Consider the following 144179-nt stretch of genomic DNA (forward strand, 5'->3'; position numbering starts at 1 on the left):
CATGGTTCGAGCAGTCAATAGAGCGTTTTAGTCTGCCGGCATTAAAAAAGGCGTCGCGTAAAACCAAATAAAGTGTCCCCAAGGTGGCACTAGATTAAGTGGCGGCACCTATGGAGGATTAGAAACAACTAACAAAAGCGCAATCTATGTCCTGCGAGCATTCGGAAGCGCCCATTTCGACTCGTTAACCCTACAGCATCGATTATTTGACTATGGCTCTCAAAAACGGCGCCGAATCGGGACGAATACATTGCTGTCGAAGCTTAAGGACATGAATCTAAAGCAAATGGAAGCATCCGTTCGGAGCTTACATGCTACAGAGCGCACGGCGGCCACTTGATAGATTCGAAGTGGACGACAACCGCTTTTGGCAGTGCGGCCATGTTTTTCGGAGGCGCGAATGCCTCGCCGGAGAAGCTTGCCGTGCACGTTGGACAGCTCTTGCGCGTGTGGCGACGGCCGATGTTCCGCGGCACCACGCCGTTGCGGCGGGCTTGCCACTAGCGTGAGCGGGCCATAACATCTGCCAAATGGCACGAGGAGCGAACAGCGGAAGGGAGCACAACCAGAAATGGCAGGTAGCACAAACGCGCAAGCGCAAGGGCACAACCAGCAACCAGCCAACACAAACTCGTGACGTAGGTTTGTTTACATATCCGCCGCGTTGATGTCGGCGTCGCGAGGTGCTCGCATCTCGCTCAGTTGCCCGGCATGCACTTTAAAATTGATTTTAAATATGTTCTAGGCTATATTGGCCCTTGATATTTCGTAGAGGTTGTGTATGGCTCCACATACATCTATTTCAATCATTATCTTGCCTTCGAAATTTTGTGTCAGTGCTCCTTTAAGCCAGCAGGAATTACGCACGTCATACGTTTTCGAAGTTGCGACGCACCCACTATAAGAAAATATGCGCAGTAATGTGTGTGCCTTTTGTAATGGGTGGTCGGCTTTAAGCCACCAACTCGTTATGATGTTCACATGGTGTGACGCCCGATGGCAATATATGCTTGTACCCCGTTTTACTGCGATATTACATCGCGTACTGTGACACCTGTACACAGGACGCTTATGTTTTTGAAGCATTGAAGTTCATTTCAGTGCAGTTCCAAACAATGTAGTGGCTCTGTGCTAGAACACTTGCTTGCCACGCAGACGGCCTGGTTTCGATTCTCACTCGAACCTAAGATTTTTGGAAATCTTATTACTTATATAAAGCAAGATGATGATTTTGCGCTCACAACGAACGACGCCGACGCCGACAACGGAATTTCTGCGGAACGAGCTCTTTAACGCTGTCACGTTATAATCACTGAGTGAACATGTGTGTGTAGAAGGCTGCGCGTTGTTGCGTAACAGGTGTCTCAGCTTGCGACTGCTTCTGCGTAGAGCTGATAGACGAAGCGATCAAGGCGACGGTGAGTTAAGACAAATTAATATACATAAAAACAGAGGCGTTACATATTCGGCACTGGGGCCGACAGCCTATTGGGCTCGCACAGCGGTGCGACGACGACCCGGGATTTCTTCGTTCTCTGTCTCTCTCTCTCCACGCATCTTGGTTCTCTTACAGCCCTAGGCGATCGCTTGCATCAGCCAGGAGTTCGAAGCCTCCAATCAGGAACCGCCGTTGGTCACTGGCTCGAACCGGATCCGTAGAGGAGAGGGCTTGCCGCACGTTGCGTGAGAAATTTCTGTCGGTTGCGTCAGACGCATCGCCGAAGATGCCGGGGATTGCGTAAGACTCCGGTGTCGTTGCATGAGCTGGTGTTGACGCTGGTTGAATCAGAGAGTGTATCGATGTTGACGCTGGTTGCATCAGACGTTCTGGCATCTTGAATGTGTTGTCGAAGCAAGGAAGTTTGGGTTGGGAGCCGTGGCATAACATGTCAAAAATGACGTGCGGGAAAGTGCCCAATAACCATACAGTAGGGCTGTGCGAATATCCGAGTTTCGAATTCGAATCGCATAATACCTAATCGAATAATTCGATTCCACTTTTAAATAGCTATTATTCGAAGTTTCGAATAATTCGATATGATGAATATCTAAGACGCGACAAAGGCCAACGGTGCAACTTCGTGAGGGTGACGTGGCTAAAGCTAACGCTAACTCCTGTGCAGTAAGTACGCCCTTCTTCAAAACTTTCACCGATATCCTGGTTCAAAGCGAGCACATGTTTATCCTAAAGGAGATTACGCCATTTCTGTAAGCAAAAAGAACACACGAGAGAACTATCAAGACCTTCACAACATCGCTTACGAAACGAAGGCACGTACTTCTTGCGTAGTTCGGTCGCGTATGCCGCAAGCGCCGTGAAACGTCTTGAATTTGGCCCTTCATACCTTCGGTGATTGGCTTGACATGTGAAAGTTTGTTCACGCTGTGCAGTTGTCATTGCCGCAATGTACCACTCGTTCAGAAACTCCAATCGTACCGGCGAGCACTTAAAACGCTGCTGTGAACGGGCGGCCGAAGATTTTTGGGCCTGGAGCACTTAATACGATGAAGCACCGCATTACCGTTCTTCTTTCTTTCAATTTTCAATAAAATCCCTTGTACATTTTTGGCCACTATTCGATTCGAGAGGAAATTTCTCTATTCGCACACCCCTACCATAGAGCGAAGATGTGTGTGATGAAGGTGGCACACATATATCGACGAGTAAAACAAAACACGTACGAACTGTGTTTGAAAAAATGGTTCACGATTTAGAACACTAAATAGGTCCTCTACTATGGAGAACAGTGGGCCGACCCGGAGGAGCACTGAGAGTTTTTATCAAACAAAAAGGGACGCGAGATTACGCTACTAATACTAAATAGGTCCTCTCCTAAGAACAGTGGGCCGACGGGAGGAGCACTGATAGTTTTTATCAAACGAAAAGGGACGCGAGATTACGCTACTAATACTAAATAGGTCCTCTACTATGGAGAACAGTGGGCCGACCCGGAGGAGCACTGAGAGTTTTAGGGGCGAAGCTCCTTAAGGCGGCACCCGTTCGTCCCTCGTAGTCGTAGTCGTAGTCCGTAACCAGTCTTACGCTTTGACCTCCAAGGTGGTGCCAGTGGGAGATTTTTCCTGTGCGTTGTTGAACAATAAAAAATTCGCAGTGGTAGCTAAAAGCCGACTTCTTCTGTCTCTCATTCCCATTAGCAGCCATTCTTTACCTCCAAGGTAGTGCCTGGTGAGATTTCTCCTGTGCGTGATTAAACAATAAAAATTTTGTTCAAAACGCCGTTTACTGATGAAATAAACCAACGAAAGACGCCAGATGTTTTGTAAAAGCAAAACGGAAGAACGCCAGATGTTTCTAAAGCAAAAGGAAAAGACGCCAGCTGCTTAACGAAACACGCCAGATGTTTTCTAAAGCAATGGTTTTCTAAACAATGAAAATTCGCAGCGTACATGTAAAATTAAAGTGAGCTGCAAGTCGTCATAACTCATCGAACCTTTAGTATAAACGCGCCCTATCTCACGTCGGTGATGATGTACTGGGCAGAATTCACGGAAGATTCACGGTTTACCGATGAACCTCCGCAGCTTCGCCCACTCATCATCATTCACTCCGTGGATATGCTGTGATTTTTTTTATCAAACGAAAAGGGACGCGAGATTACGCTACTAATACTAAATTGGTCCTCTACTATGGAGAACAGTGTGCCGACCCGGAGGAGCACTGAGAGTTTTTATGAAACGAAAAGGGACGCGAGATTATGTTACTGCCCACGGAGACAGCCCTACGAGTATTCACAGATAGAGCTCCTTCTTTTCGGGAGTGGGACGGGCACAGGTTTCCTTTGATACATCCTTTTTAATATACATTCTAAAGTTCACCTATACGTGATTTTGCGAAGCACTAAGACAAAACCAGTGTGTAAGCACTGAACTGTATAACCAGAACGTTAATATAGGATGAGAATGACTACTTTTAGCGCAATTATGACGCTTGAAAGCTCCGCTCATGATCCTTTTATCCCTTACAAAACACCGTGACATACACATCGTTTCCGTGATCGACGAATATGCATTCTACTGGGGAGTTTGAGACGCTGTCTAACACTCCAAAGATGGTGAAGGACGACGTATGGATGCCGCCCGACACTAATATTCCTGGCAAAGCTGCAACCGTAGTGTTTCCTACAATAATTCTTATCATTTGCGCATCGCTTAGACAATTCCCGAAGGAGACTCTTTGTGGTTGTTTTTTATTGCGATAGATAACATATACCCACCCACTATGGTAGGCTTCCGATCCCACCTCTCCACACAAGACGTCATGCTTCAGCTCTACCATCAGATCATCAACGACCCAACTAGTGGCACCCGAGCCATCCTCGGCATGGACCTGGAAAAGGCGTTCGACAATGTAGCACATGAAGCAATCTTGCGCCGAATTAACAAACTCAACCTGGGCGAGCGAAGCTACAACTACATCAGAGACTTCCTGTCGCGCCGCACAGTCACCCTCACAGTTGACACCATGACATCCGACGAACATACTCTAGGAAGCGCCGGCACTCCTCAAGGGTCGGTAATATGCCCGCTCCTTTTCAACCTCGTGATGATGGGTCTCCCGTTCGCCTTGGCGAGATTGACGGCCTCCATGACGCCGTGTATGCAGACGACATCACCCTGTGGGTCGACAATGGAAGTGACGGGCAGATAGAATGTACCTTACAAGCAGCAGTCTCTGCAGTAGAGGCCTACCTCCGAGACACGGGCCTCCGAATATCGCCACTCAAATCGGAGCTGCTAATCTACCGCCCGCGCCGCCGGTCCACGCCTACCGGTGATCCGCGCCAATGTGAATTAATACAGTTGTATACGCAGGACGGCTTCTGCATTCCCCAAGTTCCGAAGACACGGATCCTCGGCATGCATATAGCAGCCAACGGGTCAAACGGCGAAACTATCCGCAGGATTGAAGGCAAGGTTACAGCGGCTACCCGCTTTATCAAACGAATTACAAACAAGCACACGGGGATGAAGGAGGACAGCGTCATGCGCCTCATACAGTCATTCGTAATCAGTCATGTTACGTATGTGGCTGCCTTCCACAACTGGACTGTCACCGAAAGGGAGAAACTCAATACCTTATACGCAGGATATACAAGATCGCCCTCGGCCTGCCGGAGTCCACGAGTACCACTCGTCTGCTACAGCTAGGGGTGTACAACGCGCTTGAGGAAATAGCGGATGCGCAAAGAGTCTCGCAACTCAAACGCATGTCCCTGACAGCCACGGGTAGGCACATCCTGCAGAAGCTCGGTCTGAATTACCACGTCCAACACGGTCAGAAACAATCCATTCCACACGACATCGGCGACACGCTAATATTTGCCCCTCTTCGAGCCTAGCGCGTGAGAAGAAGACGCCCGCAAGAACGACAGCGGCTGTGGTTGTACATCGGAGAGCAAGCAGAAATAAAATATGTGGGAAAGTGAACGCCTCACGTCATCCCACAATGTTAACTCCCGGCTTACGCACTTGTGTAGTGTCAGCGCGAAATATCCAGACACAGCGAAAGAGGTTGCGGTTGCGCTTGCGCTTGCCAACCCCATCTGCGAAGCTGTTCTTAGCGACTCACAAACGGCAGTCCGTAACTACGCGCGGGGGCGCATTTCCCCAGAAGCTCTCCAGGTCCTAAGGAAGGCTGGTCGACAGCAGTTCAATAGAACCGCTATCCTATGGTTCCCAGCACACGTCAAACATCCCCACCGACGAGGGCCCCCCTAATTCGAACAAGGTGGCACACCGCTATGCGCGAGAAATGACCCGCCGCGCAGAGTCTGATGCCGCCCCGTCGAGTTCGGACCTCCTGCTTCAATACACGCGAGAACGCTTGGTCAGGTACCACGACATCACCAAGCACTACCAGTTAGGCAGGCGAATATTGCCCCCACCTCACACTGTCGAACATCTGTCGAACAGATTGTGCATGCATTTCGAGTTATAAGCGTGTGATGCACGAGAGCGAAATCGAAGACTTATTAAAATAATAACTGTTTACTGTATATTTCAAGGCAATTGTCGCATGATCATTTGCCGCTGCGCAAAACTGAAGCGTGGAACTCTGTTGATAAACTTGGTATAAGGCAATGTTATTAAGCGTATTTTATTTTTTTCAAAAAAGTTGCTAATTTTTCAAAATGTTGCTAATGCTGCATGCGCCGAGCGTACCCTTACAATACTGTTTAGTGGGTGAGAAATGGTCACAGCAAAAACAAAAAGTCACAGTTTAGCCACAAGGGCGAAGCAATGAATGCGATAGCAAGAAACTAATGCTATACGAAGGGACGTGCACCTAAATTCAAGTAGACGGGCCTCAAACATTTTTGTCTGCATCGAAAATGCAGCCGCCGTGGCCGGCGGCTGTCGAGTGCCATACCAGCAGTCGAGCAGTGCCATACCAGCAGTCGAGAGTGCCATAACCCCTCGACCACAGTGGCGGGACTCTGTGTTAAATAGTTTTAGCGAGATGAAACAAATGTATGAGAAAAAGAATGACACAATGGGAAAATAAGGCATAGAGAACTCGAGGAAAGTCTAGTGAAAATGAAATAATAATAAGTGATGGGGTTTAACGTCCCGAAACCACGATATGAGCATGAGAGACGCCGTAGTGGAGGGCTCCGTAAATATTGACCACGTGGGGCTCTTTAACGCGCACCTAAATCTAAGTACACGAGCTTCGAGCATTTTCGCGTCCATCGAAAATGCATCCGCCGCGGCCGGGATTCGATCCCGCTACCCGCGATTCAGTAGTCGAGCACCATAACGACTAGGCCACCGAGGCAGTTATTGTGAAAATCAAGTAACACTACAGTATTGTCGTGAGAAAATTTCACGAACATCTTGCAATAATTTCTTTGTTGTAAGCAGCGTACACTGAAGGTAGCTGGTATCGGATCATTTATTTTTCATTGTTAGTACGATATCGCATTACTGCCCAGTGTTCCTGATTACATGTGTCATATGCGACTAATTTGATCCTTTGATTAGCAATATTTTTCAGTGCGCTGTCTCGCTTTTAAGCGACTGTTTAATAGAACAGAAATCTCAGCGACACGCACTAAAAAAACACCGCAACCGAGCGCAAAGAAGTTTATTAGTGTGGTTTTCTGGGCCAGTAGGTACATGATGACGAAGTGAGACAATGTGAAAGGTTCCTACACGTTACGACTCAAGCACAAGAAGCATTGTCCAGTGCGTCTGTCTTGTGCTTGCGTCGTAACGTGCTGGAACGCTTCACTTTGAGCGCAAAGAGATGCGTCCTTTATCCGGTTCGCTTTCCGGGGAAGTGAGAGCCTAAAGAGGAGACAGAAAACAGATAGATAGATAGATAGATAGATAGATAGATAGATAGATAGATAGATAGATAGATAGATAGATAGATAGATAGATAGATAGATAGATAGATAGATAGATAGATTTAAAAAGCCTTTAGCTTGCCAAGATGTGCCTAGTGCTTCATAAATGGAAAACAAATTAGAGCACAGCAAAATCTTTCATTTTCAGTAACAGCCTCCTATTTGATTTGCTTGATGGATACGTAAATTTAGTACTTATTTTACATATGAGTAGCGTAAAAGCCACAATTTTCGTCATCGCGACTTTGTTCACATTGTGACCGCGGCTCGAGAACAAGGATTAAGCCAAAAGGTGGTCTGAACGCATCCTTTATTGTGCACCGCCAACAGAAACACAATCACGTGCACGTGACAATAATTTTTTCGCCAGAAAAGCGGACGAAAACTGATGGTTCGTCCATCACAATGTAGGAAGAGAGTTTTTTTGCCAGGATGAGGACGGCGGCGGAAGTTCTTCACCCTCAACAGCTTCCACCATGTTTGACTTTTGTGACATTGCACGAGCATCAACCGAAGTCATGACGAAGCTAGTGAGTGCCGCATTCGCTATGGACGATACCGTGGTCGCTATAGACACGATCATAGCGTCCACGCAGTACTGAGGGCATGCGGACAGCCTACGTCCTCTGTCGCAACGTACCTTTTGAGCACCGCTTCTGCTGCTAAATAAACTTGGCTCGCTAGCGCACATTCGTGGATGGCGACCACGCAGTTCTGCAGGCACGCGGTCAAACCGAAACTACTGCTTGTTGCAACTTTGAGCCAGTCGCTATCGACACGATCATAGACAGCACCCACGCAGTTCGCGTTCGCCGAATAAAATTGAAAACAAATCAAGTTTGCCGCTGCCACTGAACCCTTGGTCGCCAACAACGAGATTTTGGTAAGATTGTGGATGGCGACCACGCCTTTCTGAAGGCCTGTGGCCGTTTCGGTTGTTCGCTCGCCGTTTTTTCTCATTTGCATCGCACATTTGTGGCGCTTAGTGGTTGGCGCGCTTGGAGAATCTTCCGAATTAACCGAGATTTACATTCCAGTTAACAGAGCTTGACGCCCTTGAACAATACATATTGTGACCGGGACCATAGAAGAAGAAGAACAAAAGTTTATTTGCGCAAGACTTCGTTGCCTCTAAAACAAGGCAACGCTGTGTGGTCGGGCCCCTATTCGAAGGCACCGCTGGCCCTCGCCATCCTTTAGGCCCTGCGGACCAGCCTGTGTTGGTAGAACACGTCAGAATTATGCGATTTTATGAATTAACGGGGGTCGAATTAACGAGTCTTTACTGTACTATGCAATCTAATACGGGAAAGGGATATGCTCCCCGAAATGAATTATAGCCAGCTGTCCATGAAAGGTTGGGTGAGTCAAGGAAAAAAAATATGTAAAGGATTTTGTGCTCCGAAATGGGACATTTTTATGCCACGGTGCCCAAATGATAGCCAAACATGGCAGAAATCTTGAAAAAATATGTTTAGAAAAAACTCTGAAGCTTTAAAGTGCGACGTACTGTTTATAAAAGGTTAATTTACAGAATGTACGAAATTCACATAGTGAACATATGTGTGTTCAAGACTACACGTACGTATGGACATTGGAGTACGATAAAATGTACAAGAGAGAGAGAGAAGGAATATAAGAAAGCTAGGTAGGTTAACTAGACTACATCGAGTTTGCTCGACTTAGTCTAGTAGAGGGGGATAAGGAAGTAATATAGGGAGAAAGACGTCTCACAGCACGCACAAAGTTCACATAGTGAACACATATGTGCGTTGAGGAATGTGCATAGATATGAACAATGATGTGTGGAAAAGTGCTTAAGAATCATACAGCGAAGATCGGTGGGGTAAGGCTGTGTGCACGCATATATCAAACACGGAGTGCGACGAGCATAATAAAACGCCTAGATATCCTAGCGGTTTCCAGTCCACTGCGCATGAAGCCAATACTAGGAAGACTTTCAAGTAAAGCTCTTTTTTTCAGGGACAGTATCAACACAAGGTTTCTCAATTACGTCTTTTTAAGCTGTCAGTCTAAACTTCACCTAGGCATTGTTTTACGAAATACTGAGACGACATCTCTAAAGAAGCACTGAACTTCATTGCGAGAAGTCGAACATGAGCTCAGAAAGACTGCTTTCACCCTAATTATGACGTCTGAAAGCTTCACGCATGTCGTTGACCTCATTCAGAAGACCATCACGTGCCCGCGTTACGGTGATATGGGAATGCTCTTTCGAGTGGGGAGTTGCAGACACTGGCGAACATTCATAAGATGGGGAAGTGCGACGTAGCCATGCTGCCATCAGGTGCAACGTTGTGGAACCTATGCAAGAAGTTCGGTCAGCAAAATTTAAGACCGCGCCTCTCGCGCTTGAATTTCGTCGTTGTAAACGTCGCCTCCGTGATTGGCTCCGGTAGAGCACTGCCGCAGCTGATCGCGGAGGCCACAATACGAAAGAAAGGAGGGACGCGAAGTGACTCAGAGCAACCTATTGACAACCGCATAAATGACGAGGTTTGTTAAGCTCTAAGACACAAAGTATCGTCATTTGTTACTCAGTCTGATTACAGTTTGTTACTCAGTCATCATTTGTTACTCAGTCTCATATTACGGGTGGTAAAATCATTGAACTATTACTTGGTGCGAGCGCATCTACAGCAAGAAGTGTTGCTAGTTTCCAGAGCGTTGATCCTGATGCATGAAACGAAGTATAATGTCACAGGGAAGGGTGCAAGCGTGGAGTTCCTACAATAAGAGTGTACGTTTATTGATCCCTTAGAGAACGCCCGAAAGAGATTACTGGAGATTAGTCATATATCGCTTCAACGGAAGCGATATATGACTGGTATTGCACGCACCAGCGCACACAGCATTCTGCTGATTGTGGACAACGGCTGCATTCTGTGAAGCACAAAAAAAAATCACAGCATATCCACGGGGTGAATGATGATGAGTGGGGCGAAGCTACGGAGGGAATCATCTGTAAACCGTGAAACTCTTCCTTGAAATGCGCCCAGTACATAATATAAAGAGTGTGAAACATCGTGTATATATTAAACATCAAACTTTTAATGTACTGTTGGTTTACGTGGTCCCTTCATTATCACTTGTGATCGGTGAAATGCAAGGAAAAAGTCCGCTCCCGAGCGAAAGAGCGCCAAGAGCGAGCGCATTCCCCGCTCGCCCTGTGCGAATTAAAGGCAAGGCTAGAGGGAAGACAGGACGCGCGTTCCACGACGCGAGGTCGGTAGCATGCCCAACGAAAGCCAACGGAACGCGATCGTGCAAGTGCTCCGGCTTCGCTTCGCCTCATGGTTCCATTTAGCGTCCCAAAACCAAACATATTGCTCAAGGTGTGCCTTGCGTTTTTCGTAGAAATAATTTCTTTATCATGTACATTAAGACGAAAAGTTGAAAGCTCACTAGAGTGTATCGCCCGCAAAGTATGTCTTTTAGTGTGATTTAACTCTCGTACGGCAGGGTCCTCGCGCCGTTGCCGGTCCACCTCGCCCGTTGACGATCGGGCGAGGTGGCTACATGCAACTACTACTACTACACTTTAAGAAAAACATCTGGCGTTCTTTCGTTCTGCTTTTACAAAACATCTGGCGTCTTTCGTTGGTTTATTTCATCAATCAACGGCGTTTTGAACAAAATTTTTATTGTTTAATCACGCACAGGAGAAATCTCACCAGGCACTACCTTGGAGGTAAACAATGGCTGCTAATGGCAATGAGAGACAGAAGAAGTCGGCTTTTAGCTAACACTTACACCTCTACTTCTACTAACGTTTCCTACTGGAACATGCCAATGGCTGCTAATGGGGAATGAGAGACAGAAGAATTCGGCTTTTAGTTAACGCGCACGCTGCGAATTTTTTATTGTTCAACAACGCACAGGAGAAATCTCCCACCGGCACCACCTTGGAGGTCAAAGCGTAAGACTTGTTACTCACTACTACGACCACGACGACTACGAGGGACGAACGGGTGCCGCCTTAAGGAGCTTCGCCCCTAATATTACAAATAGTCACACTGACAAAGAGGACGAAGACGCGCGCACATGGCAACTACGTGCAATTTAAATTAAAAAAAAAGATTACACCATCTCCCGCTAAAGGGGGCCATGAGGCGATGCGAAGCCGGAGCACCTGCACGATCGCGTTCCGTTGGCGTTCGCTGGGCATGCTACCGACCTCGCGTCGTGGAACGCGAAGAGGAACACTACGCGCGTCGTGTCTTCCCTCTCGCCTAGGCGTTAATTCGCACAGGGCGTGCGGGGAACGCGGTCGACAGGCGCGCGAGAGAGAGGCAGTGTAGGAGAGGAGAGGGAGGAGGAGGGGACGCGCATGCGCTGGTGCTCATCGCGGCGCTGCGCAGGAGAGAATTTCGGCATGCCGAGCCCCCATTTCAGAGGAGCCATCCGAGGCAAGCGCTGGACTGAACGCGCGCAGCGCTCTACTATTTGAAGGAGAGGAGACTAGAGGAAGAGAGTAGCGTATGCGCCGTGAGAGCAGAAAAGAGAATGCAGGAGAAGCGCAAGCAGGTGCTGGTAGAGAAGTGGAGAGAGTAACGTGCAGCTGTTGGAGAGAGGGAAGGAGGAGACTCACGCATGCGTTGTGTGAGTGCGGACAACGCTGCGTGCGGATTACCATGCCGCCTTACATACCCCCGAGCAAGAGATACTTCGCATCGAAAATTGTAGTGGTTTAGCTCGGCTATGCCAGGATATACGTCGCGTTAGCAAAGGTTCAGCTGATTATTCTTAGCTTTCCAGATTGTCTGGGATTAGCTTGATTGTCATGCTTACTGCTGCTCCAATAACACACACACGGTATACGTATTATGTGGCACATGCATATTTATTTTACAGCGAAAGCTGTTATGAGATCATTTCACCGGCCGTTTTTGGCGCCGTAGTTGTCCGCCGCCGCCGCCGCCGCCGGTGTCCGTAACCAGTATCGCTCGAAATAAGAAAAAATCACAGCACATCCACGGAGTGAATGATGATGAGTGGGCGAAGCTGCGGAGGTTCATCGGTAAACCGTGAATCTTCCGTGAATTCTGCCCAGTACATCGTCACCGACGTGAGATCGGGCGCGTTTATACTAAAGGTTCGATGAGTTATGACGACTTGCAGCTCACTTTAATTTTACATGTACGCTGTGAATTTTCATTGTTTAGAAAACCATTGCTTTAGAAAACACCTGGCGTCTTTCGTTAAGCAGCTGGCGTCTTTTCGTTTTGCTTTAGGAACATCTGGCGTTCTTTCGTTTTGCTTTTAGAAAACATCTGGCGTCTTTCGTTGGTTTATTTCATCAATCAACGGCGTTTTGAACAAAATTTTTATTGTTTAATCACGCACAGGAGAAATCTCACCAGGCACTACCTTGGAGGTAAACAATGGCTGCTAATGGGAATGAGAGACAGAAGAAGTCGGCTTTTAGCTAACACTTACACTTCTACTTCTACTAACGTTTCCTACTGGAACATGCCAATGGCTGCTAATGGGGAATGAGAGACAGAAGAATTCGGCTTTTAGTTAACGCGCACGCTGCGAATTTTTTATTGTTCAACAACGCACAGGAAAAATCTCCCACCGGCACCACCTTGGAGGTCAAAGCTTAAGACTGGTTACGCACTACAACTACGACTACGAGGGACGAACGGGTGCCGCCTTAAGGAGCTTCGCCCCTAAAAAAGGAAATAAGAAAACATTTCCAGGATGGAACGAGCTTCGAACCTGGGCCCTCTGCGTGGGAGCCCAGTATTCAACCTCTGAGCCATGCCGGCGCTTGAAACTGCTTTGCAAAAAGGTCCTATACAGGCTTCATGTCGGGAAGGAACCACACTAGCATATGCAATATTACGTGGTTGAATAGTAAAATAAGCACCAAGCGTCGCACAACGTGAATTCTGTAACCAGGCGTCACACAATGCGAATTGCGCAACGAGTAGGTTGTTGAATGCTTCCAACCCATTACAAAGGGCTCTGCCATAATTCTTCATCGTCATCAGGCACAGCATCAACAAAGTGCGCATAATGCCTTACATGCGTTTAGCAGGTACCAATGCTCTCCGTAGAATGACGAAAAATGGCACAGTGCCTGCTGCCCTATTTCTCAAAAATTACAATGATTTATAGCGTAGTGGGTTCCTCGCAAGTGCACTTGTATTGGTTGCCAAGGAAGCCCATAAGCGCATGATCCACTTCCTCGGGGTCTCAGTAAAATTACAATGATTTATAGCGTAGTGGGTTCCTCGCAAGTGAACTTGTATTGGTTGCCAACATGGAGGGTTGCGAAGGAAGCCCATAAGCGCATGATCCATTTCCTCGGGGTCTCAGTGAAGTTCTTCGCCCCCCCCCCCGTCTCTCTCCCACGTCAACGTGTGGTATACGGCATGACGGGTGAAGGAAATAGTGACCGGGCGTCACCCAATGCAAATTACATAACTGGTGGGCCGTTTAAAGCTTCCAACCCATTACAAAGGGCTGAGCCATAATTCTTCATCGTCATCAGTCGTCGCGTCAACAAAGTGCACATAATGCCTTACAGACGTGTAGCTGGTGCCTCGCTTCTCCGCAGAATGACGAATAATGGCTTAGTAGGTGCTTCCCAACTTGTGATTTATGGCGTAGTGGGTACCTTTCTAGTGTACTTGTATTGTCGCCCGAAGAGAGCTTAAAACGGGCTCTAGAAACGCCGCTCTTCCAGCTTTCGCTGTGACTGTGCTGCGGTTTCAGCGCAGGCATGGCGTTTTTTGCTAAACGTCAGGTTGCCTCTCTATTGCCACAAAGACGGCTCGGTGGTCAGTGAAGTAACACGGTGCCGTCTCTATGGCCCCAACACAGTAACCGCTAACTGCCAGGCCACTACTTCGGGATCCGATGAGATATGCTTCTCGGCTCTTCTGCGCCGTCGAGCAGCATTTGAGCTCTCCTTCTCTATGGCGTTGCCACCTGCAAACGCCAATCAGAGGCGCTATCAAGCGGCGCGGCGCAGTGTCAGACGGCAACTACACAGCGACGGCGAATAGCTGCGCGCGCGCTGGCGCCACTGTGTCTACGACGTCACTCCTCTCGAATGCGGCGCAGACCAGCAGCGGCGGTGTCGGAGAGCGCGTGAGATGCCAGCTCCGGTGACCCAGCTGTGTGACATCACTGATTCTCGCGCATGCGCAGCACGGCTCATGACGCTCCACGCGAAATCAGCTCCGGCTAGGCAAGGGTAGCTAACGCTACAAAACACACTGCTAAATTATGCCATGCATAAAGATTGCACATAATGGCATACATCTTCAAAGAGGCATTTCGAACCAGATGGTGCAACAGCGCAATCGCGGCCGAGGCAACCATCACGCCGAGGCGCCGCCAACCACCGTGCCGCGAAAAGGCAAGTTTTCTGCGAGCGGCGTCGTACAGCCCGAGCAGGCCAGTCAGCCACCGCTGCCGTCAGCGAACTCGAGCAGAAGAGCGGGCGAACGCGGGGCCGCCGCCACGAACGATGCCGAGCTGCTTGCTAGCAAGCGTCGCGGAAGCCGACGGTAATGGCGACCAATTTCCACAGAGTTCCTTTAGTGAGCAGCAGTACAGCGAGCGAACGCGGGGCTGCCGCTACGAACGGCGCCGGACTGCTTGCGATCGAGCATCGAGGATGCCGACGGTAATGGCGACCGATTTCCACATAGTTCCGAAGCGCAGCTAAAGTCGGCTAGATAAAGCACCCGCCAAACAATGCCGGTGCATTTCAAGCACGCGACATACAATCGAGCTCGTCGCCGGTGATCGCAATGCGTTTTGGACGAGTCGCAGAACAGCGGCGAGGCCTCTGCCCAACATCGCGAGCTCGCAGCTATCACCACGGCGAATCCTTGGTGAGCGAGCGTCCGGGCGTCGGACGACAGTGGCGGCCAGTATCACAAACCACAGGCCTAAAGCACGGTCACAAAGCACAGGCGAGCTGACGCCCAAGCCTGCCTTCGTGGCACATCTCGTGCGCGCAATATCCAACACGATCGAGTCCGTTACCGGCAATCGCGATCAATTTCGCGCACGCGATACCTACGGCAGAATAAATAGCGATCACTTGTGAAAGAATCCAGCGTCGATTTGTGTCCAGAGGCAGATTGAAACCATGGCTCGGATAGGCCTACTGTCTTCACGGCCGCCATTCCCAGCCGGTGGCTGCCGTGACTACACCGGAGATATGCAGCGTGGCTTCGCGATGTGTCGAGACGAGCTCCAGACTTCATGGGTGGGGCAAAACGTAAAAGCAATACCACACGCTCATCCGCGCATGCGTGTATATTGTCACGTGGTCGTGACGCCGACGAAGGCAGCAGTCGGCGTGTACAAAATGAAACTATTTATTTGGCCGAACTTGTGGCCGTGAAACGGAAAGTAAACCTACAGAAATACATACTGTGCACTGATAGCGGCGAACAGAGCGCTGACCGTCGATAAAACTGATCATGGCTGGGACGTCATGCATTGAACTTTTATACGTCATGCATTGAACTTTCCAGCCTTATAACAGGTGGTTGCGCAAGCTCTGGAATAATCTTGACTATTCGCGTCGTGTGCGCAATCTTGACAAAATGATCTACTACAATCTGGAATGTTCCCAGACATTCTGGCGCGGCCTGCGCAACACAGCGATCACACGTGCAACAGACCACTTGCAAAAATTACACCATCTCCCGCTAAAGGGGACCATGAGGCGATGCGACGCCGGTGCAATTGCACGATCGCGTTCCGTTGGAGTTCGCTGGGCATGCTACCGACCTCGCGTCGTGGAACGCGAAGAGGAACACTACGCGCGTCTTGTATTCGCTCTAGCCTGGCCGTTAATTCTCACAGGGCGTGCGGGGAACGTCGACAGGCGCGCGAGAGAGAGGCAGCTTAGGAGATGAGAGAGAGGGGGAGGGGACGCGCATGCGCTGGCCCACATCGCGGCGCTGCGCAGGAGAGAATTTCGGCATGTCGAGCACGCATTTAAGAGGAGCCAACCGAGTCGAGCGCTGGACTGAACGCGCGCAGCGCTCTGCTATTCGAATAAGAGGAGACTAGAGGAGGAGACTAGCGTATGCACCGTGAGAGCAGAAGCGAGAACGCAGGAGAAGCGTAAGCAGGTGCTGGTAGAGAAGTGAAGAGAGTAACGCGCAGCTGTTGGAGAGAGGGAAGGAGGAGAGTCGCGCATGCGTAGTGTGAGTGCGGACCACAACGCTGCGTGCGGATGACCACGCCGCCGTACATACCCCCGAGCAAGAGATACTTCGCATCTAAATCATAGCAAAAGAAGCGCGCGTCGCATTATCAAAGGCACCGCTGCGTAGTTCCTAGATTGTCGAACTTTCCGAGCTCGACACAACCGCCGACACACCACCACGAAAACAAGTGGGAAGACTGACCCAAGTGCTAGGGGGACGATTAATTCTCTTCACAACGGTTTGGACACGGAACGTATCTCTGCGCACGGCCTGCATCTCCCGCGCGGTTGAACTCTTTGCAGACTAACTGGTTTGCATACGGCACGTATCCTTCTGCGGTTGCTCCTCAAAGGTATATCCGTTTATAGCGCACGCCTTTTGGTCTCCGTTCGTCTATCGGGTAATTTTGCCTTAGGTGTAGTTCAAACGTTATTTACATGCTCCAGTGTTCAATTTGTCACAAGAAATACATTTGAGAAACAAGACAACCAAATAATGTGAATCGTGAGGACGCGGCGAAAAATGTACCGAAAGCAGTGACACAACAATTTAAAGTGCAGGTCACAACAAGGATCGTCTCAAGCTTGACATATTTCAGCTAAACTTTCAGTCCCCGACAGAGAAAAAAATACAGTAATATCTTATTACCAAAGTTTAATACACTACAGCCTATAGGCACAAGCGTTTCAAAGGGCTCTCTTGAATCTATACAATATTGTAGGTGCCCAACGACAACTTATAATTAAGCTTCCTATCGAAGCATTTTAGCCGTACTGCTCATAGGCGCGTGCCAGGTCCTCCATTAGGGCTTCACCACAGCCCCTTTACACCCGCCCCTCACTACTCAGTGGATGAATCCAACAGAAAACTAGCTCCGGATTGGATGTAAAGATACGAATGAAGCAGTGACGCGCTGCTTAAAACGGCCTGCCTTTGCTCACCGGCTTTAGGATGCTAAAGTAGAGAAGTAAGCCGTTCTTCGAATGCGACATCAGAAGCCCTCGGCCACAATTAGCATCAGAAACTTGCAGCGCCATAACCCTGCACATTAAACAATGACAGGACAGTCCGACTGAGTAAACTAGAGATAAGAGGTACACTTGGCGGCACCCTTTCATCATTAGCCCCTCCACCCCCGCCCCTCCTTTCCTGTGTGCACGCCTATGGTACTGAACATGCAGTTTTCATGTTGGGTTGTACACGTGTGATGAATGTTTTTGCGAAATACAGTGACGGAAGTTTTTTCACCCCCAGCTAAAAAATGACTCAGAGCAAAGCGCACCCCTCCATCCTACGCCCATGAGAACAAAACCGGTACCTCTCTCTCGCCTCGCCTTCGTCTCTTCTTTATTTTCTTTTATTTAGGATTAGCCGTCACTCTCCCGAACTGACGTGCCTGGCTGTCTGAATGGCCCTCTACTGTACTTTATTTCACTCCCCCTTTTTCCGCACTTTTCTTTTCCTCTCCCCTTCTGTGGTGGAGGGATCAAGGAGTAACCATACACGATGCTAAGGAAATAGGCGCTGCCTTCACGAAAATTAGTTCACTCATCGAAACGTTGGCTTCTGCGACATTCCCTGTTTAGCAATCGGTCATCGCTCCCATTAACTTTAGAATTATGTGAACGTACTTAGAGTTTTCTGTAACTGTCAGCCCTTGTACTCCACTAAAATAACCATCACTTGCACGCCTTTGTTTTCACCCTTTTCGTCAATAAGTTGCGAACATTCTCACCAAGAAAATATCCTTCATCACTAATAATGGGAAACTGTCACTACAAACTAATTATTTGTATGCTGCTCTTATCTATCGAGAGTCATAATTACATACGCCGAAACATTATCTTTATGTGCAATACATATCGTTCCATGCACAGAGCTTCGACCTGGTGTTCGTGTATACCTATCAACAGGAGTGCCATGCTCCATAACCTCCTAGTTCGATGTCGACGTATGGACGGTAACTTCACGGTACAGATGTTTATTAAGCCACCGTGGTGCATGTTTCTTTCGCTATCCTCGCCCGTGTTTCGTAAGTGCGCACTATTTACCACACATTTTAGCGGTGAAGCTGTTAAGCACGGCACGACAACGGCTGTTCCCCGCAAGAAACCTCGCCGCGCCGTCGCTTAGCATCCACCGACGCCACAGCTGCGCACCACCTGGGTTTTACCTCTCCTAGCTGCGCATGCGCCGAGAGCAGCCGCCGCCAAGCCACGGCCACCGACGGAGACAGTCCACGCAGCCGCCACGACGGTTTGGCCGACGTGGCGCGAGCCGAGTACGAGCGACGATAGGCCCGCGCTTCTACCGGGGGTGCCACAGCCAGGTTTGCACGTTAGCTTCTGACGCTGGAGTTTGGACATTCTTGCAAGGTTTGTTACAGGCTGTGGTTCGACTCTACTCTGTGTACGCCAAGGAAAGACCTAGCATCAGCCAAGAAGGCCACCTTAAGCCCCTAAGAACGACCAGCTTCGACGTTTCTTAAGCTTTAAACAGGTGGTGTAAGCATCATTTTATAGTGCTTACCTTTATCTTAGCTGATGAATGTATCCGCTGTTGTAAGACGTCATTGCCTTGGTTATAAAAAAATGACTCCCATTCAGACCTAAATATGTCAGTGACAATTCGTTTATTTCCTCTTGAAGTCATTACATGAAGACATGAAGGGGACGCAGTTACATATGATAGTAAGGATTGCGAAGACGCAGAAAAAGGCTGCGATTAAACGTGGAATAATAGCGTGATACAGACAGTGTGTGGCAGCTGCAACTAACGTAGCAATGACATAATGTGCTCTGGACATGTATCGCGAAGAGATAACACGGAATGCAGGAACAATAAGAATACTCAAGTAAACGAACGAGACAATCGTGACGTGGCGTTTTTAAAATGACACATTCATATCTAAACTATGAAAAGAAAGGCCTTGCCTGTATTGACAGTAATTAAAAATATGTTTGTAAGGTGGTAAGGTGTAGAACAACCATTCGGCGAAATTTTACGATGTCTTTACAGGTTCCAATATTTCCGGTTGAACTACTCCAAATGTATATCGCATGTTGAAAACATGAGCTTCGCATATCGGGAGTGCGGCTTCCCATAGACTATTTCACGGATGGGTTTCGATGCCACCATATTGGGCTGTTAACCTTGCCGATTCTTTACCTTGAGCAACTAAAAGAACAGCGCTACGTTAGGCGTTGGGAAAACGGTTGGGTTGGTGCATTCGGCGTTTCCTGACGTTATCAGTTCACGTCACGAGGTACAAAAATAAGAAAACGTTCGTTCAACAGCCCACGGTGGCGGCGCCCATATGTCTTAAGTAAAATAGTCTATAGGAGTTGTAGCATTACTGTGCCTTACATGAGATGTCATCGATGGTTCTAATGACGGGCGCCGCGAGAAAGTGTTAAAATAGAACGCGTGCACGAGGCCGTGCACGCGTTCATGGATTATGGGGCTTGAACCGAGGGCAGGGATTTCAAGTGACAGATTTAATAATATTATACGGGTATTCTTCGCATAGTTTAATGATAACTAACATGGTGCGCAGTTGTGAATCGTTTCTGTGTGAGTATTTAGATAAGATTGCCATGGGTGCCAGAAAAATGATGCCTATTCTGATTTCAGTCGACTGAATATCCACATAAATAATGAAGATCTGGCAAAAAAAAGGAAAAGCGCATATGGGATATATGTTACGCGCTTGTAGCCTTTATAACAAAATGTGATGAATGGTCGTAAAGAGATTTCTACAACATCCCACATTGCTTACAGAAACCAATTGAGATTAATCCTATTGGCAACCGGTGTGCCAAGACGTCAGGTATGCCTGTAGATACGGAAATCTGCGACGCTAATACCGATGCGTCTTAATGAACTAGACGCCGAGATCTCGTCAGAAAAACGTGGATTGGCCTTGTTTAGCCATAACCAATGAAATGCCGTGGTATACATATCGACGGCCCAAAGAACCTTATGTCGGGGCGCACACAATCCAATGCTTAATCGCCAATCACGTCCACCTACTGCAGTCCTCACATGGCCTGCCAAAGAAGCGCCGGACGAAAATTTCTTACCCGTTCAAGTTGCTTGGAGGAAAAACCTGAGGGACATCACTACATTCATTTATGTGCAACTATACAAGGCGGTCTTTGTCAGGTATTTCTTGGGTGTTTTTCTCGAAAGCACTCATTCCCAAGCGCTTAGAGCTAATCTTGGATTGCTGCGATGGTCGTCAGCAGACGAAACCATAGCCATGGCGAGTGACTACCCATTCGTGATTCCTTTTTTTTTGGAGTCGTGAGAGAACACCAGGTACCTTGCTGGTGCCCCTGCCTGTCATCTCGCCTCACCGCCGGAAGACCAACCACGGGCCTCTTTTTTTCAGGAAATTATGTCCTATGGTGCCTGAGGTTATGCGCATTCAGTGAGTTCCGATTCAGCTATGGTGCTTGGCTCAGCGACAAGTTCACTGACGGTATCAGAAAGACGGGCAAAATCACAACTATCGTCTCCAGCACTCAAGCAAGTTGCCTTGCTCATGCTGCACAAGACCTAGGGCGGGCATAACCACCTGATGCTTGAGAGACTGTGAACGGGTCTGCATTGTCGGTGATATTTCTTGAAAAAAAAACACCACCGTAGGGATCAGGCTATTCCCTCATACGACATCGACAGACAGCAAACTTGCTCACCTTTGAAGGGTACATCGCGTAATTTGTGGTGAACCACTAAGAAATGAAGTACGCTCGGTAACTGAAAGGCAGCTCCTCAATCTTTGATTCCTGCCTTACTCCCTGTACCCCACAATAAACGTATCGTAGAAATTAACTGCTTTATCACAACTTCGAGCAAGGACACTAGAGCATGTTTCAGTGGAATCCAAACCACTTCATAATGGGAATGAACATTCCGATGCAGTTGCTCGGTCTGTACAAGAAGATGACGTGCAAGAATTCATGACACTCTCAGGAGCAGATACAGCAGTTAAAATGTATGAAATTGCAAATTAAACTATAAGATTCTTAAAGAACACGCCAGGAACGCAGCGCACACGTCTACACCAACTGGAATTGCCCGCCACCTGGACTCTATCGACCCGAGACAACTGTACTTCGCTTACTGTGGCTTGGCGCCTCATACATAAAATGCTTTGGCTTCCCAGTGAATATGAATGATAGTACTGCCTGCAATCACTGTGTCAGCGAGGAAGATGTCAAAGATGTGCTTTGTCGGTGTTCTTGTTACAGATCCCTCAAGCTGTCGCTAGAGGTCGTGTTCACTCGCCTCGAGGACAGGCTGCTTTCGGAGCATGTTTAGAATGCCGGCCTAAGCTCTCGTCATACAGGAAGTCGACCAAGCCGCTATGAAGTTTGTCACGTATCAGTGACGATATAGAGAAACTCAAATTGTGCCATTCGTGCTATTCTTTCGATGTCAGCCTTTTGTCTTTGTTCTGTTTTCCTTCCTTCATTTTGCTCTCCCTTTCCTAGAGCATATGCAAATAAAACCAAAGTTTATATTCGCGCTAACCTCCCTGGCTTCTCCTCGTGTGTATCTGTCTCGCTTTTGAAGATAAATGTTTAAATTAGTGATGAATTGCTATACATACCACAAACACGCCTCGAAAACCGAATTGGTGTCTTCTCTAACGGCTGCTGCTGAGAAAATGTCTTGTTATGCCACCTAAGTTCGGAAATTTTACTTTATCGTTATATTGAAACTTTGCAAGAAGGTCTTTGTCAATAATATTGTATATCGGTATGTTTTGGGAGCATGCAATAAAAGTCTGTCACAGATCAACGGAGACAAGGTCCGTTTCTTTTGTTGGACTACGAATGCCAGCTTCTACGGCCATGTTGTAGAAGGCAGATGATGTGTCGGAGAGTAGCTTGGTCACTGAGTCGAATTCTTTGACGCTTCCTTGTTCCAACACAAGTATCCTGCGAAAAGAAAAAGAAGTATGTTATGCAGTTTGAAAAAAAAAAACATTAATAAAGAAAAAAAACATACAACACGCTTGAGCTTCGCCTTCAAAATTAGAACGCGATAGCGCAATCGGGCCCCATACACATCGCCTTCTCAATTGCTATCCTGACTTCGCTTCTCGGTGAACACCTCATTCATGCCGCGTAGAAACGCACGCCTGTGCGCGTAGCATTAACCGTTTCAAACTATCCTAGACTGTCTACTGCAAGTGGCGTTTCGAAGTAGTCACTACGCCATAATTCTTGCTTTTGTGAATTGGCGAAGTACCCGCTACGGTTCTGTAAAGCAACACGCGCACCTTCGTAGGTGCAACCTTTGTTAATGCTCTTGCTGCTGCTGATGATTAATGTGCTTGGGCGCTTTGAAACGGGTGGGCCTTGAAACCATTCAGTCGTTGCGCAATTCACATGTTTTGACGCCTGGTGCGACTCAACGCTTCTGCCGCACAATATTAGATGCGTTAAGGACACTCCTCCCGTTACGTGAAATTCGTATGGTTTTTTTTAAACAGTTTCAAGCACTGGCGTAGCTCTGTTTTGGAACACCTACTTGCCACGCACAAGGTCTGGGTTCCATTCCAACTGGAATCTAATATTTTGATTATTTACTTTGCATATAATTCGATTTCGCGTTCATGGACAACAGCGACTTTTCGCTCACAACCAGCACCGACACCGGTTTCTGGAAAAAGAGCTCCCTAACGCTATCGCTTTACAAAATGCAGCAGATTCATTATGCTCAGTTCGAATTTACATCAACGCCTCTCTGTCTTTCACTCACTGCAACGGTATCCATGTCATACCGTGCCTTCCTGAAGGTTTTCCTTTCCTATACTCTACACGATGCCGATCATTTTTGATCGAACTTGTCTCAGAGGACTTCCTTAACAATGTTACCACCAGAGCTGCAGTGAATTTGGAGTTGCAACCGGAGTTCAGTCATGAGATGGGAGTTGAGACCGGAAAAGTGTTAATAAATCGAAATTAGAAATCGGAAGTAACTTAGCAACGTCAGCAAAACTCAGATAGGTTCAAAAAGAAAGGTTCGTTTTAGGTTATATTCAGATATATTGCCCTGTGGCATCAAGTTATACGCCCAGCGAACCAGAAGAACCAAACAATGCTTTCTTGATACGAGACACGCATGGGGCTTCGGCAACCAACGCACTACGCTACCATCAGCCCAGACAGTGCAGAAATCCACATTGCAAAGCCGTCACTGAGCAGAGGATCTAAACTTCTGAACTCCATCAAACTCTGGCCAGGGCACATGAGCAAGTTGGCGTTGGAGATACAATCATGCCTGTGTTCAGACAGTCATTCATTTACTTAAAAAACGATGCATTTCAAGCTGTACACTTGTGGCAGCGATGCCATTTAGTTGCGTTTCAACCTACATGACCGCCTGTAAGGGGCCGAGACTCAAAAAACTTACCCTGCACAATTCCAGTCTATTCTTGACGAAAGCCAGCAAAAGAACGGGACACGAGAAAATGCAGACACACACACCGCTGGAACTAACAACTGTGACTTTATTTAAGAAAAACATTCAACCAAGGAAGCTCACAACGCATGTGCAGCACGTCTGTATCACCTACAACGTAACCCGGTGAAAGATTACGCAATCATCTTTCTTGACATCGTTGCAACACACTAAATTCCTTGTCAATGAGGCAAATTGACGGTGTGCTTATACATCTATCTCCGCTTTTCCTAATGTAGTATGCCTCCACAATTTCCCTTTCTTCTTTGCCCTTTCCTCTTCCCAGATAAGTGACATTACTGAAAAGCGGGTAGCAACCGAATTCCCTACAGTGACGTGCAAGATTCGCCCCATCATACGAACTCAAAGAAGCGTGATGCTCACGCAACCTAGTATTAATATATCAGCCGGTTTGGCCGATGTATACCTTATTATAGGTCAACGGAATGTTATACACAACACGTGTGGCACATTTCGTGAAATGTGTCACACGTGGTCACCACGGAACCACGCAAATGTATTTTCGGCCTCTTTACAGAGTGGTTGATTTCTAACCATGAGCAAGCAGTGGAGCTAACTCTAAAGCCGACACGTCGATGCCCTGGGCATGGCATGCGCGCTTTGTATTGTTGTGGATTGACTCCCGAAGAGTCGTCCTCAGTTCGTTTGTTCACTGGCCAGCGCCAACCTCCACAGCAATTAGCGCTGTGCGCTACTCAATCTCCGAAGCAGCGAACTCATGTTAGTTTCGGATCTTACGCTGCACTCTGATGACGGAAGCTGGTAGCCATGGCCGACTTACCATTAATGGCACCGCATCATAGCCATGTCGTCGCCGAGGGCAGATAAGGAGGCGTCTCCGACTTATCCATCTCCACAAGAAGACAACCCATGGGTTATCAGGTAGTATTCACAGTGCCTACATAACTCGGCTCGCGCAGCATAAGCACCCTCTCTCGACCAGTCCTGGCACACTACCAGCCTCATGGCGAATCAGGCCTGTAGTGCGGTAGTAGCTGCTAACTTCCTCTCACCACCGCATCTCATAGACACTACAAGGTAATCGGCCAACTCCGGTCTTGTACATTCCTCTAAGCCCCAATCCGTTGCGCCCGATTACACTTGCAAAGGGGACCTGGGCGGATCAAGGCGCCACCTCAACAGATCTGGTAGACCACCTTGTAACCTGTCGACATAGAATCGCCTAGGCGCGAATGGTGGGGGAAATACGTAGCGCCATGAATGGTCTCACTGCACGTCGAGTGCAACGGTATCTCCGGTATACTATTGTAACGCACAATTCAGGCAGGCTGAGAATAACTATTTATTAAGGGCTAACTTGTGCCCGAAAAGTAAACGAGAGATGTTAGTAGAGTTCCTTGCCAGAGACCAAGAAGAACAAATCTGAGAAAAGTCCTCGAGCGGGGCGTCACTTCTTCTTTACCGCATCTCGCGCTGAGAAGGCGCGTGCTGTCAAGCCCTTTTCTTGTTTTACCATCGGGCCGTTGTTCTCTTGGAGGGTGCACGAACCTGCGCGCCTAGTTTGAACGTGGTGTCTGTCTTGCGTCATTATCCCTCCTCCCAAAACGCATCGTCCCGATGCATACAGCGGCAATGTTGTTGAGAATGTGGCGAAGCAATTGGTACTGTTTAACGGTTGCGCTCTCCAGCGGCTCCTAGTGGGTCGTCCTCTTCTAAACGCCGCTCGCGCTCGAAGCCCGTGCCTTTGCCTTGACGGTCGCCATAGCTCATTGTCGCCGAGTGCTGTCCAATAAACAGCTTAACAAATTGGTGGAGAGTGCTGTGCTCCCATTCGATGCCCCTGGAGCTTCGTTCCCGTACTCTGCCGTCTACCATGCCTCAAGACGCCGCTCAGCAAACGCCGCCTTCCACACCGACTACATGTCCCGGTGTCCCACGCATCCGCGATCCACCTATCTTCACTGGTGCCGATGGCACCGACGTGGAGGACTGGCTCGCAATTTACGAGCGCGTGAGCGTTCCCAACATATGGGACGAAGCAGGCAAGTTGAGCAACTTAGTCTTCTACCTCGCGGGAGTAGCCAGCTTGTGGTACAACAACCACGCGTCCGATTTTGCGACTTGGTCGGATTTCAAGACCGCCGTCATCAACGTTTTTGGCCGCCCTGCAGTTCGTAAGCTGCAAGCAGAACAGCGCTTACGCGAACGAGCTCAGCAGGCCGGTGAATCTTTCACCAGTTACATCGAAGACGTCCTGGACTTGTGTAAGAAAGCCAACGGCACCATGTCCGAGTCTGACAAGATCCGGAACGGCCGTGGCCGAATTTCCCAAACCCACGTCCGTCAAGGAACTGCGCAGTTTCGTCGGACTGTGCTCATATTTTCGACGTTTCATACGCAACTTTGCCACCATCATATCGCCGCTGACGAAGCTCCTTGGGAGTAACGGGCCCCTACATTCGTGGTCGTCCGAATGCGACGACGCGTTCGCCAAGCTCCGTCGTTTGTTGACGTCTCCTCCCATACTACGTCACTACGACCCTACGACCCCAACGGAGGTACACACGGACGCGAGCGGTGTAGGCCTCGGCGCTGTTCTTGCACAGCGCAAACCAGGGTTCCCCGAATATGTTGTAGCATACGCAAGTCGTACGCTTACTAGAGCCGAGACCAATTACACCGTCACGGAAAAAGTGCCTGGCGATCATCTGGGCTCTTACAAAATTCTGACCTTATTTGTACGGTCGCCCATTTGATGTGGTCACCGATCGTCATGCACTATGCTGGCTGTCGTCATTGAAGGACCCCTCGGGCCGTCTCGCCCGCTGGGCACTTCGCCTGCAAGACTACGACATCCGCGTGCTTACCGCAACGGACGCCAGCATGCTGACGCAGACGCCCTCTCGCGCTCCCCCTTGCCTGACGCAATGCCTCCTGCTCAGTATCTCACAGTATTGCTGTTTCTTCTATCGATGTTCACACCATCGCTACCGAGCAGCGCAAGGATAAGTGGATCGCCTCGCTGATAGACTTGCTCACTGATCCGTCGGCAACACCAACCACTCGCGCGGTGCGTCGTCAAGCCCACCATTTCGCCATTCGTGACGACCTACTGCACCGACGCAATTACAACGCCGACGTCCGCCAGTGGCTACTTGTGATACCTCGAAGTCTGCGTGCTGAAATATGCGAGGCCTTCCACTCTGACCCGCAATGCGCGCACTCTGGGGTATCCAAAACTTACCAGCGCATTCGACAACGATACTTCTGGCGAGGGATGTACCGCTACGTGCAGAAATTCGTCCGCTCCTGCATCGATTGCCAACGCCGAAAGCCTTCAACGCACGTGTCACCAGTCGGTCTACAACCATTACCTTGCCCTAACCGCCCGTTTGGGCGCGTGGGCATCGATTTATATGGACCACTTCCTCTGACGTCGGCTGGTAACCGTTGGGCCATCGTCGCCGTCGACCATCTAACGCGATACGCCGAAACCGCTGCCCTCCCAGCGGCTACAGCGCGCGATGTTGCCTCCTTCCTGCTACACCGATTCATGCTGCGTCACGGTCCACCCCAGGAGCTCCTCAGCGATCGAGGCCGTGTCTTCTTGTCGGAGGTCGTCGAAGCCATTCTCAAAGAGTGCCATGCTGTTCACCGCAAAACTACTGCTTACCACCCGCAGACGAATGGCCTAACCGAACGCTTTAACCGCACGCTCGGCGACATGCTCTCAATGTACGTCGCCACCGATCACACAAATTGGGATGCCATTCTGCCCTTCGTAACCTACGCCTATAATACCGCCCCTCAAAGCACTACTGGTTTTTCACCCTTTTTCCTGTTGTACGGAAGGCACCCGTCGCACACCATTGACACGATACTACCCTACAAGCCGGATCCATCTGATTGTGCTCCTATTTCTGACACAGCCAGGCTTGCTGAAGAGTGTCGCGAGCTTGCAAAGTCATTTACAACGCACGAACAAGAGCGGCAGAAGAGCCTTCGCGGTGGCACCACCACTTCTGAGTCCATGTTCCTCCCCGGAGCGCTCGTATGGCTCTCGGTCCCTACCACTGCAACCGGTCTCTCGTGAAAACTACTGCCGAAATACGAAGGCCCCTACCGGGTCGTCGAGCTTACATCCCCGGTCAACTACCTGATCGAACCCATCGAACCAGCTTCGGACATGCGCCGTCGAGGGCGCGACATAGTCAAGGTGGAGCGCCTCAAGGCCTACTATGACCCACTCATAGTGAAGAGCTGTTAGGTCGCCGGACGGCTCCCTTTTCGTACCCGGGGTAATTGTGGCGAAGCAATTGGTACTGTTTAACGGTTGCGCTCTCCAGCGGCTCCTAGTGGGTCGTCCTCTTCTAAACGCCGCTCGCGCTCGGAGCCCGTGCCTTTGCCTTGACGGTCGCCATAGCTCATTGTCGCCGAGTGCTGTCCAATAAACAGCTTAACAAATAGGTCTGATGCGTGATCTCCATTGGGGAAAGTAGTATTTGTACTGATTGGAGGTGTATAGTACAATGTTCATTGCCTGTCATAGTATGGCTTCATCCTGACCACATGCACAGTTTCTGTGCGACGTCGGCATCTTGACGAGCTCACTTGTCCTTCCGGTGTAACCTCGTAGTTTAAGGGGCCAATTCGACGTAGGACTCGGTAAGGGCCGAAATAACGACGCAGAAGCTTATCGGATAGGCCAGGCGTCCGTATGGGAGTCCATATCCAAACTCTGTCGCCTGGTGCGTAGTCGACTTCTCTCCGCCGCAGGTTGTATCGGTTTGCATCAATGCGTTGTTGTTGTTTAATGCGATGTCGTGCCAACTGCCGTGCTTCTTCGGCTCTCTGAGTGAACTCGCTGATGTCAGGTTTGTGCTCTTCATTGTCACTTACAGGCAGCATTGCATCTAAGGGCGTGGTAACTATTCGACCATACACAAGCTGGAATGGCGTCACCTTAGTAGTCTCCTGCAATGCAGTATTGTAAGCGAATGTGGCATACGGCAGTATCTTGTCCCATGTACGGTGCTCCAGGTCGACGTAAATGGACAACATATCAGTCAGCGTTCTGTTGAGTCGCTCGGTTAGCCCATTCGTTTGAGGGTGATAAGCACTTGTTTTCCGATGACATGTGTGGGTAAGTTTCATAATGGACTGCGTCAAATCGGCTGTGAATGCAGTTCCTCGATCCGTGATAACAACCTTGGGGGCACCATGTCGTAGTACTATGTTAGTAACGAAGAATTCAGCTACTTCTATGGCTGTTCCCCTGATGAGAGAGGCTGTCTCGGCATATCGGGTTAAATAATCCGTCGCTACTACTATCCATCGTTTGCCTAATGACGACGTCGGAAATGGGCCAAGCAGATCCATTCCTACTTGTTCAAATGGGGCTTCTGGAGGTTCTATTGGTTGAAGGTGGCCTGCGGGTTTTAATGGAGGCGTTTTGCGTCTCTGGCAATCCCGGCATGTCCTCACATAATGCTGTACAGCATCCAACAACTTTGGCCAGTAATACTTGGCACGAATGCGAGCGAGTGTTCTACTCACTCCGAGGTGTCCTGCTGATGGGTCATCGTGGCAGGCTTCCAGGATTTCAGATCGCAAGGCCGAAGGGACGACGAGTAGGAATTTCTCTCTGCTGTGCTCGAAGTTTCTCTTGTACAGGACGTTGTTTCTCATCAGGTAAGACGACAATCCCCGGGCGAAAACTCGTGGAACACACACGGGTTGTCCTTCCAGGTGCCTGATGAGTGAAAGCAACTCGGCGTCAGATCGTTGATATTTAGCCATGTCTGTTGTAGTGACGGCTCCAAGAAACGGATAGTCCTCTCCATGTTCCACAGGTGCAGATTCGACCGGTGCGCGTGACAGACAATCGGCATCGCTGTGTTTGCGGCCAGACTTATATACAACTGTTACGTCGTATTCTTGCAACCTGAGGCTCCATCTAGCAAGTCGCCCAGAAGGGTCCTTTAGGCTTGCGAGCCAGCACAACGAGTGGTGGTCGCTCACTGCTCGGAACGGTCTACCATATAGGTACGGTCGGAATTTTCCTATGGCCCATATTACCGCCAGGCGTTCTTTTTCCGTCGCCGAGTAGTTCGTTTCAGCCCTCGAAAGAGTGCGGCTAGCATATGCGACTACTCGTTCCTCTCCGTTTTGCCACTGAACGAGCACGGCACCGAGTCCCGAATTGCTTGCATCCGTGTGAATGTCTGTGTCCGCTTCGTCGTCGAAGTGTGCAAGAACTGGATGGTTTTGGAGTCGCCGTCGTAGCTCATTGAAAGCATCTTCTTGTTCGCTTATCCAGACGAAAGGCGCATCTTCTTTTGTCAGTCGCGTGAGTGGTTCCGCAATCTTCGAAAAATTCTTGACGAAGCGTCTGTAATAGGCGCAAAGCCCTAAGAATCGTCTCACAGCCTTTTTATCTGTTGGTCTAGGAAACTTTTCTACGGCTGCAGTCTTCTCAGGGCCAGGGCGAATGCCTTCAGAGCTAATGATATGACCGAGGAAAAGCAGTTCATGAAAACCGAAATGACACTTCTGTGGCTTGATCGTCAGCCCTGCTGAACTGATAGCTTTGAGCACGGTGCGTAGTCGTTCCACGTGCTGATCGAAGGTAGCCGAAAAAACCACGACATCATCGAGATAGACAAGACAGGACTGCCATTTTAACCCGGACAGGACAGTGTCCATCATCCGCTGAAACGTGGCGGGTGCGGAACACAGGCCGAAAGGGAGCACCTTGAACTCGTATAGCCCATCTGGGGTGACGAAGGCTGTTTTCTCCCGATCTCGTTCGTCCACCTCTATCGGCCAGTATCCGCTCTTGAGGTCCAGAGAGGAAAAGGACTTCGCATCCCGTAGTCTGTCAAGGGTGTCATCGATCCTTGGAAGTGGATAGACATCTCGCTTTGTGACAACGTTCAACTTTCGGTAGTCAACGCAAAAGCGCAAAGTCTGGTCCTTTTTCTTTACCAGCACCACAGGCGAAGCCCACGGACTGGCTGACGGTTGGATTACGTCGTCCCTAAGCATTTCTTCAACTTGGTTTCTGATGACCTCTCTCTCTTTTGGTGACACTCGGTAGGGGTGCTGGCAAATAGGCCTCACAGATTCATCGACTATGATGCGGTGTTTGGCGATCGATGTTCTCTGGACTTTCGATGACGTGGAGAAACACGAGGCGAATTCTCGTACAAGGCCCTCGATTTGCTGCTTCTGGTTCTATGATAGCGCTGCTTCGATGTGGATGGATGCGAGTATGGAGTCTATGGTGTCAGAGTTGAGTGATGCAGTCTCGAAAGGACTCAAATCTGTAATCGGAACGTAATCGTGCAGGCGGCCAATGACAATTCCCTTCGCAAGATGTTGCACCTCATTTCCGAAATTTGTCAGGAAAACATTCGCGCACCCATCACGCAGCCGAACAATACCTCTTGCCGCACATATCCCTTTTTCAAGCAAGAGTCCAGTGTTGCTTTCTGCCATTCCTTCATAATCGGTGAATACGTTGCTTCTTACTGCAACAGCGATGCTGGATCTTGGAGGTACAGTTACGTCGTCGTCCACAATCTGTAGCGCATCGAATCGTTCTTCACACTGAAACTTCGCGATGGCGTGCTTCGTTGAGAACGACACACACGTTTCCTGCAAGTTTATTACTGCACCATTCGCCTGCAAAAAGTCCATTCCAATAATTATATCTCTTGAACACTCTGATAGAACAATGAAAGTGGCGACATAGGTGAAGCCACGTATTCCGATTCTAGAGGTGCACCTGCCTGCCGGGTCAATAAGATGTCCTCCTGCGGTTCGTACTTGAGGTCCTGACCAAGGAGTCAGCACTTTCTTTAATTTTCTTGCAAGTTCTCTGCTCATGACTGAATGGTCTGCGCCAGTATCTACCAAAGCAGTAGTTTCGTAGCCGTCTATAATTACACACAGATCTGAAGCGACGTTACTGTTTCCGCCCATACTCTCGTGTTCATCGTCATATTTCGGAATCGGCACTGGAGGTTCTTTTCTTGCGTTGGCAGCGGCCTTACCTCCACAGGTCGCCGATTCTAGTTTTCCCGAAGCGGGCTTTGGGAACGTCGCCTTGGAGAGTTTGAGGATGGACGCGGACTCGGTGATCGATACCTCAGTGGCGCCGTTGACCGAGGTTGATGCTGCTGCGAGGAGTGAGGACCTTGGCGCGTTGACAAGTACTCCTCGATTTCAAAAGGGCGTTCACCGTTCCGTGGGCAAGGAGCGTTTACAGGAAAGCCCCGAAGTCCCTCTCGGCGATATTCGCACATCCGGTAAAGATGGCCAGCTTCGCCGCAGTGATAACAAAGCGGGATTCGATCAGGAGTGCGCCATATGTCAGCCTTCCGGAACCTCGTCTCAGGTGGGTGCGGAGAGAACCGAGGTTTGGGCAAATGGGTGGTTGCTGCGGCGAAAGTACGTCCAGGGGCGCCTCTGAGTACCTCGGCGTACGAGATCGCTGGTTGCACCGGAAACGACGCTTGAGGCTGTGCTTGTGGCTGCTGTTCCCGGACTACTTGTCTCACTTCCTCACGAACCACTTCCGCCAACGACGAGATCTGTGTCGGGCTGCTTTTGAGCCTCTGGAGCTCTTCTCGAACAGACCGAACGAGCTCTCGTAGTACGTCGATGCTATCCCCAAAGACTGGTGACACCGCGCCTACAGATGCGACGTTCACATCCCGGTTGTAGTGCCTTGCTCGCTGTTGCAGTGTCTTTTCCACCGCTGTCGCCTCGGAGCGAAATTCGGCGACGGTTCGTGGAGGGCATCGAACCAAACCGGCAAAAATCTCCTGTTCGACACCGCGCATCAGATGCCGAAGCTTCTTCTCCTCGCTCATATTTGGATCGGACCGGCGAAATAAGCGGGACATGTCTTCGACATACATTGCCACGCTTTCGTTGTTTCGCTGGTTTCTTGCTTGCAAAGCGGCTTCAGTTCTTTCCCTGCGGTCCGTGCTCGGGTATGTGGCCAGTAGCTCCCGTCGGAAATCATCCCATGAGCGAAGGGCACCTTCGTGGTTTTCGAACCACGTTCGTGCACTGTCCTGCAGAGCGAAATAAACGCGGCGGAGCTTCCGGTCTTCGGTCCATCCGTTGCAGTCAGCGACACGCTCAAAACCCTCCAGCCAGTCTTCCGCGTCTTCATAGGGGTCGCCATGGAAAGGCTCGGGCGTCCGCGGCTGATCAACAACGACGGGTGTTGCGGCAGTCTGGGACGTCATTTCGGTACTCACCGCAGACAGCTGGTGCTACTCTAGGCTCTGGCAGAAGGGGAAATTCGGGTGGCTCACCACGTAGACGACGGCTTGCGCGCTGGTGGACAGGCGTGAGCTCGTTGGTTTCGAGTCGTCGTGGCTCTGGGCTGCTTCCTCTAACTTGATGAGGGCTTGGGATCATTACCCCGCACCTCCACCAGAATTGTAACGCACAATTCAGGCAGGTTGAGAATAACTATTTATTAAGGGCTAACTTGTGCCCGAAAAGTAAACGAGAGATGTTAGTAGAGTTCCTTGCCAGGGACCAAGAAGAACAAATCTGAGAAAAGTCCTCGAGCGGGGCGTCACTTCTTCTTTACCGCATCTCGCGCTGAGAAGGCGCGTGCTGTCAAGCCCTTTTCTTGTTTTACCATCGGGCCGTTGTTCTCTTGGAGGGCGCACGAACCTGCGCCCGAAGTTTGAACGTGTTGTCTGTCTTGCGTCACTATGTTGTGTAGTATCACTGCTCTATTCACCGGCCCATAGAGCAGGTGCGCAAAGCCTGCTCGCTGACTCCCAAACGCAGATATGTGAGACACCAAAAATACCCAGTTATCAACCCAACACTGGAACACGATTGCAAGTTACAATGTCGATCGGGTGGCGAAGACCATCCCATCACCGACGCCTACTGTCCAACGCTCATGACGCCTGCTTGGAACAAGGACTGGGTACGCCCACTGGCGAGACGCAGTCGATCAGCACCGACATACATGAGCAGATACCCATGGAACTTTTATAAGAAAACCAAGCACACTATGCTTTCCATATCGACTTTTCTGTTCAGACCGCACTTTTCTCAAATGGGCTGGGACGCAATGCTAGTAGTTGCTGCAAAAACGACGCTTTCTTGTTCTATTTTTTCCACATATGTCTTGAAGAGCTGGGAAAACAATAGAACGTTTCTCATATAAGCGGGCACAAAAAAAAATGGCCGCCATCCCACCGTGCACACGTGAACGTCCAGAGCAGCCTTATCAAACACCACGCGCGCTGATGAGGTGGAGCAGTATGTTTTATTCTTACTTTAGAGTAATGTTACTGATAATCGCTTTGTGGTCGCTGTGGTAGACAGTGACTGGTTCTGCTACTATTTTCAGCAAGATGAATTTGTTCCTTTCGTCGAGCATTGCATTCACGCTGTTCTTCTGGTGTCTTTATATTTCCGTGGTGTACCCATAGTAATCTTAGAATGAACTGAATGAGTTGCGAGACGGCACTCCCTTTTATATACGAAAGCGGGAAAGACACGCGGGGAAAAAGAAGGGCCGTTTGACGTTATTACGAGCGCTCGTGTAACGTGCAAAGCAGCTTCAACCTAATATCTACCGGGAACGCGTGGGAGGGTGTTCCCATTGTTTACAGCCGCCTTATCACCCATCATGCGCTTTTCAGGCTTGTTTTATGGTTTTGTTCATTGAAACAACTGCTGAGCTTAGTGCTGTATGCCTGATTGCAAGGAAAGATATTCCGTTTCCATTGAATTCTTAAGGGGCCCCTAAATCACCCACAGGTCGAAATTTAGTTGTGCAGTTGTGCACGAGTCTACAGCGAACGCGTTCGTCGGCTCGTCGGTCCATCTCTCTGAATGCCCTTCCTCAGCGTCCGAGGTGGAAAAGCAAGGAGCGCGCGCATCTGCTAGCATTGGAGCACGCCAGCGTCTGTTGGTGGTTTAGGGGCCCTTTCACCTGCATTTTATTTTACGCCACTAAATCTTTAGTGGACCATTGTGGTGAGTAGTGGGATTCGCCCAATTTCTGTGGCACATATGCGCTGTAGGAGTTTTGTGCTGACGCCACGAAATTTTCCGAACAACGAGATGTATACAGATTCGCTGTAAAACGCAGTTCTGTTGGAAGCATGAACAAAAGACAAGGAGTTTGATGTATGCACAGAGAATAACAGACGTGGGTGTCCGCATTTCGAATTGTATCGTGCGGGTGATTGCTTACACCTTAACTCACCTGTCGTAATCCAGGACAGTGTGAATACGATGCGCAATTGTAAAGAGTGTGCAGTTGGCGAAGGCGTCCCTCAGTGTCGCCTGGATCAGGCGGTCAGTGTCACCGTCCATCTGTGACGTCGCCTCGTCCAGCAGGAGGATCTTGGATTGACGCAGAAGAGCCCGCGCCAGGCACACCAGCTGCCGCTGCCCCACGCTGTGAAAGACACGATATGTGCCACGCTCATTAGTTGGTGCTCGCGTATGCGTGACCGTCTTGTGGATTTAAAAGTGACGCCAAACACGGAGAACACGTAATTTCTTCTAATGCCATCGGCACGAGCATGACCAGGCAAGCCAAGCGAAAGTGACTGACATTCGTAGTGCGTATGGAGGGTTTGCGCATTGGGCTCAGCCTACTCTCCTAGAGGTCTATATGGGACTTTCTATGCAGAGACCTCTCGTCAGCTAGGTGTAAGGGCCCATAGAGCACCTCTATGGGTCCCTATTCCTAGAAATCAACGACTTAGAACTTTTGATGCCTAGATCTTTCTTTGGTGCCTGGTGCATCAACCTCTTCAGTCAGAAAAAGCGTGCTTTTGTTCCAAACGCTTTTTTGTATGCGTATATATTATATTCACCATCGTCCAGTTTCTGCTGTCGGATTTCACGGAGTGGAAGGACAGCTTAAGTAGACCTATGCACCTTTTATTATATTCTCAAATGAGCAAGGCTACGTACTCGTTATTTATGACTAGTACTTTTGCAAAAATCAGGGTGCCCTGCAAACTTCGTTGTGGTCTAGTAAGAAACAAAGTGGTAATGTGAAGAAAGCACTATGAGGTATTAAAAATGTATATTAAAACATCCCCCCCCCTGAATACAAGAACATGGTTCACAACAAAAATATCTTACTTGTAATGCTAAAGCAACAAGTCTAAACACCATTTCCTACACATCGCTAAAAAAAGGACGAAGAGAGGACACAGACAATCTTCATTCTGTATTTGAGCGCTGTTTTTTCAGTGATAATCATGAATCAACTAGCCCGAATGCGTAAGCAGTTTCGCCAGACAATCCTGCCACATCGTAACAAGACCTAAAGATTTCCCTTCCTCAATCAGCCTACGGCCTACCTGCTTTTTCAAAACAAAGCCGCTTTCCCAGTGCCTTACTCACCTGAGATTTGTGCCGCCGTCAGTAGTTTCCAAAAGGAGCCCTCTGGCGTCAGACGACACGACCTTAGACAGATGCGAACGTTCCAATGCTTGCCAGATGTCCTCGTCAGAGTGGCTGTTTGTAGGATCCAGGTTTGCTCGCAGAGTCCCTCTCACGAGGCTTGGGTCCTGCGATGTCATTCACCCCTTCATGAGACATAATTTAGCGTCATTTCAAGCAGCGCGCCCTTAACTTCTGACATAAAGTTGGGTGATTCCTTGGCGAAATTCATTCACTGGTTAGCACCGAATCGTCATTGATGATAACGTCACTGCAGCACCGCAACGAGACATATTCATGTTTATGATCGACAAAATTTTCGCAGTAACCTAAATACTATTATTACGACAGCAATTATGTAGATGCGCCAAAAGAATATTTACCGTCGGTGTGTTGGTTAATATAAAGTCGAAGTGCCTATCACATGATCCTGCACCTTTTGACTAAACAAGGCTGGCATGCGATGACTTCACCATGTGATATCACGTTATGTGACATCACAGTGGCGTCATGGCGACGTCATGATGATGTCACTGGCTTTGACGATCTGTGACATCATGATGACGTCTTATGGTGACGTCATCACATGATGATGATGTTTTGCATCACTTGTGTTGACGCCGCCGACGGGAGACGCGGACGCGGGACGCTCGTCATTTTTTGCGTTTGATGAGGCATCTAAGACGTTCGCCTCAGTGAATGACGAAGGTGAGTTAGGGAGGTGACTTTATACAGTCCCTTCAAGTCGGCTCAAGGCTATAGCCGCGCATCCTGCCCAGCGAATGGCCGCTCCTACACCCTTCTCCCCCCCCACCCCCCAGTTACACTGCTCGCGTCACACGAAGAAGCCAACACAACCTCATCATTTGATGGACTTCGACTATGAAACCACCGTTTAGAGCTATGTAGCTGGGCCTTTGTTTGTCTCCCAAGTGTCTGTTGACGATCGCGATCGGTGTCAAAAATCACAAAAACGTCTTACGCTGAAATTGGATGGTCTGCCAATGGTAACAAGGACTTACGAAGGAAGAACTGTGCGAATTCAGTCCCAGCTCCCTACGCTAACATTCGGCCGACGGAAGCGGGTGCGAACACTGGTAGCCTATCGGGTGCAGTGAAAACTACTGGCCCTTCCTACCGGCGACTCCTCCACGCACGATCCACCTCCATTCTCTCCGGAACTCAATTATGGCTACGCCATGCGCAATTCAGGGTCTTTCTGTTTTTTTGTGGGCGTGCAGTGGATTTTCCACAATCGCAAAGAACATGTGAAGATACGTGTGGAGTTGAAAGGGAGCGGGGCTATAGAAACGTTGCAGCTGCGTCGTCCACACCCAGCACGCCGTAACAGCCCTAGCATGAAACATTTTGATGAGACGGTTATGAAGGCTAGAGATCGTGACAGGCTAGGAACATGACTTCCTACATGTTTCAGGAGTATCCGTAATCGATTGGGATTTGCAAGAATATGGAAGCGCCTGGCTTAGCCTTCCAAGTAAATTAGGTTGACATTAGAAACGGATAAATGCTCTTTTTTTCGTGTGGTTACCTGCGGGATGACTGTAATGCTCCTGCGCAGCTTCCGAAGAGGCACGTAGGCGATGTCTACGCCATCGATGATTATCCGCCCTTCGGATGGCCTGAGCATGCGCAAAAGGGCGAGAACCAGCGAAGATTTGCCAGCACCGGTGCGTCCAACCACTCCCACCTGGAAGATTTGTTTAAAAATTTCCTCCTTGCTGTTCATCTTCGAAGCAGCCGCGGTGCATCACTCTTACTTTAATGCGTGTGTTGGACGGGGGGTAATTGAAGCCAGTGTTGCTTGATTCACGGATACGTTGTGCAGACCACATTTCAGCTTTTTATTGTATTAAACAAAACGCCTATCTAATCGTACTGGTTCACTGATAGTAGCATTCAACTTTACTTTGGTCAAATCAATTCGTTAGGGTGACTGAAGACTAAAGTAAGTTAAACGCAATGATACTTAAAGGTACCAATGCCCTAGCACTTTATGAAGATAACGTTCGTGTTAAATATTCATGCATGTCAGCTGTTTACTCGACACTTTTTTATGCTTCCTAATTGTTTTATTGCCTACTGCCTTTCATTAGTTCCTTGTTATGTATACTGCTTCTCTATACAGCATATGACACAGGCCGTTTATCTTTGTAGGCATTTAGCACATTCTTTCAGTGCTAAACGCATTTCGCCCCTAATGCGTATATTCACCACGTAAGTGCCGGGAATAGTGTTGCAGTACTGAAGATTAGTCGTGCAATGTTGGACGCTAGGCCAGACGAAATTCCATGCCAAGAGCACGTCGTCGCGTTGTTCTCGGTGGTGCAGTGGTTACGATGTTCGGCTGCCGACTCAAAGGTTGCAGAATTAAGTCCCGGCCGTGACGGTCGCATTTCAATGGAGGCAAAATGCTGGAGGGCTGTGTACTGTGCTATGTCAGTACACCTTAAAGAACACCACTTGGTGGAAATTTTCATCGCCCTCAACCACGGCGTGCATTATTCATATAGTTATTTTGGCACATAGCCAGATATTATTAATATTAATAATAATAATAATAACAATAATATTATCAATATTATTATTCTTATTATTATTATTTATATTATTATTATTATTATTATTATTATTACGGCAGGTGGCGCCTTTCAATCAGTGAACATTAAATAACATTCACAGACTTAACCGCAGTGTCGGAAGACAAAGAAATGGTCAAGAAGAAGGGAAAGAGTTGATTACGCTGATAGAAGAGAAGGAGCAAACTATTTAGGCGTAATTGTTTCCGCTTAATGCAGTTAAGGCCACTGTAAGTAAATTTCAAGCGTAGCCCCATAGCGATTGTCAGGAGAACTACTTTGGTTGGTAACAACTTTATTGGTGGTCCGGCAGAGCTTTCGCTACTTCTACCCAATAATTTCACGGAAACGCGAGTCTTCCTATTGTAAACAACGTGTGATAAAATGATCGAGAAATTTTCGCAGGCATGCTCGACGTATAGACGTTGATATAGTACGCACCTTCTCCATGGGTTTTACGACGAATGTGACATCCTTCAGTACGTCGGGGAGCACACCAGGACGATAAGAAGCCGAGTAATTTTGGAACTCGATCATTCCGGAGCTAGGCCACTCAGCTGGTAATTCGATTGGCGGCACATCGCTCCCTTCGTTACTTTCTGGGACGTCGATCTAGAGGAAAACATAAAGAAGTGACATTTTCTTTCAAGGGAATTGGCTGAATTCAACTAGAGATTCCCGTAAGCTCGAAATGATCAAATACGAATGGAGACTTGCGAAGCATTACATGATCCTACCACTCCACTTCAAAATCGATAATGCGGTATTTCTGAAGACGTTACTTACTGAAGATCGAAAGCAAGGGAATTTTAAGGGCTCGTGTTTTCTTTGATAGACACAAGATTAATTAGAACTAACAGACAACAAAGCCAACCAAAGTATAGGGTACGTTATTTGTAGTCATTATAATGCAAATGTGAAGAAAGTATAAGGAGAACAGCCATACGTATTTTTTTAGAATACGGCCTTCATGACCCTACAACTGAACTTCTACATTCTAATAGATTTCACACACTTCAAATATGGCGAAAAATGTTACGACTGCTTGTACTGATCAATAAATTTTTTAATTTTTATAGATTACAGACCACGCATAACCTTTTCTGAAACCAGGACAACCCGTCATTCCCATCCCTTCAATATCTCCCCTTATGCTGCCAAGACCAACAATTTAAAATTTTCTTTTCTTTCACGAACTACTGAGAAAAGCAAATTCATACCTACACGCCTGGGTCGATTCAGGAATGCGCTCAATATTTCCTGGGTAACATGTTAACTTTTTGCCATTTGTTTATTACCTTCCTTCGTTTTATAATTTTCAAGTGGGGCTCGAACGTGTACTAATTATGTTATACGTTGCCCCCCCCCCCCAGCTTCGCCTGCCGTATGACGTAAATAAATACATTTTCTATGTTTAAAATTTCTCTTTCACATTTCATATGTTGAGATAAGAGCAATCTACTCGCACACACATTTTGCCATCTCTGAATATCTTCGACTCACCATAAGCAGGAGCTATGCAACATTAGCCGAAAGCCCATAACAATGAAGCTACACAAGCATACGCTTCTAAACAACCGCTATAAAGAAAGGAAGTTCCGTAGTAATTTGTCCTACCATATGTAAAAAACCTTACACAGTCACGGTTTACAGGAAGCTCCTATTAAATGGTGCACATATGTATTACGCATGAGCCGGGTGTTATTACAATTCTTTTTACAATTTCCCGTAGTTTACTTGAAGAAAAGGAACAAACGCCGACCACAATAAAAACACTCTAAAACAAGCATCTTTCGGCTTCCGTCCTTTGTTTGTTCTAAAGTGTTTTAATATTTGTAGGCGTTTACTCCTTTTTTACAATGCCTCCTCCAGACCAGACGGGATTCCGCCAAACCCTGCATTTCAATAGTTTACTTAAATTTTTCTGTCTGTCAATTTTCTTTTGAATTATTTCAGCCTGCTTTAGAGGGCTAACTTTATTGATACGAGATTTTATATAAATTAAGCGCAAAAAGTAATGAAGTTGTTCTCCTCCTGCATTGATTGAAAATATGTTTATGTGTTCACTTAATGCGATTTTTCATAAGTTCACAAGTTCTTTATCGCATAAAGGATTATACATAGTATATGTAAAGGTGCCGAAATTATGCTACACTCCGATGAGATATGGTATCATATAACATATTATGAAACGTAATTATGAAATATAATATGAAATGATTTGTGTTTCTGTGGTCAATGTTACTACGCTGGCTTTAGTGGACACGGGAGCGAATGTCTCCGTTATCAGCATGGACTTCAAAACCCAGTTAGGCCGTAAGGTGATGTTTCGGTGGGATAGCGATAACACATTTCGTGCTGTGAGCGGAGAATTGCTCCGACCCCTTGGTGTGTGCACCGCGAACGTTCATTTCTCTGATAACGCGTATCAAGCCGAATTCGCAGTGCTCGCTAAATCCATGCATAATGTCATTCTTGGACTAGATTTCCTACAACAGTGCGGTGCCACTCTTGACTGCGGTACTGGCGAGCTCTTCCTCTCTCCTCTTGCCGACCAACCTGCTACCTGTTCGCGCATCCTCGCCGTCCTCGAAGATTCCGTCTTACCGGCACGTTCTTTGTCCAGCGTCCAAGTTACTCTTGGTGGTGTCGACACCGAAGCATTTGATGCTATTGTTGAGCCCGTGCCTTCGCTCATTGCGAAGAAAGGTGTGCTTGTACCTCGTTGTATTATCTCTGTGGACTGTGGAACAAGTGCGTTGTGGGTGTCACATTTATCAAACCAGTCTGTTGTGCCACCCAGCGGTATGCGACTTGCCTCGTTTGAAGCGGATACCAGCCTCAGCATAGACGCCTTAAGTAATGACGCCTCGCTCGAAGGCCGAGCGCATCAAACTGGCCCTGGTGTCCCTGAAGACTCGTCACCGTTTCTGAATATGATCAACAAGGCACTGCCCTCTGAGAAGCGTCAAGCCCTGGTCAGCGTCCTTAGCAAGCATGCTTCATTGTTTCAGTTCACCCAGGACGCTACCAAAGTTCGTGTTCCAATACGCGGGCTCGCCACAGGATCGACACGGGGTCCGTGCATCCCATAAGGCAGAAACCATACCGCCTGTCCGCATTTGAACGCAAGGTGATCGCTGAACAGGTGGACGACATGCTGGCCAAGGGCGTCATCCAAGATTCTGCCAGCCCACGGGCTGCGCCGGTCATCCTCGTGAAAAAGAAAGACGGGTCCTGGAGGTTTTGCGTAGACTACCGGCGCCTCAATTCTGTGACGAAAAAGGATGTCTATCCATTTCCCCGTATAGACGACATTATCGACTGTCTTCATTCCGCATCCTACTTCTCATCTGTGGACCTCCGATCGGGTTATTGGCAGATACCCATGCATTCCGTCGACAAAGAGAAAACCGCTTTCGTCACACAGATGGCTTGTTGGAATTCAATGTCATGCCGTTTGGTTTGTGCAACGCTCCTGCGACATTTGAAAGGTTTATGGACACGGTACTACGCGGCCTGAAATGGGAGATTTGTTTATGTTACCTTGACGACATCGTCATTTTTGGTTGCACTTTTGCCGAACACAATAATCGACTTGACGTTGTTTTGACGTGCCTTGAACAAGCTGCCCTTACCCTGAACTCGAAGAAATGTCACTTCGGCCAAAGAGAAGCGCTTGTACTTGGACATCTCGTGGACAAGCATGGTGTGCGTCCAGACCCTCAGATGGTTGCTGCAGTTAGCAGTTTTCAACAACCGCAATCACAACGCGAACTAAGAAGTTTCTTGGGTCTTTGCTCCTACTTTCGACGGTTTCTGCCCAAGTTCGCTGATACTGCCTACCGTTTGACTTCATTGCTGTGCAAGAATAAGCCTTTCATATGGACAGCGTATTGTGATTCTTCGTTCCTTCTATTTTCTGGGCCCATACTGCGCCATTTTGACCCTTCTGCCGCAACAGAAGTGCACACCGACGCAAGTGGAATAGGTCTTGGCGCTGTACTCATCCAGCGCTTCGATGCATGTCGTTGCCTACACCAGTCGTTCATTGAGCAAGGCCGAGAAGAACTATACCGTGACTGAACAAGAGTGCCTCGCTATGGTTTTCGCTGTCCATAAGTTCCGACCATATCACTACGGGCGGCACTTTTCGATCACTGCTGTCCACCATTCCCTATGTTGTTTGGTTGGTCTCCGTGACCCGTCTGGCCGCCTTGCACGATGGGCGCTACGTTTGCAGGAATTTGACTTTGAAATCCGTTACAAGAGTGGCCGCCATCATGCTGACGCCGATAGTCTCTCGAGGCTCCCTGTACCAACAACAGCATGTGACGCTGACAACCTTGACGATTTTCTAGCTGCCATCGACGATACTGCTTTTCCTGGTCTCGCCACCTTCCGGAAGGAACAGCGCAACGACCGCACCTTGAATGCCGTCTTCGATTCAGCCGCTCCGCCGATAGGTAAAAACGGCTTTGTTATCCAAGATGGCGTGCTCTACAAAAAGAATTACACACCTGATGGTGCCCGCCTTCTTTTAGTGAAGAATTTGAGAACGCACGTACTTCATGCTATGCACGATGACGCATCTGCTGGGCACATGGGTTTCGCCAAAACGTACCACCGCATACTTTGTCGATTCTACTGGCCGACGCAATACATGCGACGCAATACAGAAAAGTATGTGGCCAGTTGTGATAAGTGTCAACGATTCAAGCGACCAAATACTGCTCCGGTTGGTCTCCTTCACCCTGTGACACCGCCCTCATTGTCTTTCGAAATGGTTGGAGTGGATCTTCTCCGCCCATTTCCACGTTCATCAAACAACAACCATTGGGTTATAGTCTGCGTTGACCATCTGACACGTTATGCGGAAACCAAAGCGATGCCAACGGCCACGGCTATCGATGTATCGAGTTTCCTCCTGTCTTCGGTTATACTGCGTCATGGACCACCTCGTATTATTGTGAGCGACCGTGGTCACCAGTTCGCGGTCGATGTAGTAGAAGAGCTCTTGCGTCTCTGTGCTTGCCAGTTTCGCCACGCGGCCCCGTATCACCCGCAGACAAACGGTCTCGTCGAGCGCACCAACAGGACATTGACCAACATGCTTTCGATGTACGTCGATTCCAGGCACAAAAAGTGGGATGACATCTTACCCTTTATCACCCTACGCCTACAACACGGCAAAGCATGAAACCTCTGGCTACAGTCCAATCTATCTTCTTTATGTTAGAACACCCCGCAGCTTCCTTGACACCACTCTTCCTTTAAACGCTCATGCGGACTCTTCTATTGCCCAGACTCTCTGCCGCGCAGAAGAAGCACGTCGCATAGCTCAGCTCCGTACGTTGGCGTGTCAGGACCACTCCAAGTTCGCCTACGATTCGCGACACAAGGACGTGTCGTACGAAAAAGGGGACAAGGTGTCGCTTTGGACACCACTTCGCAAGCGCGGTCTGTGCCAAAAGTTTCTGGCTCGTTACACCGGCCCTTTCGTCATCGTCGATCGCTTAAGTGACGTGACGCATTCGATCGCTCGCCTCGTAGCTCACGGCTACCGTTCTAGGAAGATGCAGATAGCTCACGTCGCCCGCCTAAAGCGCTGTAATCCCCGTGACTCTTAGCGCACGTCATTTATACTCGCCCAGAGGGCTTCGTCTGGGAAAGGAGGAGTGTTACGCTGAAGCGACAACGGGGTCAAAGGAAGAAGAGAACGAAGTGCGTCTGTCTTTGAAGCAACTCGGTGTCGGCGCGGCAACACTTCGTCCCTTTCATCTATTCATTCCTAAATAAGCACATCCCATCGTAACAATGTTATGAAATGTAATCGAGCCTAACTATCATTATTATAATAATCTTTATGCAGTTTCTTTAGCCAGCGTAATGCTTACGCAAAAGACCATGAACTCCTTGCCTACTATTTCTTTCAGTAGCTTTGGCATTGGTCCTTGGCAATTTTGTCTGCTAGTTCTCATTAATACTGGGTCTAACAAAAAAAAAACCAGCCCTTAAAAGCCGTCTTTCTTTCAGTAGCTTTGTATTAGAAGATGCGTCAAACTGACATACACGTAAATGTGAAGCTCATAAATATACATAAGATTCTTAGGAAAGAATACAATGGTCCTAGGTAAATGAACAATAATATGACTACATGTGATGTCACATGTTATGAAAAATCTAGTGCTGGAATGCTTCTCACGGTGAAATAGATCAGGCAGGGCAAAATTCAGCGGCTTTGATTTCCTTGCATTGCCAGTGTAATGGTATATGATTTATATGGGAGGGGCATAATATTTGACTTCTGCGACAAATGCAGCGGATTGCGTCCTGTGGATGCGCATGTTCTGCGAATGAAAATGCAAATTTTTAAAGTAAAATTGTTAGTTATGGTAAGGAATAGCTAACTTTCTTTCCCAATCAATCTTGCTCTCGGTCAAGATTTGTTGTTCTGTGCTCTAGATGTTTACCTTTGAAGAAAAGGTTGGATTTATTTTAAGCGAGAGGTAACACGGAGTTTTGTAGATTTCCTGTTAGAATAACGGCTGGTCTGAAAACGCTACACCGGTACACGCACTGACACAACGAGTAATAAATGCCCATAGAAGTGTCTCACGTCTCGCTTTACTTACTTCAGGAGGAAGCTCAGCGTACTCCACACAGCGTTCGAACGATACAATCATTTGAAGAACGTTGAACAACATGACGCACAGCGACATCAGTGACAGAGGAATCTGTTAGGGATTGAAAGTGCAGAGTTTCGGTCAGCACAGTAGCCGAATGAAACCCTATTAGACTTCTCGTTCTCGAGTAATTCACATTATTAGCAACCCCGGAGCCGATAACGGCGGCTCTCCTTCGCCAGTGCTGCGTAGCGGAGGCACGCCTTCGCATAGCGATAGCGATTTATTACAAGACTCAGTTACACGTGAAGCCTTATTCGGAAGCACGTCTACTCTACACGAAAAATCAGTATACATGAAAAATAGACGCTGATATAGAAGAGGAATATCGGGCGTATAAAGAGGCTCACTTCATCGATTTACCTTCATGAACCAACTGTCGCTTGTTATCGCACGTTCGTACCCCAATGGCAGCATGAGCACATCACATCATTCTGCATTCGCCCGCAATCTGCATTTTAGAACGCGTTTTTAATATTGTGCAGCCCTCAATCGAACGACTGGTGTTTCAAGGGGACCTTGAAAACATATATTATAGTAAAGCTTGTATGAAACACTACGCCCCTTTCTTCGCGTATTCAACGTAACAAGATGACTGCGCACATACTTTCCATTCGTCTTCGCTATGGTCGTGCGTTAACTGTTGACGTACCGTTAAGGTCAGAAATAGGAAACTGCAATAGAAGGTAGTCTATGTGCGCGAAAATTATCGACGGGGATCTTATGTCAAGTACTCATGTATATAAAACTACGAGAACTTCAATTTTCAGTATGCTTAAGCCGAATCACCAGACAGGTAATTGTGTCTCGTCTTGACTACGTACAGAGTGAGCAGACGCCATAGGCGTGCGCACAGGGGGGGCACGGGGGGGGGCGGCTGCCCCCCCCTAATCACTTAAGAGGGGGGCGCAGAATCTGCCCCATACATTGACTTAATAGGGTGGGCGGGCGCTAAGATGAACCTTCGCCCCCCTGATGGGGAACCCTGCGCACACCTATGGCAGACGCGGCGCAGCGAGGGCGTAAATGTAACCCCTTACGCTATGTGAGAACGCCTGCACGTTTTATGGGAAATCGCTACGAGGCGTTGCAACTGCACATTTTCCTCTTTGTTAGGCCTAATGAAACTTTAGATACAGATAAAACAATATAAATTCTCGCTTCCAACTGACGTCTATGCACGTGAGCGCCTGTTTTTGGAAACTTTACAAAGTATTTCCCACCTTGAAATTCTTGCGATTTCGCTAAAGACCTGTTCATATGACTGAATTATTGTGCTGCGTTTCATATATTTTTGTCTCCTCTGCGTGCAATTCGGTAGAGAAGAGCTTTTGTGTTTTGAACAGCAAAACTTGTAGTTCGCTTCCGAAGGGGCTACGGCGTATGCAGAAATTCAACACTCACGCACCGAGCACGCGGCACTGAGTGCGAGGCCCAAGCTGGCCGGGTCGGGTCCTCCGGGCCCGGCAAAGACGACGGTCATCAGAAGGGTGCACACGACCACGACGAATCCGGCCACCGAAGTCAGCGTGCGCACTAAGCCGTAAGTGGCGCCGAAGCAAATATAGCCGCGCATCACCGCGTCCGTCAGCCGGTAGAAGTGGCGTGCGAAGCGGTCCACCACGCCGTACGTTCGCACGCTGCTCAGCGCATCCACGGTCTCGGTCACGTGCTGCAGCAAACGGGACAGGGCCAGGCTCTCGAAGTATCGACAGCGGTGAGATGCTTTTACAGCAGCAAACTGTGTACGCGTGCAAAAGAAAGAATGCAAGGACGAGGTTAATTAAACGCTGGGATACTGTACAATTACTTCACAGTGTTCGGAAGCGTAGGTATTACGTATACCTAAATCATCACCGCGGCATTGAAATCCTTATCACGTGGGCCCCTTGAATACAGATTGCATCCCCGCGTCCATCTTTTTGTAATCACATGCTTCAAGGGATAAACAGTTTACTTTGTCTTCAAGATAACCGACGTAACCGTCCGTTATACTGCTTTTCGTCTTTTTCCCCATCGCCTATTCCTTATTTCCACTTCCCCAAGTGTAGTTAGCAAACGGAGCACGTGCCTGGTTAACTCACTCTTTCTCTCCCCCCCCCCTTCTTTCTCTCCACCTGACCAACGGAGCAGATGAGCCAAACCACAGAAAAGCAAGAATACTCAGAATACCTTGCTTCAGTATTTATAGCACGTGCATTATCTTGCTCGAGTTGTTTGCATGTTTAATTATGTAGCGAGCACAGCCGACCAGCGGTACGTCTCACGTGAATCAGTAAAACGGGAGCTACACACCCAAGCCATAGCTCTTCATGCGGAGGAATGTTCTCAAGCCGTCTCTCGACGGCTTCTATCTCACACTGCTCCATCGCTCATTAAAAATATGGATTAATTAATTAATTAATTAATTAATTAATTAATTAATTAATTAATTAATTAATTAATTAATTAATTCAGCCAGCCAGCCAGCCAGCCCTGTCTTATATGTGGATTATTCGGAGGGCGTGCAGCAGCAGCCACGGTTCAAAAATTCCGGAAGGGCATTACTAAACTGCACTTATTGATGCAAATTACCCGTAGCCCTTCGAAATACATTATTGCAAAGGCGTACCACAGCAAAATAGGTCGCAAATAAATTGCATACACATTCATACAGTCGATACCATAATACTCATTGAGAAAAGCCCACATAATATCCAATCAGTGCTGTCACACTATATGGAGAATTATGGGAGGTTCAACAGAAACGAGCTGAACGCTTCCTCTCAAATGGTGATCATCATGACTTTCAGTCTATTTATGTACACGGCAAGACGGAAGTGTCCTCCAGTGATCTCAAGTATATACTTCGTCTTGTGCGATATACTTCCATTTTATCCCTGGAAACTTAATACCGTCACTCCTTCTAACTCATCGTTTTCCTCGACAGCGTTTCGCATCACTTGGTCGCCATAGTGTTGCCCTAAGTGATCACCGGTTGTTTGTCCTACGCAGTACGTGGCCGGCCTAGGCCCATTCCTTTCACACCTTCTTTTTCCTTTTCCGCCGTTGTGCGCCTTTTCAGTTGTTAGTCGGCGCTTGTGGTGTCTTGACTCCTCTCTAGACCCACCACGGTGGTCTAGTGATCAAGGTGCTCGAGTGCTGAACTGCAGGTCGCGGAATCGAATTTAATCTTGGTTAGTAGGGTCTCCTTTTAACGCGACAGCGTTAAACAGCTCATTTCGCAGAAATTCCGGTGTCGGTGGCGGTGGCGTCTTTGGTTGTGAGCGAAAAATCAGCGTTGTCGTTGAGCGACAATTCGAGGTAGATGCAAATAAAGATAGAAGCCGGAGGTCGTCCACACTGTGGCTTTCCTAGCGGAACTGTTTAGGTCTCCACCGAGAAGAGAAGGCAGGCTGGCGATTGGGAAGGCGATACGAACACGGTCCGATTAGGCTATTGCGTTCTACTACAAAGGCGCAAGATTATCAGAAAAGAAGGCAAAAACAGTTAGCGGTAGTGTAGCAAATGGTAGAGAACTTAGCGCGTATAAACGCAAAAGATAAAGAAAAAAGTGCTTGCATGAAGTTACACAGGGGCACATGAAAAGCATGGCTGATCCCTTCGTCATAAGAATCGGTATAACACGATAGTGACACGTGTCTTAATAATATTAGCTGGGGTTTAACGTCCCAAAACAAAGGTATGATTATGAGAGACGCCGTAGTGGAGGGCTTCGGAAATTTCGACCACCTGGGGTTCTTTAACGTGCACCTAAATCTAAGTACACGGGCCTAGAACATTTCCGCCTCCATCGAAAATGCAGTCGCCGCGGCCGGGATTCGATCCCGCGGCTTCGGGTCAGCAGTCGAGCGCCATAACAACTAGACCACCGTGGCGGGGCAGTGAAACGTGTCTTAAAGGGACACTAAAGAGCAAAACGATTTTTCTCGCATTAGTAAAGTAGTCTTCCACGATACCAAACACACCACGCTTGCTGCGAGAAAACTCTCAATAAGCGAGAAAACGCGCAAAAAGAAAATACAGGTGGTGACGCCACCTTGGAATTCCCGCACCATTTGCCGTGACGTCACATATTTTTGACGGCGCCTGCTTGGGCCTACGTAGTTCCTAATCGGTTAAATCGAAGTACATTGTACTCTGATGGGGCCAGAGACTTGACATAACGAGTTTGTGGAAATTTCGTCGAGAGCCAGTGGCGCCAAAATACGTTAAATGCTCTTTGAAATCTTTTACGTCACGAATTACTAAGTTCGGCGCGAAATGTAAAAATGAAACTTTGAACGTTGTTTTCTCCTCTAATAATACACATATGGTTGTGAAATAAACTACACAATAGTTCTCTGAGCACACTTTATCAATCTAAACAAATTCATTGTTTCTCTTTAGTGTCCCTTTAACAGAAGTAGTGCTTATTGTGTAGTGATATGGGAGAGCTCGAACAATATCCATTGGTGTCTGGCAGCTATAGAGCAGTATGACGTGGATGTACCCACGTTGGCGCCGAGTGGCATATCTCCATCGCGACGACTGACGCCCATGATCACGAGGTAACGATTTTGGCTGCTGAAGTTTCTAACATATACCTGGACAATGCGCATGGGGGTGAATCCCGCGGAACGATGATATCAACAAGCAGATACTATACACTCGTACTCGACATTTAATTATTCATAGCGTCGACAAATAAGGACGGAAACAACAGCACGGTCTGCGCTCCCGAGTAATGCGGTAACCTACGCCTGCGCTTATGCATACACTACCACACTGTACTTCAGCAATGCAGGATGCAGAGGTTCGTATTTCAGAAAAACTACTTGTTGCTCGAGTTGGTGCATGTCTATGGCGGGAATCATTGCGCATACAATCGGACGAACACAGGAAGAACACAAAATAGACGGAAAGTGCGCAAACTATCAACGAGCTTTATTCATTTGGTCGCTGCATATATATGCATTTTTCACACCTTCCAAAGGAATATAAAGAGGAGGAGAGAAATAGAAAAGAGGGCGGTAATCTTGACACACGTCAAGATTACCTCGCATCAACAAAAGTGGCGCATATAATTGCGCAGAGAACTGAGAATAGCGTGGCAGAAAAGTAAAATAATAACCAGGCGTCACGCAATAGTAATTGCGCAAGGAGTGTGTGCTTTAATGCTTCCCACCCACTACAAAGTGCTCAGCAGTAATTCTTCATCGCCATCAGGCACATGCAGCATCAACAAGGTGCACGTAATGCATCTCAGATGTGTAGCGGGTGCCTCGCGTATCCGCAGAAAGACCAAGAGGGGCTTAGTGGTTGCTTCCCTACTTCACAAAAATTATGTTCCAAGGCGTAGTGGATATATTGAATGTGTAAATCTAATATATGCCCAAATAGAGTTTGGAGCGGGCTCTCCAAAGGCCATTTTTGAGCTTTTGCTGTGACTGTGCTGTGCGCTGCGCGCAGGCCTGTCGTTTTTTCTTTGTTTGTTTCGCGTAGAGCAATGCTCCGTCCTCACTTTTCCGTCCTCCCTGCCGAGAATGGGACCTTCACGCACGTGCTTTGCAGTGCAACGCTTCTTCTGCTACAGGCAACAAAGACGGTTATGCGTAAAACAATAAAATGCAAAAATTAAATGTGAATACGTGAAATTAGAAGTGACCTCAACAAGATATCACATTACCATATCAAAAATAGCTGATCGCCGAGAAGCCCGCGATCGAGAGAGCATCACTCATTTTAAAACGGCGCATAAAAATATATATGTGACCGGCGAACATGCGAGGGCTACATTTGTGTGCACCCGCATTTCCGTCCACTCGCCGACACCGGGTTTTACGCGAACTATGCCGCTACCGTCAGCAAGATCTGTAAGTCATGAAAGTTTCGCTTAATAATGATGTCTGGGGTTTTACGTGTCAAAATCACGAGAAGATTGAGAGGTACGCCGTAGTGGAGGGCTCCGATAATGTTGGCCATCTGGTGTTATTTAACGTTCGATGTCATCACACAGTACACGAGACTCTAACATTTCGCCTCCATCGAAATGCGATCGCCGCGGCCGGGATCGAATCTGTGACATTCGGCTCAGCAACAGAGCGCTGCAACCACTGCAACCACTATGCCACCACGGTGGACAAAAAAAAAAAGAAAGAAAGAAAGAAAGAAAGAAAGAAAGAAAGAAAGAAAGAAAGAAAGAAAGAAAGAAAGAAAGAAAGAAAGAAAGAAAGTGAAATTGAGATTTGCCTTCCTTTGTTGTCACGGCTCTCTTATGTTCGCGATGGGCAGTTTCTCCAGACACGCAAGCCACTGAACGCTACATAGACGTTTAGCGTGGCCTTGCAGCTGCTCTAAAGATGCTTCATTGAAGTTCTAGGCTAGGAACGGGAAATGGACAACCACCCGTTTGTAGCATAAAGCCACAAAGTTGTCTCTTTTCGGCGGAACTAATTTGCAATGTCGATGTGCTTCGAGTTGTCGATAAATTCGCCCTCGCGCAGCCAACTGCTACCTTCTGGTTATCTCATTTGGTAGAGCGATCGCCCCGGGAAGGCGTTGGTCCACGGTTTGATCCCCGGACCGGGACGAATTTTTCGGCAACTAAGAAGCTTTCTTTCTGAGAAACCCGTATCGTTTTCCTTGTGGCTTCAGGCTACAAACGTGTGGTTGTCTATATCCCTTCCGCCACCTTGCGGGATTCAGCAGAACTGTTTCTCAATAAAGTTCTAGGCTCACCAATCCGTAGCACACTAGCAGGGCCATCACAAGCGTGACGCCAATCACGAGTGGCGCCTGCGTGCCGACGACGGCGATCTTGGCGAAGGTGAGGAGCGTGTTCTGGACGCTCTGCTTGCCGCTGAGGAAAGAGCGCGAGTCGGCGTAGTCGATGTCGCTCGAGAAGCGGTTCAGGATGCGGCCCCGTGGCGACTCGTCGAAGAAGGTGACGGGACTTTGCAGCACGTGACTCAGCATGTCGTTGCGCAGGGACCGCGAAAGACGCTGCGCTGACATGGCCAACAGCACACTTCCAGCAGCCCGGAAGGCCACTGCAAAAGCAAAGCTCACACTCATGTGTCTGTCGGCATAACAAATGCATTAGGAGCACTTAAATGAGCCTCACGAGACAATGGCGCGCAGAACTTGGCTAACAGGTCAGATCCGAGGATGTTGGCGGGTGCAACGGCGTATTAAATACCTTAAAGACAGAACAAAGCGAAGTAGAGCATTGCTTTGTTTGTCGAGTCCTTTATGCTCTGTTTAATTGATCACTTTTTATTACTTCGCTGCCCGCTGATGACATTACACTTCCGTGTCTTTATGCAACTTTACCAGCATTGTGGTTTGATCGCCTAATCACATGCAGAACTGTTGGCAATTAGATAGAGGAGCAGCTCAACTTCGTCAGGAAAGAAATCTACGCAGACGCCAAGCCTGCTGAGAAGCCACGTTAAGAAGTGAGATATTTGGCAGTTTTGGAATAGGGTACGTAGAGATAGCGTACGTTGGGTACGAAACGTTATTTCCGTCACTTAACATCGGTACCAAAGAGCATAGCGTACGATGCATGTGCAGTGGCGACAAACGCTAGCGTACAGCTTTGCGTACCTTATTCTGAAACTGCCTATTGTGTGGCGGAAACGCACAATCGCACCATGAGGAACGCTATATGAATAACGCTACAGTGGGTGGTTTAAAACTGCCCGCCAAATGGTTCAGCCACACTTCTACATTATATTCAGCAACAACATCAATAGAGTGTGCAAATACGCAGGTGCAATCATGTCCTTACAGCCACGTACTGGGCAACTCGCTACATCGTAACATCACGGGAGATGATGACGTAGTCATTGCTTCGCAACTTTACTTGCACTAGCTGTCTTAACAGTGTGTGCAAAGGGCTCTGGGGGCGCTCCTTCAGCTTAGGCCGTCACTCCACTTCGTTCTATACGTATACAGCGCAAACTTTAGTTCCGCGCAGACCTACCTGAAAGTCAACATGAAGCACTGACGCTTTGTTGCATTGCTTTTGTGAGTTAATTTATTACACGCCGCTCATTGTGTCAATTAAAACGATCGTCTATACCGCTACTTTGGGATGTCAGTTTATGGTTCTTCATGGGCTTCAATTTTCATGCGTGTTCTGAGCAGCAGTGAAGTGCGCTTGAGCGCGAAATATTCTGTTATGAAATTCTAGGGGTGCGCCCCGGACTATGTTGAAGGAGAGTGTCTTTGTGGCATACTAGCACACAAACAAGAGGTCATGAAAGAATAAAGATGCGCGAAAGCCGTAACGCTGAAGGTAGAGTCTACAAGCCATAGATGAGTCGCGTGCGTTACGTACGGACTCTTTAAAATTGTCTCGGCAATATGGATCATAGTATTATGTACGCACCATCTGTCAAGCACAGCGCCACAAGGATTTCCACCCAGCTTAGCTGCTCAGTGGGAAGGCTGGTAGTGGCGCCGCCTGTCGTTGATTCCGTTCCCTGCTTGATCCACACCTGCTGTGTGCCAAAAGCACAGGCTGCTGCTAGGAACATGATGACTCCTGCCACTGCCGGCCACCGAGTAAGGAATAAGAGTTTGCAGAGCAACTGCCATCCTGTCTGGCCAGAAAAAAGAACAGGTTAAAAGCGAAATTTTTTGCAGTTATTATTGCTATTCCGACAATATGTATTACTACCACGTTGGATAGAAATATTGCTATATTGCTTTGATGTGCACCATAGCTCCGTTTCTTCTGCAATAATCTGGACACTGTGCTTTTACAATTCATGAGGCTTGATTGATTCCTTTAAGTAGATGTGAAATAATATTTTCTTAGCATTCAAATAAACGCGCGCATTAGTTGAGAATTCCGTCACGATGAACAGCGCCAAACGCGGCAGTGTTACGCGCCACAGGCGCTCCACATGATAAATAGACAATTCGGTGCTCTTCGCCGGGGCTTTCGAATCCCAGGGTTGATTGTGACGTCACCACGCGAGTATCATAATGTCAGCAGCAGCAATAACCTGTTTGTCTGTGTGCAGGTACGCGCGCGGCCTGTCTTTCCTCCTCGCATGGCGAAGAGGAACGGTCGGCAAGGAGGAGATATGAGCCAACGAACGAAGCGTAGCGAAGGAAAGAGCGAAACTAGCGATAACCACATTTCGATCAGCAAACGCGTGTAACTACGCTATTACGGCACCATTATGAAAAATTCTCGCGGCTAAGTATTGGTTGTATACACTCGCACGCAAGTGCAACACCACAACTAAATTTCGACCTCTTGGTGGTTTAGGGGCCCTTTAAGTGATAGCGCCCGACAGTGGCAGCACTGTTGCCGGTCTTGTACACGTGAGTAGTGAGGCTACACGCAAACCAACATAGCCTAAACGGTATGTTCAACGATTACTGCAGTTTCCGTGGGAACAATACCACTGTCTTATGAAACACCAACATAAGGTAGCTTCGTCAAGCTACGAAGAAGGGACTCATAGGGGGCTCAGCGTTCTCTCTAGTTCTGTTTGTTGCCTACAGGCCACATATTGACAAGCGCGTGCGGCTGTTATCTTCAACGACACATTTGATGTGTCGCGATCAAATATACGAGAGGTAGCATAACCTGGCGAAAAGTTTTGTCGAGCAAGGTAGTTCGTAACACTGAAGGGAAAAAAACAGTAGCGCAAGAGAAACGACGCTAGAGAAACTGGTTAACTTTCAACCGTTGTTTATTGAGAAAATATGAAATTCGTACACATCACGAGGCCATCATCGTGTATGCTGGAAGCGTTTTGAAACGTCATTGGTGAAAGCAATCGCAGTTGAGAGGGAAGAAGGCACAGTTAAAATTTTTAAGCCGACAGACTTGCACAATAGGCTGTCGAATAGTTCTGTTTATGCCAATCGACGAGTGATGCCGTATGCTGCACAAAAGTAAATGACTTTGAGATTGCACATGCGCTCCCTGTGCCTGTCTCCTTACATCCTTTACATTCAAACTCATCCATCTCGTTTCCAGATGGGGTGTAGCATACCAGTAATTCTGAACTGATCAACCTGCCTACATTGCCTCCGTCTCCTACTTCTTACCTTGGTATTAAAGTACCTGATTGGACTAGTCGTTACTCACAATGAAGATAAAACAGTAAAGCAAGAATAAAGCAAAGAGTTCATGATGATGGAGCGCTAGAATGAACAGAGTGTTTTCAAGAACATAGGACAAGGCGCTACTAGCAACTGAAAGTTTTATTTAGAAACAATGCCCCCGTATACATAAAATGAATGTGCATCATCGTCAAAAGCAGAATTAACCATGAACAGATACAACACGTCCGACTGGCAGTCATTCTAATAGTAGTCTTTCAGAACTCATCAGAACACATTATATTTACTGTGAGCATTCCTAAGCTAGGTCGGCCCAATAAATTTTGTTAACTATTCATAGAACTTTCGATATTGCAAATCAGTTCTGCGGAATCCCGCAAGGTGGCGGAAGGGTTAAGAAAGGGAAAATAGACAAGCACCCGTTTGTAGCACGAGGCCACAAGGAAATCCATGCGAATTTCTCAGAAATAAAGCCTCTTAGTTGCCGAAAAATTCGTCCTGGTCCGGGGTTCGAACCCGTGACCAACGCCTTTCCGGAGCGGTCGCTCTACCAATTGAGCTAACCAGGAAGCTAGCAATTGGCAGCGCGAGGGCGAATTTATCGACAACTCGAAGCAGCTGGACACATAATGCAAATCAGTTCTGCGGAATCCCGCAAGGTGGCGGAAGGGTTAAGAAGCGGAAGGGCGGAAGCGGAAGGGTGTAGCTTCGTGCTACAAACGGCTGGTTGTCTATTTTCTCTTTCTTAACCCTTCCGCCACCTTGCGGGATTCCGCAGAACTGATTTGCAATATGTGCAGCTGCTTCGAGTTGTCGGAATTCGCCCTCGCGCTGCCAATTGCTAGCTTCCTGGTTAGCTCAATTGGTAGAGCGACCGCCCCGAAAGGCGTTGGTCCCGGGTTCGATCCCCGGACCAGGACGAATTTTTAGGCAACTAAGAGGCTTTATTTCTGAGAAATCCGTATGGATTTCCTTGTGGCTGCGTGCTACAAACGGGTGGTTGTCTATTTTCCCTTTCCTAACCCTTCCGCCACCTTGCGGGATTCCGCAGAACTGATTTGCAATATGTGTCCAGCTGCTTCGAGTTGTCGATGAATTCGCCCTCGCGCTGCCAATTGCTAGCTTCCTGGTTAGCTCAATTGGTAGAGCGACCGCCCCGGAAAGGCGTTGGTCCCGGGTTCGATCCCCGGACCAGGACGAATTTTTAGGCAACTAAGAGGCTTTATTTCTGAGAAATCCGTATGGATTTCCTTGTGGCTGCGTGCTACAAACGGGTGGTTGTCTATTTTCCCTTTCCTAACCCTTCCGCCACCTTGCGGGATTCCGCAGAACTGATTTGCAATATGTGTCCAGCTGCTTCGAGTTGTCGATGAATTCGCCCTCGCGCTGCCAATTGCTAGCTTCCTGGTTAGCTCAATTGGTAGAGCGACCGCCCCGGAAAGGCGTTGGTCCCGGGTTCGATCCCCGGACCAGGACGAATTTTTAGGCAACTAAGAGGCTTTATTTCTGAGAAATCCGTATGGATTTCCTTGTGGCTGCGTGCTACAAACGGGTGGTTGTCTATTTTCCCTTTCCTAACCCTTCCGCCACCTTGCGGGATTCCGCAGAACTGATTTGCAATATGTGTCCAGCTGCTTCGAGTTGTCGATGAATTCGCCCTCGCGCTGCCAATTGCTAGCTTCCTGGTTAGCTCAATTGGTAGAGCGACCGCCCCGGAAAGGCGTTGGTCCCGGTTTCGATCCCCGGACCAGGACGAATTTTTCGGCAACTAAGAGGCTTTATTTCTGAGAAATCCGTATGGATTTCCTTGTGGCTGCGTGCTACAAACGGGTGGTTGTCTATTTTCCCTTTCCTAACCCTTCCGCCACCTTGCGGGATTCCGCAGAACTGATTTGCAATATGTGTCCAGCTGCTTCGAGTTGTCGATGAATTCGCCCTCGCGCTGCCAATTGCTAGCTTCCTGGTTAGCTCAATTGGTAGAGCGACCGCCCCGGAAAGGCGTTGGTCCCGGGTTCGATCCCCGGACCAGGACGAATTTTTCGGCAACTAAGAGGCTTTATTTCTGAGAAATCCGTATGGATTTCCTTGTGGCTTCGTGCTACAAACGGGTGGTTGTCTATTTTCCCTTTCCTAACCCTTCCGCCACCTTGCGGGATTCCGCAGAACTGATTTGCAATTGTGTCCAGCTGCTTCGAGTTGTCGATGAATTCGCCCTCGCGCTGCCAATTGCTAGCTTCCTGGTTAGCTCAATTGGTAGAGCGACCGCCCCGGAAAGGCGTTGGTCCCGGGTTCGATCCCCGGACCAGGACGAATTTTTCGGCAACTAAGAGGCTTTATTTCTGAGAAATCCGTATGGATTTCCTTGTGGCTTCGTGCTACAAACGGGTGGTTGTCTATTTTCCCTTTCCTAACCCTTCCGCCACCTTGCGGGATTCCGCAGAACTGATTTGCAATGTGTCCAGCTGCTTCGAGTTGTCGATGAATTCGCCCTCGCGCTGCCAATTGCTAGCTTCCTGGTTAGCTCAATTGGTAGAGCGACCGCCCCGGAAAGGCGTTGGTCCCGGGTTCGATCCCCGGACCAGGACGAATTTTTAGGCAACTAAGAGGCTTTATTTCTGAGAAATCCGTATGGATTTCCTTGTGGCTGCGTGCTACAAACGGGTGGTTGTCTATTTTCCCTTTCCTAACCCTTCCGCCACCTTGCGGGATTCCGCAGAACTGATTTGCAATATGTGTCCAGCTGCTTCGAGTTGTCGATGAATTCGCCCTCGCGCTGCCAATTGCTAGCTTCCTGGTTAGCTCAATTGGTAGAGCGACCGCCCCGGAAAGGCGTTGGTCCCGGTTCGATCCCCGGACCAGGACGAATTTTTAGGCAACTAAGAGGCTTTATTTCTGAGAAATCCGTATGGATTTCCTTGTGGCTTCGTGCTACAAACGGGTGGTTGTCTATTTTCCCTTTCCTAACCCTTCCGCCACCTTGCGGGATTCCGCAGAACTGATTTGCAATGTGTCCAGCTGCTTCGAGTTGTCGATGAATTCGCCCTCGCGCTGCCAATTGCTAGCTTCCTGGTTAGCTCAATTGGTAGAGCGACCGCCCCGGAAAGGCGTTGGTCCCGGGTTCGATCCCCGGACCAGGACGAATTTTTCGGCAACTAAGAGGCTTTATTTCTGAGAAATCCGTATGGATTTCCTTGTGGCTGTCGTGCTACAAACGGGTGGTTGTCTATTTTCCCTTTCCTAACCCTTCCGCCACCTTGCGGGATTCCGCAGAACTGATTTGCAATATGTGTCCAGCTGCTTCGAGTTGTCGATGAATTCGCCCTCGCGCTGCCAATTGCTAGCTTCCTGGTTAGCTCAATTGGTAGAGCGACCGCCCCGGAAAGGCGTTGGTCCCGGGTTCGATCCCCGGACCAGGGCGAATTTTTAGGCAACTAAGAGGCTTTATTTCTGAGAAATCCGTATGGATTTCCTTGTGGCTGCGTGCTACAAACGGGTGGTTGTCTATTTTCCCTTTCCTAACCCATCCGCCACCTTGCGGGATTCCGCAGAACTGATTTGCAATATGTGTCCAGCTGCTTCGAGTTGTCGATGAATTCGCCCTCGCACTGCCAATTGCTAGCTTCCTGGTTAGCTCAATTGGTAGAGCGACCGCCCCGGAAAGGTGTTGGTCCCGGGTTCGATCCCCGGACCAGGACGAATTTTTAGGCAACTAAGAGGCTTTATTTCTGAGAAATCCGTATGGATTTCCTTGTGGCTTCGTGCTACAAACGGGTGGTTGTCTATTTTCCCTTTCAGAACTTTCGATAACAGCAACTGAGGTATATAAAAGAATGGGAATGGGCAATACAGAAATTTCAAATATTTGAAAGTACGTATTACCACACAACAGCGCGTGCCACAATTTCTCACCTTATTAGACTGTCCCAACTCTTCCTGAGTTATCCTTCCAGCTACTTCGTTGCCCTCAATTTGGTCACCGCAAGTCCTGAAAAATTTGTAAAATACCAGTGTTTCACGCGAAATGCGAGGCATTAATATAAGTTGCAAATTATGGTACATCTACTGCAGGGGTCTCTAACACGCGGCCCGTGGCACGCACATGACTGTCTGGGGGCACCAGGCTTTTAGGAGGAGTTTTTTGAGGATATCTTGTCTACAGTCAAGCTACCTTTTTATTTTACCTTGTCCTTAAAGTGTGCCCAACAGGGATGGTCCTGCCAGCAGGAGTACTACAGTTGCCGTAGTGTCTAGGAGCTGCACGCAGGCCATTCCTATGTTTACACACAGATATATCGGCAAATGTGTCCTACGCGTCATGTCGTTGGTGGTGACGAGGTGCTGTAGTAGACAGGCCCTGGGCTATAGAAAGAGTACCTTCGTCGGCTTCCTCGGCTCCCTCGTATGGTTTGGCCTGCACTAATGTAGCACTAGCAGCTCTCAACAATTTTCGTTTTCAGACTCCACCCCAAGCCTGAAACAATAGTGGTATGCACAGGTATGCAGACCAAGAGTTTTCGAGTAGCTCCCTGTTTCATTTGGGGATTTCTTCAGACATGACGTAGGTAGTTCGATTACCAAGCCATTCCATCACCGTACCACCAATAGCATATTGTAGCGGGACAATCAAAACACACCGACAGGTAATATTTCACGAACACTCAAACGGACGCCATCCAACAAAACAGTCTCCCTTTGTCCCCTTCCCCCGCTCATAGCCGACCTTCATCTTCTTTATTCTGTGACATTTCTTGCCACTGTTACAATTCTATCAACATGTCACTACAGCAGGTGCATCGCTTGCCCAAAATCTATGCTGTAAGAAAGTTATTAAAAGAAGCATTGCGATATTCTGTAATTACAGCATCAACAAAATTGAGAAAGTGAGGCACGAACATGAACTCTACGGTGCGCGTGTTGCAGACTCCAGCGAACAACCCGAACTAACGGTGTATGATTTACTACGACGAATATACCCTGTACTTACCTTGGCATTATTATGAGGTCGCTCTCATTATATATATATATATATATATATATATATATATATATATATATATTATATATATATATATATATATATATATATATATATATATATATATATAATGCACAATCCACAACCATAATCCACAATTATGGTGGATTATGGTGCTGGAAGATGGTGGCACGTGGTGTATGCTGGATGCTGGAGAATGACGGAGCGTAAAACGGCTCTACAGCGTCGGCACCATCGTGCCTAGCCGTCACACATAAATAATTGTATAGAAGGCGATGTAGAAAGCACTAGTACAAAAAAGAAAAAAAGACGTATGCAAAAAAAAAAAAACATTTCCGCCACCAGGAGTCGAACATCCGACCTGCGGATCCCGAGCTGAGTACTTTACCACTACGCCACGCTGCCACTTTCCTAACGACTTGCAAAATGACTAGTCAACATACTTATACACCGTTCGGCTTCAGCTTTGTATGTCTTACACTGGAGACAGACGCGATCTTCACATCCTACTAAAATCTGCGTTGTTAATAAATGCAAACAAACTCCTGCCGGTAACGAATGGCACGTCGATAATGGCAACAGCGCTAACTTTCTTTTAGAATTCACAACGTAACTCCAAAGAAATATGCCAAGTGGAGCGAGGAGTGCGAGTATAGTCAACCGGGTGTTACTGTGAAGTTTTAATAGCCGATTCGCGCTTTTTCCAAAGTGCGACATGTGCAGAGGCTTTCTGTCGACTCTAATCTCGTTCGATAAATACGCGCGTACAATTGATTGAGTATTGTGAAGTTTTTTTTTTCGCGCGACGTACAGCGCAGCCGTGGCAGCGCACTGATCTGACGCTGTATCATTAGCTACAACTGCATAACAGCTGGGCCAAAACATGTGCAGCGCGCGGGAAAAATATGCCATCATATTGGTTCAGTAAGGCGTACGAATTGACAACTCTATGTTCTCGCATACGTGTCAGAGAAGCGCCGGCCAGTGCGACCGGCGGCGATTGGTGATCGGAGGCGTTCGCTGGAAGCGCGTCGTATCTATGCTCATCGCTTCTTGGGCGGACACCGTACACAAGAAAAAAAAATGCTTCATTTAGGTTAGCCCATGCCACAGGTGTGCTGTAAAGTAATTCGTACTCACCGGAATCGTGTATACTGAAACCAGAAGCGCCGATAACACGTAGACGGACTCGGTCGCTACGCTATGCCTAACCTTTGGTGGCAATCATGGTGGTAGAATGTGATGGTGGTAGTCATACTTGGTGGGGCTTATCTCGACGCAGGCCGAAGGTAAACGCTTGTGCATTTTAGCTTTGTATGCATTTTCACTCTTACCTTAAAGTGCCGCTGAGGTGAGTGAGTGTGAAATAATTGCCAGAGTTGCGTTTCAAGCGTGGCGGTATCAAGCGAAGGCTGTTTTCTGGTCTCCCCGCTGGAAGGACTCATTTACTTCTCGGCAAATGCGCGGCGATGCAACACAGTTATTGTCGCTGTTCACACCGACACTTCTAGACTTGTAAACATCAAAATGCAGAAGCACATCGCGGATGTAAACCTGATAAGTACGTGCGTAAAATGTAAACATTGACGGCTGCTGTGCTCCAGAAAACTTGTGGCGGTTATTGGCGCCGCATGAATAAAAGAAATAGTGCTGGAAGGCTTAATGATCGGTGGTGGCTTCTTTGAACTGCATATATTTGTGCACATTCAAGAGGAAAACATTAGAACTGACAAGGACTTCACATAATGTCACGTTCACTTCCATCATGCCAACGTCATCCACCATGCTTCCATACTGCCACCTCCATCCAGCTTGTTCACCAAGTCATCCACCAAAACATGTTTTGCTCGCCACCATCAGCCAGCATTTTCCACTTAAACCAAAAGAAGCTCGCCCCCACCACCACCATCTGCCACCATTTTTTCCACTCTCGCCATCATCAGCCATTATGACCACCACAGCTTCCACCACATCCACTATTCTTTTCACCTTGTCCACTATTGTTTCCACCATGTCCACCAAGATTTCCAGCATCCACCAACCCACGATTTTCAATAGGTCAGCTGTGTAAAATAATTTACAATGTTTACTTACTCATTTTTTGTGGGGGGTCGTGTTGTTTGATCTTGAAGAACTTCGCGGAAGTTCTGTGGTGACATGGGATCATTTATTAGGTCTTCCAGTTTCTCGTACACCTTAATCCGCCTTTTGTCCACCAAGACTAGCTTGTCCATGTGGTGCAAGTACTTTGCTTGATTGCACACCATGATTCGCGTCTGAACGAAAGGCATGGCAAAGGCGCCGTTGTTACATGAATGGTCATGAAATAGCGGCAAAAAAAAAAGAAAACACTTGGCGTGAACTTTAGCACGTACAAAAGCTAACGCAGTGGCCCAATTTATAAGGTACCGGATCATTAATACTTCGACTTACAAATTCGTGCTCGTTAAAAACAAGCGCGACCAAGCACGCACACGTAATCTCTCTCTCTCTCTCTCTGTTTCTGCATTTATATATTTCTCTTAGGCTTGTCAGATTTATATTATGCATCCTATTCAAGCATATGACGCTTCATCATCACAACAGGTGTTCATTCACGTTAAGCCGTTGTATTTGCATTTATCTTCATTGCTTGTGTTAAACGGCATGGATACTTTGACAAGGAAGAAGTTTCTTGTTTTGTTTACAAGAATTATTAACTCGGCAAAAGCATTTCTCAAGCCAGATGTCGATTTATATCCGACAGCGTTTTCGTGCATCTTGTCATGCGATTTGGGTGTTTCCACTCCATGCAGGACACAAGTCCACTCGCACGGATCGAACGTTTTCAACGGAACGTATCTAAAAACTTACAGTTCCTTTATAACGCTACTGAGATCACAGACAACAGCTTATGCGCAGCAGCTTTCGCCTATGCTTTCTTCAGACACTCAATAAAAAACTTATATTTGGTAAAATTATCGTTCACGCCGCCGACACCGTTGCGGGACATTTTTACCCATGATCCAACAAGCCTTTCGCCTCAAAAATTCACAGAAAGCAGGCGCGTGCTGTTGGATGTGACTTGCCTTATGCCTGAGTAGGCCGTTTTTCCCAATAACATCCCGGAAGACGTGGCCAGCCACGATCGGGTCGAGAGCGCTGAGTGGGTCGTCAAGAAGGTACACGTCGCTGTCGCTGTACACTGCTCTGGCGATGGAAATTCGCTGCTTTTGGCCACCACTGAGATTGGTTCCCTGCGATGCACGACGAATCAGAATAATAATTTCATTAATCCAGAAGTTTTCGCGATAGACCATATACAGAAGGAGGCGCGTAGCCGTTTACCCTTTAGGGCCTCCTGACAAAATTTAATGAGCAGTGAAGGTTGCCATCACCTGTCCAAAACAGAAAATCATTTTTGAGGTTGCATTGTTCGAAAATAGTGTGACATGACGTATGTTCGACTATATTTGTAGGCGGTTGATGTGCGTGTGAAATTATCGTATCACATATATGCGCATGGCGGAATTGCTTGTGTTCTCTGTTACGCCTTACAATGCCTACCAGAAATGTTGCTGTCTACATTGCAGTAATTGAAGAATAAAGCCTTATTTTTCTAGGCATCACCAACCAATCTAATATACTCCCGCCGTTGGCGAATGTGGTTTTCACTTCCTATCCTTGTCATAGTAGAGTTGGATATGGCGCGAAGTATAAACTCATCACTGCGCGCTTACATTTTTCCGAATTTCGCCTAATTGGCTCTCTGTCTACCTTTCCGCCTCTCTTAGTGGTACGTAACCTCCGTAACGCAACTTGGGTAGCAGTGGGGAGCACATGGTCACTAGGTAGCCCATGGGTCAGGGGGCCTATACCGTACCACGAAATACAGAATTCCGAGTTAGTCCGCCGGGAGTGGCCATTTCGAAATATGTCAGGACATCCCACGCGTGCGGCGGCGCGAAGCGTGACGACACTGTGCAGACGGAATGGTACGTTATAAACCACCAGAACAGCGTAACATTGGCTGGGTGAATGAAGCGAACTCGAAACAGCCAGGCTAAGTTTGGTCGCTCGATGTGTGAAACTTAGCACGTTCACCTCTACATTAAAGCTCTATTTATCGTCACTGCGTGTCCAATAGATCAGTGCATTTCTTCGATGGATTGTTTTGATGCCAATTTGTGTCACTGGGTATGTATCATTACTCTTAAATGCAAATACTTCACAACAAGAGGAAATCGATGGAGAGAGGAGGCCGGCTGCAGTGCACTCTAAAAAAATAAAAGAGTATGAGTATTGATTTAACACGTTGCATGACTCCGTTTATAAGAGGCACGTTAACTCTCATTCGGGCGCCACGGCTCACCAACGAGAGTATATTGTTATCCCCAGAACGTTCGCGCGTCGCCTTAAAGAGGCTCATATACGTGACAAGTTAGAACTGTAGAAAAGAGTCAAACGACTGTTTTTTTTACAGGCGAAGCTTCTATTACCTGACCTGTATAACTGCTGGTGTTCCAAAAAACCGTCCTCAGCCAGAGCTACCGAATAAATAATAAATAAAACAAATTAACTTTTCTTTCTTGCTCTGAACATGGATCCCCGCGGTATGATAGCGAGTGCCTTGAACACTAGGCCACGCGTAGATGCTTGCCCAATGTGGAACTGAACTTAATTAAACACATAAATGTGTTCGACTGACGATGCGAAAAAACAATAGGGAAGCAGCACACTAGCTCAAGGGTGTTCATTACAATATTTTGTGTTTGCGAAATCAAAGCAAGCTGCTGAACAGCGCGTAAGGTCAATATCAGGAATAGCACATGCCAGGAAAATCTCGTCTTTGAGAAAATTAAATTGCTTGAACGCGTTTCCTGGCCCGCATGATGGTCCTTTCGTTGGGTCCTTCCACAGGCTGACCAGCGCTGGAAAGAGCATGAAAGACGCCACGCCGATTCCGCCCGAAAAAAGCGTTTCGGGGACCGCCGATACCGAAAGAAACAAAGAAATAAGAAACAAAACATAAGCAGAACGTCAGGCACGCCCACGGCATGCTTCGCTTGCCCCCATTAACACGACTGGCGATGGCTCCTAGTCTTTTTTTTAGAGTGTACGTGTGTCATGAATCGTGCGCTTTCACGGAGGCAATATGGCACCACAATGTTAATCGTCCCAACATCGAGAGTCATTTTCAGATGTTCTTGTACAAGGAAGAGTATTACAAAAAGCGCGCTATGAATATTTCAGATGCGAACTGAAGCTTGCATATGTTCAGAACTTTTTAGAATTCTGCTTTTTGGGACACTTTTGAATAAGACCGTTGACCGTGGGTACTCAAGCTGAGACTCGTTAAAATTTTAAATTATCGGTGTCCGTAAGGAGCAGTGTTCAGAATTGTCATACGTAGAAGTCATAGTTATAATTATTATAAGGTCATGAATGCTTCAGGAGCTTTTACTTTTCTCCTTTCTAAAATCGGCGTTTAGAATGCTTCTGAACTGAGCTTTGCAATCTTTATGGGATTGTTCTGCGTCTTTTAAGCACATGTATGTACATGTAATACCGCACATTGACCAGATGATTCTTTTGAAGCATATGCGCGATCTTGGAAATAGGATTATGCGAAGAGGGAAAGGCAAGCGCTGATTCGCGAGCTGTATTACACGGATACCGAATTCGGAAGTGTGAAATCATGATGCGGGGCACCTTTCTTGTGTCTCCGATTTGTAGCGAATGCCCGCCTGAAATCCCGACGCTGATCCGAGCACCATGCGGCAATTCGATATGCTTCGGCATCTTGCAAGCTATTTGGGCGCATTTCATTTTCCCAGACTCCGGAGTCATTGTGCCTCATCCCAATTTTGCCACGCGCGCTTCCTTTGTGCTCAAGTGCCCTCTTCTGTGCATGTTCTAAAACAAACCTGGTAAGCAAACTTTACTTTACCTCTGTACTCGAGCTGTCAAAGCACATTACTTTCCACCAAGCACAGCCGAAGTCTGAACAGGTTCCTGCCATGCTTTCTGTAAGTTCCTACTCGATCAGATCACTTTTAGTAGCACAAGGAACGAGTGACACTCTTGTTTCTCTTCAAAGCATTTCCGGTAGAGCACTTCCGGTTCTTCTAATATTCAGATAATGCGTTTAAAAATGCTTTTAAAGAACTGGTACTAAATCGATGGTTTTGGTTCAAGTTAAGAGTTATATCAGGCACATCATATCACAGCATAAGCTGAACTAAAGGTAATGCTAAAAAAATATCAGGACAACTGATGAAAAATATTCACTGGGTTCATCGAAAGAGCAGGCGCTCTTCTTTCAAGCAGCTGGGACCGTTGGGGCACCTGGCGGAGCAGGTCTCAACCACGCGCTTCTATCTACGTGGCCTCTGAGATCCTCCTCGGCAGCGCGTTATGCACAAAGTTAACCGAAGAAATACACCAGGGCCACTAACGCAGACGTGTGGGTATCACTGCCAGGCACCTAAGCCAATGATTAAGCTCGCCTCCAATTCTTCGTACCCCGTTATTTTGGCTTGGCAGCTATGGCGTTGAGCTGCCAAGTACGAGGGCGCGAGTTCAATACCCGGCCCCTGCGGCTACATTGCGATGGGACGAAATGCAAGATGACCTTCGTAGTTACATTTAGGTCCATCCAGGCGGTGAAAATATTCCGGAGTCCCTATGAATCGCCTTACAATCACATTGCGGTTGCGACGCGTAAGACGCCAGTTATTTTTACAGTTTTCTGGAGACTGGCTACCACGCCGTAGCACATGGCGAGCGAAGTCCTGGCTGATGGGTGCTTGATTTTTAGGTGCCTTACCTTAATACTGATTTGACTAAGCATTGGAATAATAATGGTAGCTGCTCATACAGTGCATTTTTATGCAAGAGAGTTGTACGAAAGAACGAACAGCTGTTTCTGTGTGGGGGTAAATTTCGGTAAGTGAATTATACCGTCTCAAAACACGTAGAAAGCAAACGCGAGCACAGGAAAAAAAAAGAAGTAGAAAAATATCACCGACGTTTGCAACCCAGAATGAAAGCTTTCTTGACGAATAAGGCGGAAGCATTTCTGAAACGACAATTGTTAGCCAGCGGCAACGGCATGGGAGATATTTACTGACACAGAATTCATTTATTTATTCTTCTACTTTACGGCACCTTTAAAACACAAGTGCGCTGTGTTTCCACAGTGTAAAATGTACCTTTTCGCCAACTTCAGTCATATCCGCAGCAGCAAGGCTGTTGATGTCGTTCGTGAGCTGGCAGCTTCGGATAACACGGTGGTACAAGTCCATGTCTAATGCATTGCCGTAGAGAATGTTGTCCCTGACGGTCATGTTGTGAATGGCAGGCAGCTGTGGAGCATACGCTGTACGGCCCTGAAGAGAAGGAAGCGCAGTACTCTGCAGTATGTAATCGGCAAGTGGTGGCAGAGATTAAGCCACAAAAGCAACAACAACGACATAGTAGTCTCGAGATAAAGTAGCATACATTTGCTGCTGGAAGAACTGTTTGGTATTACGAAAGAACACGATTATTTGTTAACTTGGTGCATGGTGCGGGCGGCTCAACGTTACATATTGCCACGACAGGTGAAGATATTGGAGGCTTCTTTTCGGAAAATGCGGAGGCGAGAACTGCGTCACTGATGCAGCAGTGTCAGTTTAGAGAAGTCAATCGATGAATATCGGTGATTAACCGTTTGTGACGGACTTGCTCAATGATTTCTATGTTTGAACACTGCATTTAAAATAAGTAGTTTTCAGTACCCATCCTATTAATGTGGTCATTTCTACACTTCACATTAACAGTGAAATTACAGCAAGTTCTTTGGATATATACTGAATACAGCAAATGTGAAAAAAGTCCTCATATGGTGGTTGCAGTACAATCGCTGCTTGCAATCCAAGACTCTCGATGGAAACAGTGACATCGACACCTGCAATAATGATGAGCGTGAGCAGATCAGACACAAGAAGTTGTTAGGCATGGCTCTCACTTCCGTTATCCTAGGTGTGATAAAGGGAATCAGATCAACCATCCAAGCCGCAGTATTAACCTGTAACAAACACAGAATGAATGGCCTAGGACAACATACGAGAACGATGTACAAACCGCAACAATAGTGGTGTGGTCAGATGTTCCACGGTCGTCGTCGGTATCTATGCGAATAGAACATAAACTTACTGGTGGGAGCGTGCTCGCGCTTTGATTAAAAGAAATGTCTGCTTCGTCGCAAGAACGAGTCAATTAATGCGATAGCATCAAATTCAAATGTTACGCGAAGTAAAACTACCCACTAACTCTTTTAGAGTCCGATCTCGCCTAACTCTACATAAGGCTGGAGTAAGGGAGTAGAGTCCCTACAGGGAGCGAAGCGGGTTTCGTGCTGTCGGTCGTCTCAATGCGAAGTAAGCAATGAGAGTACAGCACTTACAAAGGTAGGAGCTGTCTACTAATGTTCTCTAGAGATCGCCCGCGCCAGCACGTGCATCCATGCCCTTTTCATGAAGGTTTGCAGTCGCTGGCTGAGCGACGCAGCCTCCAAACCGGCACACCTTCATGCTCCTTCACCCGACAGTGCCGGTGTTTGCGTTTCATCGCTGCTTGAGCCGCGTACGTGTGCACACTCCGGAACCTGTCGCTCGCACATAAAACATACGACGCGAGGGCGATTTTATGGATTTAGACTCTATAGGCAACATGACGGCGATGGCAACGAAAGAAATACGCCTCTAGTCTCTGTCTCCATTTAATTGGCATCGAAATAAAAGAAGCGTCCTTTCATGTGACGGAAAGTCGCGCTTTTTTTCCCTGACAAAATTGTATGGTGTTACCTTCCGTGCATCAAGCACAGCGAAATACATCGAGCAATGACATTTCGTACTTCGCTCTGCTTACTCAGCGATGAAATACAGGCATGTGGAACCTCACTAAACCTATCGAATCCATGCTCTTGGTCAACATTCCACGTTCTCTACTTGACTGACATGACCGCAATATTGTCACGTGGTCGTGACGTCGAGGAAGTCAGCGCCTCCGAGATGAAGCTCTTTATTTGGCCGAACTTGTGGCCGGGAAACTGAAAGTCAAACTACAGCAATACACTGATACCAGCGAACAGAGCGTCGACCGTCGAAAAACTGACAAGCGGTGAAGCGCGTTGGCATTTATACATGTGCCGTCGAATATTCCAGCGTTATGACTGGTTCTCGCGCAAGCTCTAGAATAAGCTCTAGTGTTAGCGCCTTGCGCGCAATCTTAACAAAACCATCTACAATAATCGCGAAGCTTCTCGAACAATGAGCGCGGTTAGCGCTGAGCGTTGCTGACAATCTTTGTGGGCGAAAAGCCGAATACAGCAAAAGTGATAACAAGAAACGCACGTGGCAATATAAAGCCTATCAGGTCAGCTCTCTTAGCATGTTGAGTGGTGTTTCTCTCTTCCTGCGTGACTGATCCATCCACCACAAAAATGTGCAAGAGGAAACGTAAGCGCTCTCGGTCGGAACCATTTCACCTTTGTGCTTACTGCCGTTGTTTCTGTATAATGGTCATCGTACGATGTATAATGTGAAATTTTTCCAAACGACGACAGGAAAATGCAAGTTCGCGCGTAGAACACCGATGATATGTACCAATCTGATATGTCATCAAATAGAACGCTGATGATATGTACCGAACTGATATCTCGTAGAGCTGGAGCTCAACGCTTCAACAGTCTGTATGGTAGGTGCTTTGTAAAGAAGGTGCTGCGCATGACGGCCGTGTACAAGCCTTTGGCTTGAGTGGCCGGTATAAAAACCCAGGTGTTGAAAATTCATGCGCAGTGTCCCACTACGGCGTGTATCATAATGAGGCTCTGTGAGGTTCTTTCTATATGTGAGGTCTATAATCAAGTTGTTCATCACTTAAGCCATCATGAGTTTGTTATTAATAGTCTCTATACGTCTCTGTTAAGGTCATGTACTTGCTCGAATTTCATCGGGAAGATACAAGTCCGAGGATGTCAGCTGATTTAGCAGCTTATTGACGTACCGTGTATTTGACTGTGCCTTCTATGACGTGCAGATCACCCAATATGGCAGCGAGCAGCGTGGATTTGCCGCTACCTACAAATCCGACGACGCCAACCAAGGACCCGGGTTTTACTTCTAGGCTGACGTCTTCAAGTTGGGCTTCGCATGCACCACAGTCAGGAATGAGCCCAAGAGAAGGAACATTTCTCCATCTTCACAGCTCCTGGATACCACAAGAATAGGCGCTATATTACACTTAGGAACTGAGTTCGCATCTAATGGCTACACGTTCAAGTTCGTGCAAAATAGTTCCCTGGATTTCGGGCGCTATGATTGCCTTCCCACATTCCCACCATTGCCCCCAGTCAACGTTTTATTGGGCGAAGTTGAGGCCAAGAGTGCTAAGCAGGATCGCCCCAGCTTCTCGCGAAAACGAGTTTCCTCCGAGCTCAGACTACGACGGTCATGAAAGGAAGACAGTGCGGAGCGCGCGAATACAGCCTTGTCAAAAACGGCTACAAAAACGAGCATGTCGTCGCAAAAGCATCTGCGACGTTTGCCGCAGTTTTCAAAGGAACCGCGAGCGCCAACGCCTCAGTGCAGTCACTCAGGCAACATTTCAAGAGTGCAGCAATGCCAATGTGACTGTTGCACCCCCTACTTGCCAACTAACTGAACATCGCGTCTCCCACAGGCATGTTCGTGAGCGGTTATCCTCTTTCAGGCATGTTCTTTCGTTCTACCTGGATCATGGGAATTTCCACTCGAAGGCAGCAAGCGCGAGCACACAGCCCTCTCGTGGAGATTGTTTCCCTTCAGTGGAATATTACGTCGATTATTATGTTACGTCAAATATTATGGAGTTACGTCGCAGTTCATAGCTGGACCGTGCCGCTCGGTGGCGTTGCGGCGTGAGTACATGACCTTGACGGATATTCAGACACCAATGGGAAGCAAGGTGTGGGAGCGGGCTAGTTGGTATTCCATAATGCTAAAACTTTAGCGCAAACCGAGCACAGCGGACAAAGAAACGACGAGGACAAGCGCTTGTCCTCGTCGTTTCTTTGTCCGTTGTGCTCGGTTAGCGCTAAAATTTTAGCACCAATGGGGAGTTGTTACTAGATCTCTGCGAGCAACATAGTCTGGAGATAGTTAACACGGGGCCTTAAGGTGATGGCCAGATCACGTGGCAAGTCGGAAACAAACAATCAAGTACTGATTATTGTCTCACCTCTGAATGCATTTATCACAAACTGAGAGAAATGAGAATAGACGAGGAAGGGATTAAAAGCTTGTGTAGTGGTCACAACAAATGGCATAAAAAACTGGAAATGAGAGCATAGAATCAAAGTCTGGCACCTCGTATTTAAATGACAAAGAAATAATAAATATAGCCGCAAGAGTCGAGGAAGAAGTAGGCAAAATACCAGGCAAGGACTGGGAGTATAGTGAGCTGTTACATCTAATGACGAAACAGATAGGAGAGAGAGAAGAAAACTAGTTTGCTGGAAAGGAAAGAGGAAGCCAAAACGTTGGTGGAACAAGGAAAACCGGGAAGCGATCGAAAAGCGGCGTGAAGCATCACGGGAGCATAGAAGAGCAAGAAAGGAGAAGCGGCCGCAGGACGAAGTCAATAAAATATGGGAAATATATTTAGGGAAAAAAACTCATTGTGCAGAAATTGGTCGATGCAAAAATTAAAGGTGAAAGTGAACGCTGGGTGACAGAAATTCACGAAAAAAAGGAGGCCGCACCTAAGATATTTTGGAGCCACATATAGATGCTAAGTAGGAAGTCTGTCACAATGCAACAACATACCGTATTTACTCGAATCTAGGCCGGCCCCGATTCTAAGCCGACCCCCGAAATTCGCAAGGCCAGAAAAGAAAAAAAACCTATTCATTGTACACGAATCTAAGCCGACCCCCCCCCACTTTCGCACATCGTTTTTTCTAAAAAAACATCGGCTTAGATTTGAGTAAATACGGTATTGTAGATGAAGGAGGAAATCAATTGGAAGGGTACGAAGCGCTAGCTTACATCTGAAAGGTAACAGCCGATGCGTTTAAACAGAGCGTCCAGGGGAGTTCCCCGGAGAGTGAAAGTGTGGCGGAGCGAGCAACCGAGGAAGAGCTAGTAGTGGAGAATTTCAACTGAAAAAAGGCCGAAGAAAAAATTCCAAAGCGCACTGCCGCGGGTTTAGATGGGATTCCCGTTAGCCTCATTAACGACCTAGGACACAACAGTAAAGAAGCACTGCTGAGAGCCGTAGAGAAGTGCTTACAGAGAGGGAAATACCAAACAGTTGGCGAAAAAGTAGAATGAACTTAATCTATAAAGGCAGGGGAGAAAAGGATAACATTTGCTCGTATAGACCACTAACCATTACATCAGTACTATACAGGTTGGTGATGCAAGCAGTGAAAATGAAAATAGAAACGTGAGCAGAACATAACCGATATTTTGGGAGAACTCCAGAATGGGTTTTCGAGTCGACAGGCGGTTAGACGACAACCTATTTGTTCTCACTCAGTGTATAGAAATATCTAAACTAGAAAATAGGCCCTTGTACGTGGCTTTTCTAGACATCACTGGGCCATACGACAACGTTATTCAGGAAAGTTTGTGGGATACATTGAAAGGAATGGGCATAGGCAACGACTGTATACAGCTTTTGTGGGAGATATATCAAGAAAATACAGTTTGCATAGAATACGAAGGAATGAGTAGCAAAGAGAACGTTGAGATTAGCAAGGGGCTGAGACAGGGATGTCCTTTGTCCCCGCTGTTATTGATGCTGTACATGGTGATTATGGAAAGAAGCTCTAGGAAGCTAGCAACATTGGCTTTAATCTGTCACACAAACAGGGCGGCGCGATGATTGAGTAGAAGCTTCCAGGTTTATTTTATGCGGACGATATCGTCGTATTTGCGGACAGTACAGAATATATACAGCGGCTGGCGGATATATGCGGAAGGGAAGGGGAAGCTCTTGGACTAGGATTTAGTGTAACGAAGTGTGGATTGATGGTATTCAATCATCCCTGTGATCAGATGGTGTCAATACAAGACCAAGAAATACCGAGGGTAAGCGAATACAAGTACCTCGGAGTATGGGTAAATGAGAGTGATAGATACATTGAGGTACAGGAAAAAGCCCCGGCAGCAAAAGGAAAGCGGAATGCTGCAATAATGAAGCACAGAGCGTTGTGGGGATACAATAGGTACGAGGTGCTTCAATGTCTGTTGAAGGGTGTAATGGTTACGGGGCTTACTTTTGGGAACTCAGTGGTGTGCATGAGGGCAGAGGTGGAATCGGGAATGGATGTAAATCAAAGGACTGTGGGACGCCTCGCGTTGGGTGCTCACGGGAAGACGACAAATGAGGCTGTAAAGGGCGATATGGGATGGGCAGGTTTTGAGGCGAGGGAGGCTCAGAGGAAAATAAGGTTCGAAGAAAGGCTAAGGAATATGAAGGAGAGTAGATGGGCAGAGAAGGTGTTCCGTTATTTGTATAGGAAGAGTGTGGACACAGTGGAGAAAAAGAACTAGGAGGCTCACTAGTAAATATACGGCTGATAGTGTAAGCAATATGTCCACAAAGAGCGTTAAACGAAAAGTCAGAGAGGCGGAGAGGATTTACTGGACGGCAGCTATGGATAAAAAAATAGGCTTTGAGTTTCCCCTTCCTAACGAGAAATTAAATCGAGCGCAGGCATTGACTCTCAGGTTACTGCAGACGGGTTCGTATCCCAGCCCGGCTTTATTACATAAAATTTATCCCCACATTTATCCCAATAGCTCCTGGAGGCACTGCAACGAATTCGCTAGCCTAGACCACATGCTCTGGCGTTGCCCCTCGTTATGGGGCACGGACCAATTCAATGAAGATAAGTGGCTATCCGCTATACAGAGCCCCGATGTCGGGGCTCAACTATGGGCTTTCTAGAGGGCCCACGATGCGGCGGTTGGGCTTGGCCTGACTGTCCCAACGTGGGAGCGGCCCGCTGCGCGTTGAGTCGTGCACCTCAGGACTTACAATAAAGTTTCGCATCCATCCATTTGAGTAATTACCCGAAAGGGCAAAAATGAAATAAGGAGGGAGGTATTTTACAATAAATCAAGGGGAAGCGCTTTACTGTTTGAAGCCAGATCGGGTTGCCTTAGAACGCGTTGTTATAAAGCGAGATTCAGCAAAGAAGAACAATGCACATGCTGCGGGGAAGATAAGAAAACGGCGGAGCATGTTCTGATTGAATGTCGAGATATCCACCCAGGTGTACGTTTGGGCACGAGCCTGCATGAAGCCTTGGGTTTTAGGGACAACAATGGAAAGCTGAACACACCCGCGATTGAAATAAGAGACGGGTAGAGTATTGGTGGCAGAAAATAGGAGAGAAAGCACAGAAATAAATATTGGAAAAACAATACGGACATTCTGCCATAAAGGGCAGAGAAGTGGGCTTAGAATTTAGGTTTTTTATTTTCCTGTAGTAAAATAGATTTAATTGAAGTAGATACATTAGGCCAACAGAAGAAAAAAGAGAAAAGGGAGACACTTCTTTTTAATCGAGCCTGGTGGCACATTTGTCACCGCCGCGTTATAAAGGGGACGCTCATAGCATCCATCCATGCATGCGCCTCGGCAAGACAAACGCGGTGGGCGGGCGCGAGCCTTCCCATGGGCGCCTGTCAATCAAAGTACTTGGCACGCATGCTCGGCTTCAAACTCGTTGATCATGAGAAGGCCCCAATTCAACTCGTGACTGTTATAGCACTAGTGTGTCTGTCAAGCGTTTCACGCGGTGGACGCTAATTAGCAGCTTCTTCCAGCTTTTTAGGTGGCTGAACGTCAACTCAGTCTGCTCAGACTGCTTCGGAGTGACGACCACGTCAGCTCGGTACAAATTTTCATGGTATTATTTAATGCGGGCCTAATTAGCAAGGCCTTACTAATTCACTTGTCTGAATTAGTAAGGTACTAATTATCATGACGTTAATTAGGTCAGGCTTTATTACCAAGGCCCTAATTATGATGGGGCCAATTAGTGTAGGCTAAATAAACAAGATATGAGTTAGCTAGGGCTTGACTACCTTGGTCGTGATTAGCACGTCTTAGTTAACATGGTCTTTTAAATGCGAAGAATTTCTTAGCGAACCTTTGACACTTTGAGCGTTTCTATCTACATATCTATCTATCTAGCCGCCTACGTCTGGGTGCTCTCATGGTCGCCTCCTTAACCCAGTGTAGACCAAAATTGGCATGGGAGGGTAAGAGGATTTGACGAATATGAGTGTCGGATCATAACATGAATAATGTGAAAATCCTGTCGCGTACGTCGTCAAACCCTTTCCACTAGACACGTGCGGCACATACCCGTTTGCCACGGGCCGCGGTGTAAGGGTATGCGCCACAGGTGATTGACAGTTTATATCTACCCAGGAACGGCGAGAACAGACATTGGTAACTTAAATGCGAGAGCGTTAAGAAAAACAAACATCGGCAGCGTTGATTTGCCAAATGGAAATAATGAAAATTAGGATCCGAGCAGGAATCGAACCCAAGCATTCTGCGTGGCAATCAGGTATTCTACCACTGAGCCACGCCAGGTCTATAAACTGGTTTGGAAAAACCGCCTACGCAGGCGTATTATTGGTGCAACGTCAATTGTGGCTTGTGGTGCTTGCTATCTAATATTACAAGAAAGCAATGAGCACTACATAATACTCCTACGATGTGTACTCCTACGATACAGACGTCATATCAGATTAACTTCTGTGGTTTCAGTGTTGGCTCCGCTTGTATAGCAGTCTAATAAACATTACATTTGTGTTCCTATGATTCAGCTAGCTATATTGAAGCATTGCTCGACCCAGGAATACTACATTAAGGAAAGTTACATATGATATCCACATCACCGCACCGTAAAGTGCACTTCGTCCGCCAGAATGAAGCAGTGTCCTCTTCAGTTCTTACGTGGCTGGGCGATGGCCTCAAGCTGACCGAGGATGATGCCAGATTGGTTGGCAGCCGCTTTGTAGACTAGGCAATGTAGGCCACATACGCCCAGCTAGTCTACGAATACGACATGCGCCATCCACTGATGTTGGTCTACGTAGCACTATGCAGACCTACCAGCCTCGACGGCCTATACCTCACCAACGCGAAGGGTGGCTTCAGGTTCCGACATGTCGCCGGCTCTATCGACTCACAATTTGTCGACGAAATGACCGAGGCATCCACGAATTCCAACAGCTCTACTATAACATAGTTTGCTGAGGGCGGCGCGACCCGGACTGAGGGCTGAGAGACACGTACACAAACAAGCGCTTGTTTGTGTACGTGTCTCTCAGTCCTCAGTCCGGGTCGCGCCGCCCTCAGCAAACTATGTTTAACTACCAAATCGCCCAACTTGCCGTTTTGATTCAGCTCTACTATACCACATACTTCACTTCACATGGACCTCTCGTCGGACCTCTCGCATGTACCTCTCGCTTCACATGGACCGCTCGTCAGTTGCTGGTGCTCACTGATCACGGTGATGATGACCTTGTTCAAGAACTGCCAGGAACTTCTTCCACACATGCGCACGGGTTCGTGAAACATGCGTGCGTTCTCCATCATAAGTGACAAGTATAAGCACTACATATCAACTTATCGCTTTTGTTGTTGGTAATACCCACGTTGCCGTTCGCAGCGTTAACCAACCGTAAACAACTGGTATATATAACGCATATGCGGCTCTTCAACGTATATGTGTGGGTATAAAATTTATACAAATCTTTAGCGTCATTTTGTGACGTGTCGCTCAATAAAAAAAATCACAGCATATCCACGGAGTGAATGATGATGAGTGGGCGAAGCTGCGGAGGTTCATCGGTAAGCCGTGAATCTTCCGTGAATTCTGCCCAGTACATCATCACCGACGTGAGATCGGGCGCGTTTATACTGAAGGTTCGATGAGTTATGACGACTTGCAGCTCACTTTAATTTTACATGTACGCTGTGAATTTTCATTGTTTAGAAAACCATTGCTTTAGAAAACATCTGGCGTCTTTCGTTAAGCAGCTGGCGTCTTTTCGTTTTGCTTTAGAAACATCTGGCGTTCTTTCGTTTTGCTTTTAGAAAACATCTGGCGTCTTTCGTTGGTTTATTTCATCAATCAACGGCGTTTTCAACAAAATTTTTATTTTTTAATCACGCACAGGAGAAATCTCACCAGGCACTACCTTGGAGGTAAACAATGGCTGCTAATGGGAATGAGAGACAGAAGTCGGCTTTTAGCTAACACTTACACTTCTACATCTACTAACGTTTCCTACTGGAACATGCCAATGGCTGCTAATGGGGAATGAGAGACAGAAGAATTCGGCTTTTAGTTAACGCGCACGCTGCAAATTTTTTATTGTTCAACAATGCACAGGAAAAATCTCCCACTGGCACCACCTTGGAGGTCAAAATCTGGTACTAGCGTTACCACTGGTTACGCACTACGACTAAGACAACTACGAGGAACGAACGGGTGCCGCCTTAAGGAGCTTGGCCCCTAAAACTACGCCAGTCACCTTCCCGCCACATGCTTCGCATAACATCGACTCCCACGGTACGTGGGATCTGCCGAATTTTTAGCTCGGCCTTAGCATGACACGGCTTCATTAGCGTAGTAATAACTAGCATGGACTAATTTGCGTGTTCTTGGCAGGACTTGGCTGAATTCGCTTGGTCATAGCATGTTTTCGTTTAATTAGCTAGGTCTAGCACCTAGCTTATTAGGGGCTAGGTCTAGGACGTAGCTAGGCACGCGGGTTCGGGGAGCGAGAAGAAGATGAAGAAGAGGACGAAGAAAGTGCGCGCCGGCCGAGCCACGCTACAGAAGGTAGTGGCCATCATCATCATCATCATCATGATACATGTGGCCTCGGCGATTAGTTCCAGCCGCGCACTGTTGAAAGGCCTTCGGCCGCAGGTAATCTCGGAGGCTACGGTAGTAATTATTCTAAAGGGCACTTAGTGCAGACATTAAATTTTGAAAGTAATTTAAACAGCAGGTACTTCTAAAAATTTCTGACATTTATCTTGAATGAACATCTGCGCACAGTGGAGCCACAAAGTGAGAAAAGATGCCGGTGGTTTGAAGACACCAGGCGCCTTTGTCGACCGCGCTTGTCGCCGCGTTCCATCGTGACCAATGGAACGCGGCGCGGGCTCATGGCTGGATTTGGCGTTTTCGTACACTCTGTTCGTTCAAAATGGGGTACCGCCAGAGCTCGGAGCGACTCCCAGTTTAGCCAAACTCGGGCCATCCTGCATAGCATCCCAGTAAAGGAATAACTGCGATGTGGGCGTGTTGGTATACATTCATCATTGAGGAAGCAACACTCAAATTGCAGCTGAAGCGGCAAGCACAGACGTCGGCCGTCGGTAGTCTGATCAGCGGTAAGGCGCGTCGGAATTTATACATCGGGCATAGAAAGCGGCAACGTTAACAAACTCTATTCGCGCTGTGCGCGCAATCTTATCGGAATATTTTAAAATAATCGGGAACGTTCCGACAGATTTCGGTGCCAACCTGCGCCAGGCAGTGGTTGAGCATGTAAGTGGCCGGTTACATCAAAATAGAAAAAGAAGTGCATGAACAAACCATCATTTGGTGACGTCATAGTGCGACGATCAATGCAATCCACTGAGAAGAAAATGAATATGGCCTTCGCATTCGAGTCACCTTAGGCAAATGCATAAAAGGCCGTGTGACTTTTCTTTGTACTGTAGACGCCTCTTTATTTTTTAATGTGCAGGTCTTAGGCGCCCGTTTCTGCGTTGAGCGTTGGAGTGCCTTGTCCGTGGTCATCGGGCTAACGAACACAGCGAAAGGTGAAAGCGAACGTGAAGTATGGAGGTGATGAGAAAAAGTTGAGGACGAAAGCAATGTGCCCCAGCAGACGAGATGGCGCCCTTATGGCGCCCTTATGTAACACCTCCTGAATGGGGGCCTTTAGGAAAATAAAACTGAAATGAACTGAATAGAGCGCGTCGTGTGGGAGATCTTTTGGCACCGGCTGATGCGAATGTCGCCCACGCGCTGGCTCTCGCGATCTCCAGATTAGCGAGGCAGTCGCACCGCACTTCGCCCCATTTGCAACATACCGCACAAGACATTGTACGCGACAGCCAATATATGCGAAATGAAACCAAGTACAGAGCTGTTCTCATAATTTTCATCAGGCAGTATCGTAATCGTTGCTGAATATTTTGCCCCGCTTTCTCTCCCCCAGTTATCAGCAGAAAGCTTTTTTTTTTCGGCTGACAGAACCGCTGAGGTAACTTGTGCAAATAACATAGCGTTAATGAGGGAAGGTCAGTGGTTCGATATCGCTTTCAGCAGACATGTTTCGATGAGGGCAATTGCAAACAAGGTGCCATGGTGTGTGCAGACAAAGAAAGTAAAGCATAGACTCCTAAAGTTTTGTGGCTAAATCACAGCATCCATTTTCTTCCCTGCAGAAGGACAGACCAGGCTGCACCTTTTCACCATGCCTCGATACGCATAGAGATATGATTCCTTTAGACGTTGCACCTGGTCATCATCTCCAGAGTGCCTTCGTGAACACTGATTAAACCATGGGTGTGCCTTCAAATACGTGGGATTTCGAAGAAGTTGCGTGTTCCTTGTACTTCCCTCAAGCAACTCACCTTGGTACATTTGGCTGACCTATAGAGCGACTCTGCGCACATATATACAGATGGATCCGTAACTGCGTCCGTCTCAGCTGCGGCCTTCGTGATCCCTCAACTCGGTATTTACCGGCAGTACAAGTTACACCACAAGTCATCTTCGACAGCCACGGAACGTGTTCCTATAGGGGAAGCTATACAATTTGTAAACGGCCAAGCACCACGTAATGAACGATACTGTCTCATGAAAAATCCTCCCCGCAAGCCATTAATTCTTGCTCTAGAAGAGGCCAATATTATGCATTACCTTTAGATATCGTCCAAACATTCGAACTAACAGAGAGAAGTGGTCACTTGATTACATTCCAATCAGTTTCTGGACACTGTGGCTTGGTTGGCAACGATCTAGTTGATAGTGAAGCAAGAGCGGCAGTACACAACGCCCCCATGGACATGAAAATACCCTATTCGAGGAACGACGTTAACTCATTGTTGAGAACGCTCATGCGCGAATGTGCAGCAACTTACTGGTCGCAACCAGGCCATCCGAACAAGCGACTGCGGGAAACAGACCCAATATGACCTTTCGCCTCCCGGCTAAAATCAAAGACATGCTAGTGTGCTGCACCGGATTCGTCTGGGCGTTGCCTTCACTCGACGCTACGGGCACCTAATCGGCCGTGCGGACAGACCAAGCTGTGAACACTGCCAAGTGCGCGAAACTTTAGCCCATATATCTTGTGACTGCCCTTTATACGTTACAGAAAGGAAGACGCTAACTTCAACGCTGTCAGGCATTCGAGTAACAACACTCATTTAAACTTTCATTTTGTCCGCATTTTCGGGACTAGACAGTGCCAAAACTGCTACAAGGGCTGTTCTAGATTTTCTCAAAAGCACGGGACTGGACACTAAGCTGTAGGGTAATCGCTGTACCAAGTGGCTATTGTACATACGCACCACCTCTTCAACTCTTTCTGCCCCGTCATCACCCTTCATCACTCGTTTTTTCTCCTTTTTCTTCTCCCCTTTGAAGAGTAGCAGGCTCAAGCGCATTAGTTCAGGCCGACCTCTCTGCGTTCTAAGAGATTCTCAATATATCTCTCGCTCTTCTGGCTAAAACTCATGATTTCGCGAAAATTGCTAGAATTCAGTATTGAGCGTATTGGTACAAGATGATTCGATATTGCTTTGGGCCACAGAGACGAGATACACGGGAGAAACAGGCAGACTGCGGTGCACACGCGACTGCCGATTTATTACGGCGAAAGCCTTAAATGCCTCATCAAGTGCGAAAATGGGCCATCGGCATCGGCGGCGTCAGCACGAATTATGCAAAAAGATCATCACGCTATGACGCCACCACATGACGTCACAGATAGCCAGAATGTGTGACGTAATGATTACGTCACTATAACGTCACATAACGTGCCATCACAAGACATCGTCGCTTGGCGAAAGGCGGGCCAGTTACCATGCAGTGTGAAACGAGGTGAGGTGCTGAAAGCTTGCAATGCGTACAATCTTGGAGGCACTGCAAAACTGCGTTAGGTGAATGAAGTTTTCGTGAGGGGAGAGTGGATTAGTATATCAACTGAGAAGAAAAAAAGATGGCTTTCGCCTTCACGTCGTCTTAGTCAAATGCATAAGAGACACTGTGAGGTTTTCACCTGTCAGCAGAGTAAATATAAAGAGCCATTTGGCAAACACATTACGAACGCAGGAACAGGACATTCTTTCTTGTGCCGCTGTAGGGCTCTTTACCCGTAGTTCGGCATGTACGAAGAATGCCGCATTAAAACTCTGTATCATTACGAACGCGACTTCACAAAACTGAACACCACGGTTCGCTACTTTGTCTATTATGTACTGGCCAATAGTCTATGTAACCTGTATAACAGAAGTGGCTGTTTATGACTCACAAAAGCTTGCGTGACGTATCAGCAAACACCAGCACGCCATAAATAGCTCGCCTAACTTACAGTGTAGCACAAGTAAATTCAATATCAATCGAAAACATTACCTTTCTTCGCTGATACTGATGTCTTGCAATCAGAAAAGGAGTTGTCCTGTTCGTCGGCAGTACAAAACTCGGCGATTCTCCTGAGCGCTAAAGTTGCCTGAAAATGGAATGTCGTGGTGGCCAGTGGCAGATAAGGGAAGCAATGCACTTGAATAGAATGGGCGTTCTGTAAATACGTGTTAAGTAATTGATACCTTGAAACAACATTTCCTATCAAAAAAGAAAAGGGCCGACGCGATCCGTGGACGTCGGAAGCGGCACCCATAGTCATTTCTTACTGTAAATGACTATCCGCTGTTCTTGAGTACTGGCTTCAGCTGCTTAACGAACACTTCATTCTAATAGAGGCGTATTGCCAAAACGGCTAAAATGGTATCGTGAGATAACGGGAACGCTTAGGCTTTTAATATGCTGCTTTAGCGTTACAGCGAACAATCGTTTTCTCAATTTTGCCGGTACCTTATATTACGTGGGGCAGAAATAATGGACGGTTTTTGCGTGAACTGATTCGCCCATAATTTAAGCGGGGTACCTTTCGTCAAAGTACCTATGGGCGATGATAGGCTACTCACGTCCGAAGCCGTGTTTTCCACCCTCTGAACATCGTCGCCGAGCGGTTCAGTCACGCATTGCGTGATAGACCACCGGCACGTCGTATAGGACTGTGCAAAACACGCTACGTGTGTATTTCGGCGACACCAGATGTCGCCACATGCGCAGTCGCTTCTACTGCATCCTCTGGTGCGAGCGCTAAGCCAATACGATAGGTCACAGTCGTGACGTCTCAGTGTACAGTACCACGGCCCAGACAGGACCAGGTGTAGCACTAGGTGCGGTGGCACGGCTGCGACCTATAGCGATGCGACCTATAGCGACCCACGTGTGATCTGCTTATGAGTCAAAGAACATACGCTACCCCCTCGAGGAGTTTGTGAAATATCGTCAAAGCCATTTCAGGGTCCTCTTAAGCACGCTGGAGAGCTAGCTCCACCTGACTGAAGTCAAAGTAAAATCGTCCTGCTTTACACTTTTGGGTCATAGGTGGATCATAATCGTCTTCTTCTCGAGATTATATTCATGCTTACTTAAGGATGAAGGTATCTACCAGTTATGACTAATTTACCCACTCTGGTGCCAGCTGATTCCAGGGGCCACAAAGAAGAACATAAGACAATCCCCTTGCTGATGACTTTCACCTTCGAGTCGTCTTAGGCGCATGCATAAGAATCCCTGCAGAATTTTCTTGCGCGGAAAGCGCAAATACGTTCTGATCACTTCTGAGACGTGGCTTACTTACTTGGCTGAGATTTCTCAGGGCCTGTCCGCTGGTGCTCATGGCGAGGTCTGTTGTATACAACAAAGACACACAAGAGAAAGCCAATGCTGGTGTGAGAATGATGTCCGGTTCTAGTAGCGGTAGCGTCGAGAATAAGATGATCATAAGCTGTAAAATAAATAGTGAGGACACATCGGAAGGTTTGTAATCAGTGTATCACTGAATAAGAAAATATAATTAATATAACTTTTCTTATATCTACATGCATTTGTAAGAAATATGGCGACCAAAATGAAGCGAAGACATCAATGTCCTGGAATGTCCACAGTTATTGGCGAGTTATGTGGACTTACGTTACATGCCGACTGCCACAAGATATCCCTTCAGCTAAATTAATAAATGGAGCTTCTTACAGTCGTAGTTAACTTAATAAGGGATTTTGCCAAACTAAATAGTTCGTATAAAGCGATTTCTCGAATCAAATAATATTGGGCTTTTAGTTGTATTACTAATGCGCTCAGAGATATCTTGCAATAGGAGATACAACACCGGCATCAACCCAACCGGCACCTATCGAAAAGAGAAATTAGTGAAATACATATCCTAGGCATTTGGGCCAAGAAATCAGAACGCTCGAATTCCACGGAATGCATTTTCGCACGCAGAAAATAAAATAACACCAATAAAACACCAAAATATGTTTTCATAAGATTGTCGTCGCAAATTAGTCATCTATTTACTACCTATCGCGTGTCAATTTCGAACTCCGTCAACATTTATATGGGATGATGTCATCAGAACCACCCGAACGGGTTAAACTCTAGGCCATCGTTTTCTGGGCCGAAAGAGTCGCTTCCCGCTTGGCGCCATCCTGAGGCGCGGGATAGTTGATATTTAGTCGAAGTAACATGGTCCCTTATGCATTCCCGTAGGACGACTGGATGGCGAAAACCATCTCAGTCTTGTTTTGCTTGATCTTCTTGTGAGTAGATTGTACTGATCCTCCCACTCACCCTCCTTGACATCGTCCTGCACCTCACGTGGTTTTGCGGCGCTACCTCCGAGATCGGCTCACGTTTCACTGCCCTGTGATGGCTTCATCGTTTGACGTCACGTTATCTGATGCCCTAGTGACGTCAACATGACGTCTTAGTGACGCCACTTAAGCAGCCAGAGGTGACAGAATTTGACAGAATTAATCAGACTACATTATTTAAAAACCTAGAACACTATAGTTTTCGGGGGAGCTTTTTAAACGTCATAAAAACGTACTTGAAGTACCGACAGCAAAAAGTAGAAATTAATGGCCCCAAGGCAGGACCTAGGTCCCCTGCTTTTTAATCTTGATGTGAACGCATTGGTAAACATCGATAGTAATACAACATTTATTATTTAGGTAGGCAATACCAGCCTAATTTTTAAGGAGTGCGATTTGCATAAAGTTGTGGACAAAGCAAACGGTGTTTTGGAACTGCTGAACACTTGTAGCCTAAATAATTCGCTAATTATAAACACCTCAAAAACAAAATCTGTGCCCATTCGTCCAATGAATAAGCCCATAAACTGCGATGTATTCTTAATGATTGCCCCAGAATCTATTCAAATTGAACTTCTAGTGAAAACTCTCAAACTAATTTTGCACGAAAACATGTTATGTAACGATCAAGCTGACGTTGTTCGCACTAAAGTTTCTCGTACTGTAGGTGTCCTATCGCGCTTACACTTTCTCTTGCCATGGAAAATTAAAGTCTTACTGTATATTTCTCTATTGTTCTCTAAATTAAGTTATTGCTATCCAGTATGGGGCACCACATTCGAAATGAACTTAGCCCGAATATATTGATTACAGAAAAAGCTGTGCGCATGTTTACAGGTGTTCCATGCGATGAACATTCCAAACATTTTTTGGAAGCCCTTAATTTACAACCAATGCCTGACATGTACTGTACAATTTTAATGAAACGATATCGTGCTTCCCGAAAGAAGCATGATTCCTTTATTACTGATTTAGCGCTCTGAACACCATACAGCTGCCCATATAGTGCGCGAGCCACTGATGACTGGAAAATTCCTTACACACGTACCAACTATGGTCGCCAAATGATGAGCTGCTTCCTGCCACTAACATTAAACTGTTTCTTACAATAAACCATTTATACTCTTCCTTTCTTTAAACTGTTTTCTAGGTGTTTTAAAATGAAAAATCGACATAACCCCGAAGTACATGTTTTTGATATTGTATAATGTACCGATGTTCTCATGCTGCTGTTACTATGTTGTCAAATGGTGCGAAAGCGTTCATCAGGCCTTACTAGCTTTTTGCTTTCGCCCCACAACATGACTCGTTGAGCTTAGAACCTTGCTTAGAACCTCGCTTAGAGCCTCGCTGTGCTTAGAATTAGCGTGAAACAACCTAGCATCACCTAGATAAAGCCTAGCAACAACCTAGAAGCAACCTAGAACCTGAAGCACCTAGCTATAAGGCCCAGAGACAACCCAGAAGGAACCAGATTAATCTTCAGAATCGTCCAGGTTCGCTGTTTCAAGTCTCGGGCGCCTTAGTGCAAGCTTCTCCAATTGTTTTTCTTGGTATTTTTCAGCTTGTACAGAGGGGAAGTTGATGTGCTGGCCTTACTGTCATCACGTTGCGGAGCAGGTGAACTCTGCAGCCCTTTTTAGCGGAAGGCCACTCAGAAACAGTCAAAAGATAGGGGGCTCGATTGTTGGTGCATGGAATCACAACAGTGTTACTGCTTTCGATGTGATTATGCCACATTTTACACGAATCGCGAAAATAAATGACGGATATTACAAGAGAGCAATGGTCATTCATAGAAATAATAGATTCATTTGGTCTATAGCCACCGATATAATAATAATTGTTGGAGTTTAACGTCCCAAAACCAAGATATGATTATGAGAGATGCCGATGTGGAGGGCTCCGCAAATTTCGACCAGCATGGGTTCTTTGACGTGCACTTAAATCGAAATACACGGGACTCAAGCAGTTTCGTCTCCATCTAAAATGCGGCCGCCGTGGCCGGCATTCAATCCCGCGACCTGCGGGTCAGCAGTCGAGCACCGTAAAAACTAGGCCACCTTGACGTTTATGGCCACGAAGGTAAAATGTGATTCTAAATGAGCTGCTATTGGGCATCTAGGCATTATTCATTAAAGATACAAATCAATGTTCCGCAGCAAGTTATACTCCGTAAGACAGCGAGTCGCAGTGCGAGGTGCATGCACTTAAATATCTTGACGTTTTCAGGAGTGAAGCTTCTTTAGCCGGCACCCCGCCATCGCCGTTGAATCTCCCTTCTCTAAAACATCGCTTTGGCTTGCAGTGGCCGGTGATATAAGAGGAAATGGTTAGGCCTCCAGCGGTTTGGTTCTGGCGCATCGGAAATTCGAGGCTAAATAAAATAGGCTCTGTGCGCAGCAAGTTATAATGGCCGTCTTCACTTTCACCACCTTTATCGCGGATTGCAAAATGACAGTCATCATTCTAACGCACTACGGGCGTCAAAGGTAGCAGCAGACGCTCTTCCCATCCGGCACCGGCGCAAAAAGACAATGAGTTCAATAAGACAAAGTACAATGACGTTCAGTTACACCGGTAGCTTAGAAGGAAGCAGAGAGCCAGAAGCTTCAGAAAAAATTGCACCATTTCCCGCTAAAGGGCACCATGAGGCGATGCGAAGCCGGAGCACTTGCACGATTGCATTCCGTTGGCATTCGTTGGGCATGCTACCGACCTCGCGTCGTGGAACGCGAAGAGGAGCGCTACGCGCGTCTTGTCTTCCCTCTAGCCTGGCCGTTAATTCTCACAGGGCGAGCGGGGAACGCGGTCAACAGGCGCGCGAGAGGACGGCAGCGTAGTAAAGAAGAGAGAGGGGGAGGGGACGCCCATGCGCTGGTGCTCATCGCGGCGTTGCGCAGGAGAGAATTTCGGCATGTCTAGCCTGCGTTTAAGAGGAAGATTGGAGAGGGGAAGTGGAGAGGGGGAGGGGAGAGGGGGAGTGGAGAGGTGGAAAGGGCAGAGGGGACGTTGAGAGGAGGAGTGGAGAGAAGTGGAGAGGGAGGAGGGGAAATGGAGGGGAGGAGTGGAGAGGAGGTGTGTGTAGAGGGTACGCACATGCGCAGTAAAGGTGGTCACGCCGCACACCACCACCACTACCACCGGTATGAACTCCGCTATAAGATGCTTCGCATCTAATAATCACTACAGACGACATTCCCTCGACACGCTAGATATAGAGTACAGGTGACATTGCGAACGTGTCGTACGCTTCATGACTAATAAGAGAGTGCAGCGAGGTCCTTGCACGTTATAGAAAAGCGTGCGCGTGTCTTCTCTTCTCTACCATACGCTCTTCGTGCGGCTGGACTTCTACGAAATACGGTAGTATCAATCAACTCACCTAGCTGCTCGTCCGCAGTTTAACGGTATGTGCATGTGAACATGACAAACGGAAGCAATCTGCGCCAGCAAGTGCAAAGTAGATGCTGCAGTAGTATGGATTAAGTATTTTTCCCCTTCCACACAAGGCATTATCCACGTAAGATTATGTTTTTATATACGATGGGAAATTCCTCTGACATAATCTCGGCATGAAATAAATGCGTCTGAATAATTTTCGCTGTGTGTTGCCCCAAGGCTAAAATAGCTTCTCAGAAAGAAAATCTTGTGTAAGTCTACATCATGCAACACGTACCACAGAGCTTGTGGATGAGTAAATACAGTCCAAGATGGCGTCCAAAAGGTTCACTCGGAAAAGCCACTTCAGCTCCCTTTCGTTGAAGCGTGTGACATTCTCCTGGAGGGTGTCTTCCCAGGCGTACATCTTGACGACTCGGATTGTGGCCAGCATGTCTGTGATGACCTTCAGTCGCTCATCGCGAGCAGATATCACTTTTCCCTGCGGCAAGTGGACACGAACTAAGTTTTCACAGCGGAGTTGTTAAGGTTTTCGTTAGTCCATTTTGGAAGAAAAAATCAGCCTAGCTATGCTGTTGCCGCGTGAAGCCAAGTTCACCTTTGTTGGGCCTAGTTCAGCCATGTTAAGCATGTTCGAGTCTAATTAAGCCACGTTAAGCATGTTCAAGCTAAGAATAGTTACGCTAAGGATAATTAAGGCAAGTCTAATTAAGCTAAGTTGAGCATGGCAAACTTAAGCTTGGTTTAGCCAACTTGAGTCAAGTTAAGCGTTACCAAGCCTATTTAAGCCATGTGTAGTTAACTCTAATTAAGACTTATTATTTAACCTAATTATTATTTACCATAATATTATTTAACCTAATGTGGTGTCCTGACTTCTGTCTTGTGTCCGTGTTTGCACGTCCTGTCTTTTTAGAATGAATACTAACCCACTTCAGCCAGGCTAATCCGGATAATGCTAATCCAGATAAAGTCGACTTTGCCTAGAGAGGTCGGGTTCAAGCCCTGACCGTTCAAGCTAATCGGGATGAACCCTGATTAAGCTTATTTGACTTCATTCGAAAATGGAACCTGAGCATTCGGACCCTTCGTAATAAGCGAGTCTTATGTTTGGAGATATACTAATCCGAATGAAATTAGTTTGGATTAAGCCGGACACGGATTTTGATTATACAGATCGAGTCATGGTTGAGACCGGCATATGCTCGCCGAGCAGAGCCCGTACTTGACTCAATCATGACTCAATTTGTATTGGCATGATTTGACGAAGCGGCGGTTGGTGAAGTAATGCCGGGTTAAGCTGATCCAAGCCGTGCCCCGAGTGAGTCGGTACTAGCCTGACCACCAGCTCCGCTTTTAGTCCAGCCTTGCACCACTAATGCAAGCTGACGATTTTTCTTTGTTGTGGTATACTTGCTCGCATAGCATTAATTCTTGCTATTCCTTGTGTGCTGAAAGCGGTTAATGTATTCATTGTATGTTTAAAGGCGCTTTGCAAATGGTTAGGGTAATTTTGATATGTCTGCCATGACGACTCCGAAACTATGGCATTGCACTTCCTAATGCAAAATCTCCCGTTCAATCTCGGTCATTGTGATCACAATGCGAAGAAGATCAAATGCAAAAACATTCGTTTTTCGTGTCTTAGGGGCACTCAAGACGTTGAAGAACTGAAGAGCTTCGAAATCAATGCGAAGCCCACTTGACCAACTATTTACTAATGCAAACCTTGAGCCCCCAGACTGTATTCAATATCTTTACATGCTCATTTCATTGTCACAGTAAAATAGAATACAAAGCACACTCTTGCTAGCAGGAGCTGTAGTCTACACTTTCTCGCATATAAAATGTTACGGGAATAAAATAATTATACGAGATAAAGCAGGGCTGCATTAGGTTACATGGTGCTTACGTGCGTGGACGCTCGTTTTTTTTTCTTATTAACGTTGTATTAAAAATTTTGTCTACGCGTCAATAGTTCAAAGCAAGCTTCTGTAAGGCTGTTGCGGCTTAAAAGTGGAACTTTTAGACCCCATTAGTTGACCACAATTTCTTGCGTCATTGTGTTACACAGCGGACGCATAATGAGCGAGCGAGCGTTAAATTGTGTCCAGATACAGATTACGAACGCTTTTCTAGCAATTCAAGCAATTCTAGAAGAGTTTGAGTACGACTGTGTACTGTACTCACTTGTCGAAGTATGTGGCTTCTATAACACGTCTATAATATCGTGAGTGCACGAAATCAACTGCAAATTAGACCGATGTGAAGTCTACTGAAATGTGACAATTTCCGTGCAGCTCACCACTCCCTGCTCTGATCTGAATTCGCCTCCGTGGTTGCTTTCTCCGGCAAGGCTGTTGTGGTGCCCACTTCTATTCTGTGTAACCGTGGGTTTGTTCAAGTCTCGCATCAACTCATGCTAGTGTCTTTGTACTGCCACCGAGTTGCACAAGCTAATCATGAATACTTGGCCATGAATGTTTACGTAGCCAGTGCCGTTTCCCAAGTCACCACATACCAGTAGCCAAGTCGTTGCAGACTTGGCAAAATTGCAGGCGACACCCGTAAACTAGCGGGTAGGCACTTTGTGTATGGTCTTTATGAATTTCACACTCTATAAGACACGCACTGCACAAATGCAGCGAACAAAACCGTCGGATGCAGGCAAGCAAGGGTTCGCTCAAAAGCGCTTGCACTCACCCATATGAACTTTTGGTAGGAGGAGAAGAACAGGGGAAGGCAGAGAACAATAACGGTCCACGCAGCGCAGCAGAGCGAAGGGCCGACGCCCGCCCGCGTTGCGAGCATCCAGAACACCAAGGGAAGCGACAAGGCTCCAAACAGTGGCAAGGGAACAGTAAAGCAGCAGGTGCCCACCTGCCAACAGTCGACTGAGAGGATCGAACTGATGCGACCTGCCGTGTAGCGTGCTCTCGTCAGAGTGGACATTGACGTGACCTGAAATGCCAACAGTGTTAATGTTTAAGTGGCTGCATATACAGGTACACTCGCTCAATGGTCCGACACGTTTTTAAGCCACTATTAACCCTGTTAGTATATATCAACCAGTCCAAAGACACACCCCGGTAAACCAGAACGGACGGACAGGGTTGATTTCTTTTATGGGTGCATATTCAAGGCTTAGCCATTATTAACAGCTGTAAACGCCACTGACCTTTTTGAATACGTAGCCAGTAAGCATGGTGCGTCCTCGGCAGCCGAACAAGTTGAAGATGTCCATTTGAAAGCTCGTCATGAGAAATTCACAGGCAGTGGTCATAGCGAAGAGTAGTGTCGCAGTCACCATGCCAACGCCTGCGCTGCTGTCTATCAGTAATCTATATATGTTTGAAGAAAAATAAAGGACGAAGAGTTTAGGTTGAACATTTCACTATAGTTACAACAAAAGCTCGCGGTGCTTTACCTCTTGATAATGCAAGTGGAAAAATATCCGGTTCGAGTGAGAATTGAACCCAGGCCTTCTCCGTGGAAGGCAGGTGTTCTACCATAAAGCCACGTCATTGCCTGAAACTGCTTAAAAAATTCGAGAGATCCCTCGCACTCTCGCAATCGATGTAATGCGAAGCAGCCAGCAAAGAGCGGCATACATTGCCTTGTTTGTCCTTGAGGCTAGTGAAGTCATTCACGTCAGGACATCTAGTCCACTATATAATGAATGTTTGTCATGTATGAATGCTTGCATATACAATATCGTATATAACATGCTAATGAAATGTATATTCTGGTACATACAATTCATGACTAGTCACTTATGTTCTTGAAGAAATCATGCTATGCCATACCAGTTTCAATATTTATCCACGTAGCAGAAGAGCAGGAAGTGCACCAATAGAGTGTCATATAAATTATGCCTTACTTGACATGCATGTCATGATTTTCATTTTACCACCGGCCGTTTATGTTCGTCAAACAGTCACGTCGCGCAATACCAGCTTTGGTTATATCAAACCAGCGAACCAGCCGCGAGCGCAGTATGAGCATGGCATGTGAACCATGCCGTACATGAAGTGCATGTCATGATTGTTATGTTGCCACCTGCCATTTATGTTCATTTTACAACCTCGTTGCGTAATACCAATTTTGGTGCATATCAAGGTAGAGAACCAGTCACGAGTGCACCATGAGCGTGGCATGTAAATCCCGCCCTTCATGACATTCATGCCGTGATTGTCATGTTACCACCTGTCATATATGTTCATCCTACAATGACGTCACGCAACACCTCTTTTGGTGTATATCTAGCTAGTGAAGCAGTCGCGAGCGCACCACGAGAGCGGCATTTAAAGCATGCCGTAGATGACATACATGTCATTATCTTTATTTACCACCTGTCATTTATTTTCTTTGTACGGTCACGTCGCGGAATACCAGTATTGGTGGATATCAAGCTAGCGAACCGGCCGCGACCGCACCATGACGTGTAAATCATGCCCTACAAGATACACATGCCACGAGTGTCACATTACCACCTGTCATTTATATTCGTCGTACAGAGACGTCCCGTAATATCAATATTAGTATATATAAAACTAGCGAAATAAAACTGCGGCATGACCGTGGCATGTAAGTCATGTCGTACAGAAGATGCATGTCATGTTACCGCCTGTCATTTATACTCTTCTTAGAGTCAAGTCGTGCAATACAAATTTTCGTGTATATCATATTAACGAACCGGCCGCGAGACTACGATGACTGTGGCATGTAACTGATGCTCTACGTGACATGCATACCATGATTGTCATGTTACCACCGGTCATTTATCTTCCTCGTGCAGTCACGCCACGCAATACTAATTTTGGTGTATATCAAGCTAGCGAACCGACCGCGAGCGCACCATGGGCGGAGAATGTAAATCATGTACTACATATTATACATCTCATGACTGAGATATTAGCACCTGCCACTCATGTTCTTCACGCAGTCACGCCACGCAATACCAAATTTGGTAGATGTCAAGCTAGCGAAACGGCAGCGAGCGCACCATGAGCGTGGCATATAAATCATGCCCTACATGACATCCATGTCATGATTTTCATGTTACCACCTGTCCTTTGTGTTCGTCATACAGAAACCTTTCTTATACTAATTTTGGTAAATATCCATCTAATTAAACGGTCGCTAGCGCCCCGAGACCATCTCATGTAAGTCATGCTGTTCATGACATGGCTCTCATGATTTGCACGTTAGGACCTGCCATTTATGTTCGCGATACCTTCTTTTCACGCCGTGCCAATTTAGGTACTGATGTGATGTCAGCAAACGCCACGAGCGCACGCGTGAATGTCTGAGTTACATGACGTCACATTGCAGTTGCCTACTTAAACGACTAACGCAATAAACCTGTGTTCATTCCTGTCTCGCGCGCCTGTTACTTCAGTGGCGACGAGGTGATTAACCCCCACGGCCAGGGAACAGCATGGCGACGCATGCCGGGCCACCTATTTTTGACGAAGGGGACGACAAGTGGGAGGCATATCAGGTGCGATTAGAAGCTTTCTTTGAAGCCCATGATATTGAGGATCCGAAGAAGCGTCGGGCCCTACTGGTTAACGCCCTGAGTACCAAGACGGTAGACCTTCTGGCAGGCCGCTGTGCGCCTGAGAAGATTCAGAATCTGTCGTACGAAGCAGCAGTTGAAAAATTGGCTGAATACTTTGCGCCGAAAGGCAACGAGATAGCGGAGTCTTATCGCTTTTTCACCAGAAATCAGCAAGCTGACGAGTCGACGAGCGATTTTATTGTCGAGTTACGGAAGATGGCGCAAAGGTGCAATTTTGGCGAGGCGCTTGATAGAATGCTGCGTGACAGGCTTGTCTGTGGTCTGCGGGATGCTGGCGTTCGTCGTAATCTGCTAGCAAGGTCCATGCTCACACTGCAGGAAGCAGAGGATGCGGCATTAGCGGCTAAGATGGCGGCACGCAACGTACAGCAGATGGGAGATGGACCAGTCACCAACGGCGTTAATGCAGTAGGAACAAAGCAAGAGCGACAGAAGTTCTCCAGAAGGCCGCAGCCAAGGCGTATGACACAATCCAGCAACGAGAACCAGACCGGCTGCCTTTGCTGCGGAAGCGACTCGCACAAGACCACCAAATGCAGGTTCCGCCGCGCGGAGTGTTTTTGTTGTCGGAAGAGGGGACACCTGGCTTCAATGTGCAAATCCAAGCCACGCCAAGAAAACGTAGCTCACTGTGAGGAACCATCCTCGGACAGCGAGGACTACGGACAGTTCCTGCTACACCTCCGTGAGCCGTCGACGGGATCGGTTGGGCCGTTATGGCGAACGTTACAGTGGTAGGAGTGCCCGTGAAGATGCAAGTGGACACAGGATCACCAGTATCAATCGTGACATGGCCAACTTATACCCAGCACCGTCGCCGTTGGCCCGGGCTCGAGAAGTCATCGTTACAGTTGAGTTGCTTCCTCGGGAGACTACCAGTGAAGGGACAACTGCAAGTTCTTCCGGTCACCTACGGTGGGAAAACCGTCAACGCGATGCTAGTGGTGCTCGGGTGCTCAGGCCCAAACCTGTGTGGGCGGGACATAATTCAAGCATTCCAGCTGACCGGAGGGCCAGTGCTCAACGTTGACGTCAACGACGGTAAGCCACCAACTGCTGACGAAATTTCCATTGCTGCTACGCTGAAATAGGAATATGCCGATCTGTTTTCGTCAGGACTAGGATTAATTAAGGGTCTCCCGGTTCATTTACAGTTGCGCGAGGGAACCGTACCGCGATTCTGTAAGGCCCGTTCGGTGCCATACGCGCTACGAGAGCCTGTAAATGAAGAAATCGCAAGATTGGTTGACACGGGCATATTGACACAGGTCGCTAGCGCCGAGTGGGCGGCGCCACTCGTTCCGGTTGTCAAGAAGGACGGTTCCATCCGCTTGTGTGGCGATTTTAGAACGACAGTAAACACAGCATGCCACACCGAGCAATATCCTCTGCCAAAGATAAGGGATATATTTGCAAAGTTAAGCGGAGGGGAAGTTTTCAGTACAATAGACTTGAAGGATGCGTACAACCAGCTACCAATAGATGACGCGACAAAGAAGCTGTTGGTGGTAAACACGCCAAAAGGGTTGCATTGCTTTAACCGGCTACCGTTTGGGGTAGCATCAGCACCGGCGGTTTTTCAGAAGCGAATGGAAGCAATACTGCAGAATCTACCGGGTGTACAAGTCTACCTGGACGATGTGGTTGTAGCCGAAAAAAGAGGAAATTGCGACGAAGAGGAAAAAACGACTAACGCAATAAACCTGTGTTCATTCCTGTCTCGCGCGCCTGTTACTTCAGGTACATATCAAGTTAACGAAACAGCCACAAGAGCACCAATACCACGGCACGTAAATCATGCCGATCATAATATACGTGCATGATGTTAATGTTATGACCTGCATTTAGGTTCGTAATACAGTCCTGTTATTCCATACCAATTAGGGTATACATCCCATTAAAGAAATGGCGCACAATGTCGTAGGCGGCCAGATAGATAGATAGATAGATAGATAGATAGATAGATAGATAGATAGATAGATAGATAGATAGATAGATAGATAGATAGATAGATAGATAGATAGATAGATAGATAGATAGCTTCGCTCAAAGTCGCATAAGTTCGCTAAGAAATGCTTTGCATTTAAAATGGTCTAAACACATGACGCAGACGAACAGTGTACTATGAAGGATTAGGAGAGTGCGGATTGGTGAATGGGAGAAAAAGCTTTGTTCAGCAAGTTTGGACCGTATGATGCCTTATGGACACAGCAATCCCCTCACATTGCGCCGCGCATGTGTCCAGGCGATGGTGGTCGTGGTGGTGATGATTGAGATGCTGCAGCAGGCGAGGTCAGCCTGGCCTATATGGCCGGCAATTGTTCCACCTGAGCATCCCCTGAATCGTAGGGGTTTGCTCTCACTTGCTAAACAACCCTATGTATCGCAGAAACATTGGCCGCACGCTTCTCCTCGTTGCCGCGGGCCCTTCAGGAAACGTGAAAATGTTCGGTTCATAAGCAACCCCCTTGCAAGTTGTGGGCCATCACTGCTCTTTCCATGAGAAACAGCGGGCAAAACCAAATAAAATGTTAAGTGTCGGCAATGTCGCCATGGAACGCACAAAACAGGAAAGCGCATCACCCAGTCTTCAATGACCAAGGCGGGGTCTATGCGGAGTCGGTTCTTATGTAGTACAATAGCGTCGCTTATTTTCTAGAAAGCTCGTGGATGACATATTCGACACATTCTTGATGTGGGCACTTGTGCATCGCCCTGAAAGGACTGCGTATTACATCTATGCTGTTCTCATAAGTCTTAGGAGGTCTTACTTTTTTAATCATTTCAGCGCTTCGCGTGCAAGGGCGTCAGCCTTTTCATTGCTTACAATTGCGATTTGGGATGGAATCTATCCCAACATTATTGAAACTTGCATTAAAGCTCTTGCCGATCAGGTGTTTAATGAGCGTCAGAGATTGCCTTGTGAACATTTCTTCAGGTATGCCGCGATGCAGTCGTTGTTACGCCGATTTTGAGACTGTCACTACTACTACATCTCGTGCAGAAAAGGGTCGCAATTTTCGCAAAGTCGCTGTGATTGCAGCGCTTTCTACCGTTGTGGACGAAACGACATGATCCAGGCGGCCAGACCATGACACGCCAAGGCAGGGTACATAGCAAGCCGCTGCGCATGTCCGGTAGGACGCGATGCAGTGATTGTAACGCCGACTTTGAGTCCCTCAGGACTAGTACATCTCACGCAGGAACCTCAAGCAGGATCTTGACTCTGGCATTCCGGTACACGTAGTGAATTTAGGTGCGTGGGTTCTGCGATGTACGGAGGGTGACTAGTTCCTCCGGTGTCCACATGACAGCCAGTCAGAAGAGAGGGATGGAGGGGGAAGTGGCTGTGTAGCCGAAGATAATGTGGTCAAATGTGACTGCACACATAGCGCATTTTGGGGAAATTGAGCGGAGCAGGGATATGACCTAAGTGATAAGAAAACTTCAGGTCTGGAGTCCTCTCCCGATACGTGCCATAGCCGGGTGCGAACAGGGGGACACAAGTGACGCTAATAATAATTATTGGTGTTGGCGAGTCCCAAAACCACGATTTCATCATGAGAGACGCCGCAGAGGACGGCTCCGGAAATTTGGACTACCAGGGGTTCTTCAGCGCGCCTAAATATAAGCGTACGGGTTTCTGGCATATTACCTCCATCGAAATGCGACACCCTTTGTCGGGATTCGATTCCTTGGCCATCAGGTGAGCAGTCGAGGGAGGTAAGGCCATGTAGGTTCTCGGAGGCCATGCGAATGCTTCAAACATCAGCATGCAGCCAACAATAGTCGGGTCTTCAATGGTTTCACAGAGAAGTATCCAGCTCAACGCGTGTCTGGTATGGTGCGTGCTTCCAACACGATTTCACAACGATACGCTGACATCTTAATGTACCACCTGGTCATACTAGGCTACAGTGTATGCCGAATTTGATTCTGGGCCGCAGGATACCCAAGCGGGGCTTGTGGTCAGTCAGAATGGTCACGTGTCAGTGCGCGATGCACTCTGCTCACCATAAACGATGGTGGGTCCTTCACGATCGAGCTGGAAATAATTGAAGCCTACAGATGATTGTGGTGGTGACCGCTTCATTGGTAGCTTGATCATACCATAAGGAAAAAAGATGGTTGATCCCTCCGTCGTAGGAGTCGGTATAACAAGAAAGTAAAACGTGTCTTTGCAGAAGTAGTTGAAAGTTTACTCTACATTGATATGAGAGAGCTTGCACAAATAACATTGGTCTTTGGCAGCTATGGCACCGTTTAACGTGGATCCACTCACGTTGACGCTTGACGGCACATCTCCAACCCGACTAACGCCCACGATCAATGAGTGGCAGCTGTAGTAGTTGGCGCTGAGAGCGTAATCAAAGAAAGCGGTATGACAGACAGAAGCGCGTCGCTGATTAGACGTAGAACTTACGCTAAGGTCGCCATCCCGCCGCATAAGAGTTCTTGAACACCATGGCTGGACTACAGGACAAAGCAACGCGCGTCGTGTTGACCGTCTAGCCCGGCCGCGTTTTTTCTTGGGGCGAGCGTAAGCCTCGCTCATAGCATCCATATGAATGGATGCTATGAGCGAGGCCAAGGCTTGGGCTAACTACGCCACCTCGCGATGTGTGAAGGTCTTGAGGAAATCGCACTTCTATTGAAAACGCGCCGAATGGCACGCGCGCCTAGCAACGACGCATTGCAGGAGCTAATCACGGAGGCCACGGTCATAATGCATTACTTCACTTTACCACTCCCAGACGGTGATACCACCTCGACGAGCGAGCACTGCGAGAGGAAAACGAGAGATATAAGAGGCGCGCTTCTTAAGTCTCCAGTGTGTGTGACCGCGGACAAGTAGACAGCGTGTCCGGCATCTGCTGTCGTGGACCGAGAGGTAGTGGGTTCGACGCCCACTGATGGAACTTTGTTTCTTTGCCACCTGACCGTGTGCATTTTTTCGACGTCATTTCCATGACAGAAATACGTCACTGAAGACTTCGTGAACCCCAGCATAAAACAGTTTCGTGTTAAGAAAGGCATCAACCACCTTAGGGCAATGCGGCACATGCCAGAAACAAGGCTATCGTTTCCTCGTACTTCGCCTGAGGACTACGCTGTCACAGATAATATCCAACAGGGCTTCAAGTGCTTTCTGATGGTGGGACGACAAAGTCCAGCGGACAACGTTTCTCAGCAGGTTAAAAATGTCGTTGGCCACAGTTGGGTATTCTAGGCGTATATTATGAACTATCGCAGTCCAGAAAAAGATTGCAGCTCCTGCTTGTTGATTAGAGAGCATTCCTTTTTGGTGGCCCGCACCTTGTTGCCGGCGGATTGAATACCTTCGGCCTCTATAGGATGACCTAAAGATTTCACTCGTAGTTCGAGAAACAGCTATTATCGATGCTCAAGCGCAGGTACACGCTAGCACGCCTATTTAGCTAAGCTCTAGGCAAGCTGTATGTTCCTAACTTGTTGCTCGACTGAAAACTACATTACACGCCAGGATTTCCTTGAAGCGGGTATTCCACGTACTTTCGGAATATCGAACGTGCTGCTGGTGCTACAAACTGTAGTAGATTGACATCACAGTCATCGAGTGCTGCTAAAGTCAGCACTTTTGAAGTTCTGAATCTCATTTCAGCTGCTAGTACACCTCAGTCAGATCAAAGCTTCTGAACATCTCTCCTCTACGTAGTCCTCTCAAGACCTCCATGGGTGCTAATGTGGGCACGAGCACAATTTTGTCGCCAAGTTTATGGCGAACGGGTAGTTCTCGCAAATGTATAGGCTTCGGTGTTTCTTTTTCTTTTTCCTCTGAAGAACGGCGTCGCCCTGGAGTCTGAACACTGCGAGCGCCCAATGACACCGTCTTCCCGTTTTTAAAGTTGCCTCTCGTTGGCATGCTGCCGGGCAAACTGCGCAGCCTTTGCAAACTTGTCAGCCTTGCAAACTTGTCAACCTCTTTCGGCTTGCGCGCTGAGGTCCTCCGGTGGTCGGTCATGTCCAGCACTTTTATTAATGATGACTACCTTGTACTTCTGTAGCCACTAAATCAGGTTATGCCGCACGGTTCGCCTTTTCTCTGCTGCCTGCTCGTGGTTTTAAGAGCGTAGAACAAGTTTTTCTCCAGAAGGCTGGATTGGGTGCCCTTGATATTGACGAGAGCCAGATTAGCAATAGTGCTGTGTACTTGTCGTCATAAAAAATTGATGGTGGCTTCGATGTCGGAAAGTTGCGGTATGTTCTTGATGGATAAGCAGGCTGGTGTCGCACAGTTGAGCGGATCATGATCTTTGCTTCCGCGCGCAGACTGATGACGCTATGTAAGTGTTGCAGCACGGTTGATGCTGGTGGACTGTGTTGCGCTTCAACTTCAGCTATCTTCTTTGGCGTGTTCCCGCTTTTCTGTCTCATTGGTGGCCACATCGCCTGTTTCTTCGATATGCAGGCCTTCTTGATGTGGCCGCAGCCGCACGTTTGTCATAAATTAGACGTATCTGCTTAACGCTTGCGTCACCGGCGGCTTACTGCCAATCGCAACACCAGCAATATTTTCGCTTGAATCTAGCTGCATCGGCCGGGTTGCGACGATCTTGGTAAGTCGCCTGTTTTGCCCGCTCCATGCTCTTTCTGATGTCTCGCTGTTTTTTGCTAGTGCTCTACACACGAAAAACAATGTCGTCGGCTTTTGTGAATGTCTGCTCGTTATCAAAAACATTGTGTTACAAAAAGTTATTCCCTGGTCAGCGCAAAAATCGGTCACAGAACATAACGTCAAAAGGAAGCAGTATTGCGTTGACAGAGGATGCTGTTTAAGCCTTTCACTGTCTACTAACTGCTCGTGTATGTTAACTGCTGTTTTATATCGAAGCGCTGTCGCTGGCATTAACAACAGGCCGATGTCGCTAGCGTGGCGGGGAAGAGAGACAGCATCGATTAGGAGCAGAAGACTAAGACGAAGAGTCGAGAGACTGCGTGACAGTGATTGACACCCCTGAACTCAGGCTGTTGATTTTGTCAGTAAACCCGTTATATTTGGCGGCGGTGCTAGTCTTCAAAGCTGGATCTGCGAAGCCGCCCCTTACCCCTAGAGTCAGCAATTCCAGAAGAATCCTCTAGCCAAGGTACGTCCCAGATTCCAGCCACTGCATGTCCCGGCGTGTTGTTACGCCGGGACATGTAGATCCGCGCAGAACAGCGAATACGTGAGCGTGCTCAACAGTAAGGAAAAAACTTCACCCGTTACATTGAGGACGTTGTTGACTTGTGCAAGCATGTGAACGCATCGATGCTCGAATCAGACAAGATCGAGCAGGTACTCGAGGGAATAGCCAATGACGTACTTCAAATGTTGTTAGCAAAGGACCCAAAAACAGCAGCTGAACTGGTCAGTTTGTGCCACATTTTTGACGAGCTGCCCAAGCAACGCGCCCAAACACAATGCTCTTTGGAACAGCGTGACTCGATTGTGGCCTTGACTCTCGGTGACCAGAGCACCTCGTTTGCTCAGATTAAGCAATTTGTGCGTGAGGAGGTCACTCGGCAGCACTCCATTTTATCGAGCACGTCCGAAGCAGCACAGGCACATCATCTGGCGCCAATCATACAAGTTATCCAAGAGGAGGTAACCGCCAGAGTTATCCAAGAGGATAGTAAACGAGCCTTTCGCTCGTTCACTATCTCTGGAGGATGCGCCCTTGACGTAAGCGCAGTTCGTCGCAGCCAGAGCGCCCCGTCAACCGAATTATCCTATTAGCAGGATTGAAAGTTGGGCCACGGCCGCCTGGATCGGGGCGCGCGGCGGTGTTGCTCCGGCCGTCCCATTCGGCGCGCGCCCCTTTGAAAAGTTGTAATTGAGGTAGTTCAGACGCGCGCCGCGACGCGGCGCTCTCCTCCTACCCCCTTGCGAATGATGCCGCGCTGACCGCGCCGTAGACAGCCGCAGATGTGTTCGGAAAAATGCACACTGGACATCGTGCACGTGGTGACTGGAATCAAGGTACGCTGTTATGTAATGTTAATCGGGCTTTACACAGTGAGTGTTGTTCTCTGTAGCATGTTACAATCGAGATAGAGCCAAGCAGCGTGCTTAAGAGACTTCGTGTGGCGCGGCGCGTTCATGTGCCATGACCACGGCCGCTACATAAGTGCCATGACACATATATTGTGCCGAGTACGTGATTTTCCATGCTTCTCATTCTTTGTTTTGGCAATCGTTTCTCCCACGGCCGCCTGGACCGGCGCGCGCCATGATTCTTTCTAAAGGAAATACATTTTATCGTCGTCGGCACTGCATAGCTATCTTCTGCGGTCGAGCGCTGTCTTAAGAGCATCACGTTGCTAGAAAACAATTGCGGTAATGATAATGCTGTAGTCGTTTTCTCCTTGCCGATGATAGGCAACATTTTGGTATGGGCACGTCTCTTTGCATTCTGAAGTTCCCACGACACGACAGTGATGTGAATGCGACGTTCTTATTTAAGCGCAGGCCGCATGTAGGCGAATTTGAACGCGAAAGCGATGAGTGACGCTTGTCGCCTGCGAATTAGCTAAGGGTCGGTCGCGCAATGGCCACTTTCTCTCGTTTTGGTATCGAATTGTCGTTTTAACGCGACAGAATGAAAGAGCCCGTTTCCCAAGCAACATTTTATCCTTGGCAAAATGTCGGCCTGACGTCGCTGGCCAACTGCACTGTCGTTGGCTCAACCTTGGCAACCACTGTAGGGCCGGTCTTGGGGATTGACATTGGCCTCATGTGGGCCTGCGTCGGCACCCGATGTAGGCCCGTCCACCGTGGCCGACGATGCCGAGTGCATGCCGCTCGCGGGTTGACCAAGGCCCGACGTTACATAAGCGTCGATTTACCGACGGCCGTAGGTCGGTTGCGGACGTTTCTCGCTAGTATTGCTCTGCTTTTTTTTTCTTATTTTTTGTGCGTGTTCTAACAAAACGCATCAATTGTTTTTCTGGTGTGTTGGTGCGTGTCGTATTTAATGTAAACGGGCAGTTTATAGAGGCGTTTAACTCTATCTGAATTAATTACGGGCAGAGTGCACATGTAAGACGGAAATAAACGCCTCTAACGGTCTGCACTAATTAACGTGTTAATACGTAACACACAATAAAAGAAAGACGTGAATATAAGTTTTCTCTCTTTAGATGTTTCACATTGTCATACCACATTGACTTCAGGCAAGTAATTTGTTTTTTTAGTCTGCGTTCCACGAGGTTACGCCTGTTAGCTGTAGCTGCGACTTTTTCACAATAAAAAAAGACGTGAATATACGTTTTCTCTCTTTAGATGTTTCACATTGTCATACCACATTGACTTCAGGCAAGTAATTTGTTTTTAGTCTGCGTACCACGAGGTTACGCCTGTTAGCTGTAGCTGCGAGTTTTTCGCTCGCTTGCCTCATTTACCGTGTTTTTCAGAAACGTGCCGTACTGCTGCGTGCCTTACTGTAAGTCAACACCAAGAAAGATTACGTTGCCTCGACGCCAAAGTGGCATTCCTTCCAGCAGGTAAAGCTCGCGCACTCAAGGCCGCAGCATCCCAAGGGAAACGTTTCAAGAAAATTGCTTTGGTGTACATGCGAAGGAAATTGTTTTGGTATACATGCGAAGGAAAGCACGAGATTTATTTAAAAAAAACCTTTTTTTCTGAGTGCTTCCAGAATAGGGGAAACGATCCGAAGGTTGGAAGCACTCAGAAAAAAAGGTTTTTTTTTAAATAAATCTCGTGCTTTCCTTCGCATGTATACCAAAACAATTTCCTTCGCATGTACACCAAAGCAATTTTCTTGAAACGTGACTCGCAGGTGTTTTCGCTTCGGTCACCATCATCACGACAAGGATTGGCGCACACACACAAAAAAATAAAGAATATAGCGATAGCCGCCATTCATCCTTTTATGTGCTTTTTGTGAGGGTGGGGGAAGTGTTATGCTAACTCACGGTTACTCTACAGCGATATCTTCAAGGCGGCGCAAACCTTCCCGCATAGAGCGCAAAGGAATGGAGGGGTAGTAGGCGCGCGCCGCGGTGCGGCGAAAGGAGCGGTCACGCCCCTTCCTGCAATTACGCCTCCTCCGTCCGAATGGGACGGCCGGAGCAACACCGCCGCGCGCCCCGATCCAGGTGGCCGTGGTTGGGCGAACTGGTTAAGGTTCATTGCTTGAATCCGAATGCTCAGCTGTTAGTAGCGCGTCGTCCTGCGTTTATCAGCTTCCTCCTGTGTCCGTTTTCCGCGCATTTTCAAGGAACGTATTGTCCCTCGCACGCACCTGTTCTGTCCATACCAGTTCCGTTCGGCCGACCAGTCACTACGTTTTCTAATCCGTAGCGCACTGCAGGCAACCGGCTTAACTGTTATTCTTGCGGTTATGCAGGTCATGTGGCACGTTTCTGTCTTGTAGTCACGTGGTGATCGACTGTGCTTTTGCCGAGGTTGCGTTCTCTGCCTTGTGTTCCTCGTCGCCTGAAGCTGCGTCGAACAAGCTGTTTGTCGCCGACGGTCTCGACATACTACCCAAGAGCGCAGCCTTTGTTCCCGTGTCCAGTGCCGATGTGTCCGAGTCTGCAGTTTTGTCTCCACCGTCCAAACCTTACAACGACGCAGGAGCCTTGCGTTGCTGTTCGCTATTCTCGACATAACCACCGGAGCAACGAACGCGTTTGTCACGAAGTCCTTGCCGTCTCCCTCAACCTCACTCTGCGCGGAATGCATTGGCACATTGCAAGAATTAGACGTTTCTTCCAGATTCGGCCTTGATGGCGCCAGTGATTTGCACCTTAATGCACTGACGCAATCTGCCTGTACGCCTGATCACTCGGCTGTGGCCTAATAACCAGGCCATTGTGAGGCCAGGGTTGCCAGGTCGAAAAGACAAAAATAGCCAGGAAATTTGGAAAGCTAACCAAAAATAGCGAACTTTAGCCAAGCGAAGTAAAATCAGCCAAAGTAGCCACACGTATGTGACAAGTGTTAGGTTTTTGTTTAAGTGATTAAATTCAAGCACATTTTTGCCAAAATGTAAATAAGTACACTATGCAAACTTCAATTTCAGCATTGCCAATATTCAAGCACAGGCTGTTCACTTTAGCAGTCATTTTGTGCGGTATGACGAAGCTTCTTGCGCTGTTGTAAAAATGGAATTCTCTTCCCGCGTCTTGCAGCAGTTTTAGAAAACTGCTGCAAGACGCGTGAATAACGCCTAGAAGAACTGCTCGAAGTAACAGCCTAGTGGCGCAAATAAACATAAGTACCGCATAAGTCTGCTCAAAACCACAGTTGCTGAGATTGACGCGTAAATTGTAGTTCATTTCGCAATAATTTTTTTTTTGCGTGACGACAAAGTTCGTGAAGACAATCTTGTTTAGTCGCTGTTCGCTCCTTAGCCTAAAATATGACGCAAGCACTTCGTCGGATATGCAGATGAGGCTACAAGAGGGACTAGTTGGTACGTCTTCATCTTGTGATGCGCTGCCAGGAGTGACACGGACCGGAAAACGAGAGACAACAGAGGGTGATGCGCATCACCCTGCGTTGTGTCTCGTTTTTTTCGGTCCGTGTCATACCTGGCAGGGCATGACAAGATGAAGTCGGATATGCAACCGATAATGTAAATGAGTGCAGAGCTTCATGAATACTGAGCGCATTCAATTGTCCTGTTCGTTTCCAATTATGATTTAAATTCGCATTCAGCAATAGCTGGTCTGCAAAATGAGGCGCCATGCACCAGTTTTCCCTGAGACCCAGCCACATATCAAAAAGCCTTTTTTTTGTAATACAGGTGCCAAATTCTATTTTGGGAGATTTAAACACGCCTTCACCGCCATGTTTTCACTTCGCATACTGTAGCGCCAGCGGCTGCGATGTCACCAGATGTTCATAATTTGGTACAAATTTGGGAGGTCGAGGGGGCAAGAAAGCGGTCTAAAAGTTAACCAAGTAGCAGAGTCACTTTTAGAACGCAGCTCTTAGGCGCACATTCCTGCGCTGAGCGGCATCGCCGTCGTCGGCGTAACCGATAGAGCGAACGAAGGCGAAAGAGAACGAACGCGGAGTCTCTCGCTATCACGAGTCACTGGCCTCTAACCTCGCTTTCTTCCTCCCTCCCGCCCGTTGGCCTTTCGGTCGGAGCTCCTGCGCATGCAGGGCTGGCACGTGCACTGCGCCTGGCTTAACTTGTCGTAACGGGGTTATCGGCATTTTGGTTGGTTTGCGACGCCTGTAATGCACAGAGGGGTGTGCATAGCACTCGAGCGCTGGCAGTTTCTGAGGTAATATTTAACTAATGTTACACTGCTAAAATTGCGGACAAAAAACTTCAAATACAGTTGGCGTTGACCAACATTAGGCTGCGCTCAGAGTTCGCATTAGGTAGTACTGTAATCATCGGTACATTTTTTTTACCGCCACCAGCCTAACAAAGCTTACAAACTGGCGCCAAGTAGCCAAACCAGGCAATCCTGTGAGTGACCTTCCTTATTTTTCAGGTGTCGTTATGCTGTGCGACTCGTGCATAGTATTCTCGTATTGAACGCATTGTTGCCGCCTTCAATAGTACAACTTACTCGAGAGCTGGGATTCTTGCAAGTATGCAGGCATAGTAGCCCCCGGTTGCCAATAGAACTCGAAGAATGTCCACCCATAATACCTTGAGAAGGTTCATATAAAATGCGTGGCGCTTTTCAGTGGCCATTTTGCTGCAAAAGATTAGAAGTAATCCAGTGAATCACAACCACACATAGCGACCACAGTAGAGCTTGATAAATGTAGCTGACATGAGCAGCCAGTCAAAACGACCGGATGATTGCTATGCAATTTATTCTTGAGCATATGGAGGTGCCTGTGTCTAACGTTCTCTCCGAATGCAGTGGCATTGCTTTCCTATGTCGACGCCGAAAAGCTCTACATTAGCTCGAAAGTATTGAGCATGAATCTCTACTTTGTCCATTTTAGCAAATCACAGCGGACTATAATGGAAAACAAATTTAGAAGTCTGCGTCATTTTCATCTCAAAGGCGGATGCGCACAAGCCTGCACCAATGGGCGCTCACTCTAGATTGACGTCATGACCTGGACGGCTGGTGACTCCTCCTGCGAAGAACGTTGCCGAGTGCATGAACGGGACTCTTTCTTTAGTCGGGGAACGGAACGACGGCCGCGCTTTGGCCCTCCGGGCGGGCCTCTCCGTACTGTATCCGACTGTAAGAGTGTATCCACAGGCGAGGTGTAACAAACGCACAAAAAAACCCCAGGCCTGCGCGGAAAGCGCAGCACAGTCACAGTGAAAGCTTGAAGAGCGATATTTCTAGTGCTCTCTATGATCTCTCTTGCCACAAATACACTAGCAACGTACCCACTACGCCACAAATCATACTTTTTGTGTAGTTTGGAAGCACCCACTACACCATTATTCGTCATTCTGCGGAGAAGCGGGGTACCATCTGTAAGGCATTATGTGCTCTTTGTTTATGCGACGGCTGATGACGATGAAGAATTATGGCTGAGCAATTTGTAATGGGTTGCAAGCTTTAAATAACCCATCAGTTTCGTAATTCGCATTGTGTGACACCCGGTCATTATTTCACTCTCCGACCGCGTTATATAACGCACGCTAACGTGACAAAGAGAGGGAAAGAGGAGGAAGGAACTTTATTGAGACCCTGAGGAAGTGGACCATGGGGGCCTTATGGGCCTCCTTGGCAACCAATAGAAGTGCATTTGCGAGGAACACACTACGCTATCAATCATCATAATTTTTCTGAAGTAGGGAAGCAGTCACTATGCTATTTTTTGTCGTTATGCGGAGAACCGTGGTACCTGCTAAACACCCGTAAAGCATTATGTGCACTTCGTTGATGCTGTGGCTGATGACGGTAAAGAATTATGGCAGAGCCCTTTGTAATGGGTTGGAAGCATTCAACAACCCACTCGTTGGGCAATTCGCGTTGTGTGACGCCTGGTTACAGAATGTGCGCTGTGTGGCACCTGGTTGTTATTTTACTCTTCCACCACACTACATTACACATATTAATGTGGTTGCTTCCCGACATGAAGCCTGTATTGGGTCTTCTTGCAAAGCATTTTCAAGCACCGGCATGATTCTGAGCTAGAATGATGGACACCACGCAGAGGGCCCAGGTTCGAACCTCGCTCCCCCCTCAGTATTTTTTCTTATTTCCTTTTTTTCTTATTTCGCGCGATAGTGGTTACAGACGGACAACTACGGTGCCCAAAACGGCCCTTGTTGTGATCTCAAAACAGCTTTCGCTGTAAAAGGGAGAGGTCGTATCGTACGCTTTGTTGTATATTAAAAAGCCTCTCCTCTCTGGCACAAGGATTAAAAACTTCTACTGCTATGAAAAGTCAAGGAATGAGTAAAGGAGAGCACCAAGGAAGAATTACATTAGGGCGGGCTATTGTATTACGTCGTATTGTGTGCTAAGTCCACAACACTCCTGCCCGTTCAAGTTCTTCTACACGGAGAAAAACGCTATCGGTCACGAAATCAACGTACCTAACAGGAATATTTCGACATGAAGAACGCATGGATTGAATGTACGATTTAAAGGGCCTCTGCACTCATCAGCTGAGTAGATGTTCAGTACTGTAGTTATCCGAGCTTCATAATCCGTGACGCATAATGATGTTTGGAAACCTCGCTCAGGCTTCATCCAGGTTAATAAAAAACTGGCTCTGCATTCTCTACTAATCCTGATGTTTCAGTCTCGTGATTCATTTTTAGTCGCATTAATATGAACTAGCTGTATGTTCTGCCAACCCGTTGTTATCCATCTAATACTTATTTGCAAGTTCTATTCTAATAATTATAAAGTGCTCTGAAAAAAATGTCTTCTTGGATGCGCTGTCTGGCTTTATCTAATTTGTTAAATAAGGGACAGCTCACTTCTAGCAAGACACGGAACAGAAATGCATAGCGACAAGTGTACTTAATTACGTCTTAAAACGTCGCAACAGCCTTGTGTTTTAAAGGTTACTTCGAGAATCCTTTGGAGAACATCTCGGACAAAATAATTTGCTCGCGCCGGCAGTGTAATCTCCATGCTTAAATTGTTTATCTGTTAGATATATCATACTACTTGTCGGCTATAAATAAATAAATAAATATATATATATATATATATATATATATATATATATATATATATATATATATATATATATATATATATATATATATATATATATATATATATATATATGCGCATGCTCGAACGGTACCGGGCGCCGCGGAGGCTGCGTCCCAACCAGCCCAGCTCTTGCGCGCACCGCACATTTCCAACATCATAGTGCGCGAGACATGGCCTGTACTCTGAGGCGCAGAATGACCGAGCGCAGCCGACGCAGCTAGGGCTAGAAAAGGAGATGCGCGATCACTTGGCTTGCTTCCTTAGCGTGATTTGTTCACCCTGTCGCCCGTTCACACGCCACCCTCCATTTGGCCTTCGATCACGTGACCTCCAGGCCTATTCAGCACCCTTCCTTAACTCCCTTTAAATGCTTTCAACCGTAGACACAGCGCACAACGCGTGTTATACAATGGTATCTTATCGCATTGCAATTCGTTTTCGCTGAATCATGGCGATGGCGAATATTTGTCTTGGTGTCTCTACAAATGCTATTTCAAAAGTATATGGTATAAATTAATCGCAATTAGTAGGCTAAGTTAGACTGCATTAGCTATATCTCACGTTTTTTTTAACGAATGACACTTATAAAGAGAAGAAAAATTCTTATAGTATCAAGCCGGATGGTTATGTCGAATAAGTCGGGATTACTTCTGTGCGGCTACAATAGCTAACTGCTGCCATAAGATTGTGGAAACGGATCAAAGAGAAACAAACGCGCAGGCTCACGTACCAGCAGGGTTTCCCTCTCTCACAACCACGTAATGACACAAAAGAACAAAGGCCAAAAACTCCATGTCGAAGTTCGCCGACAAGACCGCATAACATTCTGAATTTTAACACTATGTCTTGATATTCCATGAGTTGTATATGAGCAAGAAGTACGCTGCAATTGTGAGGAAATCGAAGAAAAAGAAGCAATGTGAAATCATCAAACAGGAAATATCACTACAGGCGATGTTTCGACAAGTGCGCTTGTTTTCTTCAAGGCAGCACGAAGAGAACTCCACTCCACGAAAACAAGTGCACTTGTAAAACTTTGGCTGCGACGTCTTTCCCGGTTCCACGATTTCTCATCGTTGCAATCCTCCACCTTCCCCGGAATTTCTCTGGTCAAAGAAAGGCACGCAAGTCTCAAAATTTTCTGCACGGGATCATAGGAGATGGCGAAATCTTCATCGAAAGTCTGAACGATACAATGACACACAAATGCTGGAGCTTGGCGGGAAAATCTGCTGGTAGACGTACAGAATGCTATTTACGCGTTAGTGGTGAACACGTTTTCGCGAAATGATAGATATATTTTGCAGAAAACACTTCAGTAATCTGAAGCGATATTCACGTTGCTCTGACGCCTCTTTAACTCAGGAACTGAAGAAGAAAACCTGCGGTAATTGTTACCGAAGACCTCAGCACGTGATATTTTATACTGCGTTTAGGCTGTAAAGTTGTTCTCACCTGGCACTCATTCGGGATCCAAAGGCGCCGACAAGCACTTCGCAAGTCATTCCTCTTCGGAGTACCGGAATTTCTTTCGTCGCTGCCGTTGCTTTCCATAACATGTCCTTAATGATGCTGTTGTTTAGAGACCAAGTTAAAGAGAAACATGAAATCAGTAAAGAGGTGTTTGTACTGCCATACATGATAATGTCCCCCCCTCACGCGCTTGCCATCTCTTGGAATCCAGTCAGTTACCCTTAATGACCACCGGTTATCCTGCCGACGTGCTACATGCCCGGCCCATATCGATTTCTTCTTGATTTCAATTATGATATCCTTGAGGGGGAGAAAGAGCATTAGGTGGGTAGATGAGATTAGGAAGTTTTGTAGGTATAACGTGGCAGCAGAAAGCACAGGACCGGGTTGATTGGCGGAACATGGGAGAGGCCTTTGCCCTGCAGTGGCCGTAGACAGGCTGATGATGATGATGATGATGATGATGATGACATGGTAATGAGACAGCGGCTACGGCGTTGCTAGACTATAAGCGCAAGGTCGCGCCATCAAATTATTTTCGCAGTGACTGCGATCAGGTGAGGAGGAGGGAATTCTGCGTGCGTTGTGTACCAAGCGCCGCTTGTATGAAAAGTAGGAGTAGGTGGTTGGAATCATTACATAGTTGCCAGCTATGACAGGCGTAATATTGAAATTGTGTTTCCCGGACGCGTAACCAATAGAAGTTAGGGTATATGAACTTCCTACTTTCCTACCACTCCAGTGGATCTTTAGTGCGATTTAAGTACGGCTCGTGGAGATACTTATGTATCTCAACTACAGCCTGATGTGTAGAGTCTCGTTTTCCTTGCAATGAGCTCAAACTTGCGTAAAACTCGTCGCATCTGTTCGTCTTCGACCAGTTGCATCAGCTCACGATGAAGTGCGACGCGCACCACACACAGCGAGCGAGCAGCGCGACTCAGCCCGAAGCGGACGATGCTCGTCGGTCAGTAACCGAAAATGAATTCATGCTTCTCGATAAAAACATAGGGGCCGGTGGGCTCCTTCGGAGGAAGGCGAAGGCGAGGAGGTTTCCACTCTTGCGAGCAACATGCGAGCAAGGAGGAAAGGGCAGTTGTGTTCTTTCATCGCTAATAGGTGTCGCGAAAGCCGCACTCAGAAACCCAGCCTACCTCTCTCACGGAACGCGAACTAAAACGGAGCGGTTAAATCGGTTCAACCAACGGGTCAGCACGGCTCACTGAGCGAGAGCGAGCTATGGCTGAGTGAGCATGAGAGAACCGCCTCTCAGGCAGCGAGAGAGAACCGCCGCCGCCGCGGCTTTGGGAGCGAAAGAGAGCCGGAGAACCGTCGCCGCCGTCGCTCAGTTGGTTCACTCGGCTCAGTGGCTCAGTGAGCCGTCTCCGAAAGAACCACCGCTCACTTTTACTGAGCCGCGGATCACTAGTTCCTTTAAAAGAGCCGCTCAAAAGATCCGGCTCGCTACTGAGCTACCCATCTCTAGGCTGAATCGTGTGACAGACAGACAGACAGACAGACAGACAGACAGACAGACAGACAGACAGACAGACAGACAGACAGACAGACAGACAGACAGATAGATAGATAGATAGATAGATAGATAGATAGATAGATAGATAGATAGATAGATAGATAGATAGATAGATAGATAGATAGATAGATAGATAGATAGATAGATAGATAGATAGATAGATAGATAGATAGATAGATACCAAAATTTCTGCGTGCAAGTACCCCTAGAAAAACTATCGCTTTTAATAGAGAGAGACCGAGAAGGCGCTCAACTCCGTACTTCCTTCAGGCTTGGCATTACCCGTGTGAGGCTGCCTTAAATTTTTGCATTGGACGAACTAGGTTTCGCGGTGTATTTCTTATGAATTAGATTCTCTCGTTCTGTTGTGCATCATATACTGTTTTCCCCAGATTCTTTCACAAGGACTCAGAGTGGAATGTATACATTCAGCCACAGTTGTACGTACCGCGTTACAAGTAATCGATTACTTGCAATCAATTGCTTTTTCTCGCAGTTTCCCAGTATAATCGATTACGTTTCGGATACTGTAACGTTCTGGGTAATTCAATCACATTATCTTGTGAATGATTACCGGTAATCAATTACTTTTCTTCCCATAACGAAGTTGTGACCGGTCTTCTACGGAAGTTCTCGTAAAATATGCGACTGCTCTGTAAAGACAACCCCTTCTGCCAGACGGGGGCTCCCTACAGAGCCTATTTTTTAACCTTTTATTGAGCTAATCTGCAACGCTTTACCCGAGCACCAGCAACAGGGAAGCGAGACTCTTCATAGAGGAGATGGACACTAGCACCGAAGTATGGCTCAACTACGAGCTAGCGCTCGAGGTGTCTCTACTTTACAATTCCGCCCTTTCCTCGAGTGCATGCATTGAAAGAGTGTTCAATGTAGCACTATCTCTTTACAAGGATAGTGGAAGAATCAGTGAGGAAAACTTCGAAAAACAACTCTTGTTGAAAGTTTACAACGTGTAACAGTGTACAACAGAAATCAAAGCCTGACAGCCTTCACGCAAGCCTTCAGCTTTCTCTCTACCATCTTTAGCGAGAAAACAGCGATAAAGATCGAGGACGAACAAAAGAAACGACAGACAACGGCGTTGTCTGTCGTTTCTTTTGTTCGTCCTCGTTCATTCGCGCTGTTCATTCGTTCAAGATGGAAGCACACCAGCTTGCTCAGTTAAATGTTCTTATGCTATACTACTCTTTACCATGCAAGCCAGAGTAGTTTGTTGTAGTTTGTCTAAACTTGTGTTATTGTAATTTTGAAGGAAATTAACGCAGAAAGTATTCGATTACATTTGTGTATTTGCTCAGTTACTTTTCTGGGGCTGTAAATCACCACGGTAATCAAATACTTTTAAACGAAACAATTTCAATTGTAATCGGCAGCTTTTTTTCTGTAACGTGTTCAAGTCTGCTTTCATCACGGTGCATGACTGCCGTCTCTTTGGAGAATATCGCATTATGGAATTATCAAAATGCTGAAAGAGTTTTTATAAGACTGGCGATAGAGACCAAGCCTTTCCTGACCTGGGTTCTTGTACCTTGCACTGAAACTGCAAGTCCGTCGCGAACTGCTTTTCAACGACCCCTGAATAGTAATGCGCATATATATGAGAGGAGTTTCTTTCTGTTAAAGAGTAGAAATATTATGTATACTCACGCTCACCTGTACAAAACTGTGCAGGCTTGTCGTCCAAGTACAGACTGCGTGTCTTGGTCTATTCGTTTCTGGAAGCAGAAGCCAGAAAATTCAAATTTCAAGGCGAAGTTTCTCCGTTTGAGCTTCTCAGCACCTGGCTTCGTTTGCAATACAATAGAAATGATATACGGTACTTCACAACCATATGTAACCTTTCGAGCATTGTAATTTTCCTGACGATAAGCAGTAACCATATACTTATGGTCACTTGCCTCTTTGTGGGCGTGGTGTCCTTGTTTTCGGTAAAGCTGCCCCCTAAACACGTAAACAAGCACTGCTTCCGTACCGCCCAGTATACACGCTTTCTGCTAACCTAGAACAGCCAGCATTGATAACGAAAGCGATAGCTGGAGTTTGACGCGTGAAAACCACATTATGATTATGATACACGTGTTAGTCGAGGGCTCTCGAAAGTTTGACCATCCGGTGTTCTTTACCGTGCACTGGCATCTCAGAGAACACGGGTGTCTTGCAATTCGCCTCCTTCGAAATGCGATCGCGACGGCCGCGACTGAACTAAAGCACCCGGGCCCGGCCTGGGCCCGTAAGTTCTTGAATTTTACCCGCCTGAACCCGGCCCGGTCACTTACAGCGAGACCTGAACCCGGCCCGAGCCCCAGAAAAGAATTGTAGTGGCTTAGCTCGGCTATGCCATGATACACGTAGCGTGAGCTAAGCTTCAGATGATTATTCTTAGCTCTCCTGGTTGTCTAGGATTATCTTGATTATCATGCTTACTGCTGCTTCAAGACACACACATGGTGTATGCATTATGTGACGCATGCATATTTATTGTTTGCTCGACGCCATTTTTCTAGTGCAACACAGACGGTTCGATGGTCAATGTAGTAACACGGTGCCGTCTCTATGGCCCCAACGCCCGGCGCAGCGTCAGACGGCCACTGCGCAACGGAGGCGCACAGCAGGGCGCGCGCCGGCGCCAGTATGCCTATCACGTCACTCCTCTGGAATGCGCAGATCGGCGAGGCGCGCGCGGCGGTGGAGGCTCCGGTGGGCCATCTGTGCGCCGCATGGCGTCACTGCTACTCGCGCATGCGCAGCACGGCTCTGACGCTACTAAAATTTACCCACCCGGCCCGACCCGGCCTGACCGCAGATCAGGCCCGACAAGGGCCCTAGCCAATAAATGTAGGTTGTGCTGCCCGAACATGGCATCGACAGGAACGCGTTTTAAGTTGTGGGAGAGCGCGCACGCCCGTTTCCTATCCTTAACGTTGACGCGATCGCGGACTGGCGGCGGGAGCCAAGAGGCTACTTGAAAGGGGAGCGCCCGTTGCCCCTTTTCTAGTAACCCCTTCAGTCCGACCGTACCGCCCGGTAATCCTCGCTTCCTTGTTCGCGAGAAAGGGTACTCGTCCCCTGCGAGGAAAACAACCTTCGCGGCGGAGGGGGGGAGCCGGGAGATGATAAAACAGCCGACCAGACAGAGAGACGGCCCCTCTTGTGGCAGCGCCCATCGTGATCACCTCCAGGACCCGCGAGGCTACAATCGACCGAAGGAGTAAGCCTTACCCTTTGTTTTCTACATAGAGCGGACTATCCCTCTACGCGACGTTTACGCGTTATTGCTAGCGTAGCAATAAGGTGTTGTTTGTTGACCGAGCCTCTTGCCCTATTCGCCTGAACCAGTCATAGCTGCGATTGCTGGCGCTGCGGGAAGCGGACGTTGACACTGGCACGGTACGACTGTGGGCGGCTGGAACCGGATCTAGGCTTCTGCACCAGGCTTGCATAGAGCAGACCTCTTCAAAGTAACAAATACCTACGCTTTGTTGGCGCATACTTCGCTAACAGGCATGCTTTAACCTACCATAGTTCCTTGCACAAAAGGGCCTCATGGTGGAAATAATCAAGGGAACATACTGGGCACGATGAACGTTTGCTCTGCAGCGGCATACTGTATCTATTTTTTCTGCAAATACTATGGGAATCATCAAGACCGTTTTGTAGCAGATATTGTAGCAAAGGAACCTTTTTGCAGTATGAGTTTGCCTTCAACAAAGATCGAATAAAAACAGAGGAGACAGGCAACAGAGTGCTTTCTTCACGTTGTTTTATTGCGCTCTCTATGGAAATTTAATGCACGCTGTACCAACAAACCCAATCATGCACCAGTCTTGACATGTAGCACCTGTCTTCAACACAGTAGCACATTGCCACAGCAAGAGCAATAGAGGAAAGAAGACAAATTTATTGCCTTGTTTATAATGAATCCCGTGCACCACGTGTAATTCACGAGATACGTATAAAGAGCAGATAGAAAGGGAAAAACAATTTGTAGTAGCATTATTTTCAATTATCACACCTGTGCTAGTGTTATGTATTCAAGCAACCCTGTTCAAGCAACCCTGTATCGAAGTGTCCCATCCGCTGGAAGCGGATGTATATATATACCACTGCGTTTCCAGTTGTTCTCAGTCTTGTTTGGTTCAGTGATGGCAATAAAGAACCGTTGACGATACCGCTTCGTGTTTACGTTGCCGCGTCGTACGACCCACGCTACTTAACAGCTAGTATACCGGGTGTTCCGAGAAATATGTCCGAAATCCTCAAAAATCAGGAAAAGGCAATATTTGCTCATTGCTTTTACGATTGTTTTTTCTGTAGCGGGAGACATCTTGATATGTTTAATCACATAATTTGGGAGAGTAGTTAAGAAAGGTCAATTAATTAACTTTTAAAATTTTTAATTAGAAGGAGACACATGGCGTATCAATAAAGTTCTTGACTGACTGACACGTACCTGTGCCACGGCCGCTTGATAGAAACATGTTTCCATCCAGCGGCCGTGTCTGTGCCTTCGTTTCAAGAAAAGCGCAAAATAAACGGAGATGAGAAAGAGTTGGTCCTTGCTCTCTTCTTTCCTGTTCATATGTGTTTTGCGTTGTTGTTAAGATAAAGCCTAACGGATTTCCTCACTTTCAGGTCTACTAAATATTCCCGTGGCTGTAGGCCAGTGAACACGTCCAGAACGAAATATTAGTCGATTGCAATAGTTCTTGTCCAAGATTTTAAGAGGGTGAGTCCTACAGTGTTTTTATTCGAGCAATGAGGTTGCGACACGGTATAATAAAGTGCTATGCCATTTTCTGCTGGTTACAGAAAGAACAGAGAGCGGAGGCTACCAAACTAGAGCCGCATGACAATTCCACTTGGAACAGACTTGATTCAAACCTCATTTTCCGCGGGCGTTCATTTCAACTGCGCCGCTTTGTAACTAAAGCAAAATAGCAAGATAACTGGGTCACACGTGAAAGGTTGGTCACCAGGTCATCACCAGGTGCTCGCAGGGCGCGCCCAATGCTTAAGTGGATCTCACCCTTACATTTTTCTTCTAAAGTGTTTCTTCAATCCAGAATTTCCTTATTTTATTTACATATGTTTTTAATCGGGGAGGAGCGCAGGTGTGTTCCACTTTCCCGTCGTATTCTTGAACTTACGCAGTTTCCGTACTTTTATATTCCCTATATTCAAGAACAGCTCATCAGTGTTTGTTTATCATCAACGTTTCCCCTCTTTTTGGGCTTCTGCATAACTCATTTTTCGCTTTAGATAACTACGAAATGAAAATCTTGCTTTCAGATCGCGCCCTGTAGGCGATGGCGTTTATTTAGAAGCATGCGAGCACTGTTAGCAAAGTCCAAGCGAAAATACAGAAGCCGTCATATCGCTACATCATTGTCTGCGCACTTATACAGCACAATCGGGAAAGCCGCCAAGAAAACGCATTTTGTTGGCGTGTTCACTGATGAAATAGGAGCGCTACATACCCGTCGATGTGCTGATCTTTTAATTACTAGATCTTGCACCTCTGAGAGCAGGAAGTTTCCGGCCACTGCTGCTGCCACGACGAAAACAACAATAACTGACTTTCCCCCAAGATCATAGGTGGACAGCGTAATCTCCTGAAAAAAAAAAGCAAGCGTAAAATCAATCGCTCTCTCTCGCTAGGCACTGAACCAAGCAGATAACACATCTGAATAATCACAATTGCCGGTGGTATTCAAGCGAGGCCTTTTCAACTAGTCCTGAAATTTCTAACTAGGGCTACTACTGCTGTTTCGCTGAGCAGCTCAGATGTAAAACATGGAAAAGAGAATTGTTCGAGGGGCTCTGTAAGAAGTGGGACATGGGCTTGGAGGGGAGGGGGTGAGAGACGAAAAGGAAGTCACGGGCTTTTGTTTATTATATTGTTTGGTGTCGAAACCCGGGAGTGGTCATTCCTAAATTACGATGACTTCGGTCGAGCGTATTCGGAAGGCGCTTGAAATTGTCAGGGCCAGCGTCTCACGAAATATCACGCTCCTAACAAGACCGACGCAGAACCCCGACACCCAGGCGCGCGAGGTCACCAGGCAAATCACCGTTTTGAAGACAAAGGAAGCTGAGCTCCGCCAGCTAGACTAGGGACATTCTCGACCTCACTGAAGATAAAGCTATTGACGGCGAAACCGAGGGTGCAACCGACTACCATGAGAAGATTCTGTGCGCGATAGCTTGCGCGCAGTTCTTCCTGTCTCAGCACCAACAGTAGACGTGTCTCAGCGGCCCGTCTGTGAGCGCACACTCCAACGACCGAGTAGCAGCCACCCAGAGCAACATCGGATCTGCTGGTGCGCCGCGAGGACGTGTCAGTGCGCCGCTCTACCAATCTGTCACACTTCCGACGCTTCGGGTACCGACGTATACCGGCGATCTACGTCAGTGGCAAGACTCCTGGCACCACTACAGCGCCACAATTCACCAGGTCACCGAGTTGCCACGAATCGAGAAATTCAAGTATTTATTGACATACCTGGCGGGAGCTGCCAAGCGAGCCATCGGAGACATGAGGCTGGCCGACAACTACGAAATTGCCGTATAGATATTGAAAGAGCGCTTTGGTCGACAATGCAAACTCGTGAACGTGCACATCGACCAGCTTCTTTCACTGTTCGAAAGGAAGTGGAGAAGCTTCGGATGTTGCATGGCAACGCGTGTTTCCGCGGGGGGCGCTTGCTTGCCAGCTAAGCTGGTTACTCAGATTTCACAGGCATGAAACTGGCTTTTCATTTTCTGACAGCCGCAGCGCTCACTGTAAGCGTGCAGTTATGAAATATTTCGCTGCATTGGTGCTAGATAGCGTCGTGATGCCTGTGAAGATTTGGAGGAACACGTGGGAAGGAAATATACGCTAGAATTGGTACAGCGGAAGTGTTCCTTTTGTGATGGCCTATTGTTGAGACAATGGGAAGTTGTGTTGGAGGTTTCTGCGTCAATGTTGCAGAGTGAGATCCCTTGTTTAGACACCCAGGTTGAGTATTGTTTCTAGGTTTGACGTATTCGACAAGGCAGTGGCAGCCACGGTAAGAATAACAGGGAGGGGCTCGCAGAAAAGCTTCTCTTTCAAATTTATTTTTTTACACAAAGAATGAGAAAAACAGCAATGGCGTGGGAGAACCAACCTGCTCACTGAAAGCAGTGTTGAACACGATGAAGGCGTCAAGCGCACAGCCCGCGAACAGCAGACCCAACAAGGCAACTGCGAACGCCGATGGCGGCAGGCACCGCCGATGCCGCTTCCGTAAAACCAACACGAGAAGAACCTGTTGCGCGAATGAACGAGAGATAAAGGTCACAACTTATTGTACATTTCAGAAGAAAGGTTTTCTGGGCTATGTAGTTAATTATTTTCTTGTAGCACACAGCGAAAAACAATATAGACACGAAGAAGGTAAGAAGTGGTTGGAACTTTCGTTAGGCCGCCGAGGTGTTCTAGTGGTTATGGTACGCTATAGCTGACACGAATGCCGCGGGATCACGTCCCGGATGCAGGTGCCGCATTTCCGTCAAGGCGGAATGCTAGAGGACTAATAATAATAATATCTGGGTATCAACGTCCCAAAACCACGATATGATTATGAGAGACGCCGCAGTGGAGGGCTCCGGTAATTTCGACCACCTGGGGTTCTTTAACGTGCACGTAAATCTAAGTACACGGGCCTCAAACATTTTAGCCTCCGTCTAAAATGCAGCCGCCGCGGCCGGAAGTCGATACTGCGACCATCGCGCCAGCAGTCGAGCGCCATAACCACTAGATCACCGTGGCGGGGCTATGCTAGACGCCTGTGTGCTTAGATGAAGGCGCACGTTAAAGATCCACAATTGGTGAAAATTTTTGAAGCTTTCCACTACGGCGTGGTTTTGGGGTGTAAAGCCCCAACAATTAATAATAAATGGATGGGAGTTATGTAAATATTTAAAGACAGCCAATCACTAGGAGACAACATTCCTTCAAAAAGCTGGTGGTAGTTGCTCTGGCAATAATGTCGACAACCTCAGCACTAATTTTAATGACACTGTAATTGAGCTACGACAGTGGCCTTTATTCACCTCAGTGAAGCTTAATGAAGCTAAAACAAACGCGGTGATTGTTCAGTACAGAAATAAACGAACCCTTCCTCATGCCGATATTATCCTGAATTCCCGTCCAGTCCTCATTGTGGGCAATTTTAAATGTCTCATTTTTTATCGATACCTGTCCTAGTCTGAGAATGTCATATGAGCTTAGTATTAACAAAGCTAGCTTGAGTAACTTAAATAATCGGTCTTCTCGGATACATTGAATCTGCAAAGTTTAAATATTAATTTATAAGTCGCTTTTCTGTTCACTAGCTAACTACTGCCAAGTCTTCCGGAGTACAACTACATTCTCAACAACGCCATGCAGAAACGACATCTACACTCTAAGAAAATGAAATGCTCTATTTTATAAGACCCCAATCCAAATTTCATTCCTGAATACTGACGACAGTGGGCCATATAGATTTTAGCCGTAATATAGATTTGATGTGTTTATGGGACAGGAACACACTAGCAAGAAATTGTTGGAGAAGGCCCGACCATACTGACAGTAGCAAAAAAGTGCGTTTTTCTGTTTCAGTTGAAGTACACTTGCCCTTTTAGAAAAATAAACGCCACACATGAAGTCACACATAACAGCCATAAGTAGGATATTCTAACGATGAAAAATTCGTAAACAGGGTGTGTGTGCTGGAGCCGACGTTTCGACAAGCGGACTTGTCAAAGCGTTAGCTCCTGCACACAACCCCCGTTTACGCAACACAAGCTTCGATATTTCCATTCCTGCCTTCTTTTGGATATTACAGCACATTGAAAACCACATGAGCACTATTACAGCACCAGTCATATGAAATATAGAAAAGTTGTTACACCCAGTGTTAAAACTGACATGGAACGCTTGCGTTGCTTTTTTCCTTGTAGCACCAAATGTTGCCACAACGTTGCCGCCACATTGGTAAAACTGTTTCAGCGTTGTGGCAACATTGTGTGCTACTAGCGTTACCTTCATCCTCGGACTGTCATCTATCTATTAATTTTGTTTGGTTTATCTGTTACTCAGCAAAATTTAGGTCTATGTTTGTAAAAGAAAATTAATTTCACTTATCCTAGCGTGGAATGTTCCTCTTTTTATTGCTGTGTTTCACTTACGTTCTGCCCTAATCATATGTTTTGATTTTTTTATCCACTGTTCTTCATTGTTCTTGTCCACACGCCAACCATTACGTGGAGCTTCGGAATAGTCAAGCCGTCTAGTGCCGGATTCCGTCGTCCTCTATCACTTTAATTGCATATGATAGTGAAATACAGATTTGATATCTGATATCTCCAACTGATTCCAATACGCCTGGAGCCATATGCATTTACGGGTAGATGCAGCTCATCTTCGAAGTCCGGATTGCCGAAGGCTCTACCACGGAGATAAGGGCACTTTCCCTGTTTCTTCACTGAACTCGTTACCACAGACGCGTATTTTTTATCAGGGCTGTTCAACGTGACGAGAAATACATAAACTAATTAAATAAGGCGAGACCTTACGGGCCTAGTCATACGCTGGCCTCAGCGTGCGGTATAAGAACTCATGTGACCTCAAGCACAAGGAGAAATGAAAACCGAATCCAGGCACTTTGCGTGGCAATCAGGGTGTCGGACCGAAATGTTTTTCCTTTCGGTTTTAGTTTTGTTCCACCGCAAAAAGTCCGTTCCGTTTCTGTTCCGAAACGAAAAAAAAAAATGTTCGGTAACGGTTCGTAACGGTTTTTTTATGCAAAAACTTGAACTTAAGGTAATAATAAAAAAACATTGGATTTGTGATATAGTTACTTTTCCTCCTCTTAATTACTTTCCCTCCTCTTAGCGATCTCAAAAGCAGCACGTCATTGAGTGTACTCTCTGTGCGAGACCGCTGATCGGATAAAATATTTGCGAGGCCTGCGCGGAACACGCAGCACAGTCACAGCGTAAGCTGGAACAGCGGCCTTTCTAGAGCCCGTTCTATACTCTCTTGGGGAGACCAATACAAGTACACATGCAAGGTACCCACTACACCATAAATCATCGTAATTTTTTTGTAGTAGCGAAGCACCCACTATGTCACTTTTCCTCGTTCTTCGGAGAATCGTGGTACCTGCTACACATCTGTGAGGCATCATGTGCACTTTGTGCTATGGTTAATGACGATGAAGAATTATGGCTGAGCCTTTGTAACGGGTTGAAAGCGTTCAACGACTGACTACTTGAGCAATTCGCATCGTGTGACGTCAGGTTGCTGTTTTACTCTTCTGCCACCTTATATAACATATTTTAAGACGATTCCGTGGGCAACATGATGCCTATATGGAGTACTTTTGCGGAGAAGTTACAAGCGCCAGCGTGACACTGTGGTTGAATTCTCGACTGCCACGCACATGGCGCTGGTTAAAATCCCATCCGATCCTAGAAATTTGTTTTTATATCATTTCTTTTATTTCGCGCGACAGCGGTTACGGACACCGGCGGCGGCAGCGGCGGACATCTATGGCGCCAAATTCCGCTGTTGTGATCTCATAACAGCTATCGCATAACAAACTTCAGCGCCGAGAATGCCCTTGCCACGCTCGCCTGCCTGACAGGCACGCAAAAGTCGACTTGCGTTAATATTGTGGGCATTTATTACGCGCATCTTCTTCATGTGTACATTATCACCATCATAATGCATTTGGTTATGCATCCTCATCTTCGTCGTGTATCATCATCATCAGTGTGGGTTGATCGTGCCTGTTCGCTGCCGGGTCTTGGGACCAAATAAACGTCTGCCCAACCAAGACCTCATAATATAAACATCTCTGGTTGCCACTGTTTTCGTTTTTCGCACAATTGAACATATCTTTGCTTTGGCATTCCTGCCTGAGGAACGCGCTAATACTGTACTCTGAGATGTGCATAATTGCTCACGTTGCATGACCTAAGTTGTTCCGGACTGCCCAGCTTTCCCGTGCACCGAAAAACGATTTAAAAAATTTAGGTTTCACTCTGGAACGAAATAATAGATAAAGTTTCGGTTACGTTTTCGTTCCGGTCAAAAATATCGTTTCTTTTTTTCGTTTTTCGTTTTTGGTTTTCGTTCCGTTCCGACACCCACGCTAGCGTTTGAAACGTGTTCGAAAAAAGACCCTATACAGGTTTCATGCTGGTCGAGGAGTAACGTTAAGAGATGTAGTATTCTGTGTTGGAAGCGCGCAACAGCACCAGGCGTCACACTATATGCGTTGCGCAGCGAGTGCTTAAAGATGCCCACCCATTACAAATGGCTCTGCAATAAATCATCATCATCAGCCACAGGGTGGACACCTAGTAGAGCTATGCAGGTGCACACAGTGCCTTGCACTCGCAGTTGGTACTTCGCTAATTCGCAAAATGATGAATTATGGCATAGTAGGTACTTTGCAACTGTGCTTGCAGTGGACGCCTTGAGAGAGATTACGATTGGCCCTAAGGCTGTTCCTCCAGCTTAATACGACTGGATGGTTTTTGCCTTAGAGTCGGCTCAGGTGAATGCGTGTGAGGCCCTGCGAATTTTTTCGTGCATTAACTTGACCTAGGAATTATATGTGAAGAACGAAATTGAAAGAAAGCCCTAGTGAATGTTACGTTAACGCAGTTCAAAACGAGAGACGGAGGAGAAACCAGAGTTTCGTCGCAAGGGCGAAGCAGTGAATAGTAACACATTGGAAGCTTATACGAAGCAAGACTAACAGCCATCTCTTTTGCATCCGATCTCGCATAACTGTACAAATGCTGCTTTAAGTGAATTCGGTCACTTCAGAGAGCGAAGTGGTTTTCTTCTTCAAAATCGGATAGCGCGAAATCCCACATGACTGCCAAGGAACACACATGAACAGGACAGGCGCTGTCTGTAGTGCTGTGTGTCCTTTCAGTGCGAAGCGCGGTGAGAGTACTCTGGGAGACATCCACGTCAGCCTCGTACGCGGGTCGACGTAATCACATGTGCCCGCCGTGCGACAAAAATGGCCGGCTCGTTTCATTTCTGCTTCAACCGTGCTCCCCCCCAACGGTTGCGTCTTTTTATTCAGGCGTAGAACCTACGATGTGGCGGGGCGATGTTATCGATTTGGACTTCATACGGATCATTACGACTACGGCAACAGTAAAACCCGCCAAGAGTGTCCATGTAATTGCTATCGCAATAAAAGGCGGATTCCAAGCTCCTGCCGGCTCTGTCAAAAACGCGGACACATGGATGGTCGTAGCCGTGCTCATATGCTTGCTATCGCAATAAAAAGAGTGAACTCAATCGTCAAGAAGCGTGCGCACTAACAAACTTTCACACACGCAAGCAAATACTCGCACACACTGTGACTTACCAGTGACAATGCCATAGCGTAGTCTGGCAACGCTTTGCGGAGGACGGCAATGGTTATGCATTTGCTCTCCCTGAAGTTGCCCAACGCAAAATATCCTTTGGTAAGGCAGAGACCCGTAGAAATAAAGAGCAGCACCTGCATAAGAATGTACACATTTTCGTAAAAGTGAGCCGTTTGTGATCTTGAACGCATCCGCTTCAAATATAGCAATGCGTCAGTTTGGGCACGTTGATAATCTATCTTTGAGGAAAACTAATAGCGAACGGAACACACCGAAGCAAAAACGCCCACATAAACACACACACACACACACACACACACACACACACACACACACACACACACACACACACACACACACACACACACACACACACACACACACACACACACACACACACACACACACACACACACACACACACACACACACACACACACACACACACACACACACACACACACACACACACACACCGGCGCTTCTTCCAACAAATTTATTGTCACAATAGCGCTGCTGCTTATGCATCACTTAATCGACCTATATCTACGCGCAGAAGTTCGGAGCCCCTAACAGATGACACTTTCAAAATTGCGTTGTCACACTAAGAAAATCAAATTATTTTTTGTCAGGGCAACTGATGTCATGCTTACGCACATTTCGCCCACTTTCTCAATCTCTTGTGCCTCGATAATCTCTCTTTCAGCTGATTTCTATTTTTGTCAATAATTCTGCACGTGTCCAACAACCGAACACAGCCACACCTCTTACAATGTACCGCTAAATAACGACAAGCCATAGGCGTATCTTTTGGGGTGCAAGGGAAGCGCTAGCCCCCCCGCCTCCACTTTCGGCAGTGGTCACTGTCGCCTGCACAGTGGGAAACCAACAACGGAGGCAAAGTTTTCATTCAACAGAGATATCACGTAAATATGTAGTAAAACTCGTGCGACACATCCGCCGCGAATATTGTGTTCCATTTCTGACGGGCACGCAGTGTAGGCTCTAAGCGGTGCAGGCGCTTCTGCGACGCTTTCATACCTTGCGCTCCAGCATTAGCATTGCAGAGCACGCTACCATGAGCAGGACCTCTATATTGTTAGATGGCTTTTATTCTGCTCTTGTTATGCTTTTATTCTGCTCTGCCTGGCCTGAAACTTAAATCATAAACAACGCCAAAATGGGCGAGAACCAGCGAACGTTTTATGAACCGACCATACCTCTTCCTGTTTCAGACAGTGCATTTTCTTCTAAAAGGAATAGAATCACCGCTGCTCTATATTCAAGCTGCTGTGAGCCGACCAGCGTGCAGAAGGGTTAAGTATTTTAGCTTGGCCGAACTGGAAGCGATAAAAAATGACCGCTGTATTCTCCGATGAACCTGCTTAGCCCTTCTTATTATATGTTAGCATGCAGTGATCGCGGCGACTTGCATCAAGGCGACGATAATGCAGTTGACTCGAGCACATTGGGAAGCCCAGCTTTCACAAAAGCGTCGCTGTTTCAGTGGAATGCCCGTAGCCTTCAATCCAAAGTTTCTGATTTTAGACCCTTTGTCTGTGAATCAGTTCCCAATACCCGTAATTTGTGAACCCAGCTTTGAAAATTCTTTGCGCATACCTGGCTGTGAGCCATTATTGTCATCTACCTGCAGTGACCGAAGCAAGGTTGTCGTATATATCAGATGTGAACTAACATACTTGGAGCATCCAGTGCCACCTGACAATGATAGCCAGCACGTTTGTTCAATTGCGAAAACGAAGGAGCTCACATTCGCTCTTATTGCTCTTCACACCCCTCCTTCAAGTCGCTTCGATTCGAAACGCCTGCACGCCGTGTTATTAGCAACGCTTGCCCCGTGGATTCTATTGGAAATTATAATGTCATCACCATCTTTGGAGGAGCGCAGAGATGGACTCTAGGGGGAGAAATACAGCACTGTTCGTTGCACAGCACACTCTATGCTGCCTCAAAGATGGAAGTCCGACATATCAGCGGAGAACTACCTACAGAAATTGCTTAGACTTGACCCTGGTCTCTTGGCATCTGGAGGGAGCCGTAGAATGGTTCGCGTACATCGAATGACCTGGAAGTGACCATGTTCATACTTATCTCAAGATAAAGGGACTAACCAAGGGCAAATCTACTGCTCTCTGGCGGTATACTGAATGGTCGGCGTTCCGACTGCGCATGGAAGAAATATGTGAAAATGCGCTTTTATCAAGATTTGAGAATGATATTCATGACGCCAGGAAGGAGCCTACGCGCTCCTCTCAGCCTTTTTAGAGATACAGTGAATTTGAAGCTGTCCATCGGTTGTATATTATACGCGTAACGTGGGGCAGGTAAATTTATTTCCCTCGATTACATCTAGAATATCTGCAACCCCTGTTTGTTCCCTGGCCCATGCTGCCGTCCTCCAATCTCTGAATGTTATTACTATCATTTTACGTTCCACTGTTATTTCTATCACTTTACGTTCCTCAACTTTTTCTCTGGTTGTTTTGTTATCCTCCATGCTACAGCCCGATATGTTAGATCTGGCAGTATTGCCACGCGCGCTCATTTTTGTAACCGGTTCGTTACACGTATAACCACGGCCCTTCGCAAACCGCGCCCGAAAGTCTGGGTACCTTCCAGATTATTTGAAAATGATGTGATAGGCTTCAACGCGCAAATGCGAACAGTTGAGTTTATTCTGAAACTAGCGCAGCCACCAGCTATAAAACTCGAATGTTCGATGCAGCATGTATAAATGCCGATGCGCCAAACCTCGGATCAGATTATCGACGGCCGACGCTCTGTTCGCCGCTCTCAGTGTACCGTGTGTATCTCTTGTAGTTTGACCTTCCGTTTCTCGGGCACAGGTTCGCCCAAATAAAATGTTTCTCCTTGAACACGCCAACTGCTGCCTTCTTCAACGTCAGGACCAAGTGACAGTATGCAGAGGTTGTATACTTTTCACTTTCAGGACAGTGGCAGGTTTTCTTACAGAATTTGGGAGCCCTTGCAGAATGCGCTGCAGCCCAGTCTTATTCTTCCGTGAATTTCTTTTTTGTAATTAGTCTCCCCTTTTAATAGTTGTCCTAGGTATAAATATTGTTGAATATATTCCTATGCATGGTTTTCAATCCTAAACTCTCTCTCGGTTTCGCCAGGCTATTCAGCATCACCTTTGTGTTCATCATCTTAATTTCTGGACCTACTTTAATAGTTTCTCGGTTTAATTATTGGATCATTTTTTTGCAATTAGCTGCTATCTTTACTGAAGGGAACTATGTCATTTGCAAATCGTAGGTTGTTGGGTCATTCTCCATTAACTTGATTCGTGTTTCTTCCCAGTCTAGCTGTTTAAATACTTACTCCAAGCCGCAGCGAACAACAGTGTGGGTATCGTATCTCTTTGTCTGGCTCATTTTTTGAGCGGAATTTCAGCACTTTTTTTTTTGTGGAGCAGTAACGTAGCTGTGAGGTCTTGGTAGATGTCGGCTCAGGTTTTGACGTATGATTTAGGTACTCCTTGTTGACTTAGTGCTTTTAAGACAGTAGATATCTCTACTGAGTCGAATGCCTTTTCGTAGTCTATGAAGGCTACATAAAGGGGTCTTGTTGTATTTCAGCAGCTTTCGCCATTACCTGATTTATCACATGGATGTGATTCATCGTAGAGTAGCTATTCCTAAACTCGGCTTGTTCTTTAGGTTAAAAGAAAGTTAACGTGTCTCTTTAAAGAGAGTCATCTGCGTAGCAAGTAAGGAGTCGCCGAAAGGGGTAACGCATACTCCTTTTTTTTTTTTCTCAGAGTGTGAACGAAGCTTCGTTTACCGCCCCCTAACGTTTTTCAGGCCCTAGCTGAAGTGTCACCATATGGACGACTCTCAGAACTGGTTCCGATTGGTCTTTAATCTCTTCACTACCGACCAAAGATGTAAACAAGAAAAAGAGATTCCGTTTGCAAAATAGCAGTTCACGTGGGTTCCACAAGTGAAACAAGAAAAAACACTGCAACAAAAATTTCAGTTTCAATGGGTAAAAATGGGCGTCCACCAATGGGGACCTTATCTGCAAACATAGCGAAAACACTGCCTATAAATGCGGATTCTGGCTTTCACTGCTACAAATATTTTTTTGTATGATTCCCAAAGACTAAAAGCATAACTTCCGTTCGCACTACTTTGTATGAAAGAAACAACCAATAGCTAATATTTAAGCAATCAGGCCTAAGCAGCCGTACGCTCCGCGATCTGTCCGCCACGTTTTGTTTTCTTAGCACACCAGCCGCTAATATTTACTGGTGCTCATTCTAGCAGTATGGATTAAGAACACTCTGGGAGAGAAACGTGCTATTTTTCAATGACACTGAGCAGTTTGCTGTTGTTTAATTTACTCAAGAAGTCATGACCACAAATGTGGACGCTGGTAGTGAAGAGGTTCAAATCGTACGCACCAAGGTGGCTAGATGCAGCAAGGGAAATAATGATAATAATGTTTATTTGCCATCAGTACAAAAATAATGATGGAGGGGGCGGGAATAAAAGCGACAATCCGCTTGAAGAAGTTCCCACTCCCGTACAGGTAAGAGCAGCGAGGCACATAAAAAAAAAACAATTCTATGTATGTCTTGAATAATATTGGTCTGCATTTAAACAAGCGCATAAAGAAAAAAAAAGAAAAACACACACACACAGAGCACTACCACGTGCTCCTAGAGAAGGAAAATTATACATATACTTATATATATACATATATACACATATATATACATGCCTACACACATAAACATGCAGTTACATACAAAATGCCCAATATACATAATCGTGTACATATCAGTTCAGTCATTCTAATAAAGAGAAAAATAGAATGAAATGTCATCTTCTGTACGAGGATGTAAGCGAGTATGGGTCGTTATTCATTACTCTGCGCGAGAAATTTCCGTATTCCTGCATTATCGATTTCCGGCAAATTAATATGCGCGTCGATTAGCTGATTTAATATGAATGGTAACTGGTAGTGGAGCATATGCCGGCCATAGTTGGTGCGGGTAGCCGGTAAAATCCAGTGTGCTTTGTGACGGTGTGGGTAATGAGACTCAAACAACCCTTAACGAGGCAAGACTGCATAAGCTGTCCAGGCGTTTTTTTAACTCTGCTTTATACCTGCGTAGTAGTCTGTAGTGATAGAAGTTATATATGTTAAGAATGTCAAATTGAACAAAAAGATGTCTTGTTGTATGTCCGTAAGGCAATCCATAAACTGTCCTTAGTAGCCGTTTTTGTACGATTAATATTTTTTGTAGATTTGATTTAGTTGTTGTGGCCCATACAAGTGTACAGTAATTTAGATAGGAACAAAAAAGAGAGTTATACAGCAATAATTTTACTTTTTGGGACAATATGCTTCTGTGGCGCATAAGGAGACCAGCGACGCGGGATGTTTTTAAGAGGATATGGTTAACATGGTCGTCCCACTGCACATTTTCTGAGAAGTATACCCCAAGTGATTTAAAAGACGACACTATTTCAAGAACACTTGAATGATATAGAAGATTTGCAGAGACTGTAACACGTTTATTCCTAGGATGAAAAATGATAGCTTTAGACTTTGACACATTGATGGAAAGAACGTTTTCATCTGACCATTTTTCTAGTTTTTGCAGTAGGTTATTCGCTTGAAATATTATGTCATTAGGATTCTCGTTTCAAATAAATATACTTGTGTCATCCGCATATATTATAAAACGGGTATTTATCAATGTTTACGATGTCATTAATGTAGATATTATAGAGTAGTGGTCCAATAATGCTGCCTTGGGGCACACCGCAGACAACATGGCGTGAAGATGATTTAAATTGATCAATTTGGACATATTAGGTTCGCGACGACAAATAAGACTTAATGAGGAGTAAGGCATGACCCCTTATCCCGTATAATTCTAACCTTTGAAAAAGAATTTCGTGATTTATTGTATCAAAAGCCTTCGTGTAATCCACAAATATTCCTAAGACAATTTTCTTTTGTTGAAAACATTTTAGTATGTGTTCTTTTTGATGAAGCGGGGCCAATTCAGTGGAACGATTTTTCCTAAAACCATATTGGCAGTCGGTGATGATATCATATGCTTCGCAAAATTTCTCTATACGTCGAAGGATAACTTTTTCAAGCCCCTTAGAAAAAACAGGTAGGATGCTGATAGGTCGATAATCTGAAAAATCATTTATATCGCATTTTTTATGCAAAATGGTTACCCTAGCAATTTGCGTGCTTGAAGGAAACTGTGCAGATTGAAGACATAAATTATATAATTATGCCAGTACATCAGATATGACATCGATTACATACTTGACAGGACGTATTTGAATGTCGTTAACATCACATGAGGTACTGTCGTTAATTTCGGAAAATATACTTATTATTTCATTTTTATCAACAGGTTCTAAAACATGATGGGTGATACCCTCGTAATGGATTGTGTAGGGATATCTACTTGGATGTTTGATTGCGCAGTAAAGACCACGTATCGATCTCTCTTCTTGAAGAGAGATCGATACGTGGTCTGGGAAGCCATGCAGTGCCTGCGTACTGGTTCTTATACGCAACTCCTGGTGAAACTGATGCACAGTGGCGGGAGAGCAATTGCGCGAGAATGTGTCGTATGCGCATGCGAACAAGCACTTTGAGAAACACTTAGTACTTATTACTTCTTAGGTGAAGACGCTCGCGAGGCGCGTTGTACCGGACAAGGTAGCAAGCGCACGCGCCGGTGATGGCAGCGCCTGTCATTGGCGTGATCAGGGTTGTTTTGGGGGTTGAAACACTCACCGAAATTTCCCAATTTGGCATGTGTATTTATACACTTATAAACGCACGCAGGAATATAAAAGAAGTGTGGCGGACCCCCCCCCCCCCCTTTCCCGAAAAAAAGTCTGGACACCCCTGGCGGCTTCCTACGATAGGTACGACCAAACCTCAGCACAGAAAGTATTTATCCCGTCGCTTCGAGTACAGCCGAATGCAGTCATAGCTCGGCGCGTCAGACCACCTGTGAAACACGCGCGTTCGTCTCCCCGCCACTGACCTATTTTCACCGCGCGACTCGGTCATTTCCGGTCTCCTGCCAAGTCCCGGTTGCTGTAGTCATGGGAGGTAAATGTTTTACATTCTGAAGTTTCATCGCGCCATCTAAATTTAGATAGTACCGCTGGCGGGGAATTGTAAAATAATTGACCTTTTGTTTTGCTGTGTGTCTCTAAAACTTATGGGCGCGTGCAATGTTATCAGTCGATAGACGCAACAGCGGGAAAATGCGTTAACATTTGCTGCCCTTTGTTCTCAGTGTTCGAATGTGTAATGTGCGATACTAAACAGCAGATTATCTCGCCGAGAACTATCGTAAGCGTCATCAAGCTTAGTGCGCAAAGTGGTTGTTTCTTTCGGCATGCTGGTTACACATTCACGCGTGCGGCAAATGTCTTGCTCGAACGCTTCCAATCTTGGAGGTTATTGTGTTACTAAAGCATTGTTCAAAATACGGTTTATGTGGCTAAATATAGATCCCCTGGTAGTGAGAAATTTGTTCCATTCAAAGTACTGTATTGAAAGTGTATAGTATTGTGTAATTCACTTTTTTTTTGTTAAGGCATGTTTTGTATTTTGATGGTTGGGCGATTCTTTGACGTTCTAACGTGAATGCCAAAAGCATCCCAAGGTGCCTCAATGCAGCTTTTATCGTAGCCTCCTCCACTGATTGGGCTATTTGCCGTAGAAACAAATATATAAAGAAGTAAGTAAATAAAACAAACTACGAACTTATACCTCGAGCGTAGCGAGAGAGAAAAAAAAACCTACATTAAGTATGTGTAGAGCCTCTTCAAGAACGCGTCATACAGCTGTTTTCATGAAGGTACTTTTAGGGCGCAGCTCTCAGGCGCCCGTTCCTGCATTCAGCTGCGTCGCCGTTGTTGGCTGACATCGGCGTAACCGATGAGCGAATGAGGACGAAAGAGAGCGAACGAGGATGAGAGAGAGCGAGCGCGAAGTCTGTCGATAACACGAGCCACTGGCATCTAACCTTGCTTTCTTCCTCCGCCACGCGCACTCGCTCCTCGGTCGGAGCTCGTGCGCATGCAGGGCTGGCACGTGCACTGCGGCTGGCTTCGCTTGTTGTAACGGGGCTGTCGGCGTTTCACTTGGTTCACGACGCGTGCAATTGCACGGAGTGGTGTGCGTTGCTCTGGAGCTCTGGCAGTTTCTGTGACAATATTCAAGGAATGCTACATTGCTAGAACTGCGGAGAGCTAAAACTTCAAGCACAGTTGGCGGTGCCCCAACACTACACTGCGCTCAGCATTTGCATTGGGCATTATCGTAATCGTCGATATTTTTTTCCTTGCTAATGTAGGTACTAGGCATCTACTTGATATGTCACCGTCGCTACTTAACGTATTATGTTTCACCGAGGAGTGATGTCAGAATCATTGCTGAATTGCCAGGAACTTCAGGATTTTCGACCGAGAACCAACGACACGAACATGCATCTGAATGGAAGTCACTTACCTGCAATGCGCGAAAGACGAGTGACGTCACGGAAATAAGCAAATGCAATGGGATGGGGCATCTATGCAAATTTTCTTTGCTCGGGACACGGCTGATTCAGGACCCTACATTTATTTTAAGAAAATATTTGAGGCGCAACTGAGACAACGAAGAAAAAAAAACGAGACAAAGCAGGATAGGGCGCCAGAAAAAGGTTACGGCTCGCCAAACAGATTTTTGTAACCGTAACCTTTTTCTAACGCCCTCTATTGTCTTCTCTCGTTATTTTTCTTCCTTGTCTCAGTCGCACCACAAATATTTCGTTAAGCTGTGCACCAACTCGCCCAACGTTACACTGTACATTTCTTCTTAGGTTTTAACCAACTATAGAAAAGTCACTACGATATATATCAAACACTGGAACATCGGGCATAGTCCAGCGCATCGCAGTGAACGGATTTCGAGTCTATCTTTGTTAATGTAAAATCATGTTCTCTTTCCCGAGAAGTACTGGCATCGACACTAAATCATAAGACGTATAACCATGTTTTTAAAAGCGAAGCTGTTTAAGCCTGCCGTGTACAATTTGGTGCGTACAAGAAACTATCATCATCATCAACGGGTATCTACCACAAAATTGGACAATACGCATCGCTGGTCCACTAAAAATGAAGAAGGCAACAGAAGGACCGCAAACACCAATTAGGATTTCTAGACAGATGGAACCAGTATTTGAGAAAAGCTTTAATAAACCGTCGGGACTAACCCAGTAAACACCGTGGCCGCACGTTTCAGCTTCGCTGAAGCATCCGTACGGAGTGCTTCAGTGGTACGTACAACGAGAGAATACTAGGGAACGGGAAAGGCCACGGCAGCTGCGAGAAGACCCCGGAGCGATGGAAGCCCTACGCGAACGACGACGTGCCCGTGGATGTATGGAAGGTGCGAACGCTCGGTTTCAGCGCGAGTTTCTGCCTGTGGAGTTTGTACATTCGTGTCGCGTCTGTGGCTGTGTGTCGTTTAACTTGAACCTCCGCGCTGAAAACCAACCTATAGAAGCAACCTAGCTAAAGCCTAGCAACAACCTAGAAGCAACCTAGAAACAATCAAGCGTGACCTGGCTAATGCCTGCGAGCAACCTACAAGCAACCAGATTAGACTTCAGAGTCGTGGAGCTTGGCTTTTTATTGCGATAGCAATTATATAGACAGTCTAGGCTGATTTTTGCCGTCGCCGTCGTCATGCTGCGTATATGTGTAAGTATATATATATATATATATATATATATATATATATATATATATATATATATATATATATATATATATATATATATATATATATATATATTGAGAAGAGGTTTATTGGCGGTGCGTTCCTGTGGTGACGCTCTGAACAAAAACAGCGAGTCGGGGCAGAGCACCGTCCAGCAAGATGCCAGCGACAAGCAGCGCGAGGCGAGCGTTGGCGATACTGCTGACCGGCGACGCGTCTTCTTCTTCACAATTCGCCCCCGCCGGAAAAGAGCCATCCTGGCGACCTAGGAGTCTGGAGGCAGAGGGCTGTGGTATGGCTTGAGACGTGCCACGTGGACGAGGTCACGTCCACGCCGGCGCATGTCGTCAGATGGGGAAACTGGCTCAATGATAAAGTTCACGGGGGATGTTTGCTCCAAAACACGGTAAGGCCCTTCGTACTTTGGGACGAGCTTTGAGGAAAGCCCAGGAGCTTGGTACGGAACAGCCAGCCATACAAGAGATCCAGGGGAATAGCTGGGACTTGGAAGTGAGTCGGCGTTGTTTTCCTTCTGGCGCTGTTGTTCTTGGGATGTAAAGGTGCGCGCGAGTTGGCGGCACTCTTCCGCTTGTCGGGCAGCTTCGGACACAGGTGGGCATTCGGAAGCGTCCGGACGATATGGTAGGAGAGTGTCGATGGTGTGCGAAGGTTCGCGGCCATACAGGAGGAAGAAAGGTGAGAATCCCGTGGTAGCCTGTGTCGCGGTGTTGTATGCGAACGTTATGAAGAGAAGAACGCGGTCCCAGTTACCATGATCAGATGTCACGTACATCGCGAGCATGTCACCGAGGGTGCGGTTGAATCGTTCGGTGAGCCCGTTAGTCTGCGGGTGGTATGCCGTGGTCCGTCGATGAACAACGTGGCATTCGGAAAGCAGAGCTTCGACGACTTCCGAGAGGAAGGCTCGACCTCTGTCACTAAGGAGTTCCCGAGGTGCGCCATGTCGAAGAATGAATCGGCGTAGGACGAAAGATGCTACGTCCCGCGCAGTGGCACTTGGCAGAGCAGCAGTTTCGGCGTAGCGTGTCAAATGGTCCACAGCGACTATGATCCACCGATTGCCATCCGGTGTCATTGGAAGTGGGCCGTAGAGATCTATGCCGACGCGGTCGAAGGGGTTGGCAGGGCACGGAAGTGGCTGCAAGGCTCCAGACGCGCGTGAAGGCGGTGATTTGCGACGCTGACAGTCGGGGCAGCACTGAACAAATTTCGTACAAAGTTGTACATGCCGCGCCAGTAGTAGCGATGGCGAATACGTTCATAGGTTTTGAAAACTCCGGCATGGCCACATTGTGGATCGTCGTGGAAGGCAGCACATATTTGTGATCTTAAGCTTCGGGGAATTACCAAGAGCCATTTACGGCCTGCGGGAGCGTAGTTCCGTCGATGTAGCAGCCGATCACGAATGGCGAAATGGGCAGCTTGGCGGCGGAGAGATCGGGATGCAGGAGTGGTCGAGGCTCCCGAAAGATAGCCGAAAAGAGAAGCGATCCATGGGTCACGGCGTTGTTCAGTAGCTACGGAGTCAATGTCGAGAGATGTGACTGAGTGTGTGCAGTTGGTTGCGCAGGCCGAGTCTGGAGGTAGAGGCGAACGAGACAAGGCGTCCGCGTCAGAGTGCTTGCGTCCGCTGCGATAGATGACGCGAATATCGTACTCCTGAATTCGGAGTGCCCAACGGGCTAGTCGGCCAGACGGATCTTTCAACGTGGCGAGCCAACAAAGGGCATGGTGATCCGTTACCAGGTCGAACGGGCGACCGTACAAATACGGGCGGAACTTGGTAAGCGCCCATACTAGAGCTAAGCACTCCTTTTCAGTGACGCTGTAATTGGTCTCTGCTTTTGTCAGCGTGCGACTCGCATAGGCGACGACGTATTCGGAGTAGCCGGGCTTACGTTGGGCGAGGACAGCGCCAAGACCGACCCCACTAGCGTCTGTATGCACTTCAGTTGCAGCTGTTGGGTCGAAATGGCGAAGGATGGGAGGAGAAGTGAGCAGACGACGGAGCGTAGCAAACGCGACGTCGCACTCAGGAGACCAGGAGGAGAGGTCTGTGTCGCCGCGTAGGAGCTGGGTCAACGGCGACATGATGGACGCGAAATTTCGGACGAAGCGCCGGAAGTAGGAGCATAGTCCGACAAAACTTCGAAGCTCTTTGATGGTAACAGGCTTCGGGAACTCGGCGACGGCACGAAGTTTCGCAGGGTCGGGTAGAACACCGTGCTTAGATACTATGTGGCCTAAGATGGTCAGCTCCCGCGCGGCGAAGCGGCACTTCTTAAGGTTGAGTTGCAGTCCAGCGTTGGTTAAACACGTCAAAACCTGTCTGAGCCGATGTAGATGGGTAGGAAAATCGGGAGAGAAAACGACAATATCGTCGAGGTAGCATAAACACATAGACCACTTGAGGCCACGCAATGTGTTGTCCATGAGTCGTTCAAACGTGGCAGGTGCGTTGCAAAGGCCAAAGGGCATCACGTTAAATTCGTACAGCCCGTCAGGTGTAATAAATGCAGTTTTCTCGCGATCAGCTTCAGCCATCGGAACCTGCCAGTAGCCAGAACGTAAGTCTAAGGACGAGAAGAATTCTGCTCCTTGAAGGCTGTCAAGGGCGTCGTCGATGCGCGGCAAAGGATAGACGTCTTTCCGCGTCACCTTATTTAAGCGACGGTAGTCGACGCAAAAACGAATAGACCCGTCCTTCTTGCGAACTAGTACGACAGGAGATGCCCAAGGACTGTGGGATGGTTGAATAACGCCACGGCGTAGCATATCTTCGACCTGGTCGTTGATGACGCGACGCTCTGCAGCAGAGACGCGGTACGGTCTTTGACGCAACGGCTGGTGCGAACCGGTGTCAATGTAGTGGTGGACTTCCGACGTGCGGCCCAACTGCGGCTGAGAAACATCGAACGAAGTCGTGAAGTGTTGGAGAAGTCGAAGAAGCGCGGCGCGTTCTTCGGCAGTCAGGGTATCAGCGATTGAACTCGTGAATATTTCACTCGACGAGCCCTCCTGTGTTGAAAGGGCAAGAAGGTCGGTCGAGTCAGTATGATACGATTCGTCTGGCACGTTCAGAAACAACGAAGGGTCAAGCTCTTGCACGCGACCGAGACATTCGCCGACAAGCAACGTAACCGGTGCGGCGAGGGAATTGTAGACAAAAATATTGCTGTGGCCGGCAGCGATGTCAAGAGCAGCAAAAGGCAGTGGGACGGCTCTGCGACTCATGAAGGTGTCGGAAGGTGTGAACAAGACCGTAGCATCGTTGAGGCCACCGCAAAAGACAGGGACAACGGCAAGAGAGGCAGGCGGAATGTCGGTGTCCTCGCGCACGACGAGTTTAGGCAGCTGAACAAGAGCGTCGTGGCATGGCTCTGCACACAGCGGCGAAAATTCAACTTCAGCGCGTGCGCAGTCGATGACGGCATTGTGACGTGATAGAAAATCCCACCCGAGGATGATGTCGTGCGAGCAGGCAGAAAGAACAATAAACTCCACGACGTACATAGTGCCTTGTATGAATACGCGGGCAGTACAGGATGCGAGAGGTGTGATGTGCTGTGCGCTGGCCGTGCGTAGCGACAGTCCAGAGAGCGGCGTGGTCACTTTGCGTAGTGAACGGCAGAGCTTGGCGGCTATAACAGAAACGGCTGCGCCGGTGTCTACAAGGGCAAATGAAGGCAAACCATCGACAGATACGGCGACTACGTTAGCAGGGGAAGTGCGAGGACTTGGGCAGTTCGAAGATGGCGCAGTTCTTGCCTCTTGAACTGCGGCGTTTAGTTTTCCTGGTTCGAGGGTCCGGGTCGGCGACGCATTGGGGAGAGCGATCGCCGTCGAGGAGATGGTGAGCGGCGCGACGGAAAGTCAGGGTGGTCAGTGTAAGCATCCGATGGTGAGGGTCCGGTAGGAGATGGGCGCATGGGATGAGCGCCGTATTGGAACGGCCGGGTAGCGTCGCTGGATGTTTGAAAGCGACGGCGACAATATCGAGCAACGTGCCCTGGAGTACCGCAGGCGTAGCAAATGGGGCGATTGTCAGGAGTCCTCCAAGAAGTGCTGACTCGCGGCTCGGCCCAAGATGTAGGAAGAGGTGCAGATCGGTGGGCATATTGCTGCATAGGTGGGTAAGGCTGCTGGGGAGGCCTACGCACCACCTGGGCATACGTAATAGGTGAGGCTACGGGCTGCATAACCGGCGCATATGTAAGAGGCGCGGCCACGGACTGCTGATGGTGAGCGACGGGAACGGCTTGAGCGACCTCTTCGGCAATAACAGTGCGGAGCGTTGGCGGCAGACGAGAGGGCGGCTCCTGTGTGAAGGGGACCAAGGAAAGTTGACGAGCAACTTCTTCGCGCACGAAGTCCTTGATCTCCTGAATCGTCGGCGAGTGCTCGGGAACAGTACCAAGACTCGAGAGCGAGTCGGCGTGCGATGAAAATGGCCGAGTCAGGGCGCGCTGCTTCCTCAACTCGTCATAACTTTGGCATAAAGTGACGACTTCCGAAACTGTGCGAGGATTCCTGGCCAGGAGCATCTGAAATGCGCCATCGTCGATCCCTTTGAGGATGTGCTGAATCTTGTCCGACTCGGGCATGGCGGCGTTGACACGGTTACAAAGATCGATGATGTCTTCAATGTAACTTGTGAACGTTTCGGACGGCTTCTGTGCTCGTGTGCGCAAGCGTTGTTCGGCACGGAATTTACGGACAGCGGGTCGGCCAAACACTTCAGCGAAAGACGTCTTGAATACTGACCATGTCGGGATGTCGCTTTTGTGGTTGTGATACCACATTTCGGCAACGTCAGTGAGATAAAACACGACGTGGGTAAACTTGTCGGCGTCATCCCACTTGTTGTGCGCGCTCACCAGTTCGTAGTTTGTGAACCAGTCTTCTACGTCGGTCTCACCGGCACCGCTGAAAACCTTGGGGTCCCTCAGCCGAGGAACTCCGGTGCCGCTGCCGGACTGGGCGGACGGGGCCGGTTGGTCGACGTTAGTTGTCATGACGGGCGGAAGTGTTCTGCTTCGCAGCTCCAGGTTCAGTTGACGGGGACCCTCAGCACCCTCCACCAATTGAGAAGAGGTTTATTGGCGGTGCGTTCCTGTGGTGACGCTCTGAACAAAAACAGCGAGTCGGGGCAGAGCACCGTCCAGCAAGATGCCAGCGACAAGCAGCGCGAGGCGAGCGTTGGCGATACTGCTGACCGGCGACGCGTCTTCTTCTTCACAATATATATATATATATATATATATATATATATATATATATATACATCAATATCCCAAAGAAAAATAAATCAGAAAAATGCTTCCGAAGCGCGGAATCGAACCAGCGACCTCTGAATAAGCAGCGCGGTGCGCTAAGCACTGCTCCACAAAGCGTACATGCCTCTGGAAGCTAACGGCGAGCGTTATATATACACCCTTCACCGTTTGCAGTCCTCCGAGACGGAGGCGCTTATAAGCGTTTCTTCATTACCAGCGAGATGGCGCTAGGAGCGCGCGGGCGCACTTAAAGGCGTCGGCCAGCTCTCGCTTCTTCTATTTGCGCAGGGAGAACCTTGCCCTTCCGCTGACTGCTCGCGCGGGCGCTCGAACAAACTACCGCAGTGTTCATGATTCTTAGCAGATAGAGCTACGTGGTAGCTCTCACCGCGCGTCGCGTGCGTGTAGCTCAAAGCGTTTCAGATGTGCACGTAACGTACAAGTATCTTTCACGTTTGCGTATGTGAAGTCCCTACGTACGTGAAATTAAAACTGTCTAGTAGCTGCCGGGTAGTGATGGACGCAGGTAGTCGCAGCGCGTCCATCACGGGCCGCTTTTCGTGCTATCGCATTCATTGCTTCGCCCTTGCGGCGAAACTGTGAGTTTTTTAAAGCCTTGCACGAGTTAGTGCAAGCTTCGCAATCTTGTTTTTTTTTTTTTGAGTGTGTGAAGGTAAGCAGCGGACGTGACTCAACAGAGTACAACTCGTCGATTTTTTTTTTCAAGACAATTTTACATGCCATCTCAGCACTGTTTGTCACGACAACCTTATGGCAGCAAGTGCTCTCTAAAAAGAAAGTTACTTTAGTCCTTTAGGTGATTCGTGGTCATATATATAACTCTCTTCCGCAGAGCCCTTCGTTTTCGGAGTGTCGAGGGAGGCGCCATTCTTCTAAAGAGCGAGAACGTTCATGATTCAAGAGAATTACACATGTGGCGAGTAAGGCCTTTCCAGAAAGAGTAAGAACTACTCTTATTTTTCTTACAGTAGGTCTGCATAGATCTATTCACGCTCGTGTAAGCGCGCGTGACGATATTCTAATTAACTCAGCGAGTTCATGTTTGCCCTAGGGTGTAGTGCCAACAAAATTATCCACCTCAATTGGCGTACTTTTTTAACGCACGCTGCTGCTATCAGTGTTTTACCTTGCAGGCGAAACTACAACGTTTTCCACAACTGCAACAAGAATGAGCTTGCCACCACGGTGGTGCAGTGGTTATGGTGCTCGCTGCTGACCCCAAAGTCGCGGTTTCGAACCCGGCCGCAGTGGTCGCATTTAGATTGAGGCGAAATGGTAAAGGACCGTATACTTAGATTTAGGTGCGCGTTAAAGAACCCCAGGTGGATGAAATTTATGTAGCCTTCCACTACGGCGCGCCTCATATTCATATGGTGATCTTGGCGCGCAAAAATCCCAGATATTATGAGTAACAAAATAAGCTTGCCTTCCGTTCACATGAAACTTGCGGTGCGGGTAGAAATGAGAAATTTTGCTTTAGTTCGCACGCTTGCCTATTACGGTGCAGAAGAGGACATAAAGGTGTCGACTCACAATTTGCGTGGCATCAAGTAGAGTCCAGTACGGCCCATCCGGAACACGCGGGAAGTTGTTGCGTTCTGTCTGCGCTGCACCGAACAAAACGAGGACTCCAAGGGGAAAGCACTTGAGAAAAATGGCCGCTGTCTCGGCAGGCCTCAGCTCGTCCTCCATTTCCGCACCACGTTCTAATGTGAAACAAATGAATGCCACAAGTTGACTGGTGTCCGTTATTATTGTCAATTCGCACGAATAGCATAACGGCATAGGTGTGCGCAGGCTTTCCTGTCAGGGGGGGGGGGGGGAGCTAGAGGGTCAAGTGTCACGGCAGTGCCGTTCCGCGCCCCCTCCCCCATTGGTCGAGCCCGAATAGAAACGAGCTACCAAAGAATGCGAAAATGGAAATCAAGCGATGACAAGCATCTCACACAGGCTTGCAATTTGGTCCCCGGCTTTCAGGAGTAAAGGTGCGCAGTAAGCAGTTTTTGAATGCAGCATCAGGGGCCCTTCGTCTCTATTATAGTCAAAAAGCATGGGTAGCCATAACTTTGCGCATTAAAAAATAATGTGAGATGTCCGAATCAGTAAAGTATGGAGCAGAAATGGCACCCTCCCTTTAGATGATTGGGGGGCAGGGCGTCCGCCCTCCCTTCCCTCCACCCCCTTGCTCACGAGTATGCATAACGGTGACACCACGACACTCAGCAAGCGTTGTAAGTACGCGCGAGGCGTCTCAACGCATTGGTTTGCACGAACGAAATTCTTTAGGAAACGTGTATCAGCGTTGTGGAAAGCGCACCAAGTTTCATGCGCCCGTCCGTCAGTTTCACGCCGCCCTCGTGTGCACCGAGCCAACGATAGGTACAGTCACGGACAATGTTTTGCGAGATCTTGGAGCGCCGTTCGGGAAGCTGCCTGCAGGACACTATGCAGCGCCGTGCGTGCGTCGAGGCTGCGCTGAACGATTACTGTACTCACATAGAACTTCGCACTGAATAGAAAGCTACGGGGGCGCAGCTTCTTCACGTGTACTCCTACGCGATGTAGTCGGGTTTGGCGCACGACTCCTGCCGCTGTGGAAAGTGACTGGCTTCGTGCAGTCAGCGTTGCATACCGACGCCGACGCCGCTTACCGTTTGAGGTACACGTAGAAGGTACACGCTTAGCGTTTGAGGTACTAATGCGGGCACAAGCGCAAAGCGACAGCGCATAAAGTGGAATAATTGCAAATATGTCACAGGCTGGCTCAGCCGCATTGGCAGGAAATAAAGAACTAGGTTTTTATCTCACGTATCTAATAAGGACGCAGTTGTGGAACTACATTCATTGGTGGTAGGATACACGTGATTTCGCAGTATAGCCTTTGCTTCATTGCCAAGAAAAGTTGTCCGCGAGTATATAAGGGCATGCGCGTCCCATGTTTGCTCGTGTGCCCGGCTGATCGCTGAATTCCCGTGAAGCGCTGGTTATTCTTCGCCTGACGTAGCCTCGACGCGCGCACTGTCCCGCCTAAAAAGTCCCAGAGGCAGCTTTCCGAACGGCGCTCCAGCACCTCGCAAAACGTTTTTCGTGACTACAGGATGAAAGGCACCTATCTATCTATCTATCTATCTATCTATCTATCTATCTATCTATCTATCTATCTATCTATCTATCTATCTATCTATCTATCTATCTATCTATCTATCTATCTATCTATCTATCTATCTATCTATCTATCTATCTATCTATCTATCTATCTATCTATCTATCTATCTATCTATCTATCTATCTATCTATCTATCTATCTATCTATCTATCTATCTATCTATCTATCTATCTATCTATCTATCTATCTATCTATCTATCTATCTATCTATCTATCTATCTATCTATCTATCTATCTATCTATCTAGGCGCCTACCACTTCGTGCTATCGAGGCCGCCGTTTCCTTAACTGGATGTGTAACAAATTTGAGATGCCCTGACCAGACTTGCGGGATGCTATACAGCTAGCAAGCAAATAATCGTCGTAAAAGAAGCCCCCCAAAAAGCGGCGCGACTTTCGCGAAAACAGCCTAAAGAAGCCAAAATTTATGAATTTGCCCGTTCTTGAAAATACTCTTAATTATAATAAAAAATGTCAATCAAGTACGAAGGGGAGCTGAAAAAATCGCTTTAATTGTTTTGCGCGTGGAAACTATGCGCAACTATAAAAGAAAGTACATATTTTCTTTTAACAATGTTTCCAGATAAGTCTCCATTCGGTGGAATGCACGTTTGCCAGTGCATTATTAACTTGACTGCTTGAATCTCCCAACGTATGTAGGAATTCAACACCGAACTACACGTAGTCATCGACAAACTCGCTATAAGTGAACGTGATGATCACTAAAATAACTGTTTTTGCTGGGAAAAAGCAAACAAGCCCGAAAAACGCGACAAACGACTGGAAAACTATACAAGCGACTCAGCGAAAAAAGGAGCCCAAATCCGCTTAGTATAAGTGGAAGTGGGGGGCTATATTGTAAGCGTTCTGTCACAGAACGGAGCCGTCCGTTTTGTCGGGTGGGGAGCGATTGGGGGAGGCTAGTTTGACGGTCAAGACGTGAGAATAGGCAAGAACGGTCTCCGGCTCCATTCTATCGATATAACGGATACAAAACGGTCTCCGGACAACTTGGATTGAATCAAAATTCAATTCTCCGGCCCCAGCGCTTACGTTTCGGTCCAATCCAAGTCGTACGGAGACCGTTTCGTGTCCGTTCAATCGATAGAACGGAGCCGGAAACCATTCTATGACCGTTATCGCCTATTCTAACGTCTTGACCGTCAAACGAGACTCCACCGATTGCGCGCGGCCCGATAGAACGGACCACCTCGGTTCTGTGACAGAACGCTTACAAAATAGCCCCCCTGGAAACTGCCTCTGACATGAATGTATCATTAACGTAAGTGACTGGTCAACGTAAGGGACATTGAAGGGCTTGGTTCTTTTTTTTGACACAACCTTAATTAAAACCAGCAGATTGTGAGGCCAAGAAAGGATTAGGCTTTATTATCTGTTGTTTTTTCATTTTAAATCACAAGTCGTAACATGTAA

General features: G+C 47.3%; 1 protein-coding gene and 8 non-coding genes across 9 annotated transcripts; 8 read left to right on the plus strand and 1 right to left on the minus strand.

The window, feature by feature from the left end:
* Window positions 1-35299: 35299 nt before the first annotated feature.
* On the minus strand, window positions 35300-91583 carry LOC119406521 (ATP-binding cassette sub-family C member 2-like). The gene is made up of 19 exons (XM_049420123.1): window positions 91451-91583; window positions 90976-91233; window positions 88550-88753; window positions 83856-84002; window positions 82559-82655; window positions 72094-72115; window positions 70882-71074; window positions 68046-68222; window positions 63921-64088; window positions 62947-63128; window positions 59766-59841; window positions 54160-54268; window positions 52503-52813; window positions 47191-47523; window positions 45732-45833; window positions 39538-39708; window positions 38049-38207; window positions 36461-36627; window positions 35300-35498 (listed from the first exon to the last, which is right to left on the minus strand). Exons 1-19 carry the CDS (start codon window positions 91580-91582, stop codon window positions 35300-35302), a joined length of 3207 nt encoding a protein of 1068 aa, XP_049276080.1. The 5' UTR covers window position 91583.
* Window positions 56704-56776, plus strand: Trnas-cga (transfer RNA serine (anticodon CGA)). Its single transcript has one exon. It is a non-coding gene; the product is annotated as a tRNA-Ser (tRNA).
* Window positions 56981-57054, plus strand: Trnas-gga (transfer RNA serine (anticodon GGA)). The gene has a single exon. It is a non-coding gene; the product is annotated as a tRNA-Ser (tRNA).
* Trnas-gga (transfer RNA serine (anticodon GGA)) lies at window positions 57259-57332 on the plus strand. Its single transcript has one exon. It is a non-coding gene; the product is annotated as a tRNA-Ser (tRNA).
* Trnas-gga (transfer RNA serine (anticodon GGA)) lies at window positions 57815-57888 on the plus strand. Its single transcript has one exon. It is a non-coding gene; the product is annotated as a tRNA-Ser (tRNA).
* Trnas-gga (transfer RNA serine (anticodon GGA)) lies at window positions 58092-58165 on the plus strand. The gene has a single exon. It is a non-coding gene; the product is annotated as a tRNA-Ser (tRNA).
* Trnas-gga (transfer RNA serine (anticodon GGA)) lies at window positions 58368-58441 on the plus strand. Its single transcript has one exon. It is a non-coding gene; the product is annotated as a tRNA-Ser (tRNA).
* Trnas-gga (transfer RNA serine (anticodon GGA)) lies at window positions 58921-58994 on the plus strand. Its single transcript has one exon. It is a non-coding gene; the product is annotated as a tRNA-Ser (tRNA).
* Trnas-gga (transfer RNA serine (anticodon GGA)) lies at window positions 59200-59276 on the plus strand. Its single transcript has one exon. It is a non-coding gene; the product is annotated as a tRNA-Ser (tRNA).
* Window positions 91584-144179: the final 52596 nt, after the last annotated feature.

This window comes from Rhipicephalus sanguineus, chromosome 10 (assembly GCF_013339695.2).
Source record: "Rhipicephalus sanguineus isolate Rsan-2018 chromosome 10, BIME_Rsan_1.4, whole genome shotgun sequence".
In the NCBI taxonomy this organism is placed as follows: domain Eukaryota; kingdom Metazoa; phylum Arthropoda; class Arachnida; order Ixodida; family Ixodidae; genus Rhipicephalus; species Rhipicephalus sanguineus.

Bases quoted from the DNA above. Each gene is read 5' to 3' on its own strand.
- LOC119406521 (XM_049420123.1), bottom strand. From the start codon at position 91,582: ATGGTGACTGCGACACTACTCTTCGCTATGACCACTGCCTGTGAATTT. The intron at 84,003-88,549 runs GTACGTGTTGCA...TTTATTTTACAG, and splicing joins ACTCATCCACAAGCTCTGTG to CTTATGATCATCTTATTCTC. The intron at 72,116-82,558 runs GTAATGTTTTCG...CATTTCTCTCAG, and splicing joins ATCAGTATCAGCGAAGAAAG to TTTGTGATAAATGCATTCAG.